We start from the raw sequence: 125,610 nt of genomic DNA on the forward strand, positions 1-125,610 counted from the left end.
TTTTTTCTGCTATATCTTTTGAATGGTTTGACATAGGAAGTCGTGGGTGGTGTCATTTCTGATATGCTTATGGGGGCGGTGGCCGTGAGTGCGAGGGCCCGTTCATCGCTGCTTGCAGCTTTAATTTTCTTTGATATTTCTGATATTTACTTTACTCCCAGTGTCCTAGGCAGTGAGTGGTTGGCTCCCCAGCCGTGATGTCTGTCTATCTTCTTTTCCTTCATTGACTGTGGTATTTTAGAGTTTTATCCATTGTAGAATAAATGGCAGATTGACTCACGCTGACCATCTTGGCCTCTTAATTGAAGCCCCTGTGTATCGGCTCATCCGCAAGGTTACAATAATACATAAGGCTCTCACACACAAACCTGCACAAGTAAACACTGCATATAACACAGTAATAACAACAAGAACAACAATATTAACTAGAAAATTTCTGGAAATTTTGATATGGGCATGCCCTACCGCCCATTCGTCCCCTCTCGCCGCTTTGGTTTGGGGCTGTAGTGTTTGTGTTCGGGGGGGGTTCTATGTCAGTTTGAGGTGTTTTTACGCTTGTATTTCATTCATTCCTGTGCTCCCAATAGTTATTAATGGGGCGCTCTTTTTGGCATCTAGCGTTGCCACGGTAACGCTTTTGACTGAGAATAGTAATGCCCATCGAGGCAAGATGGAGACGCATCTAACGATGTACGCCATGCATGGGTGCATTTTCCGGTTCAGGCTACGTTAACGGATAGGTTTTTTTTTTCACCATGGTACAAAATCCCATCCGAATGAATGGGGCCTTTTGGCCTGGATTTTGACATAAAATTTCCTTAAATCCCAGCTTCATGAAATTTGAGTATGTTGAAGTCCACAGCGTGCCGAGTCGGGAAACATTTGTACGATGTCTCTACGATAACCTGTTACCTAGCAACAAGCATCCAAAGTCAAACGGAAATTAAAAAAAAAAAAAAAAGGTCAATATCGCAAAAACTTTAAAAATTGGCATAATGAGGTTGTAGGGTCCGTATGTGCCAATCAGGCCGAGTGTTTGAAAGTTTGAACGATGTCTCTACGATAAAGTCCGGCCGAGCAATAAGCGTCTGAATTTTCGCCTTTTTTTTTGCTTTTTGGCATCTAGCGTTGCCACGGTAACACTTTTGACTGAAAAAAGTAATGCACATTAAGGCACGATGGAGACGCATCCAACGATATATGCCATGCATGGGTGCACGTTCCGGTTCGGGCAGCATTAACAGATTGTTTATTCACATGGTTTCCCATACAAATGCATTGGTTTTTGTTGCCATGGTAACAAGCCCCATAGGATAGAATGGGACAATTTGGCTTCAATATCTCAAAAGCTGTAAACGACAGCGTAATGAGACCTCAGTATGTTGTAGTCCACATCAAGCTGAGTCTTTTAACGTTGGAACCAAGTCTCTACGAAACCGCGTTGCCGCGCAACAAGCATCCGAAGTTCCGTTAGCATCAAAATTAACAATGTGGAATATCTCAAAAACCATAATAGCAAGCATGACGAGACTAAAATATGTTGCAGTACAAAGCGTCCCGGGTTTGTCAATGTTGTAATGATGTCTGTACGATAAACCGTTGCCTAGCAACAAGCGTCCAAAATAAAAGTGATTTTTTTTTTAAATTGAAAGTTAAATATCGCAAAAACCGTAAAAACTAGCATGATGAAGTTTTATGGTCCTTTAGTGACTATCGGGCCGAGTGTTTGAAAGTTTGAACGATGTCTCTACGATAAAGTTCGGCCGAGCAATAAGCGTGGGAATTTTCGCCTTTTTTTTTGCTTTTTGGCAACTAGCGTTGCCACGGTAACCCCTATTACGGAGAAAAGTAATGCCCATCGAGGCAAAATGGAGACGCATCCAACGATGTATGGCATGCATGGGTGCACGTTGCGGTTCGGGCCGCATTAACGGACGAAAAAAAGTGCGGAATAAGAATAATAATAACTAGAAAATTTCATGAAATTTTGATATGGGCATGCCTTACGGCCCATTCGACCCCTCTCGCTGCTTTGGTTTAGGGCTGTAGTGGTTGTGTTCGTGGTGGTTCTATGTCAGTTTGAGGTGTTTACAGTTGTATTGCATTAATTCCTGTGCTCCCAATAGTTATTAAAGGCGTGCGCTTTTTGGCGTCTATCGCCCCCCACGGTGACACTTTTGACTGAAAAAAGTAATGCCCATCGAGGCAACATGGAGATGCATCTAACGATGTATGCCATGCATGGGTGCACGTTGCGGTTCAGGCTACATTAATGGATACGTTTTTGTTTCACCGTGGTAAAAAAACCCATCCGAATGAATGGGGCCATTTGGCATGGATTTTTACATAAAATTTCCTTAAATAACAGCTTCATGAAATTTGAATATGTTGAAGTCCACAGCGTGCCGAGTCAGGGAACATTTGTAGGATGTCTCTATGATAATCTGTTGCCTAGCAACAAGCGTCCAAAGTCAAACGGAAATAAAGAAAAAAATGAAAGGTCATTATCGCAAAAAGTGTAATAATTAGCATAATGAGCTTGTACGGTCCGTTAGAGCCAATCGGGCCGAGTGTTTGAAAGTTTGAACGATGTCTCTACGATAAAGTCTGGCCGAGCAATAAACGTTAGAATTTTTGCCTTTTTTTTTTCTTTTTGGCATCTAGCGTTGCAACGGTAACACTTTCGACTGAGAAAAGTAATGCCCATCGAGGCACGATCGAGACGCATCCAACGATGTATGCCATGCATGGGTGCACGTTCCGGTCTGGGCAGCATTAACAGATGTTTTATTCACATGCTCCCCCATACAAATGCATAGGTTTTTGTTGCCATGGTAACAAGCTCCATAGGATAGAATGGGACAATTAGGCTTCAATATCTCAAAAGCTGTAAACGACAGCGTAATGAGACCTTAGTATGTTGTAGTCCACAGCAACCCGAGTCTTTTAACGTTAAATTAAAGTCTCTACGATATTGTGTTGTCGCGCAACAAGCGTCCGAAATTCCGTTAGCATCAAAATGAACAAAGTGGAATACCTCAAAAACCGTAATAGCAAGCTTGACGAGACTAAAATATGTTGCAGTACAAAGCGTCCCGGGTTTGTCAATGTTGTAATGATGTCTGTACGATAAACCGTTGCCTAGCAACAAACGTCCAAAATAAAAGGGATTTTTTTTTTTAATTGAAAGTTAAATATCGCAAAAACCGTAATAACTAGAATGATGAAGTTGTATGGTCCTTTAAAGACTATCGGGCCGAGTGTTTCAAAGTTTGAACGATGTCTCTACGATAAAGTTCGGCCGAGCAATAAGCGTGGGAATTTTCGCCTTTTTTTTTGCTTTTTGGCAACTAGCGTTGCCACGGTAACCCCTATTACTGAGAAAAGTAATACCCATCGAATCACGATGGAGACGCATCCAACGATGTATGCCATGCATGGGTGCACGTTGCGGTTCGGGCCGTATTAACGGACGAAAAAAAGTGCGGAATAATAATAATAAACTAGACAAAATTCCCGGGAAATTTTGAAGTGCCACGGACTACTGCCGGATGATCGCCGGGCTTATTTGCACCCATAAAATGGGTATAAAGGACTCAATACTGATTAATATGACATCATCCATGACTCTCTATGTCAAACCATTCAAAAGTTATTGCAGAAAATATGTAATAGGCTAATAGAACCGCTAACAAAACCGCTAACGGGACCGCTAACGGGACAGCTAACAGAACCGCTAACGGAACCGCTAACGGGATCGCTAACTGAACCGCTAACGGGATCGCTAACGGGATCGCTAACGCGACCGCTAACGGGGCCGCTAACCGAGCCGCTAACCGAGCCGCTAACGGGATCGCTAACCGAGCCGCTAACAACCGCTAAAAGAACCGCTAACGGGACCGCTAACGGGATCGCTAACGGGACTGCTAACAGGGCCGCTAACAGGATCGCTAACGGGACCGCTAACGGGACCGCTAACGGGACCGCTAATGGGATCGCTAACGGAACCGATAACGGGACCGCTAACGGGACCGCTAACGGGACAGCTAACAACCCCTAACAGAACCGCTAACGGGACCGCTAACGGGATTGCTAACTGAACCGCTAACGGGATCGCTAAAGGGATCGCTAACGGGACCGCTAACGGGACCGCTAACCGAGCCGCTAACGGAATCGCTAACCGAGCCGCTAACAACCACTAACGGAACCGCTAACGGGACCGCTAATGGGACCGCTAATGGGACCGCTAATGGGATCGCTAACGGGACCGCTAACGGGACCGCTAACGGGATCACTAACGGGATCGCTAACCGAGCCGCTAACGGAATCGCTAACCGAGCCGCTAACAACCGCTAACGGAACCGCTAACGGGACCGCTAATGGGACCGCTAATGGGACCGCTAATGGGATCGCTAACGGAACCGCTAACGGGACCGCTAACGGGACCGCTAACGGGATCGCTAACGGGATCGCTAATGGGACCGCTAACCGAGCCGCTAATGGGGTCGCTAACGGGACCGCTAACAACCGCTAACGGAACCGCTAACGGGACCGCTAACGGGACCGCTAACGGGACCGCTAACGGGATCGCTAACAACCGCTAGCGGAACCGCTAACGGGACCGCTAATGGGATTGCTAACGGGACCGCTAACAGGGTCGCTAACTGGACCGCTAACGGGATCGCTAACGGGACCGCTAACGGGATCGCTAACGGAATCGCTAACTGAACCGCTAACGGGACCGCTAACCGAGCCGCTAACGGGATCGCTAACCGAGCCGCTAACGGGATCGCTAACGGGATCGCTAACAACTGCTAACGGGATTGCTAACGGGACCGCTAACGGGGTCGCTAACTGGACCGCTAACGGGATCGCTAACTGGACCGCTAACGGGACCGCTAACGGGATCGCTAACAGGACCGCTAACAGAACCACTAACGGGACCGCTAACACCAATAACACTACCATCCCATAATAAACACCTACCATCCCATAATAACACTAACATCCCATAATAACACTAACATCCTATAAAAACACCTGCCATCCCATAATAACACTAACATCCTATAAAAACAACTGCCATCCCATAATAACACTAACATCCTATAAAAACACCTGCCATCCCATAATAACACTAACATCCTATAAAAACACCTGACATCCCATAATAACACCTATCGTGTGTGTGTGTGTGTGTGTGTGTGTTCATCTAAGGTTAAAAGGTCAGGGTTCAGATTTCTTCCATTTCTCCATTTTCCAGGTTATATTACATGAAGTCTGTCATGTGACCAGTTCTGGGTCAGTCTAATCAGTACAGCTGAGCTGTGGTTGCTAGGGGCAACAAGAACCTGATACAGAGGGAGCGGGAATGACTCAGCTGGATTTTCGGTTGTGACAAACCTGAAATCACTCCACTTTGCGCTCAAACCGTAGCTCTTAGCAGAAAAACGAAAACATTTTGAGAAACGGAGAACCTACCAGATTATCTAAATGTTATTTTCATACAGATATTCCTTAAAATGTGTTAGTAACAGCAATTCGAAAACAAAAATGAGATTTTTTTTAAGAAAACTTCATTTAACATGGGAGTCAATGAAGAGAGAGACAGGAACTGGCGTGTCTGTTGGCTCCCCCGTTAAAATTTTGTGCACACCACGCCTGTCAAAGTCACATTTTATGAATCACAAAACCTATGTCTATATTCTGACCAAAAATTATCTGTCTACCTTTTACGGTTTGGCCGTGACCTCGAGTTACAAATAAGAAATCATGTTTTTTTTTCAGTGTAACTACACTCTAGCAAACTGACTCCCGTGCTCTAGATTTGAAAAAAAGTGATTTCCAGTCCTCGCTTGAGGGCTCATATCTTGAAAAGTGTACATTTTAGGAAAAAACAGTCCGGGGTTTGGAGAGAGAAGAGAAGTTTTCCTCCGTTTTGAAGTTTGAATGACGTTTCTACGTCCAAGTATGAGAAAGATACGTGACTCGGAAAAAAGGTGAATTTTGTCTTTTTTTTCTCAACATTTTCCCATCCGCTTATAATGGCACCATTGAAATGCATGGGAAAATCTTCCCCATTAGTTTGGAAATTTGGAAATGTTTTTGCACTTCGTGCAAAAACTATTCGTGCCATCGTTCTGAAAATCCACAGGACTGTAGTTAAATTCAGGGCCTACAACTTTCTAAATCGGTTCAGAATTTTTCGAGTAACGGTGTGCGAGTGGTGAGGCCCCAAAGTTCACGCAATGCGTTCCGGATGGGGCAAAAAGCGCACGTTTGTGCACGTTGCGCAAAAACGTGCACGCCAATCGCTAATAAAAGTCATACCCATCGATTCCCGATTAAGGCGCACGTTTCTACGTTTTTACTTTTCGCGTTTTCTCAAAGCTGCGGGACAAGTTACGCGCCGAAGTTTTTACGGAAGAATATGGAATAACTAGACAAAATTCCCGGGAAATTTTGAAGTGCCACGGACTACTGCCGGATGATCACGGGGCTTATTTGCACCCATGAAGGTCAAGGACTCGATACAGATTCCAATGACACCACCCATGACTCTCTATGTCAAACCATTCAAAAGTTATTACAGAAAATATGTAATAGGCTAATAGAACCGCTAACAAGACCGCTAACGGGACCGCTAACGGGATAGCTAACAGAACCGCTAACGGAACCTCTAACAGGATCGCTAACTGAACCGCTAATGGGACCGCTAACGGGACCGCTAACCGAGCCGCTAACGGAATCGCTAACCGAGCCGCTAACAACCGCTAACGGAACCGCTAACGGGACCGCTAATGGGACCGCTAATGGGATCGCTAACGGAACCGCTAACGGGACCGCTAACGGGACCGCTAACGGGATCGCTAACGGGACCGCTAACGGGATCGCTAACCGAGCCGCTAACGGAATCGCTAACCGAGCCGCTAACAACCGCTAACGGAACCGCTAAGGGGACCGCTAATGGGACCACTAATGGGATCGCTAACCGAGCCGCTAACGGAATCGCTAACCGAGCCGCTAACAACCGCTAACGGAACCGCTAACGAGACCGCTAATGGGACCGCTAATGGGATCGCTAACGGGATCGCTAACGGGACCGCTAACGGGATCGCTAACGGGATCGCTAACGGGATCGCTAATGGGACCGCTAACCGAGCCGCTAATGGGGTCGCTAACGGGACCGCTAACAACCGCTAACGGGACCGCTAACGGGACCGCTAACAGAACCGCTAACAGAACCGCTAACAGGACCGCTAACGGGATCGCTAACAACCGCTAACGGAACCGCTAACGGGACCGCTAATGGGATTGCTAACGGGACCGCTAACGGGGTCGCTAACTGGACCGCTAACGGGATCGCTAACGGGATCGCTAACGGGATCGCTAACTGAACCGCTAACGGGACCGCTAACCGAACCGCTAACGGGATCGCTAACTGAGCCGCTAACGGGATCGCTAACGGGATCGCTAACAACCGCTAACGGGACCGCTAACGGGATTGCTAACGGGACCGCTAACGGGGTCGCTAACTGGACCGCTAACGGGATCGCTAACTGGACCGCTAACAGAACCGCTAACGGGACCGCTAACACCAATAACACTACCATCCCATAATAAACACCTACCATCCCATAATAACACTAACATCCTATAAAAACACCTGCTATCCCATAATAACGCTAAAAACCTTAAAAAAACACCTGCCATCCCATAATAACACTAACATCCTATAAAAACACCTGCCATCCCATAATAACACTAACATCCTATAAAAATAAAATGGGGATCATGTAAGGTCAGGGTTCAGATTCCTCCATTATCCAAGGTAAAGTATTATGAAGTCTGCATTGATGTGTCATGTGACCAGTTCTGGGTCACATGACCCGGAAGTATGGTAGTGTATATTGTATTGGAATGACTCAGCTAGTTTTTTGGATTTGACAAGCCTCAAATAACTTCACCTTGTAATCAAACTGTAGCTCCTATCAGAAAAACAAAGACATCGTGAGAGAGACAGAACCCGGAAGATTCTGACAATCTTAATTTTATTCAGATATTCCTTAAAATGTGTTAGTAACGGCAATTCGAAAACAAAAATGAGATTTTTTTTAAGAAAACTTCATTTAACATGGGAGTCAATGAAGAGACAGACAGGAATTGGCGTGTCTGTTGGCTCCACCGTTAAAATTTTGTGCACACCACGCCTGTCAAAGTCACATTTTATAAATCACAACACCTATGTCTATATTCTGACCAAAAATGATCTGTCTACCTTTTACGGTTTGGCCGTGACCTCGAGTTACAAATAAGAAATCATGTTTTTTTTTCAGTCTAACTACACTCTAGCAAACTGACTCCCGTGCTCTAGATTTGAAAAAAAGTGATTTCCAGACCTCGCTTGAGGGCTCATATCTTGAAAAGTGTACATTTTAGGAAAAAACAGTCCGGGGTTTAGAGAGAGAAGAGAAGTTTTCCTCCGTTTTGAAGTTTGAATGACGTTTCTACGTGCAAGTATGGGAAAGATACGTGACTCAGAAAAAAGGTGAATTTTGTCTTTTTTTTCTCAACATTTTCCCATCCGCTTTGCATGGCGCCATTGAAATGCATGGGAAAACAGTTCCCCATTAGTTTGGAAATTTGGAAATGTTTTTGCACTTCGTGCAAAAACTATTCGTGCCATCGTTCTGAAAATCCACAGGACTGTAGTTAAATTCAGGGCCTACAACTTTCTAAATCGGTTCATAATTTTTCGAGTAACGGTGTGCGAGTGGTGAGGCCCCAAAGTTCACGCAATGCGTTCCGGATGGGGCAAAAAGCGCACGTTTGTGCACGTTGCGCAAAAACGTGCACGCCAATCGCTAATAAAAGTCATACCCATCGATTCCCGATTAAGGCGCACGTTTCTACGTTTTTACTTTTCGCGTTTTCTCAAAGCTGTGGGACTAGTTACGCGCCGAAGTTTATACGGAAGAATAAATAAATAAAGAAGCCTGAGCAATAGTATGAGTGCCTCGTGCTGCGCACGAGGCACTCCTCCTCCATTGAGCTTGCGCATCTCAATGGAGGAGGAGTGCCACGTGGCGCAGCCGTGGCACTAAAAAAGGGAAACCTTTCTGTATACTAATATATCGCCTTCATTTTTCAGGTTTTTCGGGCCGTGTTGTATTTTTTGGGGATTTTTTTTTTCCACATCAGAGCGGGGTCATGCTGTACACCCGCTGGTGCACTGTGGGACTTTTGAGACTTTAGCTTGTTAGCAAAATGCTAGCAACATTGACTTTTGGGCCATTCTGGACGATTGCAATATGGTCATGCCACTACTTGGCATGCCCATAATAATAGTCATTATCATCATCATTATTATACAATATATAAAAAAAATAGATACATTATATATAAAATAAATAAATAAAAAGAAAATGAGAAGGCAATACCACTAGAGGCAACTACATGGTTTATTGAGGTTGGAGAATAGTGAGTTTTTAAAGAGAGGTAATTAATTAAATTTTTTAAGGTTGTTCCAGTCTGATGGGGCTTTGAATTTAAAAGCACGTCTGCCAATTTCTTTAAATGTCAAAGGAACGAAAAAGAAGGGTTGCTGAGTGTTTCTGAGAGAATATGAACATGTATATGGAATCAAATATTGTTTTAAGTAAGATGGATAACTAAAGTGGATACATTTGAATATGAGTTGGAGCCAGTGGTATATCTATATAAGTAAAATTGAATTTCTCTGCTCCTCTCTTTTGATTCTGTAAGAAACCGAACTAAGCAGTGAACATTACATTTAGAGATCCAGATGCTTCCATACATCACTTGTAAGAGCTTTGACATTTAGTCCCCTTTGTGCATCTTCATGCCAGAAACAAATGGACGTTTTCATAACCCTAGTAACGCTGCATGGTGGGTGAGTCTTCCCTGACGTTTCTTTATCATTCTTTTACGTCATCTGAGAAACCGAGAAACAGTGGAAACACTTATGTCATCGTTCCAGACGAGACCCTCACCACACTGACAGTCATGCAAACTCTGTACCGGGAACCTCACGCCGACTATTAAAATCTACATTTATGGTTGGATTTACAATAATGAACAACATTTACAAGTAACTGAAATGTTTCTTTAGTTCCAGTGAAAAGGGAGTTTCATTTCCACTGTGAGTTGAATCACCAGCACTTTTCACCATCGCTTCACTCAACTGTTTCCAGGGTTTTGTTCTTGCATAAAGACGAAAGAAAATGAAGAAACTTCCTCTTTTTTCTCTCTGAACTCTCTGAACAGAAAAGTATTGTTTTTTCAATTTTAAGCTATAATCCTTTTATTTTTTTATATAGAATAAACAAATCTGGCAGTAATATAAACTATTCTGCTGTTATTTCTTCTCTTCTTCCCTCTTCAGTGGAAAATCTGGAGGAAAATGAGAGCAAAAAAAACTAATAATCACTACCTCATTCTCGTCAGCATCACTTCCTTATTGCTGCAACATGTGATCAAAACAGATGTGAAACTTTCACGTCGCCTCATTCAGCAGAGATCAGTCAGGACCGTCAGACACGATGTGGATTATTCTCCTGATCAGCTGCTTCTCCGTCTACAGACCTGCCGTCTCCGCGAAAACAAGTGAGCATGTTTAATCCAGGCTGGTTATCTAGAAGACAAAGCTCTACGTATACTTTCTTAAATTTTCTGAGGAATATACTGGTGACTCGATCTCCGAAACAACTGTATGACAGATTATACTATCATTTTATCACCATGGTTACAGTAGAATTACATCAGAAAGGAGGTTCCTACTACCGAGGGTGAGAATAGGTTTGATACAGAGAACTTTGGTTGGCTGGAACTCTATACCAGTTCATATTTCTCATGTAGGTAGCAAGGATTGGTTTAATATTCAGTTGAAACAATATCCTTTAAAATGTAATGAATTATGATTTGACATTTGGAATGGAACAGAATGAAGTTTGAATAGAATTACAGGTAGTGCAAACCCTTTCACAATAAAGGTGAAAAGTGATCAAGAATTCTAAGATAAGGTCATTTCAGGCAGGTATTGTTTATGAAGGTGTTTTATTTGATTTCATTTCTATGTATTTATGTCTGAGAATGATGGTGATTTAGTTTTATCCTCTGTGTTGTGTGTGACTAAGGGAGTTGTGTCTATTATAGTTTTGTTTGTCATGTATAATGTGTGTCTGTTATGTATTAAGTTTAATTTGTGTGTTGTGTGTATGTCGGACCCCAGGAAGAATAGCTAATGCTGTTGCTAATGCTAATGGGGATCCTAAATAAAACAAAAACAAATACCGCCATCACTGCTCTCACATCCAACCAACTGTCATTTCTGGACTCTGTCTCCAGCTGGGGTTAAAATGTGTTTCTGATATTTCCTCCTCCAGATAGCTGTGGGTCGGTCTTCAGGGACTGTTACAATCAGACTCTTTCACCGTGGACCAGGTAACCGACATCCAGGAATCGATAACCAAACTCTGTTTATCTGATCATCAGTTTGCTTGTTTTGTTTTTCAAATATATCTTGTTGTCATGGAGTGGTTGGATGAGGACCCAGATGCAGGAGAGTGAGAGGCAGGAGTTCAGCAAAAAGGGTTTATTTAAAAAAAGGCAAGAACCATAAACGCTGCAGAGCAGGATTAACAAAAAACACTGGAGCAAAAACGGAAAACTTGGCAGGACACATGGAGGAAGGAAACAGTACGGAACCACAAGGAGCAAGGGAAAGACAAGACCAGATATACACAAGAGGGTAACGAGACACAGGTGTGAACAATCAGGGCAGATGGAAAACAGGTGGGTTCCACACTTCTGACTTCCGTATGTAAACATTATAACGTTATATTGTACATGCCTCTAGTTAGTGTTTAGTAAACCTCTAGTTAGTGTTTAATAAACCTCTAGTTAGTGTTTATTAAACCTCTAGTTAGTGTTTATTAAACCTCTAGTTAGTGTTTAGTAAACCTCTAGTTAGTGTTTATTAAACCTCTAGTTAGTGTTTATTAAACCTCTAGTTAGTGTTTATTAAACCTCTAGTTAGTGTTTATTAAACCTCTAGTTAGTGTTTATTAAACCTCTAGTTAGTGTTTAGTAAACCTCTAGTTAGTGTTTAATAAACCTCTAGTTAGTGTTTAATAAACCTCTAGTTAGTGTTTATTAAACCTCTAGTTAGTGTTTAATAAACCTCTAGTTAGTGTTTATTAAACCTCTAGTTAGTGTTTATTAAACCTCTAGTTAGTGTTTAGTAAACCTCTAGTTAGTGTTTATTAAACCTCTAGTTAGTGTTTATTAAACCTCTAGTTAGTGTTTAGTAAACCTCTAGTTAGTGTCAGTAAACCTCTAGTTAGTGTTAGTAAACCTCTAGTTAGTGTTCAGTAAACCTCTAGTCAGTGTCCAGTAAACCTCTAGTTAGTGTTAGTAAACCTCTAGTCAGTGTTTAATAAACCTCTAGTTAGTGTTAGTAAACCTCTAGTCAGTGTCCAGTAAACCTCTAGTTAGTGTTAGTAAACCTCTAGTTAGTGTTAGTAAACCTCTAGTTAGTGTTAGTAAACCTCTAGTCAGTGTCCAGTAAACCTCTAGTTAGTGTTAGTAAACCTCTAGTCAGTGTTTAATAAACCTCTAGTCAGTGTTTAATAAACCTCTAGTCAGTGTAGGGCTGAAACGATTCCTCGAATAATTCGAGTAATTCGATTACAAAAAATGATTGAGGAATTTTCTCTGCCTCGAGGAATCGTTAAATTTATTTATTTATTATTTTTTTTCGTTTAATTTCACCAGCTCAAATCCTCGTATTACGCCCGGACCACATTTAATGCGACACAACGCCCTGACGCTGCGCCATTCATCCATGCGCTGCGCACGTTAAAGGGGTAGTAAGGGAAGTGTCTGAAAATCTGGGAACTAAATCGTTACCAAGAAATCTCTTCACCAATGTGTTTCTAAAGGTGTCTAATAACATGTCCTAAAAAGTTGAAATTCAACTCCTGGGGGAAACCTCATAAAAAACTGCACAAAGTCAGGGTACCAATAACCGATTTTTGAAAAATCGAAAATGCTTAATTTGGCCTTAATTAACTTGTGAGGGGTCAAACTAGGGGTTTTTTAGGATTCTGAGTTCATTTATAGCATTTGTTTTTCACTACAACCATTCCTTAGTGGAAAAACTGCCACACCATTTTTTTGCATTTACATAAGATTGCATTTATTACAATTCGTTTCACATTAGTCAGAGCAAACAATTATCCCCCTTGTGGAATGCTTTATGAGTCAATGTCTGAGTATTCCTCATCAATGCCATCACTTTTAAAGTAGTCATAGCTATCCATCCATCGTCCGCCGCTTATCCGTTCCTAGGTCGCGGGGGCAGCAGTCTCAACAGAGATGCCCAGACTTCCTTTACCCCAGACACTTCCTCCAGCTCTTCTTCCTCCAGCTCTTCCAATGGGAGTCCGAGGCGTTCCCAGGCCAGCCGAGAGACATAGTGTCTCCAGCGTGTCCTGGGTCTTCCCCAGGGTCTCCTCCTGGAGGGACATGCCTGGAACTCCTTCCCAGGGAGAGGGACATGCCTGGAACTCCTCCCTAGGGAGGAGGGACATGCCTGGAACACCTCCCTAGGGAGGGGGACATGCCTGGAACACCTCCCTAGGGAGGCGTCCAGGAGGATCCGGTACAGATGCCCAAGCCACCTCAGCTGACTCCTCTCAATGTGAAGGAGCAGCGGCTCGACTCCGAGCTCCTCCCGGGTGACCGAACTCCTCACCCTATCTCTAAGGGAGCGTCCAGCCACCCTGCGGAGGAAACTCATCTCTAAGGGAGGAAACTCATCTCTAAGGGAGGAAACTCATCTCTAAGGGAGGAAACTCATCTCTAAGGGAGGAAACTCATCTCTAAGGGAGCGTCCAGCCGCCCTGCGGAGGAAACTCATCTCTAAGGGAGGAAACTCATCTATAAGGATGAAAACTCATCTCTAAGGGAGCGTCCAGCCACCCTGCGGAGGAAACTCATCTCTAAGGGAGCGTCCAGCCACCCTGCGGAGGAAACTCATCTCTAAGGGAGCGTCCAGCCACCCTGCGGAGGAAACTCATCTCTAAGGGAGCATCCAGCCACCCTGCGGAGGAAACTCATCTCTAAGGGAGCATCCAGCCACCCTGCGGAGGAAACTCATCTCTAAGGGAGGAAACTCATCTCTAAGGGAGCGTCCAGCCACCCTGTGGAGGAAACTCATCTCGGCCGCTTGTATCCGCGATCTTGTCCTTTCGGTCACTACCCAAAGTTCATGACCATAGGTGAGGGTAGGTGCGCAGATCGACCGGTAAATCGAGAGCTTCGCCTTTCGACTCAGCTCCTTCTTCACCATGATGGTCCGGTACACCGACCGCATAACTGCGGACGCTGCATAACTCATAGTCATAGCTAATGAAAGTAATATACTTTGCATGTACACACAAATGTTACTGACCTCAACCGAGCCATCTGTAGCAGTAGCCAATGCCTCTCTCACAATTAAAGTGTCAGCATCATTGTCACTCTGCACAACGGTGATGCTAAGCTTCTGGAATGTTGAAGAGAGGAGGTGAATGAGCTCACTCTTATTATGGCTGTTGTCCAAGAACTTTGCTCTTGCTGTCCAGTGTATCAGATCCGGTCGAATGTGGAGATCACAGCATGTTTTCTTGGTACGTCGGATGTGGTCATGATCTTTTGGCGATCTGTTATAGCCATCAAAGACCACAATGATCTTTTGACAGTTACGGCCAAGATGCTGCAGGTAGCTTAGGTAACTGTTGGCAATCTCCTACCAAGTCTGACCTTGTTCCCACTTCACCATGTAAAGAAGCCACCCACCATGACTGGGTCATCTGCTGTGCTTGTGAATCCTGTAGACAAAGATACAAGCATCTCTTTGTCGCGTCCGTGGTCAAATGGGTTGTTCTCCTCAAACCATTGGAGGGGAAGTTTAACTGCCTCTGCATCACGCTTCATCTGGGTTTTCCCAAGGTCTATGTAGAGTGGAGCATGTTGGTTTACACTTTCCTCCATATGCTTGTTGATATTAGAGAAGTGGCTGAGTGTGAGCACCCAGCACTTGTAGCCAGAATCACTGCTTCTCATCCTCCCTCTGCTAGGTCCACCTTCTGATTTGGCCGCCTTCATTAAAAGGTATAGTCTGTAATCGTATTCAAAAAAATGTATTGTTCTACTGGGTGAAATGGTCCTTCCATCCTGAGAGTAGCCAGTGAATAATGTGTTCAGAAAAAGGATAGAAAAAATCAGACCTCTCTGACAGCTTTAATCCTGTAAAAACTCTGACCAATCTGTTTTTTGCACACCGAATGGTACGGATTGGTCAGAGGACCAGAAGAGTGGCAGGGGGGAAAAAAACAATCAGATGCCTTCATTTTAAGTCCCGCCCACACCCCCCTCTGTCCCATGCGCGCACTCTGCTTCCAGCCTGCCTCCAGCCCCCCGTGTCCACTTCCCATGGGTCCTCCTCGGCTCAGAGTGTCCTAGTGTGACCCCCCCCCCCCCCCCGCTGCTCCAGACCGACTGGCAACCGCGGCCTGAGGGCCCCCGCCGCTCCCGGCTTCACCGCCGGCTCGCGGTCGGGTGGTCACGTCGATGTAACGGCTCGCCCTGCTAAAAAGGCTAAAAAAAGAAAGCCAAAGTGCGATTCTGCGGTGCAGGTTGTCCGCTACTGGGGGTCTGCCCGACCCCCAGTAGGGATGGAGGCGTCTCCATCCCGGTGAGGGCGGAGAGCGCCGGTGCGGGTGGCGGTGCGCTGCGGTGCTGTACAGGCTCTGGAGCCACGGCTATGCCGTAGGGTACGCCGTAGCCTACGGCATAGGGTACGCGGCGACGCGCACCATTCTGCATTGGTGTAACGCGGAACCATAAATCAGCCTTCAGTGTGTGCTCTGTGTGCTGTTCTGAACACTTCTCTGTTGTGCTCATTTTGCTGGGACGTCGGGTCCCTCCGCCGAGACACAACTTTTGCGGTATGCGTTCATTGTTGTCTAAAAATGATGCGCAGTGCCCACCCAATCAGAAACGGTACAGATATTCTGTGATATTTTTTTTATATTTATAAAAAAATAAAATTACAAAAAAATAAAGGATCCCCATAACTTTGATTGGGTGGGCAGGACGCACGTTTGGGTGGGCACAGCCCCCCCCTGCCCCCCCCTAAAACCGGCCTCGCTTACAGGTGAATGAGACATGGGGTAGTTTTGTTGAAAATGTGCTGTCCAAAATGTCCTGGAAAACTGGACTCCTGCAAATGCGCGTTCCCCAAAGTTTGTGGGGGCGTGGCTTTGGATGGAGCGCTGACGGGAGGTGGAGGAGGGGGTGGGGCTTAGAGGAGGTGCCACTTTCAAATCTTGCTAGCTCTCCAACATCACAGACTATACCTTTTAAGGTCTGCTCAATGCAGGTGCCAGACCAATCGTCGCTGGAATACCAGACAACATGGTTCCCATGGGCAGTGAAACGTTCAATGGTCTCTTTGTAACCAGGCAAAGTTTCCAGTTCCTTCATCAGTTGACAGTACAGCCATGCACCTTTGGCATACTGATGATGGCCTGCAGCTGCAAAGATGTCCAGAATCCAGGTAAAAGCAGTATATTATGTCCATGATCAACAAAGAAAAGGGATGCAAATGGATCCAGCATGTTTGGTCCTAATGTTAACTCAAAACGTCCTCACGTTGAATGCAAAAACAACTACAGCAACCATCACTAAACACTGACTTGGTCTATTCATCATGTCAAACAATAAAGAATAAACTATTATCTTTTTTTCTTTTTTTACATATGCTATGTGTGAGTGGGGGGCATTGCCGGGATGAACGATGACCTGGGAAAGTGGGTGTGGCCGTTTTTCCACTAAGGAATGGTTGTAGTGAAAAATAAATACTTGCAATGAACTCAGAATATTGAAAAACCCCTAGTTTGATCCCCCACAAGTTATTTAAGGCCAAATTAAGCATTTTCAAATTTTCGAAAATTGGTTATTGGTATCCCAACTTTGTGCAGTTTTTTACAAATTTTCCCCCAGGAGTTGAATTTCAACTTTTTAGGACATGTTATTAGACACCTTTAGAAACACATTGGTGAAGAGATTTCTTGGTAACGATTTAGTTCCCAGATTTGCCAAATATCCCATAAGATGACCTTACTAGGGGTTTGTTTTGTAACATGCCATGCTCAGGCAGTCTGCAATGGCCCAGACGGGAGACTAATGTAGTTCAGTGCTTAACTTTTATTTTTAATCCACGCTATATTCTTTTGGTCCGTTCTCCTATGTTCCCCCTCTAAAGCCAAAATTATTGTTCCGCGTTAAATCGACGCAGAGCCTACGCCGCTCTCCGGCGAGGGCGGAGAGCGCCGGTCCGGATGGCGGTGCTGCGCTGACGTGCAGGCTCTCCACGGCTACGCCGTAGCCTACGGCGTAGGGTACGCAGCGACGCGCACCATTCTGCGTTGTTGTAACGCGGAACCATAAATCAGCCTTTACCCGGTATATAAATCTCTGTTCCCGCTACAGTTTTAACTAAAAGAAAAGGCAGAAAATGTCAGAAAAATAAAAACGTAATAAAGCTAAATGGGTAATTTTCATTTCATTTTATCTCTGTAGTCATTCATGGATAAAACAAGCAGCACTGGTGCCTAATGTGCTCCAATACAGCAGGTCTCATAATTATATTTTGAACACTGCCAAACTCTAACTTAAAACTTACCTAGAATTTAAAATGTGCTTGACACAAATGAAAGTTCAATTGAAACACGTGGGAAAACACCTAACATTTTAAGTTATGTCTGATATCAGGTGTAATGGAAATTTTTAGGTTAGAAATAAGAACATTTCTTGGTAAGATCCTTAGTTTTTTGAGTGAAGGCAGTTCATTTGGTCAACTGGTGTAAGTTCAGGGTTTTTGAATGCACAGCCATGTATTATATATGTATACTGTATTATATAATTTAGTCTTGATGTCAATTAACATCTAACATTTTATGTATATTTATAATTGCTCTTTAACTAAACAAATATATGTTTTATCCGATTACTCGATTAATCGATGGAATTTTCAGTAGAATACTCGATTACTAAAATATTCGATAGCTGCAGCCCTAAGTCAGTGTTAGTAAACCTCTGCTTAGTGTTTAGTTAAACCATGTGTTGTTTTCAAATTACATAATGTACTTATGTACAAAGTACTTATGAAGCATTAATGAATGTAATTAATGAATAATGAATACTCTGGCTCAAAACGGTAAGGACGTCCATCATACTCAAAGTCGTCGTCCACAACATCAGAATCTGACAAATATTCAGACATGTTTCAAATAACTAACGGTAAACTAACAGTAGCGAACTCCAGCTGTACACGGAGCGCTGTCTGGGATGCGCGCACAGAGATGACGTCACGCAGGTCAGAGGTCTTGTTTACAAATGGATTTATTTAATACACACAAAGCCCTGGATGAAGACAACGGGTCCTGGAAGCAGATCTAGTGATTCATAAAAGAAATGAAGAGTTTCGCGGCAATCATGTGTTATTTAGACGCTGCAACGTCTGTGTCCGTCTGTGCCCCGTTCACTACCGTTATATGGAGAAGCGGTCTCGCAAAAAAAATCCTAATATCTTCCGAAGGACTCCAAATGACACCAAACTTGCCTGGGTGAGTATACGACCATAAAAAATGCCAGAAATAAGGTCCAGGTTGTAAAAAACCGAACTTTCCCTTTAATGTGGTTGCTGCACCCTTCTGACTTCCGTATGTAAACATTTTAAATATATATCATGGCTCATAAGAGCGTTTGCCTTGTTAGAAACCACAGTTAAGAGCTGAACTGAGGTTATAAACTGAGGTTATAAACGTTGGTTTGCGTGCTGTACGTCCTTGTGTCTCTAAAGAGACTCTAAATAGCAACAACCGCTTGGTCATGTCTTTCTATGTTGTTCTGGGCCGACCACAATCATGTCAGTCTGGTCTGAGTTCAGTAATAAAAAATTACAGCTCATCCAAGTCTTTACATCCTTGAGGCAAGCTTGAAGTTTATTTAGTTGATTCAAGTAATCTGGCTTCATAGATAAGTATAATTGACTATCATCTGCATAGCAGTGTTTCCTGATATTCAGTGATGGGCAGTAACTTACTGCCCATCACTGTAATCCGTTACTGTAATCCGATTACTTTTTTCAAGTAACAAGTAAAGTAAGGGATTACAATTGCAAAAACAGTAATTAAATTACCTTTACTTTTCTGAAAGAAGGCTGCGTTACCGTGTTACTAAATGCACTATTTGTTTTGTGAAAATATCTCATGACTTTGCGCCGCTCATTCTAACGTATGAGCGGCGCAAAGTCAAGCCTGATTTATGGTTCCGCGTTAAATCGACGCAGACCATACGCCGTAGGGTACGGCGTAGGGTACCCACAAAGTAACTAGTAATGTAACTAATTACTTTTGAAAATAAGTAATCAGTAAAGTAACAGGATTACTTTTTTGGTTCAGTAATTAGTAATCAGTAACTAATTACTTTTTCAAAGTAACTTGACCAACACTGCTGATATTACCTAAGGCAAGTTTATTTGAACAGCACAATTCAACACAAGGTAATTCAAAGTGCTTTACATCAACATTAAAAGCGGCAAGACACAATTAAACAGTAAATAACAAATAAAATGATAATAAAAGAGGTAAAATAATAGAAAGTTGTTAAAAAGTAAGGGCAGCAGAGTACAGCAGGTATACATTTCATTCTTACAATGGCAAGAATTACGTTTCTATACGGTCAAAACGTACAAAGACTGGGTCAAATACAGTATTACAGAAGTATTTAATGTCTTGGTTCTTGGACTCATGTGCAACTTTTGTTGGCAGGTGCTATGAAGACAGGATTGTAAACTGCACGCCGAGTCGGTCTCGCTCGACAGGGTTCCTGCTCATGAGGGTGAACACATCGGAGGAGGTCAGCTGAATTTGCTCCCATTTCAGATTAAAAACTATAGATGGGTAGAAACTTGCCAGGCTGACAATAGGATGATGGAAACAACCCTGCTGCAACTGTGCAGCTCTTTGACCTTTTATCTGTTGCGTCTCTGTGTGGCCAGTAGGGGCAGTTGCTGACTTTGATAAATATTCATTGAAAGATTTTTCTGCAAGTTTGTTAATCTGTTATCTCTTCCTTGGTCTTAACCACTGTGGATTACAATATAACTACAACAAAAACTTCTTACATCTAGTTTTACAAGTGTATTTGTAATGACAGGGAAGAACATGAAATAAGTTTATAGTGGAACTTCACGGCTCGTCTTGTGTGATTCCAGGCCAACGTCAGCCCGACGCAGCAACATGCCGTCCACATCCCGTCGTCGGCCCTGCAGAGGAGCCGGGGCTCCGGGTCCTCGGAGGAGGTGGTGCTGGTCACCTCGGTCATCAACAGCACTTACTTCAAGGTCAGAGAGAGGGAAAACGCTGCACTTTGAACAAGAGCAGGAAGAACATGGTGGTATTTTGTCTTCTAGAGAAGCTAAACATGAAATTGCACCGTCATGGAAATCTATTCCCAGACCAAGTAGGCAGAGTTGGGTTGAGGGTTTTACTGCAATGCCTTGCTTTAGAGCAGGGATCGGCAACCTGCGGCTCCGGAGCCGCATGTGGCTCTTCATCCTCATTGTAGCGGCTCCCCCTGGCCTTAAACATAAATAAATCATAAACAAAAAAGAAAGTCCAGAGTGCTCAGAAGGTTCATCTAAATCATGTGACGAAGGTGCTCTTTGGTGGGAAAAAGGATGTCAAAAAAGAAAAAAGTGGGTTACAGCCAACTGTAACCCACTTTTTAAAATCTTCTACATGAAATAGCCATTTCAAATAAAGGCTTTTTATATTTGAAGAAGAGTGCCTTGGATTTTTCTTATTTTTTGATTAATAAATTATATTTCTGAATTCATTTTTAGTCATATTATTAGTTTATTTTGTTGGGCAGTTATCTTGGAGTTTGAGTTGATACCATCTAATTTTAAAAGAACTATTTTTAATTTCTATATTTCTATATTTATTTTTAAAGCTGCTAAGCTGTAGCAAATTTTTTTATTTATATTAAAGTGGAGTAGTTTTTATTTTACTTTTACACAAATATAGACTGAAATAGGCCTGCAATCCACAGTTTAATTCATTTCAAAGTACGCTTACAAATGCACACTGCACTTCTGTTGTTATATTTAGGGGTTGTAACAGCTAAAATAAATAAAAGATCAAAATTTTAAAATCTCTGTTATCTTTTGCGGCTCCCGATAATATTATTTGTAGAAGTGGGGGCAAAATGGCTCTTTTGATAATAAAGGTTGCAGACCCCTGCTTTAGAGAAACTTAGATATATGGTGTTAAAGGGAAATATAACACATTTGAGAAGATTTGGGGCTCTTTTATGCAATTTCTTGTTTATTTCTAATAAGGTCACTGGTCACATTTTGGATGGTGGGAGCGTTATATAAGTACACAATGTGTTTCCATCAGTGTTTGTACATGTTGGTCTATCATTAGCTCCTTTTCTTTTCCCTAAGCGCCACGATGAGAATCAGTCAGTTACCACAACAGTAAAAATATACCACTTAAATCTCTACATTTGGCATATCTTCAAGTGCCTATTTGTACGTATTAATGTGCCTTGTTCTGTTTTGTGCCTTTGTACTGTAACTGAAAAAGTCAATAAGAATATTAGTCAAAAAGAAAAAAGAAAGAGTAAAAAACAGCTGAAGCTTTCATAAACATCCGCACCAACTTCCCCTTCCAGCTATTTGCATGAATTTGCCTATTTCGTGGTCCCTGCTGTTTGATATGGAGTCTGAAACCGTCACTAACCCCGTCACACAAACAAACAGCATAAGGACATTCAAATTATTAACCCTATCTTTTGAATCAGTATAAGTAACAATTATAGAACATTGAAGTAGAGATCATTTAACAACCAGCTTCCTGAGACTGATTGTCTGAAATGCTGGAAATTGAAACATAGTTGGTTATGACGGTTGTTGAATGTATGTTTTTCTTTCTTTTTTTCTGTATTAGATCAGTTGTGAATTTCTAGACTACAAATTAAATGAAATACTGCTTTTCAGACTTTTTGACGACCTCAGATGAATCTTAACTGCAGTGTTTTTGTTTTGTTTGGTGTTATGTTCTCATTTCGCTGTCTTCATTTTGTTTTTTCTAAGTAAGTTTAAGTATTTTTAATTTGATATTCTCTTTATCTTACGGAAGAGTGTCAGGGCCAGGCAGGAGAAAAAAAAAAATATTTTAGAGGAGGAAGATTTTTTTTTCATTATGCACTTCGAGAAAATAGTCAAAATTTCGTGAATAAAGTTGAAATGTTGAGAAAAAAGGCGAAATTTCGACTTTATTCATGAAATTTCGACTTTATTCTTGAAATTGTATTTCAACATTAATCTCGACATTTCGACTTTTTTCTCGAAGTTCACAATAAAAAAAATCTTCCCCTCTCAAATATTTTTTCTTTTGCATGGCCCTAATACCCTTCTGTATTATTTAGTGGAAATGTATTTGGTTTGCTTTTATTATGTTATGTTTAGTGCTGTATTATTTTAAAATGTTGGCGGATCCCAGGAAGGATAGCTGCAGTCGTGCTGTAGCTAATGGGGATCCTAATTAAATTATTAATGGTTAATTAATGGTCCTGCAGACTCGCCCTCGCCCCCCACGCAAAGGAAGTAGGATCTTCCTCCCTCCACAGGGGCCCCAGGGTGTCGTGCTGGGTGAGCTGGTCCTGGCGGTGAAGGCAGGAATCATCCCGCTCAGAAACATCTCTCCACCCATCAAGCTAATCTTCAAAAAGAATCCAACGGTAAAATAACGTTAGAGCCATTCGTCTTATAAACAAAGTGATTAATAATTTTGATTTTGCAATATTTGATTTAAGTGTATGTTGATTAATACGCAGTTTAATGTCAGTTCGGAATGTGCTTGCTTAATATTAACAATAACTGCAGCTTTCTCATTGGTTACATATATATATATATATATATATATATATATATAATCACGTGATGTATTGTTTTATTGTGAAGCTATGTAACCGAGACAGCACGCTTGTTTTGACCGTGCTAGCACAAGAATATTATTTGTCATATAATCGCTCAGTTTTTGTTTTTGTAATTGAAAGAAAGGTTTTTCACTAAACGTTTGAAAGAAGAACACGGACTGTGACGTTTTATTTGAAGTACGCGTCAGCTACATGTTCGGGAACTATAGCTAAGTGTGCTTTTACCAAACATTAGACGGAGCCACACTTACAACAATAATCAATAATTAAAGATGCAAGCAGTGATGAACGTGCCCTCGCGCGTGCAATTTTTACCAACAAAGGTCAAGGACTCAAAACTAAGTCCGATGATACCACCCACGAGTCTTTATGTCAAACCATTTAAAAGTAATGGCAGAAAGTAGGAACTATCACATATCAACCAATCAGAAGAAGGGGCGCGGCTAATTTGCACCAATTATGTTCAAGGACTCAAAACCGAGTCTGATGACACCACCCACGACTCTTTATGTCAAACCATTCAAAAGTAATGGCAGAAAGTAGGAACTATCAAATATGGACCAATCAGATGAAGGGGGGTGCGCTTTTTGGCATCTAGCGTCGCCATGGTAACGCTTTTGAAAGAGTAAAGTAATGCCCATCGTCGCAGGATCAAGACGCACATTTTGATGTATAACACACCTGGGTGCACGTTACGGCTCGGGCAAAGAAGCGGCCGAAGAAATGGCATAAATTGCGCCAAAATTACACGATTAAGTCAAAATGGCCGACTTCCTGTTCGATTTCGGCCATGGCGCCAAGACACTTTTCTTTTAGTTGCGACATGATACAGGTCTGTACCGATTTTCTTGCATGTGCGTCAAACCGTATTGTGGGGCTTGAGACACAAAGTTTTCTAGGGGGCGCTGTTGAGCCATTAGGCCACCCCCATTAATGCAAACCATTAAATATCAAATTTTTCGCCAGGCCTGGCTTAGTGCAAAATTTGGTGACTTTTGGGGCAAGTTTAGGGGGGCAAAAAGAGGCCCTCCTTCCGTCGGAAGAAAAACGAGAAAAACGAGAAAAACAACAATTCCTACAGATACAATAGGGCCTTCACACTGTCAGTGCTCGGGCCGTAATAATAATAATAATACTGTTAGTTTTGGCAAATGGATCAATAATACTTCATGTCACTAATGTTTCAGGTTCAGAACGGGACTTGTGTGTTCTGGAAGGAGCCGGAGAACGAGAACGAAGCAGGTGGACGACATCGTAGCTCAGAGACGTTTGTCGGAGTCGGAGTTTGAAGGCGAACTTGCTGATTGTTTGTGTTTCAGATGGGTGGAGCACCGACGGCTGCAACACCACCAACACCGGGGACAGCTTCATATGCAGCTGCGACCACCTGAGCTTCTTCGCCGTGCTGGTGGTAAATCACAACGTCCGTCTGCCGCGCGTTTGTTAGCGGGAGTTTCTGACCACGGCGGCCCGCGAGCAAAGAGCTGCTACAGCTTCTCCACCAACAAAAGCTCCACACTGGCCACGGTTACATGATGTTTTTTAATTCTGAATTAATTATTCCGAATTAAATAATTCAGAATTAAACTATTTTCCTTCAAGTTTACATGGAAATAGTAATTCTGAATTGAGGTTTACATGGAAAACACGTTTGATCGGATTTATCCAATTCCTCTTAAGGTCTGGGGGTTGGGAAGGTTCTGATTGGATAGGGGGGCGGACCGGAAGTTACGTCTACCGGAAGAAAAACTAACTTAGCCGCTACAACTTTGAAAAGCTCACAATTATGATTTTTCCTGCCATCTGTTCTTTTAATTATTTCCAGGTCCTCCAAGCTATTTATTAAATAAATGGTCTCTGCTCTTGACCAGCGTTTACTGCGTGCTGCCATCTTGAAACTTTGTTTGGAAAACAAGCTCAGCGTGGAATATAAGCGTCATGGAGACAGACGGACGAGGGAACGAGCAGTGCAGAAAGAAAGTGGAATGAGTGTAAACATGATAGCGGAATTATTCTATTCGGATTTATAATCAGAATAAACCAGCCACTTACTTCGGAATTAAGTTTAATTCAGAATGGCCATTTTCATTCGGAATTAGGTGTTTACATGGTAATTTTTACTCATTTTAAATTGGATTAAATTTTAATTCTGAATTAAAGAGGAATTAAACTTCCCATGTGTAGCAGGGTGGATGCTACGGGGCCCGCCCGAAGGATGGAGAGACACCGGAGTTTTCGTGCAGAACCTTTATTTCGGCTTTTTCACCAACAGCAGATCACCCAGTGCACAAGCACCTCACGCAGCAGCTTCTTCATTCTGAGTGTCTTATGAAGGCTGGCAGAGTGGAGAGGCTGATTGGGCCCACCTGTGCCCTAATCAGCCTGAGTGGCTGCAGCTCCTCCACCCTGCCACACCATGTAAACGCACTGACTGAGCTGTGAATGGTGACATGTGGATGCATTTCCCTAAAAAACTCCCCGGCCGTCCTGTTACCGTGGTCACAGTCATACCCCTTTTCCACCAAACCGGTTCCAGGCTAGTTCTGGTTTTGGGCCAGTGCTGAGTTTGGAACCGGGCTTTCTGTTTCCACTAACAAAAAAAACGTCTCCGGGCCAGAAGAACCGGTTCCAAGGTAGCACCAACTCTTTGCTGGTCTAGAGGAAAGAACCGCTTACGTCAACGGAGGGGCCGGAGTTATTAAGACCAACGGCAACAGCAAGACTGGGAGACGGAGACATTTTCAAATAAGAATGAATGTGGATGCAGCAAAGCATCATGGGTCTGAGGAGGAGACAACCTGTCTCTTAGAGATGTGTCCACGGAGGAAGTATGTGGACCAAGTCCTATTAGAGCAGATACCTGGTTGTTGCTGCAACTTTCACGCAAACGCAGAGACGTAACTGACGTTTATAGAGACGTAACTGACGTGGCTCCTCTTAGCACCAAGCTGTGGAAAAACAAACCGGTTCTCAGCTGGTTCCAAGTTGAACCAGTTGTGAACCAGAACCAGGCCTGGAACCGGTTTGGTGGAAAACAATAGTCCGACCAATAATACGCCCGTCCTGCTGGAAGCTGTGCAGTTTGCTCATTTATTTATTTTTTTATTTATTAAAATGCACCAATACACAAGTTAGATACAAGGCGCCTGAATGTGAGTTCAGAGAGATGATATCTTCCTCTTTTCCAGAACCCGGACATATCGGTGGATGAAACCAACGCCAGGAACCTTAACTACATCACCTACATCGGGTCAGCGCTTTCCGTCCTCTTCGCATTCATGAGCTTGTTCATCTACATCAGTCTGCAGTGAGTTTTATCCTCTTCACCACATCATCTTAACATGTCTGTAGCATAGTGCGGAAAATAAAGGCGTCATCACAGTTTCACGTCTCTGCTACAGAGATTTTCAGTGATAGATAACATAAAGTGTGTTTACTTGACATCTTTTTATCTAACTAGAACAGGGCAAACGTGCCTGTATACGGGAAATGGTTTAAAACGTGACATCCTGGGTTTACTATGGACCAATGGAGGGAGGCTAACGTTGGAGAGACGTGGTCTCTCCTGCTGGTTCCTGTCAGCATTCATGTTGCTGCATGTTGGATCAGAGAATCACTTGGACATCCTGCTAATAAAACATTACAGTAATCTGGAAGATACAAACTAATTAAGATTAGGGTTGTCCCGATTAGGATGTTTTAGCTCCCGATCCGATCCCAGTCACTTGAGTTTGAGTATCCCGATTTTTCCCGATCCGATCACTTTTTTTGGCTCCTGATACAATTCTGATACTTTTTCCCGATCAGATACATTTTGGCAATGAATTAAGTAAAAACAAAAAAACAAAAAAAAAACAGTATTTCTTTTCACTGACTGCATTGTTGGATCAAAACAAAGCTTATCAGCACTGGTGCCACAAAATGTAGAAACATGAATTTGCATCACTTCAAAAGAGGTAGTTTACTTACTAGGTTCAAAAGTTGAATGACATTCAGTCAAACTCACGATCAATAAGAAAATTAAAACCCATTTAGGCTTAACCTTAGTGCAGAATTCTCAACAGCATGAAGTGAATAGCAGCAGCTTTTCATCGCGGCTGTTATAGTTTTCTGTCACTGTGTTGTAATGATGTTACGCAGAGCGTAGGAACCAAGTGTGGTTGTTCAGAGACGGACCCTTTGGACCGTAACACCAGTGTAGGAACCAAGTGTGGTTGTTCAGAGACGGACCCTTTGGACCGTAACACCAGCGTAGGAACCAAGTGTGGTTGTTCAGAGAGGGACCCTTTAGACCGTAACACCAGCGTAGGCTCCAAGTGTGGTTGTTCAGAGAGGGACCCTTTAGACCGTAACACCAGCGTAGGAACCAAGTGTGGTTGTTCAGAGAGGGACCCTTTAGACCGTAACACCAGCGTAGGAATCAAGTGTGGTTGTTCAGAGACGGACCCTTTAGACCGTAACACCAGCGTAGGAACCAAGTGTGGTTGTTCAGAGAGGGACCCTTTAGACCGTAACACCAGCGTAGGCTCCAAGTGTGGTTGTTCAGAGAGGGACCCTTTAGACCGTAACACCAGCGTAGGAACCAAGTGTGGTTGTTCAGAGAGGGACCCTTTAGACCGTAACACCAGCGTAGGAATCAAGTGTGGTTGTTCAGAGACGGACCCTTTAGACCGTAACACCAGCGTAGGAACCAAGTGTGGTTGTTCAGAGAGGGACCCCTTAGACCGTAACACCAGCCCGCAAAATAGCAGTCCTTCATCCCCGTGTTGTGTCGTCACCGAGAGTCAATAAAGTGACCAAAAGATGATTAACGAGTGACGGATAATAATTTACACTACAGTCACTTTTCTACGACAGCTTTTCTTTCTTTTTAAAACTTTCAGACATTGTCTCCGTTTATCTGAGCGTAGCCTAGCTGTTGTTAGCTTTCTGTTAGCCACGCTTCTTTCACTCTCCAGCACAAACGTCACTTCCAGCCGCCCAAAAGCAATATCTTATAATAAACACACATCAACTGTCTGTATTGTTAAATACAGTTGTTAAATACAATTATAAAACGATTTAATAATTTGTATATACTAAAAACATTAATAACCAGGTATGTACAGATATTTTTTTTGGCCAATACCGATGTTTTGAAGATGACGTGACTGGGCCTACACTACTTAAGATAGAAAGATTGTGGAGCCCATGACCATGAGGGATGATTGAGGTTTATTCTGAGCCACATCTGCTCATGATGCACAAACAACACAGTCAAAACCACAGCAAACAGGAAATGAGTCTCAATTTTCAGTAACTTCCCAAATGCCCCATCGTGTTTCTCAAGAGTCGACCGCAGGACCCAGATAGCGGGCCGGACTTACGTTCGTACGCCCATGTGAGCTTGGAAAGATCAGTTCAGAACTCAGACCAACGTCACCTCAAAACTGACTAAGCAAAACAATCCAGTTGGGCCTCCAGAAGAGACAGGTGGCTAAATCGGTGGCTAATGTCAGGCGTATGGAGGCGTGAGGTTTGTTTGGCAACAGCAACGGTGCCAGAATTGGGCTGATAGGATCAAAAACATCCCAGTAACAGGACAGTAATAACGATTAGGGCTGCAGCTATCGAATATTTTAGTAATCCAGTATTCTACTGAAAATTCCATTGATTAATCGAGTAATCGGATAAAAAATATTTTTGTTTAGTTAAAGAGCAATTATAAATATACATAAGATGTTAGATGTTAATTGACATTACTAAGACTAAATTAATACAGTAGGTTCATGGCTGTGCATTTAAAAACCCTGAACTTACACCAGTTGACCATATTCACTGCCTTCACTCAAAAAACTAAGGATCTTACCAAGAAATGTTCTTATTTCTAACCTAAAAATGCCATTACACCTGATAACACACATCACTTAAAAGGTTAGGTGTTTTTCCCACTTGTTTCAATTGAACTTTCATTTGTGTCAAGCAAATTTTAAGTTCTAGTTAAGTTTTAAGTTAAAGTCTTGATAAGATTTTGTCGCATCGACAGTCGTCATAATTAATAGAAACCTAGCCCTCCACAGGGCTAACGTTATGTTAGCAAGGTACCGTAACGTTATTAGTATATTAATATTATTAGTACAGCATTAGTAGCTGCTGTGCAGCTGCTAATGGGGATCCAATCAAATAAACAAATAAACAAACGTTAATCTCATTAATTAGCGCTACGTTAACTTAATTTGTCTCGGGTGACGGTCCTCCACTCTCGGAGTAAACAGGGTGTTGGGTAGAGATGCTGCAGCATTGAGGACGTACTGTTGTGGTATCTAGCGCTGGCTATGCTAGCACTGTCTTACAGTGATACATGCAACAGTGTTGCCTTGGTGTCCAGCTTGAAATGCTCCCACACTTTTGACATTTTCTGCCTTTTCTTTTAGTTAAAACCAAACATATCCGCCGCCTCTTTCCTCTACCTTTACGTGGGCGGCGTCAGCGCGTTGTGCCGCATTAAACATAGTCCGGGTGAAATACCTGCTTTGAGCTGGCGAAATTAAACGATTCCAAGAGGCAGAGAAAAAATTCCTCTATCATTTTTTGTAATCGAATTACTCGAATTATTCGAGGAATCGTTTCAGCTCTACTAACGATCCTTCCGTTTCCCAGCCGCCGGCGTCCGGAGAAGGCCACCGGCCTCCACATGCAGCTGTCGGCGGCGCTGCTCTGCCTCCACCTCACCTTCCTGCTGTGCAACCTCTGGTTGTGGCTGCCGTTTGGGACGGGGGACGGCCTGGTCTGCAGAGGTCTGGGTCTGTTCCTGCACTGGTCTCTGCTGGCCACCCTGGCCTGGTTGGCCCTGGAGGGCTTCCACCTCTACCTGCTGCTGGTCCGGGTCTTCAACATCTACGTCCGCAGATACCTGCTCAAGGTCAGCGCCGTGGGATGGGGTGAGTTCTCCTTCTGCTGGACGCTGGGCTACAGTCTAGACTCTAGAGCCCTGAGCGGGACAGTTTGTTTCATCCCACTCCCACTGCATTTCTGACCATTACTGCCCGCACCCGCAACGTCTGTGTTCCACTCCCACCCGCTCCCGCAGTGTATATATACGCTCCCGCCCGCTCCCGCAAAACTTTGAGAATTCACGCCCGCACAATAATAGAGATGCATTGTTTTAGTGTCTTCTCCCGTCCCGCAAGAGAAAAGTCCTTGACAAATCTGATTTAAGGTTAACATGATCATTGTGGAGCTTGATGGATAATTGACAGTTCATAGGCCACCTGACTGAAAGTTAGATGCAAATCCGTCATTGTCATCATCGCACGCTTTTTCGCCTTTCGCACCGCATCAATTATGTGATTGAGGTTATAGCAACGAGAGTAGGCTGTGAGTGGCTCAAACACTAATAAATATCGAACGAAACAAGTTAATTTAACAAATGAATCGCTTGCCATTATATTGCTGTGGAGGAAGAGAATGTTGCTGACCGACTGCAGTCCTGCCCGTCTCTCTTCCAAGATGCGCTACAGACACTAAACGCAGTTTCTCCAAATATCGGACTTGCCTTGCTTCGTCTTTGTTTTGTAAAGACCTTTTTTTTTTTTTACCTTGTCTTGTCGCTAGGCTACATCCCGATCCCGCATTGGTTTTTTTGGCCGCCCGCTCCCGCCCGCAGGAGAGCTCAAACCGCTCGCTCCTGCGAGATTTGCGTTGGGTCCCGCAGGACCCGGCGGGACCCAATCCCAATGCAGCCTCTACTACAGTCCAACGATGCCACAGGCCAGCGATCGGCAACCAGCAACCCCCACTGTAGCCCCGAAACCCCACTGAAGATCACACTGCATATTAAGGCTGCGACTAACGATTATTTCAATTATCGATTGATAAATAGGTGACTAAAAAAAAAAAGGTTATTCCCGCCTTTCTTCCCGAAATAGAACATTTCAACTCACAGAGCAAATAAGCGCACAAAATACAGCTTGCTGCTAAAATGTTTGGTAACACTAACAATAATATGAGATTTAAAAAATATATATACATTTTTGTATATATATATATATATATATATATACACATTTATTTATTTTTTGTATACAAACACACACACACACACTCACACACGGGTGTGCTTTCAACGTCTTCTAATACTGAATGGAAACATCAGTGTTTTGCTGGTAATCTGGTGCCATTATCTTGTTGACAATCTAAGCAACGAGTTTCAGCACTTCTACACATGACGGAGGAAACAATTCAGCCTTGACGCAGTGAAACGTCAGCAGCCGTTTGTCTGATTGGTCCCTGACCGACCAATCAGAAACATCCTCCTCCGTTGCTGCATCCGGTTTATCCGGTTGGATAAACAGTCTTCTCTCTCGTTCACATGAATCGAAAAAGCCTAGTTTTTACTTGTCTTGTATCAACATTTAAATCACTGGATTATTTTTAAAACTTTGTAGCGTATTTTTAGCCGCAAACTGGCAAAACAAAGTCGGCTTGGCAGCAGCCAAGACCGCGAAAGCTTTTATTTATTTATCTTAAAATGGTTAAGCGGTCTGTAAAAGTTGTAAAGTGACACCCGCTACCCAGAGAGAACCACAGAAATACATTTCATCCCAAAACCAACAAAAAATGTCTGCTTTGGATAAATATGAACGGCCGCACCTTTTTGAACAACTCAATCCACGGTACCTGAAGTGTTGCTTTTTATTCATATCTAGTTGCTGTTGATTTTCTTTGGTACTATAATTAGAAATAAAGTGATGTAAAACCCTGTTTTTACAACGGAAGTGGACGGAGAGATGACAGTTTTGTTCGACCTAGCAACGGGGGCGACCTAGCAACGGGGGCGGGGCTTGGAAATCGGTGGCACACATTCGCTGCGTCCGAAATCACATACTTCCACCCTAATGAGTATGGAAAAGGAGTATGTGAGATTTTTTAGTGCATCCGAAACATTAAAACGTACTCAATAGTATGCTCTATCCATACTCATTCCGGAGAATTTTTTTAGTGTGGATTGATGGACACTAGCCGAGCAGAAACTTCCCACAATGCAATACACCGGCGGTTGGTTGCTAAGTGATACGTATTATGTCATAAGTATAATATTAAGTTTCATAATATTATTGTATAATATTACTATTATAATATTCGTATATAATAATATTATATCTTGTTTCGGCCAGAATAAACGGAAAAGAGCGGAGCGGTGCTGCTACCACTGCTGTGACAGGTTACTATGGTAACAACTCCCCCCCTCCCTACGGCAGGAAGTGCCGTGTGCGCTCTTAATAGTAAGTCCGAATTAATGCACACTACTGATATTTACTCAAAAGTGTGGCGAACTTAAGTATACTTTTTAGTATATACTTTTTAGTATGGCATTTCGGACGCACCGATTGACCTTCAGGAGGTCACCGCTCTGCTTAGCTAGGGGTCGGAAACCCAAGATCACTTTCTCGTGTATCACGATGAACAAAATATTAACACGCATCATCAACCTCCGAAATAAAAATGATTAGATTGCATAAACGACCCACAATGCCTGATGGGAACCGAATGAGCCATGGCAGAGCCTCAAACCCAGGGGTCGGCAACCCGCGGCTCTAGAGCCGCATGCGGCTCTTTAGCGCCGCCCTAGTGGCTCCTGGAGCTTTTTCAGAGATGTTTGACCTTTTTTTTCCTTTTTTTTTTCTCTTTTTTCTCTTTTTTACTTTCCATTTTAATCTCAACATTTCGACTTTTTTCTCAACATTTCGACTTGTTTCTCGTCATTTCGAATTTTTTCTCGACATTTCGCCTTTCGCCATTTGCCTTCATTCTAAGGCTTATAGAAGACTTTTCATTTTTTGCGGGTCCAGACATATTGTGTTTTTGGTCCAGTATGGCTCTTTCAACATTTTGGGTTGCCGACCCCTGATATAACCTCTGCCACCGGGGGGCGTTAACGCCCTTAACGTTCCACTCCAAGGATGTAAGTTAGTTAGTTACGGCTGCTGCTGCATAGCTGTCAGTCGCTCTAACTGGATTTGATGGGCCAGAGGAGACATTTCCACTTTATTCTCAAAATTTCGACTTTATTCACGAAATTTCGACTTTATTCACGAAATTCTTGACATTTCGACTTTTTTCTCGAAGTGCATAATGAAAATAAATCTTCCCCTCTCAAATATTTTTTGTCCTGCATGGCCCTAATACTCTTCCGTAGTTTTATGCTTGTGCATGTTTGAGACGAATAAAAATCTAATCAAAATCAAATCAAACTTGGTTCTGCTTTTCCTCCGCAGGGTTTCCGACGCTGGCCGCCTTCGCCTGTGGCGTCTCTGGAGTCTACGGCAAATACGAGCTGCAGATTGGAGAGGGCAACAACCGCACGTCGACGGCACAGATGTAGGAAAGACCCTGGAGACGCTGGTTTGAACCTGGTTAGACCTCAGTGGACCTGACCTCTGCCCCCCCCCCTCAGGTGCTGGGTGCAGAGCCCGGCGGGCCACGCCGTCATCTACGTCACGGTTGGCGTCCTCTGCCTGGTGGTTCTGTACAACTCCTGCATGCTGGCGCTGGTGGTGTTCCAGCTGTGGGGGTCCAGGGACCGGTCCGGTCGATCCGGCTGGTCCAAGACCGGCGCTGACGGGACCAAGATGAGCAGGGAGAAGGCGGCTGAGCTGTGGAGGAACGGCGTCACCGTGCTGGGCCTCAGCTGCGTGCTAGGGTTGCCATGGGGACTGGCCAGCGCCACCTACATGTCGCTGCCCGGGATCTACATCTTCACCGTCCTCAACTCCCTGCAGGGTCAGTAAGGGTCCGGTGGGTCAGTGTGGGTCAGATTGGGTCAGATTGGATCAGTCTTTCGGCGGACTTTGTATTAATAGAGCCAACCTGCTCCACTGGAAACCTTATTCTGTGATGACTATAGCCAGACAGCGCGGCTTGTTTTGCGTTCTGTTTTTTTACATCGGTGCTGGAAAGGATCTAGTACACCGTCCCGCAGCTACGGCACTAGCGCAGCTACAGCGCTAGCGCATCTACATGGCCTTGAGCTTGTGCCTTGAGCTGCAGCATGTTGAGGTTCCTACCCACACCAAGGGCCACACTCTGGATCTGGTTCTCACTGACTCTGCTTCCATCGGTAACCTACAGGTCTATGATCTCGGTGTGTCCGACCACAAAGTGGTCTCAATTAAAGTTGCTTTCGTCAACGAAAATCCTGACTAAATATTGTCGTCAACGAACCTTTATCACCTGAGGAAAACGAGACGCAACGAAAATGCTGGTCATGTGACGATAACGATAATTAAATATATAATGCAATATCGTAGAGGAATAAAGACTAAAATGTAGATTACGAAATAAAAACTCTGCTAAAATGTGTCTCCATTTTGGTTGACCAAAACGAGACGAAATGTTCTAACAAAGATTCGTAATATACATTTTTTAGACTTGGAAAAGAAAACCGAATGTGTTTTAGAAAAAGAAAAAGATGGGGAGAAATGCGGAAAAATAAATATGTTGTAAACTCAAATTAGAGTCTTCTGTATCTGGAATGAATGTATTCTTGAGTCTCTAAGGTAACAATAATATAATAATAAGATAACCTTCTTTGAATTGTAAAATGAGTTTGGCTAAATACAATCCTTGACTAAAACTAGACTAAAATTGACAATTCTGACTAAAATAAGACTAAAATGCTCAGACTTTTAGTCGACTGAAACTTGACACGACTAAAAGGAGAATGAACGTGACTAAAACTAATAAAAACTAAAATGATAGCTGGACCCAAAAATGAGACTAAAGTTAGAATTGAAACAGGCTGACAGAAACAACACTAGTCTCAATGGCCTTAACCTTTATGCTGCCTACTATTAGACCTAAGCGTCAAATGTCTTTCTGGAACTGGAAAAGCATTGACTCTACTATGACCACTGTGGGTCAGATTGGGTCAGATTCCTGATATCTCGTCTTTCTCCAGGCTTCTTCGTGTTCCTGTGGTCGGTTGCTCTGTCCCGTAAGTCTCGGTGCGACAGCAGCTCATCGGCCCGAGAACCGTCCTCCCAGAAGATGATGACGACCAGCTTCAACCACTGACCGCCGTCACCATGACAACCAGCTTCAACCACTGACCACCGTCGCCATGACGACCAGCTTCAACCACTGACCGTCGCCATGACAACACATGTCGCCCACTGCCTATATTAGGCACCGATCAACCCCTGGGCCTCAGCCTAAAAAACCCTCTTTACTAACGTTTAAGCTGTTTTATATTTCTATGTACATTTTTTTTAATCAAAAAACAAAACAAAAAATCATGACTAAAAAAATGCTTTTGAGGTATTTATTTCTGGATTTGTACAGTTGTGATGTCACCGAGGTTCACCAGGCCGGTCTCCCTGACCTCTTCACCTGCCCAGGTGAAGAGGTCGGGCATGTTGCACATCAATAAAGCGTGTCTGTCGCTGGTGAACTGGTCTGAACTTGTCTGATTTGGTCTGGACTGTTCTGAACTGGTCTGATCTGGTCTGAACTGGGCTGAACTGGTCTGATCTGGTCTGATCTGGTCTGATCTGGTCTGGACTGGTCTGACTGCACACTCGGGTCGTCAAAGATGGATGTTGTGAGGAAGCTATTCCTCTTATTTGTTTTTAAAGTTTCCAGCAGGACCATCAGGGTTACCGTGGTAACCATCACCAGCATTGTCAGACCAGCCTCTCCTCCTCTTCCTCCTGAACTGTGTCTGGGTTTCAGTTTCATGTCTGGGGAGGAAGTGAAACCCTCCGTCTGGTGACCATGACGCCGTCGTCTGCCGTCACGGCATGCTGGTTTCTGCAGTTGTTTTGGTAAAAGCTGCCTTTTAAGCTAGCCCACTTCCTGTTTCATCCTGAAAGAGCTTTATCTTAGCTTATCTGCTTTGGTAAGTGAAAGCTCAGAAACTGAGAAAAGCAGAAGCGTCTCACGGCTCTGAGCAGCTGTTAGGGCCTACTTTTCTACCACTAGCCCTCACCCACTACCAGTAGCCCTCACCCACTACCACTAGCCCTCACCCAGTACCACTAGCCCTCACCCACTACCACTTCACCCTAAAAATGAAGCCATAGGCGTAGGGCCCTTGTAATCTTCCCTAGGGATTGGGACACCACTTGCTACAGTACTTCACTGCGTGGTCACGTTCGGGTACGTAAACGACTGCGTAGTTACGTTTGCACATACGTCACACCATATCAGGAAGCCGAGAGCAAAAAGCTGTTTTAATTTCCGCTGTAGCGCTGTTAATATGCCACTTTATTAAGTTTTAATATTTTTTCAGGCGTAAAAGTAACCGTTAAGATCCCTAACCTGGGCTCAGTTTAGCCAAATAACGCCTGTTAAGAAATTTGATCCAAGGTTTTCGGGATGAGAACAGCCTGCCCGCTCGGGAGCTGATTTATGGTTCTGCGTTAAATCGACGCAGAACCTACGGCTTAGGGTACGGCGTACGGCGCGCGTCTCCGCATAACCTACGCAGTAGGCTCTGCGTTGGTGTAACGCGGAACCATAAATCAGCCATTATTCTGGCGAGGTTTGAAAAAGACTTCGCAACAACGGGCAAGCGAGTGATTATGTACATTCACTGAGTGAATATTATGAAAGTAAAATATATATTTCTCGCTAGAAATGTAATCAAAACGCATTTTTATGCAGAAACTAACTCAAAATATTGATTTTATTCACTAAAAAATAAGAAATGTCCGCCATGTTTTTTTTTTTGATTCAGTCTGCAAATGATGATGTAAAGCATTCTGGGAAATTTTCTCTGGCCCTCGGTCAGCGAGTCAGAATCTGAAAACCCTAGCTGTGTAGGGCCAGATTCCTACCCCCTAACCCTCGATATGTGCACTACCCCTACATGCAAAGAGGAATTGGGACACCACTACCCTCACGGGAACGTGCAAACTCATAGTGACTCATAGATGTTTCCCCTGATGTGATGATTCTGACGCTCAGCACACGAGACTAACCCGACCTCTGACCTCTGGTGACGGAAGGAGACGTGACTCACTCTGGCCTCGATTCATCAACACTTCAATACTCTACTTTAAGAGAATGAGGATGTGAAACTAAAATGCCAGAGGAAACCGTTTGGAGAAACATATCCAAATGCCAAATGTACCAAATTTATTTTCCAATTTGTCCTCTTCAAATCATTAAAGGCAGACGTGAAATAGTTTCTTAAATTCTCTGCAGAGTTTAACAGGAATCAGAAGGCTATCGTGTCGCACAGGTGGGTGAGTCTGCAGCCGAGCCTCGGGTTTGTATATATCTATATCTATATATCTATATCTATATCTCTATATATATATATATATATATATATATATATATATATATATATATATATATATATATATATATATATATATATATATATATTTACTATAATAAAAGTAGAAATACGATAAAAACAAGACAATATATAATATATATTATATATATATATTTACTACAATATAAAAATAAATAAAACATAAATAAAATAAATATAAAAGTAGAAATACGATAAAAACAAGACGATACCAAGAAAGACTAGAATAAAAGGAGTTTTTTACAAACTAAACTCTAATCAAGCAGCAGTAAACATAAACCCGCCGGCGGCCGCAGTTCTTTTTCCCGCCTGCAGGCGGCGGTACCGAGACCAGCCGCTCCGGAACCGGGACGAAGAAGAAGAAGAAGGTTTTTTTTTAATTTAACATTTGCAAAAAGTACAATGATAACAAATCTTCACATTATGCAATTTCACGTTGAATTATAACATATAAAGAGTATAACTCAAATAAAAAAACAAAACAAAAAGCACAACACATTATAACCAGCCAGGGGGGGATGAAATTATAACAGAAAACCAAAACATTTACATACATTTATGGTTTTGATTGCTTTTGAATTAGTAGAAAACGTAATAGAGTCCAGGTACTGATTTAATTCACAATGAAAAGTAAAAAAAGAGGGTTTTTTGTGTAAGAATTTGGATTTGTGGATGTGGAATTTTGCAAGGATAATCAACAAATTAATAATAAATGTTTCTTTTGGCTTTGTTCTGATCGTAACATGGTCAAAAACTACGACGGAGTGTTAGGGCCAAACTAAGACAAAAAAAAAAAGGAAATTACGAGAATAAAGTCGTAATAATATGAGAATAAAGTCGTGAAATTACGAGAATAAAGTCATAATATTACCAGAATAAAGTCGTAATATTTTGAAAATAAAGTCGTAATATTTTGAGAATAAAGTCGTGATATTAAATATATTATAAATATATAAATATAACTTCACAAGATGCTCAATATTCCTCATTTTAACACAGGGAGAAGAAGCTCTTCCTGTTACAGTTCTCATAAATTATATTCTCATAATATTACGACTTTATTCTCATAAATTACTGTTACGACTTTATTCTCATAATATTATGACTTTATTCTCATAATATTACGACATTATTCTCATATTACGACTTTATTCTATTACGACTTTATTCTCGCAACATTATGACTTTATTCTCGTAATTTTACGACTTTATTCTCATTACATTATATACTTTATTCTCGTAATTTCCTATATTTTTTTTTGTCTTAGTTTGGCCCTCCGTCGTAAAAAACACCAAACAACACATCCTTCCAAAATAATTTGAAATCAGTTTCAATGCTTTCAGACACAAAATTACACATATCAATCCAAAAAGTTTGAACAATGGGGCACAGCCATGGGCACAGCCAGAAAAATTCAGAATTTGTAGAACAGAAGAAGAAGGTCCATCCACGGAACCCGGAAGTGACCGCCAAAAAACGTAAGAAGAAGAAGAAGAACCCGGAAGTGACGTCGGGCTGTGATCGTTAATGGAGACAGAACTGCGCAGTTGTTCTGTTTAGCGTTTCAGGCTCCGACCCGAACCCGACCATGGACCCGAACACGACCATCCTGCGGGTGAAGAGGAAGCGCGGCACCGACCCGGCCGACGCGCTGCTGCTGCTGGCCTGCAAGCGGATCCGGCCCGAGGACCAGAACCAGAACCAGAGCCAGAACCAGAGCCAGAGCCCCGGGGACCCGGGGGAACCGGGACCGGAGCCCGGGGAGGCCCACGTGGAGAGAGAGGTGTTCAAGCTGGTGGCGACGGTGGACACGCAGGTGAGAAGAGATATATGTATATACATACACACATACACATGAGAGAGAGAGAGAGGTGGACACGCAGGTGAGACATTTATTTATTTATATATATATATATATATATATATACACACATACATGACAGTGGACACGCAGGTGAGAGATTTAAATACATATATATATATATATATATATATATATATATATCCAGTACTGGAGTTGAGGGGGGATGAGGGGGGGTGGCATCCCCGCCTGAAATAAAAACAGTCCAAATCATCCCTCCTTTCCATCCCTTATGTCATTTCATCAATGAATGTGGTTTTACTGCTATTTCAACATTTAGAGTCATCACCAGAAAAATAACACCAGAAAAATAACTTATTTGACAATTTTCACCTGTTTCAAGTACATTTTCACTTGAAATAAGTAAGAAAATCTGCCGGTGGGACTAGATTTATCTTCTTATTACAAGCAAAAAAATCTTGTTCCACTGGCAGATTTTTCTACTTATTTCAAGTGAAAATCTACTTGAAACAGGTGAAAATTGTTGTTTTTTCCCAGTGATGAGTCTTGTTTTAAGTGTAATGAGATGTTTTTACTAAAATGAGACATTTTAACTAGAAATAAGACAAATATTCTTGTTAAGAGTTTTTGCAGTGATCCATTTTACTTATCCTGTGAAGGACAGAGTCATATTGATAAGTTCAGAAAACTGTTTTTGATTGTTGTGTTTTGATGTATTTGATGTAAGCCCAGTGGATATTTAAAGCTAACAGAAGGCATTTAACTGCTGCTATGTCATTCCTGCAGTATTTCTGCAGGTGTTTTGGTCACTGCTATTATTTGTAATATATTATATTATTTGTAATCAGCACAAATTATCTGTCCTCATATGATAAAATCCACCATCCCCCCTGATTTTTTTTACAACTCGAGTACTATATATATATATGTATATGTATATATAACCAGGGGTGCAGATCCGATGTCAGGATTGGGGGGGGCACCAACGTGATTTTAATTTTTAATTTTTTGCCAATATGCAACTCATACCATGCCATAAATTGGTAAAGGCTCGCCAAAAAATACTGCACAGGGAATCATGTACAGGTGCTGGTCAACGAATTAGAATAATCTGAAATAGTGCAATCATTAAATTCTTTGAATTCATTTTTTGTGCAGAAAGCAAATCAGGTGTTCATCGCACCTGTCCTACTCGTTAGAGTAATCACAGAACTCGTTACCTGTAAAAAAAAAAAAAAAAAAAATCTGCTCAGCTGAGCTTTCCAAAAAGCCCATTTAGGCCATTTAACTGGGACACTGTTGTTTTATTGAATTAGAATAATGGAGAAACCGTTTCATTGAATTAGAATAATTTTTATTATAATTAGAATCATCACTTTCTCAGTATTTTGTGGCTGCCCCCTTGGCTTGTATGACTGCCTGAAGTCTCCGCGGCATCGATTTGACCAGCTTGTCGCAAGTTTCCGCACTCACAGCTTCCCAGGCAGTGGCGATGTTCTGCTTCAGTTGGTCCAGCGTAGTCGGCTTTCTGTCGCGAATTTTCCGCTTGACGATGGCCCAAAGGTTTTCAATGACATAGAGGTCGGGCGAGTTGGCCGGCCATGCCAAAACTTCAAGCTGTTTTTTAGTGAACCAATCTTTGGTCGACTTTGCCGCATGAGCCGGTGCAAGATCCTGATGAAATATGAAGTCTTCTTCGCCGAACTGTTCCTCAACAGTCTGAATCAGGAACGTTTCCAGAACATCTTGATATACGGCAGCATTGACAGTCTTCTTGAGGAAGCAGAGTTTCCCTACACCCCGAGCGGACATGCATCCCCAGACCATAACGCTCTGGGGAAACTTGACGGATCTTTTCACGCAATCGTGGTTGTAGGTTTCGCCACCACGACGCCAGACACGAGGACCTTGGTCACCGAAGGAGATGCAGAAGCGTGATTCGTCACTGAAGACCACTTTCTGCCAGTCTTCAGCAGTCCACTCGCCGTGTTCTTTGGCCCACTTCAGCCGTTTCTCCATTTGTTTCTTGTTCAGCATCGGTTTTACTGCTGGAACGCGAGATTTGAAGCCGAGTTTGCGCAGACGACGGTAAGTGGTTGATCTGGAGACGTCAGCGCCGGTCTGCTTGTTTCACAAGTCGGTGAGCTCGGAAGTGGACTTGAACCCGTTGCTGAGTGCAATCTTTCTCAGCTGCTTGTTGTCGCGAGCAGAAGTTTTTTGGAGGCTGGAACAGTTGGTGCGCTTGCTGCAGTTTTTCTTGAGAGTTTTGCAGACGGAAGACTGGCTGATGCCGAGCTGCTCAGCAATTTTAGTTTGGGTCAAGCCTTGTTGGCGAAGGGCTTGAATTTGAGCCACTATTCCGGTTGAGAGGTCGCGCTGCTTACCCATGATTGATTTTACAACTTAGAAATTCTACTCAACCCTGACTTTATACTGCACAGTGAACACTCTTCACAGAAAACAAAAATTTGAGCATTTATTCTAATTCAATGAAACGGTTTCTCCATTATTCTTATTCAATAAAACAACAGTGTCACAGTTAAATGGCCTAAATGGACCTTTTGGAAAGCTCAACTGAGCTTTGACAGGCAGGTGTGAGCTGAGCTGTGACTACTCTAACGAGTAGGACAGGTGCGGTGAACACCTGATTTGCTTTCTGCACAAAAAATGCATTCAAAGAATTTAATGATTGCACTATTTCAGATTATTCTAATTCGTTGACCAGCACCTGTATTGTGCTTACCTTTCTTGTTTATTTGTCCTAAACAGCCAACAGTGTGTGTCACTGCTTACTTAACTGTTACATTCATAAATCATAATTTTATGGGTTTTGGGCATGTAGTGTCTACTCATCTCAAATTCTTCTCACCATCTTCCTTTTATCCTATGGGACTACTTTATGCACGATCAATTGATATATGGATGAAATATGGAGCCCTAAACAAGTTGTTTAAACTACCCGATCATGTTTTAACACAGTTATGGTGGTTAACAGTTCTAAAAATAAAAAATTCTGTACACCTCAAAACGCACCGTGGATGTATTATTTTTTTAGAAATATATATTTTTAATAAATATTCTACATATTCAACCTTTAAGTGTGTGTGTGTGTGTGCGTGTGCGTGTGTGTGTGCGTGTGTGTGTGGGGGTCAATGACGAATAAGGATTTTCAACAGGTAAATTTTAAAATATTAATAAAAAAAAGAATATCTATTGCAGTAATTCAAACATTAAGAATGTTGTGTACGCATAAATTCATATAAAAGTTTTAAATTAAGTGATTTTTGTTAAGATGAATTGGCACTAGCCTTAAAAAAGGTAATGTGGTGCAACCATGATTCATATTAAAATAAATTAATTTCCTTAACATCTTGACATCTTTTTTTTTTTTAGTATTTTCAGTATTATACAAAAATGGTTGTTATTTTAATGGTCGCACCACATGATATTTCATAAAATGGACATCAGTCAAACATTGTTTGTATATTATGATGGATATATAAATGTGTATAAATCTTATACACTACAAGACATTTTGGAAATCATGCCAGATAGGGCAGACGATTGATTTAAAAACATTTAGAGTGATATCAAATAAGTTTTCAACACAAGAGTCGTGGTCGGACGGTCGCACCACATGACATTTTGACGCTTAAAACAACAACAAAATTCCAAATAACTAGTATTTTTTGTAAAATTCAAGTGAGTCCATATGTGGTAGTTCATATACATGGTATTTTTTTTTATCCATTCAAACCTTTTTTGAATTGAAAAAAAATCTGTTTTTCGGAAAATATAGGCGTCACGTCATTGACACACACACACACACACATATATATATACATACATACATACATACATACAGAGAGGTGTTCAAGTTGGTGGCGACGGTGGACACGCAGGTGAGAGGGAGAGAGATATGTATGTACAGGACTGTCTCAGAAAATTTGAATATTGTGATAGAGTCCTTTTATTTTCTGTAAAGCAAAAATGTCATACATTCTGGATTCATTACAAATCAACTGAAATATTGCAAGCCTTTTATTATTTTATTATTGCTGATCATGGCTTACAGCTTAAGAAAACTCCAATATCCTATCTAAAAAAATTATAATATTCTGAGAATCTTAATCTTAAACTGTAAACCATAATCAACAATATTAAAATAATAAAAGGCTTGCAATATTTCAGTTGATTTGTAATGAATCCAGAATGTATGACATTTTAGTTTTTTTTAATTGTATTACAGAAAATAAAGAACTTTATCACAATATTCTAATTTTCTGAGACAGTCCTGTATTAATAACCCAATATCGCGCTACAGTTTATCACCTCCACGACACGGATCGTGACGTTTTTGTATCGCAAAATATTGTTACACCCGTAGTATATATTATAATATAAAAGAAATAGCACATTGCGATGAAGTTAAAGTCGGAGAAGGAGCTGAAGGAAGCAAAGCTTATCAAGTTCAGTCCCCCCCCTTATATTGTGTTGTGCGTCTCGGGTAGCTTGGCTGTCCAGTTATCGAAGGCTAATGATAATTCTATTAAAGAATTATTAATAATTAATAAAGTGGACTATTTATCAATTTGGATTATCAAAATGATAATAATTCACGGGGCACCACCCCCGATGCCTTACTCCGGGGGAAATTTGATAACTACACAGCAGAAAATCAGTCTCATTATGATTTGAATTATCCTGCAGAACAGCAAATCTTACTATATCTTACAGAATAACAGTGAAGGCGTGATATCCGAACACTAGGCTCTGCTTAAACAAATCAATTTGTGACCAAATCTTGCATGAAATAACAACCACTCATAAAAAAAATCAATCAGGATTTATTTACATACAGGTGTCAAAAGATGATAAACGCAACACCCCAAATAAACCTGATGGCAGAAATGGCTTAAGTATCATAAAACAATTAATTAACTAGAAAAACATCAATAGAAAAATAGGACATGAAAGTTAAATGCATGGAATGAAAAAGAAAAGAAATCAAGCAATAATAACGAAGATACAGAACATCTACAGTTCAAACGGGGCTCCTGTGGTCTTTTAAAGATGGACGCGCCCTCTTGGCCACGTGCAATTAGAACGGATGGTGATCCCGGTGTTAAACCGTGATCAACTGCAGAAAACAGCGCTTTAAAACATGAATGACTAGCAGAAAGTAGTGACTACAAATTAATGAAAACCGTTCTGATAATGATGCTGATGTAATCTCAGCTCTGAACACAGATTTAGCTCTGTAACACTCTTAAGTTACTGATAACCCAGGTCTCACAATCTCACACACAGTTCTGAACACTCTTAAATCCTACTGATCACTGCTACGCGGGCTCACGTCTCCTCTGGGATCCGGAATCGGGTGCCTGCGGGTTTGTCGACTGGGTTCGCGGTCCTGCTGGGGTTTCGCAGTCAGGCTATCGCGTCCCGTCCCTTCCCCTGAAACGGATTAGACAGCGGCGGGGCCGCCTCGTGCCGGGCCGTGGTTCCGGACCAAAACGGAGGCTCACACGCATTCCTAGGCGCGGCGGGGGGACCGGTCTCTCCGCCGTGCTTCCCTCTCTGCGCCGTGCTTCCCTCTCTGCGCCAGTCGCCGACGCGCGGCCGTCCGGGCCCCGGGAGAGCTCACGCCGGGCGAGACGCCGGCCGTCCGTCCCCGATCCCTGCGCCGGTTCGCAGACAGGGGCTCGGAGCGGGGAGGGGGGGTTCAGTCTGAGCACTCAATCGCAGCTGTGTCCCGATCTGGTTGCCGGGAGCGCGTGGGCGTCGGAAGCTCGGATCTGCAGAAACTTAGAGAGGAACAGAGTTTAGTGAGAAATCGGAGCCTCCCGGGGGACCGCGGCTTCAACGGCCGGACCCCGCAGGGCCCGGTCCGGTGCGGGCCTCCTGCCTCCCCCCAGCCCGGGGGGAGAGAGAGGTGGGATCTTTGGCCCAGAGCCAAGAAGATCCAGCTGTTCCAGGACGAGATGTAGTTGAGAAGAGAGAGAAAAGGAGCAGCGGCAGGGGTTTTGATCCTACGCGCGCTGCGGTGACGTCATCGGTGCCTCGTTTGTGATTGGATGCGCGCCGCTTGTGGGCGCCGCCCCATCCCGCAAGGCATGCTGGGGGGTTGCTGGTAGGTTTTGTGTCTGTCCAAAGAGGCCTGGTTTTAGGGCTCCGCTGCGTCCCGACCCCTGCTTAGGTGTCATAAAACCCCAAGGAAGTCTGTTTTCCCTGGCAGAAACCCTGCTGGGTCCTTGTTTTGATCTCCGGCCATGCAGTGGGGGTCGTAAACGGACTATCTCGACCCAGGCCGAGATAACCAGGAGTTAGCAGCAGGGGGTCGCAGGACTTCAGGAAGAAGGGGCAAAGTCTGGTTTTACAGGTCCTCATAATCACAAAAATATACATTTATAAAAGTCCACATGATCACTGGGTGCGGCCCAACAATTGTCATAGTATATAATACATTTATAAATAAAGTGTGTGTGTGTGTGTGTGTGTGTGTGTGTGTGTGTGTGTGTGTGTGTGTGTGTGTGTGTGTGTGTGTGTGTGTGTGTGTGTGTGTGTGTGTGTGTGTGTGTGTGAGAGACGAATAAGGATTTTCAACAGGTCAATTTTAAAATATTAATAAAAAAAAGAATATCTATTGCAGTAATTCAAACATTAAGAATGTTGTGTACGCATGTACACAACACATGTGTGTATTACACACCTACACATATACATTCACACATACATTACGTTACAAATAAAGAATGTAGTTACATAACTAAAGCAATCCCTACTGGTCTTTCTCTCCTGATGAGAAGTCACTATCAGTATCAAGAAATGGGGATAAAACCCCTTCTAATGATAAATGGACTTGATATATTGGATTTAAAGTGCAACAACAAACATATATGTAATACATTTTATGAAAAGAGGAAAATAACTCTTGGAGGGAAGGCATTCTGGGATAACATCTTTACTGAGTGGAAGAAGGCCGGGACTTTGCCTTATAAGTATTGAATCTCCAATAAAATAAGATGTTCACATTAAAATTCTGCACACTATATATCCAACAAATGTATATTTTCTAAATTCTTAAATATTGAAAATAACTGCACTTTTTGCAAGGTAGAACCAGAAACCAGAACTCATTTATTCTGCCACTGTGCTCAATGTCTCAATTTGAACAATATATAGTGTCTAAAATCAAGATAAACGTCTCAACTGACTGTAGGAGTGTGATGTTTTATTTTGTCCATGAAGAAAATGACATCGATTTTTATTATAAACCTGTTCATTCTGTTTGGCAAATTTCACATACTCCAAAACTCCACCCCACTTTAAAGGTTTCTTACTTGAGTTGAAAGAGTACATTAAATCCCTTAAACAAAATATAACATCCACCGATATATACATTTTTTTTAAAGATGAATATGAATAGGAAAGCTCATAAGAACATTTTGCCAATCAATATACAGAAAGAATTTGCAAAAAGAGAAAATAAGTATAACTTATAAGGAACAGAGGTCTTAAAAAAAAAAAAAAATTCAGGACAAAATTTATGGAATGTTGTGTTTCTGTAAAAGTTATCAGTTTATGGAACAATCTGGATACAGAAGCCAAAGAATGCAATTCAAACATTACATTTAAAAGAATAATAAATGCCAGTTTGATGAACTATCATGCTAATTGTTAAGTCAGGTGGGTTTTCTTTTTTTTTTTCTCTCTTTTTAGCACCATTGTCATATTTTTTTCTTTGAATCAAAAAAAGAATACGACTATCTATGTTTGACAACAGTTATTTTGTGTTATTTTATAACTTTGTTGTAGTTTTGGTATTTGTTTTTTTGCTGTTTTTTTTTTTTGTTAAATTACGTTTATTGGAAAGTTAAATTGCGTAATTTGTAATTTTTTAATTATTGAAATTTGATTTCTTAGGAAAAAGTGACAGATCAAATAAGCTTAGTCTTCTTTCTGTTCCCTATCATTCAAGGAAAGAGGTTTGTTATAATTATATTGAACGGTTTTGTTTTTCTTTTAATGAATGAAAAAGGATGAAGAAATACTGTATTTACATTTTACTTATTTTTTCATATTTTATTTATTCACTCATTTATGTGTCATTCTCCCTACTTCTGTTAATGTCACTGGAATTTTGTATTTTTTTGTTACATATATATTGAAGCACTTGTCTGATGTTCTTTGTATAAAACCGCAGTAAATCAGTAACTAACCAGCCTGATGGTGTTTGTGCCGCCAGGACGCGCCGGTGCAGACTCAGGTCCGCCAGGCGCTGGCGCGGCCTCGCTCAGCGCTGGCGCAGCGGGCGTCGGCCGCCAGCACGCAGCGGGTGCTGGGCGACCTGCGCAGCTCCAAGTGGAGCACCCGCCGGGAGGAGCGCTACCGGATCCTGTCCAGCCACCGCGCCGGCCGGCCCGGGCCGGCCCAGCAGCAGCAGCACCCCCGGCCCGACCCGGAACACGGGGACGGCAAGAAGGATGCTGGGAAATCCTGGGACCTGGGGGAGATCCAGGTGGTGGACCTGGTCCACGAGGAGGTGGAGGACAAGGACAAACCTGCCGGCAAGGTGAGTCAATGACTACGTTTACATGCAGTCACAATTCGGGTTATTGCTAATATTCCGGTTACTGAAACATTCGGAATATTCCGTTTACATGCGTTTCTCTTGCACTTAAAGGAGCATGAGGCAGGATTTATGAAAAAAATTCGTGTAAGTTTTAAGTTTTCTAGTAATAATGTCAGATGAAGCGTTCCAAACCAAAAAGAATGAGCCCTCTAGTGTATCTCTCCTTTGCCTTGAACAGGCTGTGTGCTGCAAAATGTGCTGCAATTCTGGGCCCGAATTTCCCGCGCTGTCCTGTGGATGTGACGTCACATGACGCTGCATGCGCGTTCTCCTCGTTCTCCCGTGCCGGCTTCGCTGTTGGCTGCAGTAACCCAGACAGCCGTCGTGACGCTAATGAGTCTCATTTCTTATTCTTGCCTCAAGTTCCTTTAAGCACTTAGCACTTTAAACATGACGGCCTATTCACACTTGTGTTCATCAATATGTACAGTCCCTGTTAACAAATAAATGAATTGAATTGAATTGAAAGTCAGCAAACAGGGTTATCCCTGTACACATGGTGATTAATCATTCAGGATATCTGGATCAAACCAGCGACGCACGGAGAACGTCACGACGCAATTCCCCTCATTTCTGCTTCTTCTTCCTGTATCCAAATTCAAAACAAATGCTGCTTCGCGCAACTTTTCGCTCACCTTCTTGTAAATCTGTCTATCCCGGTACTTTCTACCGTCTACAAATGCCAAAATGTTCATATCTTTCATTACATTTATGAAGTGATTAGTCTCCTCCTGGTCTTGCGTTTCTCCGTGTTTATAAGAACTTCCTGGACTCAAAAGACCAAGATTACTTGCGAAAAGAACATGCAGAAAACAAATTCCTGTTCCTTTTGATGAGGAAATCCCGTTAGGCTAAACATGGCCAAATATTTGGGTTTTTAAAAACCGGAATATGAGCAAATCCCGGTTGTCATGGCGACTTTGAACCTGAAACCACCTGGAGGCCGTGTGGAAATGCAGATTTATTTTAGCATTCGTTAGTAATGCATCATATTGCAAAGTTCAAACACAGCAGGAAAGTAATAATTGATTAGATTTGTAGTCAAGACCACCTAAACCGAGGCCAAGACCAGAGTATCAAGACCAAGACTAGTTCAGCTCCAGACCGAGAGCAAAAAGAAACCTAGTTATATCGCAACACATGACGCTGGTGATGTTTGTCACCTATCTATCTATAAATATATCTATGTCTATGAGCACATATTGTTAGGATTTCATGAAGTTTGAAGGTGGTTTTCTCTATATATGCAAAGTAATCTCGTATTCAGCAGTTCAGCTATAGGTCAGCTGCTTTTATTTAGTCAGCCTCTGTTTATGGCTCGACTGCTTTCTTTAGATGCAGGGTTTGGATAGTTCAGATACATACCATTTGCTAAGAGAAGACAATGGGGAGAAACAGCATTGGTTGGTCTTATCTGTGATCTGGGTTGACTTTCCTGCAGCAGCTCCACCAATGGGGTTCAGGTACAAAGAACACCTCCCTTTTTAGTATAAATTGAACTGGATCGATGACCACGTGTGCATTTCTCTCCTACCTTTTGTGGTCTGAAAGAATTGTACCTCCGGCCGGAAAAAATTGTGCTTGATATAATAAAAGCTTGTATTAACTTTGATTCTATTCCACTGGTTTTCTTATGGTTCACCAGACAAACGAACACAAGGATCTTTCAATATGAAATGTATATTATTTGATCATATCTATGGCTCGCCACTCTTTGTGGAGACCTTGAGTATATGTTTCCGTGTCTCCTCTGAAGACCCTCCTCGGACCCAGAGCTGAGTAGCTGAGAGCAGAGCCTCTGATTATCCAACAATAACCATGTCTGCCTCATTCTGCTAAACCTTTCACTTTTTAAAAAATTGGATATATGTTTATTTATTTAGAGCCGTCATTACCACGTCTACCTCATACTGCTGCACCATTCAGTTTTTTTAATTGTATATATGTTAATAAGTGCCACATTTGTTTATTTACTGTTTGCTATTTCTTTAAATCTGGGTACAGTGAGCGAAATAACCGGAGTCAAATTCCTTGTCGGGCAATGTTCAAACTTGGCCAATAAAGCTGATTCTGGTTCTGATTGTGGTTCTGAAGGCGGCCTCCTTGGACCCGGAGCTGATCCTGTGCAACAACACCAAGATGCTGCGTGAGCGTCTGAGCATCTCCGGCGACGGTGGCGACGCCGGCCGGCAGGACGAGGACTACGTCTACGACCTGTACTACCAGGAAACGGTCACGCCGGGCTGGATCCAGGACATCCTGTCCGTCAGGGCCTACGCCGACGAGGGAGAACTGGTGTGTGTGGATGGATGACGGACACATGAATGAGTGCTGGAACCGGACGACAGATGAATGAGTGCTGGAACCGGAGTGAGTGCATGAACACATGGGTGACGTAGTTCACACTAAGCTTGAACAAGCGGCTTCCTTATTGGGTCGTATTTGATTAAGTAATTGACCCTTTGTCAGCCTTTAGAGGAGTATTAGGGCCAGGAAGAAGAAAAATAAATGATATTTTAGAGGAGGAAGATTTTGGTTTTTATTATGCACTTCGAGAAAAAAGTCGAAATGTTGAGATTAATGTTGAAGTACAATTTTGAGAAAAAAGTTGAAATGTATTTCGACTTTTTTCTCGAAGTGCACAATAAAAAAAAATCTTCCCCTCTCAAATATTTTTTCTCCTAATACTCTTCCGTAGCCTTCTGATTGGTCCCTGACTGACCAATCAGAAACATCCTCCGTTGCTGCATCCGGTTTATCCGGTTGGACCAAACAGCCGTTTCTCTCATTCACATCGATGGAAAAAGTAGTTTTTACTGCCTTGTATCAACATAAATCACTGGATTATTATTTTTAAAACTTTGTATTAGTAAAAGCAACACTTGTAGTGTCGTGAGGCTGCAGCGTAACGTTTAGGACCCGCTATTTGTATAGTTAAAATTCCTTGTATGTCCAGTAACATACTTGGCAATAAACCTTTTTCTGATTTTGATGTTATAAAAGTATAGTAAAAAATCAGGTAAGAGACTATTGGTTATTTATGATCAAATAATAATAAAAAAAACCCACATCAGCGTATTTTTATCCCCAAACTGGCAGAAATCCGATCCGTACTTCCAAAACAAAGTCGGCTCGCCTGAAGCTACAACCGCGAAAGCTTTTATTTATTTATCTTAAAATGGTTAAGCAGTGTGTAAAAGTTGTAAAAGTAACACCCGCTACCCAGAGAGAACCACAGGAATACATTTCATCCCAAACCCAACGGTAAATTTGGATAAAGCTATGTGGACGGCCGCACCTTCCACCGTGCTATCAGCTAAACTCATCAAAAGATCTGGTTTTAAACTCCCTCCCCGGTACCTGAAGTGTTACTTTCTAATATATCTAGTTGCTGTTGATTTTTCTTTTGTACATTAATTAGAAATAAAGTGAAGTAAAACCCTGTTTTTTTTTTGTTTTTTTTTCAACGGAAGTGGACAGGAGAGACGGCGGTTTTGTCGGTACTAGCAACGGGGGCGGAGCCTGACAAAGGGTCAATTGAACAGAGAGATTGATACATCAGACATCAAAAAACCAAATATTTAAACTAGAGAGTTGTCCTGGGGGTGTACGGAAGAGTATTAGGGCCAGGCAGGAGAAAAATAATATTTTAGAGGAGGAAGATTTTTTTCTTCACTATGCATTTCGAGAAAAAAGTCGAAATGTCGAGATTAATGTTGAAGTACAATTTCAAGAAAAAAGTCAAAATTTCATGAATAAAGTTGAAATGTTGACAAAAAAGGCGAAATTTCGAGTTTATTCTTTAAATCGTATTTCAACATTAATCTCGATATTTCAACTTTTTTCTCGAAGTGCACAATAAAAAAAAGAGTCTTCCGCTCAAATATCTTTTCTCCTGCATGGCCCTAATACTCTTCCGTAGGGGGGGATGACTCTGTACTCAAATCTAACAGTTGCAATCAAAATCATTCAAAGAATCAGACCTTAATTGGTGCATCAGGTGGATTGAGAGGACGCCTGGTGTGAAAATGTTTGGTCTTAAAAGGAATTCTATTTAGGGGGCTGAATAACCTTTAGACTGCAGGTCATTAAAAGTGGTATTTTGTGTTGAATTCGTGGAAAACCACTTGTAATATTAATTGTTTCGCCATTGAATTTGTTCTTATGTAATTTGTTTATTGCAAACAACTTCTAGTTTATACATTTTGCCAATAAACTTAATTTGCAGGGGAAGTTGAATAATTTTGATTGCAAATGTACTCTGTTGCATTAGCATCTATATTATATTAGATCTATATATTGGACTCTAAAATATGTCTATTTTATTTTGACACACACAGCAGAAACATTTTAAATATGCTTCTATAGTTTAAAGTCACATTGCTGTTTTAATTTCAGTCACTTTTACATCTCAATTCTTTGTAAGCTTGGAGAATAGTAGATTGGATAAATGTTGTTTCCGGCAGGTTCCTGACCTGGTCGTCCACGAGGAGGAAGTGTACGAAGACGAGGACGATGAGAACGAAGAGAGGAACTGGAGGAACGATTATCCCGACGAGGAGAGCGGCTCGGACAGCGACAAGGAGGAGCGTTACGGAGGTTTGTACGAGTTCATCTCTGATTAGAGCCGCGTGTCTCCGTACGGTTGCACCTGCACGGTTACTACGGCAAGCCGTTTTATTATTTAACAGCTAGACTGGATATGTGTTGCAGATTATCCGCAATTCAATTCTTCCTAGTCAAAAAGAGCATTTCAGATATCTACAATTACATTCTTCCTGTCCACAATTGTCATTTCAGAATATCCACAACGTCATTTTGCCGTTCATGTGTGTGTGGTTTCTAATTACAGATATCTACAATTCAGTTGCAGATATTTGTGTTAATTACAGATATCAGCATCTGAATTAAGACTAGCTGTAATTCCAGTTTCAGATATCTACACTTTAATTCTGACTAGTCATAATTCCAGTTCAAGATATCTTTAATTCCCCTCAATTCAAGATATCTACATCGTCCTTTTTAGATATCTTAAATTAAGATTAGACTAGTCAGAATGAAGTTGTAGATATCTTGAACTGGAATTATGCCTAGCCACTCCTTTTTGAACATGTAACTTGAAATATGTGTTTTGATGTTGTTTTTTTTTCTTTGTGGTGGAATGCCCACCTGGATTTGTTTACTTGTCTTTTTTCTTTTTTTTTTTTTGGTACATGTTTTGAAATAAACAGAAACAAAACAGGCTGGTATAATCCAGAATCAAGGCCTACACTTTCATTGCTATGCTGATGATACGCCGCTTTATTTGTCTATGAAGCCAGATGAAACGCATCTGTTTCTTTTTAAAGACATTTTAAAGGTGAAAGTGTTGGTCTCCAGCCCCCCCCTCAGAGGTTTTTTTTAAGTTTAGTTTATTTGCACATAAAAATATACAACAGTGTTTTAGGAGAAATCTCACTTAGGGTTCTAGAGTGGTCGGCTGCACAAAAATGAATCACACACACACACACACACACACACACACACACACACACACACACACACACACACACACACACACACTCGCTTCTGCTATAATGAATACATTTATTAGCAAGCAGTGCACACAAAAAGACTCACACATAACTGCCCTTTGCTAGGATAACTGTGTCAGGTTATCCCCGCAAATGGCAGAGCAACAAACAATTACACAGGGGCTAGGCCTTGATAACTCTTACCTCGACACACAAAGGACTGGAGAGCCGGACAGTCCTGGCAGAGCAGCCATAAACTCGCTGGGCGTCCGTGCACTAGACCCGCAGCTGACTCCGACTTTAACTTCCGGCTGTCCCGTCTTTATAACTTTCCTAGCTGGTGGGGGCGGGAAAAGGCCCCTTCACCCCTACGCAAGCTCCCACACCAAGTCGCTTCCCACGGGAACCCAGCCCCGTGTGAACAAGCCACACATCAAAGCTACATTTGTTAGCAAACAGCAGGTGCAGACTTTGTTTTGGGAATTCAGGGCATTTCAGGACACCGAAACATATTTTTTCTCCCTTCAAACAGTTTTAAAAGTACAGACAAACAGTATGTAGAAAAAAAAAGAAATGCAATATAACAGAAAATGTGCGGGAGGAACCAAAAAAACCCATAAGGGCTTGTCGATGGTTCCTCCTGTAATGAAAAAAACAATATCTACGGAAATATGTAAAACATAGGACAACTAAGGAAAATAAACTAAATTGCTAGAAAACAAAAACAGGAATCTAATGAGGGAGAGAAGAACTGGAAATGAATGGTTAAGCTTTACTAACTTGGGCTGGTAAAAATGTTGTGATTTGTTTTTTGAAAGTATTTGTACTGGAGCGTTCCCTAATATGGTGGTAAGGCGTTCCAATAAAGAGGAACCTCTGAATCTAGTTGAAAATTGGGAAAAAGTAGACCTGAAAAAGGTGGGATGGAGATTGTTTGCAGACCTAGTACTGAAGTGATGAATTTGGGAATTGAATTGCAATAAAGAATGAAAACAGGTTGGAAGTAGCTTGTGAATGGATTGATAGACAAAAAGACAAATCTGAAAAACATTTACAGCATTATACAGCATATAGAGAGAATACTTAAGGACTGGAACTAGGGCTGGGTGTTGTTAAGAACCTTTCGATTAGCACATACACGGTAGCACATACACATGAATGGGAAAGCCGGTGGCGGTCTGCGTTTTGCGCTCTATGTGAAAGGGGCTTTACACACCACCCTACTTTTGTCCGTTTCTCGTGTTACTTCTTTAAATGGGAATTAAACGTCTGACCTGAAAGATTTTCCGCTTTTTTAATTGTTGTTTGGTCGCGTGCAGCCACCGTCCATAAAAGGCGAATCATAAGAAAATGTTGCGCACAGCGCCTCCCATTGGCCAGGAGGTGAATCGATTCAGAGGCTTTGCTTAATCGATATTGAATCAGGGCGGGGATAATTGCAATGCATCGATTTTTCGATATTTTTTACCCACCCCTAATTGGAACAATTGGGTGGATCTAGTGAGTCTATTGGAAAATGTTAACGTGGATCCTTCCCCCGTCTCCAGGTTACTGGGAGGAGGAACACTCGTACAGCCGCCGGAGCTGGCAGCGCTACCAGCAGGACGTGCTGCGGGAGCTGAACGCCAGCGACGAAGACGAGGACGAGGCCGACAAATCGGACTGATCCATTCCTCCCCGATCACACCGTACTGGCCGTCTGTGTTGTCCAGAGAGACGGAAACATCCGCCGTCAGATTCTGGTGTAGTGCCAAAGGGCTTAGACATCAGCCACGCTGCTCGGCGGTCGGTGCTTCGTCCCGCTGGCCGACACAGACGAGCCGGAGCCTCCGCGGTCCAGTCTGGTTTTATTTCCTAACTTTGTTGGAGTGAACTGTGTGTGTGTGATACTGGGTGTGTGTGTGTGTGTTATGCTGGGTGTGTGTGATACTGGGTGTGTGTGTGATGCTGGGTGTGTTAGCCTCGTTGCATTAGTGTGAGCTGCTCGTTTGCTTCGTGCCGCGTCGTCGGGACGTGTGTTTGCATCGTTGGTAGAGCGTCTGTGTTCCTGCGTGTTTGTTAGCATCCTCCATAACGTGAAAGTGGTGCGTCGTCGTGTCGGGTGTGTCTGGATTTACTCTCTTTTTCTTTTCTGGAAGTTTATTTCTTTAATATTTGTTGCATAAGTTTTTGTAAATATGTAGATGTGTATTAAAGGATTGAAAATAACCTCAGTGTTTCCTGTTTTTATAAGAGATTTACTGGCAAACCAACAATCTGCAAGGTTGAAGATGAAGGTCGCTGATTTGCAGCCTCGCAGGGGGTGTAAAGAGGTTTCTTAAGAGTTTGTGAACCTGCTTAGCTCTGTTTTTTTTTTTTTTTTTTTAAAGCATCAGCCACTTTTCTTTTTTTCACCACTTAACAATTCAAGGCATCATATATGTAACTACTTACACAAACAACTTGTACACTTTCAGCAACATGATTACCGTATTTTCCGGACTATAAGTCGCGTTTTTTTTCCATAGTTAGGCAGGGTGGCGACTTATACTCTGGAGCGACTAGGCCTGTGTTGAAAATAAATTGATTTTCCGATTCTAAATCGGAAAATGTCCAAAGATTGATTTTTTTTTTTCTTTTTTTTTTTTCCCCGTGATTACATAACTACGGAGCCCCTAAAGGGACACAGATTTTTTTTTTTTTTAATAATGAGTTTTAAGCGTGCGCATGAAACCTTTACGCGCGCGCGTAAAACCTTTAAGTGAGCACGTAAAGTTGTTTACTTGCAAGCAAAGTGGTAATGTCCTTATAATGGATTCCCAGGTTAAAATATAGCTCAGCTAAATCCTGTAATGTCATTTCCATTCATAAACAGAGCAGGGCGCAACTGGATGGTCTCCTGTTCCAGCAATACTCCCATGTACTTGTTTTTACGTGCTCACGTAGAGCAACTTTTAGGCGCTCACTTAAAGGTTTTACGCGCGCGCGTAAAGGTTTCACGCGCATGCTTAAAACTCATTATTAAAAAAAAAAAAAAAATCCGTGTCCCTTTATGGGCTCCGTACATAACAACTTTTGGTATTTTTTTGTTAATGCCCAAAAAAATAAATATTTTGTTGGACACAAGAATAACTACTGCCATGTTTTTGCCTTTAAAGGAGCATGAGGCTCCTTTTAAGAAATGAGACTCTCTCGCGCCACCCTTCACCACGACGGCCGTCGGGGGTACTGCAGCCAACAGTGAAGCCGGCACGGGAGAACGGGGAGAACGCGCATGCAGCGTCATGTGACGTCACATCCGCAGCCCAGCGCGGGAAATTTGGGCCCGAATTGCAGCACATTTTGCAGCACACAGCCTCTTCAAGGCAACGGAGAGATACACTAGAGGGCTCATTCTTTTTGGTTTGGAACGCTTCATCTGACATTATTACTAGAAAACTTAAAACTTATACAAATTTTTTTCATAAATCCTGCCTCAAGCTCCTTTAAATATGTTTAAAGGAAGGAAAATGTTAAAGTTTTCAGTTATAATTGTCTATATTTCATTACTTTATATACTGTCTTCGGGTTACATTTGCATAAAATGCTAAAAACCAAATTCTCAAAAATGTGAAAAACTAAAACCGATTTTATCCGTCTGCCCTGTATCTGTTTGGTAATTCTGCTGAATCAGCAGAATCCATCCTCCTAAATTGCAAATTAGATTTTATGATCCACCTATGCAGGAAAATCCTCACGTCTGGTTTTAGAGTTCAACACCGCTGTGCCCAGTTTAGGGAAATACATCCAGCTTCGAGTCGTGATCCCTGAAATAAATTCTGTTTCAGTCAAATCTGGAATCTGAGGTTTTTCAAGTTCAGTTTAATATTCAACAACGTGCAAATGCTCCACAATCTCTTACATGAACAATATTAAAACATTCAGAATTCATTCAATATCAACGGAAACTAAAGTTATGACAAAATCAAGCTAGAATAACATGAATAAAGTGACAACCTTCACACTGCAAACTGAGAGAAAGAAGAAAAACATCCCTCTTTTCTCCACTTTTCTCCCCTGGGGTACCAGGGTCAAGGGGTCACGGCACCGGCGACCTCTGAGGCACATCGTTGGGAGGAAGGCAGTCGTCGTCAGGTGAATAAATATAATACGCAGTAAAACGGCCAGGATGGATCAGTTTCAGAGCTGGAAACTAGTCCAGCAGGACGGAGTCCGGCTTCAGAGATCCGGGTCCCTGCAGGTCCTGCAGAACCGCTAGCTGGGGTCCAGCTCCGTCAGCACGCAGAAGCAGGTGAACTGGGTGAAGTTGGTCAGAGCACCTGCGGGTGGAAACGACAGGTTAGTGGGGGGGCGAGACCGGAGACCCGGGTCGGCGGGGGCAGAGACCGGTGTTCTGTCCATCCATGCTACCCGTCCAGAACTGCTACTTTGTGGTTCTGGGAACAATCGATTTTCAAAATTTGATTGCCACGCCCATCATTTCTTCCATCCCTTCAGTGTGTGCCTTTACTTTTATTTCTTAGTATTTTATACTTATTATCAATCCAAAAATAGTGATTACAAAATGGATAAATTGAGGTGTAAGTATGCTGACCTGCAGTGGCAGGTGATTAGTATCTGACCTGAATGCATTAAGTGATGGGAGCATTATTTGATAGGACGTTACTGGACTATCAAATTATGCTACCCCTTGAAATATTGATTTAAAATGGATAAAATGGGACGTGGAGTATTTGAAATACACTACCCATGACATGAATTGCATTACACTTTGTGAACATTATAGAAAATAAAGAGAAAAAAAAAAATTCTATGGCTTTATTAGATATTCATTCAGTCATTGGCCTTTATTTAACCGGCAGGTCATTAAGAACATTCTTATTTACAATGACGGCCTGGCGAGAGACCGGGAAGTGGTTTAGGGAGTAAAACACAGTAAAATTGTAGCTCTACAAAGGTAGAAAACCATTAGGTAGCATTTTTTGATAGACAGACGCTATCGGTTTATGCGGCGGTAGCATTTTTCGACAAAGCAGCAGAAATCGACAGAACAACGGAGACCCCGGTCTCCGGGTCGGGGGAAACTCACGCAGCAGCTTGGTGATGACGGGCGGCCGCCGGGACTCGGGCAGGTGAACCCCCAGGAAGTAGACAGGGACGCCGGACAGTGCGATGCTGATGCCGATCAAGGAGTTGAGGGTGTCGCAGTAGAGCGGAACCGACACCAGGAACACGGCGCACAGGCAGAACACGACCGGGTACAGCAGGGACAGCTGGGGGAGAGACGACCGTTAGACCTGGAGGGCAGGGACTGGTCTCAGGACCGGCTCTGGTCTCAGGACCGGTCTGGAGACCACTGTCAGCAGGTCAGAGTTGGAACAACTCTCTCAGATAAAATCTCCACTTCTACAGGCTCCCCTCAGGGTTGTGTTTTATCCCCACTTTTATTTATTCTGTACACAAACTCCTGCACAAGCACTTTCTCCAACAGGCACGTTATCAAATACGCGGATGATACTGCATTAGTGAGATTAAATACGCGGATGATACTGCACTAGTGAGCCTCCTGCTTGATGGAGAGGAGGATCATGGGCCAGTTGTGGACCATTTTCTTAAATGGTGTGAGAGGGCAAACCGTGTCTTCAACACCTTAAAGACAAAAGAAATTACCCTTGATTTCAGGAAGCAAAATTCATTTCAGCCCACTTTTATAAACGGAGAGGTGATCCAGTACCTTAGGCTTGATCACAAACTTAAATGGGACAATTGGTCTGACTGCCTGGGCACTAAGGCCCAACAAAGACTGTACCTTTTAAAGAAACTGTTGTGTTTTAATGTTAATGGAAAAATGGTCCGCATGTGTTACTGTGCTTTTATTGAAAGTGTTTTAACTTTCTGCATCATCTGCTGGTTTGGGAATAACTCTGAGGCACAAAAGATGATGATCCAGAATGCAGCAGCCCGAGTACTGACAGGAATTAGCAGGAGAGACCACGTCTCTCCAGTGTTAGCGTCGCTCCATTGGCTACCTGTAAAATTCAGAATCCAATTAAAAATTTTATTACTTGCGTATAAAGCCCAAAACAGCTTAGCTCCGCATTATTTGCAAGACCTGATAGTGCCTTATGTTCCTGGCAGAGCTCTCCGCTCTCAAAGGGCAGGTTTACTCGTAGTTCCTAGAGCAGGGGTCACCAATCCTGGTCCTCGAGGGCCGGTGTCCTGCATGTTTTAGATGTTTCTCTGCTTTAACACACCTGATTCTAATTAATCCTCGTTACCAGCTTGTCATCAAAGTCTGGATAGTTCTGTTGATGACACAGTCACTTGTATCATGATGCAATGAAGGAGGGAAACATCTAAAACCTGCAGGGACACCGGCCCTCGAGGACCAGGATTGGTGACCCCTGTCCTAGAGTATCCAAATGTAGATTTGGAGGGCGGGCGTTCTGCTATCAGGCACCGTTACTATGGAACCAACTTCCAATCTGGGTTAAGGAGGCTGACACCACCTCCACCTTTAAAACTAAACTTAAAACCTTTCTGTTTAGTAAAGCCTTGAGGGGGTGGGGCCTGTTTAAACCGATTCCAGCCGGTTCTTTACCTTGAGGGGGCGGGGCCGGTTTAAACCGGTTCTTTACCTTGAGCGGGCAGGGCCGGTTTAAACCGGTTCTTTACCTTGAGGGGGCGGGGCCGGTCCGGCTGCGTCCAGCGCAGGTAGATCTGGCCGGCGACGGACAAACCCATGAAGAACCAGTAGCTGAAACTGTAGTAGTTGATGAGCTGGAAGACGTCGTCCACCGTCAGGTAGATCAAAGACATGATGCACTGCATGGAGGGTTGGGGTTAGGGTTACGACTCGTAAACATTATAACCTGTGGATGAGTCGTTTCTCCTCACGTTGAAGATCAGAGCCGGGATGGGCGTGAACCTCTGGATGTGGATCATGGACAAGGCGTCGGGCAGGTGACCCTCGCGGGAGCCCACGAAGAACAACCTGGAGACGACGATAACCCACAAGTACTCATGTTGTACTTTTATCTACCGTTTTTATCGGACCGCCAGGCGAAACATCAATGAGCAGGTCTATTTTCCTACATAAGGTGCACTGGGTTATAAAGAGCATGATAAAATATGTATAAAGTGAAACCAAACAGTCTTGTAAGTCAAACTTTATTCACAATAATCGTTCAGTTGTAACTAAAACTGAAAAATACATTTGAAATCTTTCGTCTTCCACTAATCTACCAATAAGGTAAGCATCGTACTACGTCCTGTTGTCTGATTGGTTCATCGTTGCCAGTGATAGCAGACACTTGAAGTTGGTGTGAGGTTGGAACAACGTTGGATTCCAACATTTGATTATAAAAAACTGGGTTTCCTCTAAAACCTGACGATGTCTAATTACAGTAAGTTAACGATGACTAGAAGGTGGATGATGGTTGCTGCAGCGCTACATTATTAGTTATCTAACGACGTCTGATGCTGGAACCCGTATCCAACCAAGGACCGACTTTAACGTCTGAATGGTCCAACATTGTGACAGATCTATGGGTTCAGTTACCTCATAAAACTGGTTCCAGGTCAGTAAATACAACATTCATACATAAAGGTACATCTGATTATTACGGAAGACTATCATGGCCATGCAGGAGAAAAAATATTTGAGAGGGGAAGATTTTTTTTTATTGTGCATGCGAGAAAAAAGGCGAAATGTCGAAATCAATGTTGAAATACAATTTCAAGAATAAAGTCGAAATTTCACCTTTTTTCTCAACATTTCAACTCGATTCATGAAATTTTGACTTTTTTCTCAACATTTCGACTTTTTTTTCAAAGTGCATAATGAAAAAAAAAATCTTCCTCCTCTAAAATATTATTTTTACTTTTTCTCCGGCCTGGCCCTGATACTCTTCCGCAGATTATTAGGCCCACTGCTGATTAAGAATTTTAAGTGCCATATAGTAAAATGGAAACGGTATATTCTAGCGATCGGGGTGAAACTGACCTGGACGCGGCGATGATGGAGGCGTTGAGCCCTCCGTAGCAGGACAGAGCCACGGCCAACGGGATGATCCAGCCCATCACGCCCAGGGTGTGGTCTGCAAACGTCTGGAGGAAAACAACAACAGAGTAACTAACTCAGGGGCCGGCAACCCAAAATGTTAAAGAGCCATATTGGACCAAAAACACAAAAAACAAATATGTCTGGAGCCGCAGAAAATGAAATGTCTTGTATAAACCTTAGAATGAAGGCACCACATGCTGCATATATCTATATTAGTTATAACTGGGTCCTCGGCTGCAAATGTAGCAAATGTCTTTCCACATGACTCTTTTTGTTACACGAATCTATGGAAGAAGATTAGAGCCAGGCAGGAGAAAAATAAAATAATATTTTAGAGGAGGAAGATTTTTCTTTTTCATCATGCACTTCGAGAAAAAAGTTGAAGTTTCGACTTTATTCTAGAAACTGTATTTCAACATTAATCTCGACATTTCAACTTTTTTCTCAACATTTCAACTTTTTTCTCGAAGTGCACAATAAAAAAAAATCTTCCCTTCTCCAATATTTTTCTCCTGCATGGCCCTGATACTCTTCCGTACAAATCTTTGTTAACAGAAATGTTGAAATGTAATATTTATTCTACACATTTTTACAGCATTGGAAAACGTTAAGAATGTTTGTGTCATGTTTGTCCTCCTAAAGAAACCACTTAAAACCAAAAATACATTCCCCCATCGATTTCCATTTTCCAAAAAAGTAAAATTTTTCAGAAAAAAGTCGAAATGTCGAGATTAAAAAGGAAAGGAAAGAGGAAGAAAAAAAGAGAAAAAAGGAAAAAAAGAAAAAAGAAGAAAAAGAAGAAAAAAAGGAAAAAAAAGGTAAACATTTTTGAAAAAGCTCCAGGGAGCCACTAGGGCGGTGCTAAAGAGCTGCATGCGGCTCTAGAGACTCCCGATCTAACTAAACCAACTAACATTAAATAAATAAAAACCTGCGTCTACTCACCACTGCCACGGCGTCGCTGGCCAGAATGGCCCCGGCGTCCAGGACGGCGTAGTAGGCCACGTTGGTGAGGATGTAGATGATGGTGACGATGGGCATGGAGATGGCGATGGCCAGGGGGAGGTTCCTGGGGGGGTTGACCAAGTTGAATGAATGAATGAATGAATGAATGAATGAATTTATTTCGAACATGTATATAAAAAAATAAAAATAAACAGTAACATCTTCATATGCACATAGGTTTGAAAAAGGAGTAGGAAGAAGTTTACACTTTTTCCTAGTTCCTACCCCTTTATAACTCTTAACTAAATATAGTCTATATACATACTACATAAACATGCCTATTACTACATAATTATCCATATAAGTATATAGAAAATAAAAATATTACATAAATATGATATCAATATATAGAAAATGCAAATATTATATAAATCTATATAAATACACACTATATAAACGAGATAAATATCCCTATAAATATATATATATATATATATATATATATATATATATATATATATATATATATATGCTACATACATAATAAATATATAACATATATTACATAATTATAACTATCCCTCTCAACACATACAGAAACATGCTCAACCTGGCAACCCTGACTGAGGCGTCTAACAACTGTAAACAGGTTTATTTCTCCTCAAAACAATTAAATAAACTTTTCCTTTTTCAAAGTGCAAGAAAACGTTTTAATGATGACGGATAAATTCCCTCTAAAATTAAGCTTAAAAAATGAAGACCCTTGCATTGAGATTTAAGACAAGTTTAAAGACGAGTTTAAGACTTTTTAAGGACCCGTCCTGATGACTGAAAGCTCCTCCCGATAGAGCGACGGAGAGGAAAAGCACCTTTCCGGGTTCTTGATCTCCTCCGTGACGAAGTTGAGCGTGTCCCAGCCGGAGTAGGAGAAGAGGGCCGAGTACAGAGCCAGGGCGATGTCCCCGGGGTCGGTGGACGAGCCGCGGAACGACCACTCAAAGTTCTCCGTGTAGCCTGGAAACATACGGACGAGTATCAGGGCCGTGCAGGAGAAAAAATACCTGAGAGGGGAAGATTTTTTATTATTGTGCACATCGAGAAAAAAGTCGAGATGTTGAGATTATTGTTGAAATACAATTTGGAGAAAAAAGTCGAAATGTCGAGATTAATGTTGAAATACAATTTCAAGAATAAAGTCGAAATTTCGTGAATAAAGTCAAAATTTCTTGAATGAAGTTGAAATTTCGAGGATAAAGTTGAAATACAATTTCAAGAATAAAGTCGAAATTTCGAGAATAAAGTCGAAATTTCAAGGATAAAGTCGAAATTTCGTGGATAAAGTCGAAATTTCGAGGATAAAGTTGAAATACATTTCGACTTTTTTCTCAAATTGTACTTTAACAATCTCGACATTTCAACTTTTTTCTCGAAGTGCATAATGAAAAAAAAAAATCTTCCTCCTCTAAAATATTATTGGTTGGTCTGTGATTGGTCCACCCACCCTGGCACAGCTTGACGATGCCGGTGACGATGATGACGATGAGAGCGGCCACCTTGGCGTAGGTGGAGACGTCCTGGACGCGGGTTCCCCACTTCACGTAGGCCGAGTTCACGAAAGTCAGCAAACCTGCGGATAGACGAGAGGAAAAATTTAAATAGATATTAAATTTCAATCCAGGCCTGGCGAAAAATTTGATATTTATTGGTTTGCATTAATGGGTGTGGTCTAATGGCTCAACAGCGCCCCCTAGAAAACTTCGTGCCTCAAGCCCCACAATACGGTTTGACGTACATGCACGAAAATCGGTACACACCTGTATCATGTCGCTACTTAAAGAAAAGTCTCTTGGCGCCATGGCCGAAACCGAACAGGAAGTCGGCCATTTTGAATTAATTGTGTAATTTTGGCGCAATTTATGCCATTTCTTCGGCAGTTAATTCAGCCAGAACCGTAACGTGCACCCAGGTGTGTTATACATCAAAATGTGCATCTCCATCCTGCGACGATGCGCATTACTTTTATCAGTCAAAAGCGTTACCGTGGCGACGCTAGACGCCAAAAAGCTGATTGGATGGTTTGACATAAAGACTCGTGGGTGGTGTCATCGGACTCGGTTTTGAGTGCAATATTTGTAGCTTAATGAAACGTTTATTTATTTGAATGATTGATAATATTTGTAGCTTAATAAAACGATTTAGGAAACTATCTGTGGACTTTGATTCTTTGAAACAAATCTATTTCCTGTTTGTTACAGTAGCATAGCAGAGCTGAGCGGACTAGAATATCTCCCGTTGCTAAGTCGTATCTCAGGTCCGTCATAGTTACTGGAGAAGTCAACACTGTGTCCATTAAGGAGCTTATGTGACGGTAGTGATTGTTCCAGGTATTAGTCAGACCCTCAGGTGTTACCAAGGAAACTGAGTTATGGCTTGTTAAAAAACGTTGTAATTTACCAGGTTCCAACAGCTGCAGACGAGAGATTAAATAGTCGCTCAGCCGCTCAGCTGTGGCTTGTTATAAAACTAATGATTTACACTGAAAACACATTCAAGCATGAATAACTGATTTAATATTTATGTTTTTTGGTAAGTGACCGTGGTATAAGCGGGATAATGTCCTTCCAGGTGGACATAAACTGAAATATATGGACTTTGTGGAGGCAAACCGGTTCACGCCCCTGCGTCGTCCATATATTTCTGATAACGTACACCCTGTCGGGTATTATCCCTTTCATATATATATATATATATATATATACATATATATATATATATATAGATAGCCTATATATTATTATTATTTTTTTTTTTTAATTTCACAAGTTATTTTGGTTAGAATTGCCTTTATTTCTTTTGAAGTTGGAGGACCCCCTGCAGTACATCCGCGGCCCCCCTAGGGGTCGCGGACCCCCGGTTGAAGACCCCTGATCTAAAACATGCAGGACAAGGGGGTCCCGAGGACCAGGGTTGAAGACCACTGGTATAAAGTGGACAGTTTTTAGGATAGGGGGGAGTTTCATTCGTACTTCTCACCTAAAAATATTGAAATGAACTGAATTTGAACGAGTTCAAAGTGAAAATGGTGAACTATGAACGTGAACTATTCATTTTTAAAACTATGTGAACTGAACTTTGAACTAGTTCATGAAGTATGAACTTGCACAACACTGACCCGGACCCGGACCTGGACCCGAACCTGGACCCGGCTGGACGGTACTCACATATGCAGGCGGCGGCTAGCAGCCTGCTAGCGGCGTACGGCGGCTCGCAGGTGGGGAATAGCGGCTGCACCAGGTAGTTGGCGAAGGTGATGGCGATGACGGCCTGGCCGGTGGGCTCCACGATCAGCAGCGACGTCCAGAGGCGGACGAAGGCCACGAGGCCGCCGAAGGACTCCAGGATGTAGGCGTAGGACGCCCCGGACTTGGTGATGGTGGTGCCCAGCTCGGCGTAGCAGAGGGCCCCGGCCACCGAAAACAGGCCGCCGACGGCCCAGATGACCAGCGACAGCCCGTAGGAGGAGCTGTAGAGCAGCACGCCCTTCGGGGACACGAAGATGCCCGAGCCGATCATGTTGCCCACGATCAGGCTGACGCCGTTGAGCAGAGAGATCTCCTTCTTCAGCTGCATGCTCTCTTTGGGGGGGGCGTCTGAAGAGCTGCCGGTCCTAGTCCCGGGTCCCTGGCCCTCGGCCATGGTGCTGCCGGGACCTGGAGGACCTGGGGGGACCTGCCGGGATCTGCCGGGACCTGCCGGGATCTGCCGGGACCTGCTGGGACCTGCTGGAACCTGCCAGGATCTGCCGGGACCTGCCGGGACCTGCTGGGACCTGGGGGGACCTGGAGGGACCTGGAGGACTTGGGGGGACCTGCCGGGACCTGCCGGGATCTACTGGGACCTGCCGGGACCTGTCGGGACCTGGGGGGACCAGCTGGGACCTTGGGGGGGCTGCCGATGCACCAGGTTCTGGTTTCTGTGCGACAACAACCTATAAAACATGAAGAAATGTGTGTTTGGTGGATTATAATACATACCCGCAATTCTGAAATGACCCACATACACCTATGTACAGTACATATATATATATATATATATATATATATATATATATATATATACCGTAGATGACCAAATAGTCGCCCGCGCGCAAATACGCGCCTGTGCTCTAATAGCCGCCGGGGGTCCGAGCCCATTTGGCATAATAAACGCTGGTTCAATTAAACGCCCGGGCGACTACCGGTAATAACCTGGTAATAACACTGTATTTGCATTGTATTGTGTACAGTATCGTTTATACTGCTATGATCAGCTCCGTGTGTCGCCGTTACACAGACAAACTGTCTTTGTATATCAGAGCATGTGAGCGGAGTGAAGCGGCGAGGGGATTCTTTATTATTTTTAATTTTATTTTTTTATATATTAAAATCCCAAAATATCTGTACCGTTTCTGATTGGGTGTGTGCACTGCGAATCATTTTTAGACACAACAAAGAACGCGTACCGCAAAAGTTGTGTCTCGGTGGAGGAACCCCGGCGTCCAGCAAAATGAGAAGAGAAAAAAAGAGTTCAGCAGACAGCGCACACACTGAAGGCTGATTTATGGTTCCGCGTTACACCAACGCAGAGCCTACGGTGCAGGGTACGCCGTAAGGCTGATTTATGGTTCCGCGTTACACCAACGCAGAGCCTACGGTGCAGGGTACGCCGTAAGGCTGATTTATGGTTCCGCGTTACACCAACGCAGAGCCTACGGTGCAGGGTACGCCGTTAGGCTGATTTATGGTTCCCCGTTACACCAACGCAGAGCCTACGGTGCAGGGGACGCGGCGACCCGCACCATACGTGGATATGCGCTCTTTTTTTTTGCTATTAAAACATGATTTGTAATGTGAATTTGCAAAACTTAAACTACAAATAATAGTTTTTGACGTAACATCAGAGATTGTGCATGCTCTCTGTGAAAGGATGAGGCAAATTGGGTCGCAGCTGCTTCAGCTGTGATTCCTTCACGAGGAGTGACCAGGATTTCAAACACGCTTGATTTTATTGCGAGCTCACGATTTGTGATCGGGAGCTCGTCGTGAGGTGTTGTGTTGTGTACAGTGTGTACAATTTTAGTTCCAGTGGTACTATGGTGATCTCATATGTTCTTTGTAAGTAATGGTCTGGTGCTGCTCATTGCAAAAATAAATTGTAGCCTGGTGCAAATACCCGCCTGGTTCTTATAAACGCCTGGGGTCCAAGTGGATTTAGCATATTAAACGCCCGGGCTACTAAATGGTCATCTACGGTATATATATATATATATATATATATATATATATATTTATTAGGGCTGTCAGTTTAGCATGTTAATTAATTACACTGCTAATTAACGATTTATGAAAATTAATGCAATTAATTATGAGTGGCAAAATGTGCAAGTATTTTAAATTTGGCCCATTGGGGGACCCGTAGGCCACTACTTCCTCCTGCTGCTAGTCATGCTAGTCATAACAGACCTGGACGACTCAGGGGAGCGACTCAGCAAATCTTTGCTAGGGCCTTTGAACAGCAAGTTTATGTATAAAAAGAAAGAAGACGGGACTATGAACAAGAACGCGGTGATTTGTACATTTGGTAAAAAAGAATGTTCCTATCACCGGAGCTGCTCCAGCCTGAATTATCATTTAAACGATGAACATGTCCGGACAAGTTCCACTGTAAACGTTACAGCTACTAACTAGCGCTAGCGTGATTTCACTTCGCCAAACCACGCTTGCAGAATCTGGGAAACGAATGAGCAAAGCCACGACAGAAAAACGGACAAACTCAATGGCAAAGTGGGTTTCTGCTGATTGCAGGCCAATTTCAATCGTGGAAGACGATCAAGGAGGAATGGCGTCATAACCAAACCGTATTAAAACCACTCCCCAGGCCAACGTGCACAGATGCACGACCATCTGAACAGGAACATATTTTTTCTTTTGAATTTCATTTATGAAACACACTTCACCAATCAAAATGTGGATTTAAAATCTTCTCTTCTTATTGTATTCAATTGATTAGTCATGCACTGCAATTTCATAATGTCCTAGAATTCAAATTCTTTATTTGGGGACCTTTAGCAGATGAGATTAAAATGTGATTGCTTACATTAATTAATTATAAATCCTGTAATTAATTAGATTATTTTTTTTAATCGCCTGACAGCACTAATATATATCCAACCATTCCTCCATCCTCCCGGTGGGACATGCCCGGAACACCTCCCTAGGGAGGCGTCCAGGAGGATCCGGTACAGATGCCCAAGCCACCTCAGCTGACTCCTCTCAATGTGAAGGAGCAGCGGCTCGACTCCGAGCTCCTCCCGGGTGACCGAACTCCTCACCCTATCTCTAAGGGAGGAAACTCATCTCTAAGGGAGCGTCCAGCCACCCTGCGGAGGAAACTCATCTCGGCCGCTTGTGTCCGCGATCTCGTCCTTTCGGTCACTACCCAAAGTTCATGACCATAGGTGAGGGTAGGTGCGTAGATTGACCGGTAAATCTCGATGGTCTGGTACACCGACGACGCTGCACTGATCCGTCTGTCAATCTCCCGCTCCATCGTTCCCTCACTTGTAAACAAGACCCAGAGATACTTGAACTCCTCCACCTGAGGCAGGACTTCTCCCCCCACCTGGAGAAGAAACGCCACCCTTTGGAGAACCATGGCCTCGGTTTTGGAGGTGTTGATTCTCATCCCAAACCGCCCCAGCACATGCTGAAGGTCCCGGTCAGATGAAGCCAACAGGACAACATCATCTGCAAAAAGCAGTCGTAACAAGCTCCCACTAATTATATATATTTATATATACAGGGGTGCACACAAGCCGGGACTCGAGGGCTAGTCTACTGCATGTTTTAGATGTTTCCCTGTCTTCAACACACCTGATTCTAATCACTGGTCGTCATCAACATGTCATTAAAGGAGACCTATTATGGCATTTAATGTATATTTTAAACAGGCCTTGAATGTCTTAAAAACAATCCAAAGCTTGTTTTTTCTACATAGATCATAAATCCAGCCTGTGGGCCCTGTCACTAGTTTTACTGCTTCTAAAGCCTTTTTCTGTGCTCCATTCTAAGGGAAGGGGGGGGGTATGATAATGAGGCTCTGTGCTGATTGGCTCCCTGAATGACGTGTAGCAGGGGAGGAGAATAAACCTCGCTCCGCCAGAGCAGCCCGAGCCTGTAAATAAATCCCAACACTGAATTTTCACAAATGGCAACTTTATTGTTAAAAAAATAAAATATGAGTTGTATATAAATAACATTTATGCACTATTTCAGCCGGATCTGCCTGGCGGATGGTGAACGCTGGCCCCGGAGCCACGCCGGGCGCCCAGCATGGCTCCGGGGCGCATCGCCCGTTACCGGTGATCAAACCGACAGATTTCGCTGAAAATCTCGGAGGGTGAAGCTGGTCCAGCCTGGGACGTACCCCAGAAATCCCTGCTCCCAAAGCGGCTGGGAACCTGGACAATTTAGTCGGACGGACTGCGCTTTGGGAACCAGGAAGTAGGCTGGAGCAGCGCGCATCACCGCGGCTTTAACCGGGGAATCTGACCGGTTCCGACCGGCCGGGACCGCAGGAACCCGCCTGGACTGGTAGCAGGGACTCCCGGGGACCGACCAGCGGAATTTCAGCCGGATCTGCCCGGCGGATTCTGCGCGCTGGCACCGCAACCCCACGGCGGGCGCACAGATCGGCTCCGGAGCGCATCGTCCGTTACCGGGGATCAAACCGACAGATTTGGCTGAAAATCTCGGAGGATGAAGCTGGTCCGACCTGGGACAGACCCCCGAGGACCCAGCTCCCAAACCACCCGGGAACCTGGATGATTTAACCCGGATCCGCTCCGCCGCGGCGCCGCGTCCGACTGGCTCAAGGAAGCACCGCTCCAGCCGGTGTAGAGAGCTGGTAGTGGGCTTGGTTTCAGCAGCGGAGGCTGAACCTCTGGAAATCTGCTCCCGTCGTGACGTAACGACGGGAGCAGATTTTAATCGGCTCAAAAAAAACCACGTGACACTGGGGGACTCTGTCCGGCGGGGGTTAGAGACCTTGCAGAAATTCATGGTATTTTGTCTCCCCTGTGCTGGCAGGGTGAGGGGAGACCACTTTATATATGTTAAAACAAGAAAAAACGTGTTTTTCATAATAGGTCCCCTTTAAGGTTTACACAACTCTGTTGGTGACACAGCCTTGTCTATCAGGGTTGTGTTGAGGGAGCTTTTTCTTCTCGTTACACTGTCCCCTGTAGGTTTGGCTGCTCATAGCACCGTAACAGCGTATCTATGCGGGTTTGTGTAGATGATGGTATTTTTCAAAACGTAGAGGGGGAAATTTTTTGTAAATACCCGGCTATGTGGAAACGAGAGAAAAGAGTTTTCCACTCGCTGTTTTAATTCCCAATTTCGATTTTCAAACACATCAATGAAATTGAATAACGGATAACGATCCGTTTTCCGTTTTTTATTATCAAAACAAAAGATGGGGAACGGAATATTTTGGTTTATTTCTATATTTTTATTTTGTCATTTGAAAACAAAAAACGGATGGCTGTGAAATACACGGACGGAGTGTGAACCCTCAACCTGTGAAATGCATCGTCTCAGCTGAGCAACGCCGGGCCCCATGATGACCCCGCTGTGCTGTCGCTCATGCATGTTTGTGCATGTAGACATGTAGAGTCACATCCCCCCCAGGCTCTCTTTTCTTTACGTGGTTCCTGGTCCGGGAGAGTTTTATCTCATCAACCTCCGTCTCTTATGCGTCCTTCTAAAAATAAATCAAAACATAATACGTCTCCAGACAGGAAGCTGGTTGCATTGTTGAGTCATTGCTGCCATTGTTGGGAGAATGTGAGCAGCGAGGAGGACGTTGTTGTCCTGGGACAGTTTCCTCTCCACTCAGGCAGCGCTTTTATTGTGAAGGGCTGGACCCTTCCAGCCTTTAAAGTGGGAGTTTTCTCCGTTTAAAGGTTAAAGAAAAGGTCGGTCTTTCTTCATATATTTGCCCTTAGACGCCTGAATTAAAGGATAATTATAAGTCATGAGATGAGTGATGAGCGCTTTTAATTACAATCCTAACTTCCTTCACCAGTTTTATCTGGTTAAGTTAGAAGAGTGGAAATCTTTTCGTTTTCTGACATCCTTCATCCAGTTTATGTTTGTATTACAGTAATTACAGTAAAAACATCCTCATCATCATCATCATCATCAGCCGGCTTTTATCAAACACTTCTTTTAAGCTCGAGCAAGTTACGACCACTAACTTCCGGTACCAGCTTTCAAAATAAAACCACCGACATACAGCTTTTGGAGTAAATATGTTTTTCTCCAGCTCTCGTCTACAAACATTTTCAACCCAAATCTACCTGTAAAGAGCTATGGAGGTAGATTTGTGTCTTAATTATTCAATCAAAAAAAAAAGATTGCGTCAATCAAAAAATATATTTTCAATTAAAAAAGAATTCACTTCAATCAAAAAAAAATGATTTCAATCAAAAAAAAGAGTTTGAATGCAAAAAAATAGGGGATTAGAGATGCAACACTAAGATTGTCTGCGAGATGTCTTCTTAAATAAGCCTAAATCCTTCAATGTTTTTAACAAGATGTTGCAAATATTAAAACTGCAATTGGGAACTTCTTAAAAATCTACTAACTGGCTAGAAAATCTTAACACATACAACACTCATGCCCCACCCAACCTCACTGTTGGATCGAACATACAGGACTGTCTCAGAAAAATTAGAATATTGTGATAAAGTTCTTTATTTTCTGTAATGCAATTAAAAAAAAAAAAAAAAATGTCATACATTCTGGATTCATTACAAAATCAGCTGAAATATTGCAAGCCTTTTATTATTTTAATATTGCTGATTATGGTTTACAGTTTAAGATTAAGATTCCCAGAATATTCTAATTTTTTGAGATAGGATATTTGAGTTTTATTAAACTGTAAACCATGATCAGCAATATTGAAATAATAAAAGGCTTGCAATATTTCAGTTGATTTGTAATGAATCCAGAATGTATGACATTTTTGCATTACAGAAAATAAAGGACTTTATCACAATATTCTAATTTTCTGAGACAGTCCTGTATACAAATAACTTTGAATAAATAAATGTAAGTCAACTTAGCTTCTCAGTAAACTAATCTTAGCCTTAGCATGACCACAGTCTTCATCTTTTACAATGTGTAGGCATTTCTGTACACCTCATGGTAAGCACATAGGCTTTATTAGTAAATAATTATTAATAACTCTAACAACAGAACCCCTCAGGAGCCGCTTCCTGCCGCGGCTGCGAGTCTCCAGCTTTACGCGGAGCTTCATCAGCAGAACCGGTGCCGGGACCGGGACCGGGACCCGTGGGGGGGTCTCGGTACCAGGGAGGGGGATCCCGGGTCCAGGAGGACCAGGGGGACCAGGGGGACCAGGACTGTCCCGGGACTCTCTTACCTGAGCCGGTTAGACCTGCAGCTCCTCCAACATCAGCAGCAGCTCCGTCTCTGCAGCTACAGCTGCTGCAGGGAGGGGGAGTCACGTGACCCGCTGACGCACCGACCTCTCTGTAGTAGAATAAAGAGATTCACCCTATATATATATATATATATATATATATATATATATATATATATATATATATATATATATATATATATATATATATATACCAGATTATTCAAGTTTAAAGTAGACATATATATATATATATATATATATATATATATATATATATATATATATATATATATATATATATATATATGTATATATATATATATATATATATATATATATATATATATATATATATATATATATATATATATATATATATATATGTCTACATCCACTTATACAGGACTGTCTCAGAAAATTTGAATATTGTGATAAAGTCCTTTATTTTCTGTAATGCAAAAATGTCATACATTCTGGATTCATTATCTAAAAAAATTAGAATATTCTTGGAATCTTAATCTTAAACTGTAAGCCATGATCAGCAATAGTAAAATAATAAAAGGCTTGCAATATTTCAGTTGATTTGTAATGAATCCAGAATGTATGACATTTTTGTTTTTTTTTATTGCATTACATTACATTAAAAATGTAATGCACCCAATTGTAGCCAAAAGGCTCATTTCCATTGGCTAGTCCCCCTGCCAGAAGGAACACAATCAATCAATAAATCAATACAAATTTTATTTGTATAGCACCTTTCATCCAGGTACATGAAATACAAAGTGCTTAACATTTTGACTGAAAAATAAGCATGATAAAAAATAAAAACTGGCAGACCAATGCAAACTGACATACAATATAGTTAATTAAAATGATAAAAGTTCAAGAATTAAGGCTAAAAAATAATCAGTCCACAACAATAAAATATAATAATGATAAAAACATTACAAGAAATAGATAAATAAATAAAACAAATACCTCTAAAAAACGTTTTTAGTCTACGAGGCGTAGTAGTAAAAGCAACAAATTACAGTAAAAACAAATACATGTCATAGATACAATATTTAGAAAGCACAGGAGTGTATCTACATCCCCCACCAAACAAGGCCACTATTCATATTATCAAACAGTAAATTTCACACCAACAACAGCATATAGACCTACAGGTAAATCAGGGACTAGTTTCGACACATTTGGCTGTCGATCAGCCATTTCTTTAGATTTTTCTTAAATGAGCTGCATGAAATGAACTCTCTGATGCTTTGAGGGATTGTATTCCACTCATTGGCCGCCCTTTAGGTAAAACAAACGAACAAAGGAGAGTAAAACGCAACAAAGCTGCTGGAAATACAACCAATTAGGTGGATTTGCAGCAGCTGAGTCACAGGACAGGTGGAGGAGAAAGAAGAGCCTCCCGCTGCTTTTACTGTAACAAACCTTTAGCTGAAAAATGAGTGCGAGGAAATTATTATTTATATCATAACCTTTATTTAACCAGGAAAAAGTCTGGTTGAGATTAAAAATCTCTTTTACAAGAGAGTCCTGGCCAAGACAGGCAGCAGCACCAACACAAAGTTGCACAAACAAACAGTATCAAAACAGTTAAAAACAAATCAGAAATACAGATCACAAACAGAATCAGCAGTCGAAGCATCTGCAGCCAGTTGAACTTTCTTCCAAGTCTTTCAGAAGAACCTTAAAAGCATCAAGTGACACCAGATTATTCAAGTTTAAAGGTGACCTATTATGGCATGTAATACCTATTTTAAACAGGCCTTGAATGTCTTAAAAACAAGCTTTTGATTGTTTTTGCTAAATAAATGAGAAATTCAGCCTCTAAACCATGTCTTTATCTTCCCATTCTCTAACCTCATAATCTATGCGGGATTCTGAGTGGGCGGGGCTATGATAATGAGGCTCTGTGCTGATTGGCTGCCTGAATGCTTCAGAACGTCACATTATGTGACAGAAACGTCACCAGCGTCATGTGTGCGACCTGTGTTTACAATTTGTTTGGCCACCGTCAATATTTTCTTGTATTTTACCTGTTTTATATTCTAAAGTCACACTTAAGAGTAACTCCACTTCTCTGTCACTCCAAACGAAAGACTCTCGTTCCGTCTTGGAAGTAACTGGCAGTCAAGGCTGATTTATGGTTCCGCGTTACACCAACGCAGAGCCTACGGCGTAGCCTACGTAGGCTATGCCGTCGATTTAACGTGGAACCATATTATCCAGGCTTCACACGTGTCATTTGTTGACGTTTTTTCCAGGATTCTGATTGGCTAGCATGACTTTATCTTCTCGTTACACTGCCCCCTGTAGGTTTGGCTGCTCATAGCACCTTAACAGCGTATTTATGTGGGTTCGTGGAAATGATGGTATTTTTCAAAATGTAGAGGGGGAAATATCCGTTTTTGTAAATACCTGGCGATGTGGAAACATGGTCTCAGTCTCAGTTCTGCTGGTCGTTAGTCCTGCTGGTCGTTAGTTCTGCTGGTCGTTAGTTCTACTGGTCGTTAGTTCTGCTAGTCGTTAGTTCTGCTGGTCGTTAGTTCTGCTGGTCGTTATTTCTGCTGGTCGTTAGTCCTGCTGGTCGTTAGTTCTGCTGGTCGTTAGTCCTGCTGGTCGTTAGTTCTACTGGTCGTTAGTCCTGCTGGTCGTTAGTTCTGCTGGTCGTTAGTTCTACTGGTCGTTAGTCCTGCTGGTCGTTAGTTCTACTGGTCGTTAGTTCTGCTGGTCGTTAGTTCTGCTGGTCGTTAGTTCTGCTGGTCGTTAGTTCTGCTGTTCGTTAGTTCTGCTGGTCGTTAGTTCTGCTGGTTGTTAGTTCTGCTGGTCGTTATTTCTGCTGGTCGTTAGTCCTGCTGGTCGTTAGTCCTGCTGGTCATTAGTCCTGCTGATCGTTATTTCTGCTGGTCGTTAGTTCTGCTGGTCGTTAGTCCTGCTGGTCGTTATTTCTGCTGGTCGTTAGTCCTGCTAATTACCTTCACTTTCTTGCTTCCAGCTCAGACTGAAACTTGTTTGAGAGAAACAGAAATGTAATTAGCGCCGTGCTGCCAGCAGTGGGGGGTGACAGAGGTGAAATGAACCATGTGTTACGGCCCTGTGAGGGGGAAACACCTGCAGGTCACGTTGGGGGGGGCTGGGGGGGCTGGACCTCTACGTGGCCCAAACACAACAGGGGCAGCTGGAATGAAGCCACAGAGGAAGATCCCAGATACAGGGTTAGGTCTGAACACACATACACATATATATACCTATATAAACATATACCTATATATACATATATAAACATACACCTATATATACAGTACATATATATATATATATATATATATATATATATATATATATATATATATACCTATATATACACATATATATATACGTATTTACATATATATACATATATACACACACACACACATATACACATTTATGTATATATATATATATAAATATATATTTATATACAAATATACACACACACACACACACCTATATACCTATATATACATATATATATACGTATTTACATATATATACATATATACACACACACACACACACACACACACATATACACATTTATGTATATACATATATATATATATATATATATATATATACAAATATACACACACACACACACATATATATATATATACATATACATATATATAAGTATATGCATATATACACATATATATATATATATATATATATATATATATATATATATATATATATATATATATATATATATAAATGATAAACTCAAAAACTCATGTTTCATTAGTGTGTAGTCTTATGAAAATAATAGTGATGTGTTTTATGACTCATGGATTTAACCCGCCCCCCTTCACTAGATAACTACAGAAGGCCAGAAAAACCCAAACTGATCCTTGTTCTGAGTATCTGAACCAGAGCAGAAACTCTGCTTATAGTTATTTATATCAATATTCTTCTTCTTTTAGCCTCGTAGATCCTGAGACCCGGAAGAAAAAAGGTTTTTATATTTTGATTTCTTTTACATTCAAGTAACTGAGACATAAGAAACATGTCACAAATTTTTTTTTCTCAAAAATATTATTTATTTACTTTTTATCACATGTCCCTTGTAGGGGACATCGGGTCTACTTTGAAGTAAAAATACATTGAAAACCATCAGTTTGGTATTTGCGAGATCTCATTTGATTTTACATTTTTTCTCATTAAAAACAATATAAAACCAATACAAAACACATTTCATCACTGAACATTCATATTGTAACTTTAAGAAACATTTTTTAACTACAAAAAAATACTACCTTTTAAAAACTTTAAAAACTGAACCGGGGATGTGTCAATACACATACAATATCATGAACACATCATGCATGGTACATCAGGAAGCAATTCTTGGCCTTTGAGACACAAAGAAACATGTTGCACTTCACACACTTCACAAGTCTTCCCTTTGCATCCTTCTCTCCTGCACCTTGAAGAATTCGCTGTCTCCACCATTTTTGGCAAATGTAGTGCTCCATACTTCTTCACTTCTTTGTTGGGCTGTGGCTTAACAGACCTCCTTTTCTTTTTGGGAATGTTCTCTTCATCCCCCCAGGTGCTCACCTCATCTTCCTCACCACTGGACACCTCTTCATCTTGACTGTCTGCACCACCCTGTGCCTGGGACAGCATTTCCTCCGCCAGTAGCAGCTTGAAATCAAAGTACTGCATCCTCTCTTTTGCTGGTCTCCCAGAGGCCTGGTGGTCTGACCTGTACTGGATCCAGCTGTTTGTGGCAGCCAGATCAAAGAAATGCAGCATGGTGCGGACGGTCCACTTCTTTGTGCGGCTTGACATGGGATAATAGCTGCTCATGCGCTACACAGATCAACCCCACCCATGTTGTTGTTATACTCCGCCACAACAGCAGGTCTAGGCACAGTGACATGGCGCTTCTCTTTTTTTGACCACCTTGTGCAGCTATCCTGGGGCTCTATCCCATGGATAGTAGATGCCATGAGGACTTCTTTGTTGTCGAACCACTTAGTCACAGCAATCTCTGTTCCTGGTTTCCTTACAACCATTTCGGAGGCACCTCTCTCTTGTTGCCGACGCATGGTGTCATTGGACATCTTGGCCTTACAGATGGCAGGGATTCGATTCTTCATAATGGTCCCTGTTGCCAGGAGACCATTTGCCTTCAGTTGATCCAGGACTTTGACAGATGTGAAATACCTGTCAAAGTACAGGTGGGAACCCCTTGGCAGTGATTCTGCCATGCGAATGACAGCATTCCCCCCAATGCCCACCTGCTTATCTCTGAATGTGTTTTTCCCCTTGTACACTTCAAAATCAAGCACAATGCCACTGGGACTGGCAAGCACAAAAACCTTCAGACCAGTAGGATTTGGCTTGCCTGGCACAAACTGGCGCACAGGACACCGGCCTGTGAAAGGAATCATCTGTTCATCTATGCAGGCCTTCAATGGTCTTGGCTGATTGAGGCAGCCTTGTTGCACTCTGTTTAACAGAGGCCTGACCTTCCAGAGTGCATCCTCTTTTTTGTGGTCATCTGAGATGGCAAAGTCATCTGTCACTTTGATGGACTGGCGGATTTTGAAGAAACTGTCCCTGGTCATTGAGTTGGTGATGATAGGGACCCTTGTCTTTGCTGCCCAATACATGCGGATCCTCGGGTATTTGAGACATGACATGTACATTGCCATTCCAAAGAAGGTTTTCACCTCCTCTGGAGTGGTTTTAAGGGTGTTCCCAGAGACCAGCACTTCCCGCTGGTTGGTATAACTAGAGACTTCCTCAAAAACCTGGTCATCTATGTACTGTTTGAAGTACCCAGAGGGCCTCAAGACTTCGTGGTTCGGGGTGTTGATGTCCATCCTCCTCTCATCAAGGACAGGGTTGAAACTTAATTTGAAGAGAAAGGAGAGGTATAATTAAATGTAACTATAACAAATGTAATATTATATGTGTGTCTGTGTGTGTGTGTGTCCGCGTGTCTGTGTGCGTGTGTGTGAGTGTGCGTGTTTCTGCGTGTCTGTGTGCGTGTGTGTGTGTGTGCATGTATCCGCGTGTCTGTGTGCGTGTGTCCGCGTGTCTGTGTGTGTGTGTGTGTGTGTGCGTGTGTCCGCGTGTCTGTGTGTGTGTGTGTGTGCATGTATCCGCGTGTCTGTGTGCGTGTGTGTGTGTGTCCGTGTGTCCGCGTGTCTTTGTGCGAGTGTGTGTGTGTCCGCGTGTCTGTGCGTGTGTCTGTGTGCGCGTGTGTGTGCACGTGCATGTTTACGTGAGTGTGTGTCTGTGTTTGTGCGTGTCCATGTGTGCGCGTGTCTGTGTGTGTGAATGTGTGTACAAGATAAATAGCCTGTTTTCCCTCCCTTGACCCTGTATTAATAAACTAACTAAACATCAGAGCCCTAGCTTACTTGTCACTTCTGATCCAAAATGGCCGTTGGATGACATCACTTTCTTCTTCCTCGTCAGCTGATGAGTCCTCCTCTGAGCTTTCATTTTCCTGCTCTACTGCCTGGCCACTTTCTTCCTCATCTTCTGACAGCTCAATATCTGACTCTCCCTCAACAATTCTCATCAGAATCCTTTCTGCCTCACTCAGTGCTCTGTTTCGTTAAAAATGCAAAATGGCTGAAAATTAGTGTAAGCAAGTCCCACTGTCCCCTACAAAGGACATGGACTAAAAAGTATATTTTAAAAGGCTTAAAGTTGACATACACCTCTGAAATCTTAGTAATAATATAGTTAAGGCTTTCATACATAAAAAACAAAATAATTTTCAACAATACAAATGTGATATTTGTATAAATTTGATCACTTACCTCCCTTAGGACCATAGAAGGTGTTTGCTGTGATTCCCGCCATTTTTCAAAGAATGACAATGGGATCTGTTGGCCACACCCCCTTTTGTGTGACATCACTGGAAAGCCCAGGATGTACTCTTCACAGTACATGAGGACTCAAATAGGCTACATGCATGGTATTTAAAATAGAGGCCTCAGTGCCATGTCCCCCACAGAGGACAAAAGTTAATTGCTGGGTCTTAGGATATATATATTTATATACAAATATACACACACACACACACACACACACACACACACACACACACACACACACACACACACACACACACACACACACACACACACACACACACACACACACACACACACACACACACACATATATATACATATACATATATATACGTATATGCATATATACACATTTATATATATATATATATATATATTTATATATATATATATATATATATATATATATATATATATATATGATAAACTCAAAAACTCATGTTTCATTAGTGTGTAGTCTTATGAAAATAATAGTGATGTGTTTTATGACTCATGGATTTAACCCGCCCCCCTTCACTAGATAACTACAGAAGGCCAGAAAAACCCAAACTGATCCTTGTTCTGAGTATCTGAACCAGAGCAGAAACTCTGCTTATAGTTATTTATATCAATATTCTTCTTCTTTTAGCCTCGTAGATCCTGAGACCCGGAAGAAAAAAGGTTTTTATATTTTGATTTCTTTTACATTCAAGTAACTGAGACATAAGAAACATGTCACAAATTTTTTTTTCTCAAAAATATTATTTATTTACTTTTTATCACATGTCCCTTGTAGGGGACATCGGGTCTACTTTGAAGTAAAAATACATTGAAAACCATCAGTTTGGTATTTGCGAGATCTCATTTGATTTTACATTTTTTCTCATTAAAAACAATATAAAACCAATACAAAACACATTTCATCACTGAACATTCATATTGTAACTTTAAGAAACATTTTTTAACTACAAAAAAATACTACCTTTTAAAAACTTTAAAAACTGAACCGGGGATGTGTCAATACACATACAATATCATGAACACATCATGCATGGTACATCAGGAAGCAATTCTTGGCCTTTGAGACACAAAGAAACATGTTGCACTTCACACACTTCACAAGTCTTCCCTTTGCATCCTTCTCTCCTGCACCTTGAAGAATTCGCTGTCTCCACCATTTTTGGCAAATGTAGTGCTCCATACTTCTTCACTTCTTTGTTGGGCTGTGGCTTAACAGACCTCCTTTTCTTTTTGGGAATGTTCTCTTCATCCCCCCAGGTGCTCACCTCATCTTCCTCACCACTGGACACCTCTTCATCTTGACTGTCTGCACCACCCTGTGCCTGGGACAGCATTTCCTCCGCCAGTAGCAGCTTGAAATCAAAGTACTGCATCCTCTCTTTTGCTGGTCTCCCAGAGGCCTGGTGGTCTGACCTGTACTGGATCCAGCTGTTTGTGGCAGCCAGATCAAAGAAATGCAGCATGGTGCGGACGGTCCACTTCTTTGTGCGGCTTGACATGGGATAATAGCTGCTCATGCGCTACACAGATCAACCCCACCCATGTTGTTGTTATACTCCGCCACAACAGCAGGTCTAGGCACAGTGACATGGCGCTTCTCTTTTTTTGACCACCTTGTGCAGCTATCCTGGGGCTCTATCCCATGGATAGTAGATGCCATGAGGACTTCTTTGTTGTCGAACCACTTAGTCACAGCAATCTCTGTTCCTGGTTTCCTTACAACCATTTCGGAGGCACCTCTCTCTTGTTGCCGACGCATGGTGTCATTGGACATCTTGGCCTTACAGATGGCAGGGATTCGATTCTTCATAATGGTCCCTGTTGCCAGGAGACCATTTGCCTTCAGTTGATCCAGGACTTTGACAGATGTGAAATACCTGTCAAAGTACAGGTGGGAACCCCTTGGCAGTGATTCTGCCATGCGAATGACAGCATTCCCCCCAATGCCCACCTGCTTATCTCTGAATGTGTTTTTCCCCTTGTACACTTCAAAATCAAGCACAATGCCACTGGGACTGGCAAGCACAAAAACCTTCAGACCAGTAGGATTTGGCTTGCCTGGCACAAACTGGCGCACAGGACACCGGCCTGTGAAAGGAATCATCTGTTCATCTATGCAGGCCTTCAATGGTCTTGGCTGATTGAGGCAGCCTTGTTGCACTCTGTTTAACAGAGGCCTGACCTTCCAGAGTGCATCCTCTTTTTTGTGGTCATCTGAGATGGCAAAGTCATCTGTCACTTTGATGGACTGGCGGATTTTGAAGAAACTGTCCCTGGTCATTGAGTTGGTGATGATAGGGACCCTTGTCTTTGCTGCCCAATACATGCGGATCCTCGGGTATTTGAGACATGACATGTACATTGCCATTCCAAAGAAGGTTTTCACCTCCTCTGGAGTGGTTTTAAGGGTGTTCCCAGAGACCAGCACTTCCCGCTGGTTGGTATAACTAGAGACTTCCTCAAAAACCTGGTCATCTATGTACTGTTTGAAGTACCCAGAGGGCCTCAAGACTTCGTGGTTCGGGGTGTTGATGTCCATCCTCCTCTCATCAAGGACAGGGTTGAAACTTAATTTGAAGAGAAAGGAGAGGTATAATTAAATGTAACTATAACAAATGTAATATTATATGTGTGTCTGTGTGTGTGTGTGTCCGCGTGTCTGTGTGCGTGTGTGTGAGTGTGCGTGTTTCTGCGTGTCTGTGTGCGTGTGTGTGTGTGTGCATGTATCCGCGTGTCTGTGTGCGTGTGTCCGCGTGTCTGTGTGTGTGTGTGTGTGTGTGTGCGTGTGTCCGCGTGTCTGTGTGTGTGTGTGTGTGCATGTATCCGCGTGTCTGTGTGCGTGTGTGTGTGTGTCCGTGTGTCCGCGTGTCTGTGTGCGAGTGTGTGTGTGTCCGCGTGTCTGTGCGTGTGTCTGTGTGCGCGTGTGTGTGCACGTGCATGTTTACGTGAGTGTGTGTCTGTGTTTGTGCGTGTCCATGTGTGCGCGTGTCTGTGTGTGTGAATGTGTGTACAAGATAAATAGCCTGTTTTCCCTCCCTTGACCCTGTATTAATAAACTAACTAAACATCAGAGCCCTAGCTTACTTGTCACTTCTGATCCAAAATGGCCGTTGGATGACATCACTTTCTTCTTCCTCGTCAGCTGATGAGTCCTCCTCTGAGCTTTCATTTTCCTGCTCTACTGCCTGGCCACTTTCTTCCTCATCTTCTGACAGCTCAATATCTGACTCTCCCTCAACAATTCTCATCAGAATCCTTTCTGCCTCACTCAGTGCTCTGTTTCCTTAAAAATGCAAAATGGCTGAAAATTAGTGTAAGCAAGTCCCACTGTCCCCTACAAAGGACATGGACTAAAAAGTATATTTTAAAAGGCTTAAAGTTGACATACACCTCTGAAATCTTAGTAATAATATAGTTAAGGCTTTCATACATAAAAAACAAAATAATTTTCAACAATACAAATGTGATATTTGTATAAATTTGATCACTTACCTCCCTTAGGACCATAGAAGGTGTTTGCACACACACACACACACACACACACACACACACACACACACACACACACACACACACACACACACACACACACACACATATATATATATACACATATACATATATATACTTATATGCATATATACACATTTATATATATATATATATATATATATATATATATATATATATATATATATATATATATATATATAAATGATAAACTCAAAAACTCATGTTTCATTAGTATGTAGTCTTATGAAAATAATAGTGATGTGTTTTATGACTCATGGATTTAACCCCACCCCCCCCTTCACTAGATAACTACAGAAGGCCAGAAAAACCCAAACTGATCCTTGTTCTGAGTATCTGAACCAGAGCAGAAACTCTGCTTATAGTTATTTATATCAATATTCTTCTTCTTTTAGCCTCGTAGATCCGAGATCAACGGCTGTTTAACCGGCTGCAGTTCTCAGTTCCTCCACTAGATGTCACTGCAGTCGCTAAAACATCCCGCGGCTGGTCAGTGAAACGCTGCCCTAGAGGGGAAAATAATATGTTATTACTTCTGTAAACCTTCAACCTGAATCATATCTGCATCCTGGGTGGGAACTTTCTGTGTTTTTAGATCTGCAATCATGTACCAATGTGAACTCCTCCCTTTTTTTGTTCCTGTTTTTATTTTTAATATGCAAAAACAGCCATTTTTCTTTCACATCAGCATTTGAATTCAATAAAAGTTGAGTCATAAACATAATGAGGGTATGTATGTCATTATGTAAACGAATGATTACGTTAGTGGAGACACCCTGTTTCCTGACCTTAGCAACGACTGCGGAGGAGTTTTTCCTCGGTTCTTTGAGGTTTTGGTCTGGACGGTACCAGTGGCGCATTTGGACAAAATGCATATCAGTAGGTGTTTCTTTAAGTATTTCTGAGCCTAATAATAATAATAATAATAATAATATATATATATATATATATACAAAAAAAAATGTAAATAAATAAAAATATACATATATATATTCCTGAAAGTTGACATTAGTCACATGGCTCACGTCAGGGGAATCATTTATGTACAGTTTTAGACTAAACAGTTATTGTCAAAAGTAGATTATTATTGACTGTAAATGGAGTTTTTGATGCATAACACAAGAAATGGCATAAATTGCACCAAAATACACGAGGAATTCAATATGGCCGACTTCCTGTTCGGTTTCGGCCATGGCGCCAAGAGACTTTTCTTTAAGTTGTGACATGATACAGGTGTGTACCGATTTTTGTGCATGTACGTCAAACCGTATTGTGGGGCTTGAGGCACAAAGTTTTCAAGGGGGCGCTGTTGAGCCATTAGGCGACGTCCATTAATGCAAACCATTAAATATCAAATTTTTCGCCAGGCCTGGCTTGCGTGCAAAATTTGGTGACTTTTGGGGCACGTTTAGGGGGGAAAAAGGCCCTCATTTCCTCGTAAAAATTAAAACGAGAAAAACGAGGGAAAAAAAATAAATTCCTACAGATACAATAGGGCCTTCGCACCGTAAGTGCTCGGGCCCTAATTGATAATGTTATTTATAGCTGCCTTTCTAGCACTGGTTAGTGTGAAGCAGGTGGGGGTGCAGACCTCCACCTGTGTTACCGGGACGACAGCAGTTCACCAAAGCCTGGTTCACCCCTAATATCTTGGGGTTCGTACCAAAGGCTGGTTGATCCCTGAAATTTTGGGGTTTGGTACTTTGTGTCTCCGTCTCCCAGTCTTGCCGTTGGTCTGAATAACTCCGCCCCCTCCGCTTACGTAAGCGGTTGTTTCCTCTAGACCTACAAAGAGTTGGTGCTACCTTGGAACCGGTTCTTCTGGCCCAGAGCCAGTTCTTTGTCAGTATAAACAGAAAGCCCGGCAGGCCAGGATGTCTCATGTGTTTGTAGATGGTGGGAGGATATGAGCCTGCAGCCGAGCATCATGGGAGATGAGCTCCAGAGCAGCGGCAGAGGTTTCAGAATGAGTGTGAACCAGGAGGGAGACGGCAGCGTTTCTCTCTCTGCTGCTAAAGCTCTCACGCCCTCGTGCTCAGGCAGGTGCTGGGAACTGAAAGAAAGGGGGAAATTGATGGAACGGGGGCCGGCCGGCGAGGCCGGTTTTAGGGGGGGGCAGGGGTGGTCAGTGCCCAACCAAACGTGCGTCCTGCCCACCCAATCAAAATATCTGTACCTTTTATGATTGGGTGGGCACTGCGCATAATTTTTAGACACAACAATGAACGCATACCGCAAAAGTAATGTCTCGGTGGAGGGATCCGACGTCCCAGCAAAATGAGCACAACACAGAAGAGTTCAGAACAGCACACAGAGCACACACTGAGGGAGAATGAGCCGTGTTGAAAAAACCCCCTATACATAACCACGCCTCCAGCAACAGATCCACGAAACAGGAGTTCTACATGCTCAAGCACAGAAAATGAGAAAATACGTTTCAGTGTTTTTTTGTCTAAAAGAAAATAACGTTTATAATCACTGCCTCGGTGCTCCCGTATGCCCACTCTGCTGGTATTAAGAAAGAGAGCGACATCGCCGATTCGCCGACATGCATCGTTTCTTTAAGCCTATAAGCAAAAGCCTCCGAGACGCCTCTCTCCGTCCCGGCGAGGGCGGAGAGCGCCAGTGCGGGTGGCGGTGGCTGCGGTGCAGGCTCTGGAGCCGCCAGCCTGCCGCGGGACCTTTTAAATCCACGCAAAGCCTACGCCATAGGGTACGATTGATTGATAAAAAAAATAAATACATATAAAACATAAAATAAATGCAGCCTTAACAGGGCACAAGCCAGTGTCCTATTTGTGCCGCTCCCCAGCCCGGTTAAATGCAGAGGGTAGTGTCAGGAAGGGCAATTGGGTTGGCATACTGTTGGTCAAAGGAGGAGAAGAGAGATGAACTGATATGATGATAGCATAGTTTTCTATGCATTTCGGGGGTTTGACCCCCCAAAATCTTTTTGCCCATGCCGCATTGCGTCGCCCACCCTACATCTCAGTCTGCCCAACTTAGTGGACCTCGCTAAATCCGGCCCTGCCGGCTGGCTGCCGGGACAATGGAGCAGGAGGGAGGCGTGAATAGAGAGAGAGAGAGAGTAAATAAAGAATCAAAGGAAATGTCTGAGTTGAGCGCGTTACTGCCAGCAGTCCCAGCTCTGACCAGCGTGGTAACTTACTTTAAAAACTGTCCCATTTTATGTCTTTTAATGAACCTTCTTGGGGAGTAATAAAGTATTCTTGGTCAGTTTTGTTTGAGAATGTTTGAGACATGAGATCAATTATTGTTCTGAAAGAAAACTAAACATCAATGTACAAAAATAGAACTTAAAGAAGAAAGAAAACCTCTCTTCACAGCTAAACGGACGAGCAGTTTTGTGAAAGAAGGCGACGCTCAACTGTTGGTTTCTTGTTTGGTTACTGGTTTGGTTACTTGTCCTCCAGCTGGCTTGTTGTTAGTGATTAGACGTCTTATTCTTGGGCGGGACCATGTGACATCGGGGCTGCAGATCTTCATCGGCTCCTCGTCCGTTATAGGATCACTTTTTATTACAAGGAAATGGTTATCACAGGAGAGCCCGACTTTAAAAGGTATGGATAGAAATTACAATGGACATTTATAAAATGGAGAAGATAACGGCATTTATTAATCATAAATTGGAGAAATTCACCTCATACTGGGAAAACTGGGTCAACTACATACGGAAGAGTATTAGGGCCATGCAGGAAAAAAATTATTTGTGAGGGGAAGATTTTTTTTTTATTGTGCACTGCTGTGCACTGCTGTGCAGCCACGCCTTATAAAGGCAGGCAGGGTGGAGAGGTTGATGGGAGACACCTGTGACCCATCACCTGAGTGGCTGCTGCTCCTCCACCCTGCCACAGTCCCCTTTAATGTTGAAATACAATTTCAAGAAAAAAGTCGAAATTTTGTGAATAAAATCGGAATTTCGAGAATAAAGTTGAAATACATTTTGACTTTTTTCTCAAAATTGTACTTCAACATTAATCTCAACATTTTGAATTTTTTCTCGACATTTCAACTTTTTTCTCGACATTTCGACTTTTTTCTCAAAGTGCATAATGAAAAAAAAATCTTCCTCCTCTAAAATATTTTTATTTTTGTCCTGCCTGGCCCTGATACTCTTCCGCAACTACGTCACGCTCCATAGGCCTGATTTTATTTTCTCAAGTCAATGACTGTTATGTTGAAAAGATCACTCCCTACTTGTACATAGTCGTTTTTGGTGGTTTGTCTTTCTTTTCATTGTTTGGACATAAAACAACAACATTATTCCGACATTTAGGACAGACAACAGATGTAAGATGTATGAATACATGATGTACCGGATGTGAATGTCTAAAGCTGAACGTCAATAAAAAGAAATTTAAAAAAAAAAAGAAAGAAAAGCAAAAAGTGGTACATACCAATCTGGCAAGAAAATAAATATGAAATATCCTGGATTCAAAGGTTAAAAAAAATTAAAAATAAAAATACAAAATAAATGTCCATAACCCTTCTAGGGCTCTTAGGTCAGCTGACCAGCTCCAGAGCAACCGGGTCTCTGCAGAACCGGGTGTTGTGGTATGGTTTGCTAGGACCCAAAAGCAGGAGAGAGAGGGAGGCCAGAGGCAGGAGTTCTCAAAAAACAAAGGATTTATTCCAACAAAAGGTAAAAACAAAGCACTGCAGAGCAGGATCAAAAACACAAGGAACAGGGATCAAAAACTTGGAGCACATGGAGGAGGGAACAGTACGGACCGACAGGGAACCAAGGAATGACAAGACAAGATATACTGAGGGGATAACGAGACATGACGAGACACAGGTGCAGACACGATCAGGGCAGATGGGACACAGGCGGGGCAAAACAGAAACTGAAAGTCACAAACTGGGGGGGAAGTGTCAAACCCTGACACCGGGTCTCTGCAGGAACCGGTTCTGGTTCTGGACCGAGCCCGGCTCCTTCTATGGCTTCTTTTAAATCTCATTTTTACTCACTAACATTTAACTTTAAATGTTTTATCTTTGTTTTCCTTTCTCCAGTCCAGCACTTTGGTCAGCTGTTGTTGTTTTTAAATTGCTTCATAAATAAAGATAACTTTTCCTTATTGGGTCTTAGTGAAGTTGTTGGTTCTGACTTTACGTGGTGTTTTATATCAGAAGCTAATGATGCAAAAACAGCTCGATTGGTGTTTTTATATTAGAGTATAAAGGATTATAGGAGTGTTTTCAGGCCGATCAGAACCAGAGTAAATATGCCTGGTTGTTGTTTGAACCAGAGTCTGGTGTCTGTTATATTTCACTAGTTAATGATTAAATCACTGAGCGTTTATTGAGTGGATTGATAAAAGATTCCAGGTTGGCGTGAAGCCCGGAGAGACTCCATTACGATACGAGGGCGTCTCAGTTCCTCAGTTCCCCCAAACTGATGTCAGGTGGATGTTTGAAAAGAGGAAGAGCTGAAACCACAGAGAATATGAGCCGCTAGAAACCTGTTGCAGTTTCACAAGGATGGTGGGGGGAGACGAGATGACCTCTTTTTTTTTATTTGCACATAAAAATATTAAGTTAAACTAAGAAAATATGCTAAATTGCTAGAAAACAAAAACAGGAATCTAATGAGGGAGTGCAGAGAAGTACTGGAAATAAATGGTTAAGCTTTGCTAACTTGGGCTGGTAAAAATGTTGTGATTTGTTTTTTGAAAGTATTTGTACTCGAGCATTCTCTAATATTGAGTGGTAAGGTGTTCCAATAAAGAGAAACCTCTGAATCTAATTAAAAATTGGGAAAAAGTAGTCCTGAAAAAGGTGGGATGGAGATTGTTTGCAGACCTAGTATTGAAGTGATGAATTTGGGAATTGAATTGAAATAAAGAATGAAAACAGGTTGGAAGTAGCTTGTGAATGGATTGATAGACAAAAAGACAAATCTGAAAAACATTTACAGCTAAAATAGGGAGAATACTTATGGATTGGAACAATGGGGTGGATCTAGTAAGTCTATTGGAAAATGTAATCATTTTGATAAAACGTTTTTTTTAGGATAAAGATAAAGTTGAGGTTGCTCATGAAGGTACTTGCGCAAATGACATTGCAGTATGAAATATAAGGATAAATCATAATATAATATAAATTAATGCAGATTTTTCTTGATAATAGATGGCGTATACGTCTGATTACAAAATACATTTGTATATCTTGTCCTACGCACGTGTGAATTGTTCTGTGCATGTGTGAAACAGTGTGTGTATTTGCAAATCGATCTGTGCATTTGTAAAACTTGTCCTGTGCATTTGTCAATTATGAGACTGTTCTAGCTCCATATTTTAGCGCCGTCACGCTGCTCCCGCCGGCTCTTTAACTCTGGACTCTCACTATTATATTATTGTTACCTTATAGACTCAAGAATACATTCATTCCAGATACAGAAGACTCATTTGAGTTTACAACATATTTATTTTTCCACATTTCTCCCCATCTTTTTCTTACGGAAGAGTATATTAGGGCCAGACAGGAGAAAAATAAAAATAATCTTTTAGAGGAGGAAGATTTTTTTTTCATTATGCACTTCGAGAAAAAAGTCGAAATGTCGAGAAGAAATATTCCATCGATTAAAACGTACTTTTGCTTTATTAAAGCTGTATTATAAATATACAATAGAAAACAAAACAGATTACTTGATTAAAACAACCAATTTGTTTCTCTTATGAGAATAATTGACATTTATTTACATATTATGCAAACTAGTAAACTGTAACTAGTAAACTTAAATTTTCCAATAAAAATAAATACAATTATTTTAAACTTAACATTAACTGAAATATTCAGAAAAACTTATTTTTTTAGAAGTATCAAAAATAAAAAATATTGGACGTGTGGCTGTGAATGTGCAACACATGACGCTGAAAGACCGGTCCGGTGTGTTATGTAAAAGCCCGGTCAATCTGCATCTCGTATGTCGCACTCACATGATTCTCCGACGTTTTAAAATGGTGTAAACTTCTGTTTTCTTTGCTTTTGGTTTTGTTTCTGAGAAGCTTCTTTTAGCTGGGAGGGAATATTTCAACAATCATAAAGATTGTGCACTTGATGACAAGTTTTTGATATTTGGCATCGAGGCCGGTTCTAGGGGGGGGCAGGGGGTGGGCTGTGCCCACCCAAACGTGCGTCCTGCCCACCCAATCAAAGTTATGGGGATCCTTTATTTTTTTATAATTTTCTTTTTTTTATATATATATATAAAAATCTCACAAAATATCTGTACCGTTTCTGATTGGGTCGGCACTGCGCATCATTTTTAGACAGAACAATGAACGCATACCGCTAAAGTTGTGTCTCGGAGACGTGAGACGTGTTCAGAACAGCACACACTGAAGGCTGATTTATGGTTTATTTATGTTACACCAACGCAGAGCCTATGGCGTAGGGTGCGCGGCGACGCGCACCGTTCTTGCGCGTCGCCGCGTAACCTACGCCGTAAGGCTGATTTATGGTTCCGCGTTACACCAACGCAGAGCGGTGAGGGCGAGGGCGGAGAGCGCCGGTGCGGGTGGCGGTGCTGCGGTGCCTTTCAGGCTCTGGAGCCGCCAGGCTGCCGCGGGACCTTTTAAATCAACGCAGAGCCTACGCCGTAGGGTACGATTGATTGATAAAAAAAAAAAAGAAAAAAAAAACATTAAATAAATGCAGCCTCAACAGGGCACAAGCCAGTGTTTGTGCCGGTGTTCTGCCATTTTTTGCTGCTTTGCCAAAAAATGCTACCTAATGGTTTTCTACCTTTGTAGAGCTACAATTTTACTTTGTTTTACTCCCTAAACCACTTCCTTTCCCCCAATTGGTCCTTGTCTCTTGCCAGGTCGTCATTGTAAATAAGAATGTTCTTAATGACCTGCCTGGTTAAATAAAGGCCAATGACTGAATGAATATCAAATAAAGCGATACAATTGTTTTTTTTCTCTTTATCGTATAATGTTCACAAAGTGTAATGCAATTCATGTCATGGGTAGTGTATTTTGAAGGATCAAATACTCAACATCCCATATTATCAATTTTACATGGTGCAAGAAATGATTGGCGTGGCAATCAAACTTTGAAAACCGACTGTGCGCGTGCGCAGAACCACAAGTAGCATTTCTCTGCACGTAGCAAGGATTGGCAGAACACCGGCCCAAGCCCGGGTAAATGCAGAGGGGAGTGTCAGGAAGGGCAATTGGGTTAGCATACTGTGGAGAAGATGGATGAACTGATATGATGATAGCATAGTTTTCAATGCATTTCGGGGGTTTGACCCCCCAAAATTTTTTCGCCCGTCGCCCACCCTACATTTCAGTCTGCCCACCCTAGTGGGCCTCGCTAAATCCGGCCCTGTTTGGCATGGCGTTAGTTATGGACATAAGGTTTTCAAAAACCACCGCAAACAAATGGTGACGCCCCCTAGTGGCCGGTTTGCAGAAAATTCAAAGTGGTTCCCGCCGAAAAGACCAAAGGTCATATCTCTGCTTCTCTTAGTCCTAGATTGTTGTATATTGTCACTTTCTCTACTTTATTGGTGCTAGGAATTCAATTCTGAGATAAATTTCCTATTTCAAGGTCATGTTGAGGGCCAAATTTAATTTTCAAGTTCATTTTTTTGCCCAAAAAACTCCATATCTCTAGAATTAAGTCACATAGAAAGATTGTATAGGGCTCTAGACCCATATTTTCACCCCCAAGGAATGCAATTTTCTGTTTATTGGACAGGTCACTATCACTGTAGTGTCAATAATCTGATAGGGTGAGAACAGTGGCCTTCATTCAGGTTTAGGATGAACATAAACTCAGAACTAAGTCACAGTGAAAGAATAGGATTGTATTAAAATAACACACAAAAAAAAACATCAGCTGTGCATATTTAAACTCACTTAACACATACAATGCTGCCTGAAAAGTGCTCGAATTTTAGTTTGAATGCTTGAAAGTGGTTGAAATTATAACTGATTTTATTTCTCCTTGTAATAACTAAACTATACAGTCTGATCCCAATTTTGTGAAAGACACAGAGTTATAATTTCAAGCACTTTTCAGGCCTTGAAAACACAACATTGAATTTCAAGCACTTTCTAGGATTTCAAGCTCCCGTAGGAATCCTGTGTGTATTTTGGGCCTGAACTCATTTGTATGCAGCGATACGAGAAATACAGATAAGGAACCAGCCGACTGCAGGAGAATAGTATCATTAAAAAAAGCTCTTTTTCTGTCAGATATGTCGGGGGGTTGTGTATCGTTCAGGATGTGTTTCTGCACATGTAGACGGGGGAAAGAAGCAGAACTTGAAATCTACCTCTCGTACTGTAGGTAGAAACTGCATGATGTGACTTTTACGCAGCGGATGAGGTGAGGTTTTGTGGTGCTTTTTCCTCCTCGAGTCTGCAGAGCTGACCTGTGATTGTTTCCGTTCTCACATTCCTCATGTTGCGTTTCTCTGCTGCAGTTTGTTACAGATGGAGGTCCGGCTGGCCGACAATCTGAAGACGCTGCTCTTCCTGATCGTCCTGCTCTCCCCCGGTAAGATAATCACACTACAACCATCACTAACTAGAGAAATAATCACACTACAACCATCACAAACTAGAGAAATAATCACACTACAACCATCACTAACTAGAGATATAATCACACTACAACCATCACTAACTAGAGATATAATCACACTACAACCATCACTAACTAGAGATATAATCACACTACAAACATCACTAACTAGAGATATAATCACACTATAACCATCACTAACTAGAGATGAGCAGCTTTGTTTATATATATGTACAGAAATGGGCAGCATATATATATATATATATATATATATATATATATATATATATATATATATATATATATATATATATATATATATATAAATATATATATATGTATATATATATATATATATAGTATATTTATATAAATATTCAATTATGTGTATGTATGTATGTATAGGTATGTGTGTGAGTATAATTACAGTATACAATAATAATAATAATAATAATAATAATAATAATAATAATAATAATGATAATAATAATAATAATAATAATAATAATAATAATAATAATAATTAAAGCTGCAAGCAGCGATGAACAGGCCCTCGCACTCACGGCCACCGCCCCCCATAAGCATATCAGAAATGTCACCACCCACGACTTCCTATGTCAAACCATCCAAAAGTTATAGCAGAAAAAAGGGACAACCAATCAGAAGAAGGGGCAGGGCTAATTCAGGCTAATGAAGCTCAATGACTCAATATCGAGTCCAAATGACACCACCCACGACTCTTTATGTCAAACCATTCAAAAGTTATGTCAGAGAAAAGTATTCTAGGGGGCGCTGTTGAGCCGTTAGGCCACGCCCAGTAATGCAAACCAGGAAATATCAAATTTATCGCCAGGCCTGGCTTGCATGCCAAATTTGGTGACTTTTGGGGAACTATCAAATATGGACCAATCAGATGAAGGGTGGGCGCGCTTTTTGGCGTCTAGCATTGCCACGGTAACGCTTTTGAAAGAGAAAAGTAATGCGTGTTGTCACAGGATGGAGACGCACATTTTGATGTATAACACACCTGGGTGCACGTTACGGTTCGGACCGTATTAATTGCCGAAGGAATGGCAAAATTTGATATTTCATGGTTTGCATGAATGGTCGTGGCCTAACGGCTCAACAGCGCCTCCTAGAATACTTTTCTCCTGCCATAACTTTTGAATGGTTTGACATAGAGAGTTGTGGGTGGTGTCATCGGACTCTGTATTGAGTCCTTGACCTTCATTGGCCTGAATTGGCCCGCCCCTTCTTCTGATTGGTTGTCCCTATTTTCTGCCATAACTTTTGAGGGTTTGACATAGAGAGTCATGGGTGGTGTTTATTTCTGATATGCTTATGGGGGACGGTGGCCATGAGTGCGAGGGCCCGTTCATTGCTGCTTGCAGCTTTAATTGCCTTTGTTTCTTTATTAGCAAGACGTTTAATTTTACACGTGGAAATCTTCTGCAGCTCCTACTCACGTCTCCTCTATTTTACACTGTATAAAACTGGAAAAAAAAAGATGCACATTGAATGGGGGTACAGACAAATTCTACGCTACATGGGCCCCTTTTTTCTCATATATTAAGAAGCTTGATTTAGTAATGTTATTTCTCCTAGTTGTGTGCGGGTATTTTTATTAGGGCCCGAGCACCTTCAGTGCGAAGGCCCTATTGTATCTGTAGGAATTTTTTTTCTTTCTTTCTTTCTTTTTCTGACGAAAGGAGGGCCTTTTTGCCCCCCTAAACGTGCCCAAAAAGTCACCAAATTTTGCATGCAAGTCAGGCCTGGCGAAAAATTTGATATTTAATGGTTTGCATTAATGGGCGTGGCAAAATGGCTCAACAGCGCCCCCTTGAAAACTTTGTGCCTCAAGCCCCAGAATGCGGTATGTCGTACACGCACGAAAATCGGTACACTCCTATATCATGTCGCAACTAAAAGAAAAGTCTCTTGGCGCCATGGCCGAAACCGAACAGGAAGTCGGCCATTTTGAACATTCTGAATTAATTGCGTAATTTTGGAGTAATATATGCCATTCCTTCGAGAGTTAATTCAGCCCGAACCGTATCGTGAACCCAGATGTGTTATACATCAAAATGTGCGTCTCCATCCTGCGACTACACGCATTACTTTTCTCTTTCAAAAGTGTTACCGTGGCGACGCTAGATGCCAACAAGCGGACCCCCCCTTCATCTGATTGGTCCATATTTGATAGTTCCCCAAAAGGCACCAAATTTGGCATGCAAGCCAGGCCTGGCGATAAATTTGATCTTTCATGGTTTGCATTAATGGGCGTGGCAAAATGGCTCAACAGCGCCCCCCGGAAAACTTTGTGCCTCAAGCCCCACAATACGGTTTGACGTACATGCACGAAAATCGCTACACACCTGTATCATGTCACAACTAAAAGAAAAGTCTCTTGGCGCCATGGCCAAAACCGAACAGGAAGTGGGTCATTTTGAATAAATTGTGTTATTTTGGCGAAATTTATGCCATTCCTTCGGCAGTTAATTCAGCCCGAACCGTAACGTGCACCCAGGTGTGTTATACATCAAAATGTGCGTCTACATCCTGCGACACCACGCATTACTTTTCTCTTTCAAAAGTGTTACCGTGGCGACGCTAGACGCCAAAAGGCGCGCCCCCCCTTCATGTGATTGGTCCATATTTGATAGTTCTCCAAAAGTCACCAAATTTTGCATGCAAGCCAGACTTGGCAATAAATTTGATATTTCATGGTTTGCATTAATGGGCGTGGCCTAACGGCTCAACAGCGCCCCCTAGAATACTTTTATCTGCCATAACTTTTGAATGGTTTGACATAGGAAGTCGTGGGTGGTGTCTTGGGACTCTGTAATGAGTCCTTAAGCTTCGTTGGCCTTAATAAGCCCCGCCCCTTCTTCTGATTGGTTGTCCCGATTTTCTGCTATAACTTTGGAATGGTTTGACATAGGGAGTCGTGGGTGGGGTCATCAGATTCTTTATGGAGTCCTTGACCTTCATTGGCCTGAATTAGCCCCGCCCCTTCTTCTGATTGGTTGTCCCTTTTTTCTGCCATAACTTTTGAATGGTTTGACATAGGAAGTCGTGGGTGGTGTCATGGGACTCTGTACTGAGTTCTTAAGCTTTGTTGGCCTTAATTAGCCCCGCCCCTTCTTCTGATTGGTTGTCCCGATTTTCTGCTATAACTTTGGAATGGTTTGACATAGGGAGTCGTGGGTGGGGTCATCAGATTCTTTATGGAGTCCTTGACCTTCATTGGCCTGAATTAGCCCCGCCCCTTCTTCTGATTGGTTGTCCCTTTTTTCTGCTATAACTTTTGAATAGTTTGACATAGGAAGTCGTGGGTGGTGTGTTTTCTGATATGCTTATGGGGGGCGGTGGCCGTGAGTGCGAGGGCCCGTTCATCGCTGCTTGCAGCTTTAATTTCTTATTATTTTATTAGTATTTTATTTTTTATTTACATATGTATGTATGTTTTACTTGTTTTCACTCTGCCAGATAGATGTGAAGATTAGACAGTCTAGTAAGTACCATGATGTGCATCTATATGGCGAAATAGTCTGGTTAGATTCCATTGTATTATCTGGTCGATCTGTAAGTAAATTAGTCAAGGCGTATTGTTGATGTGTTGGTTTTTTTTGTGTGTGTTTCTTTTTTTTGTTAATGTCCTTTACTTAAGCATTATAATTCATATGTGCATTTATACTGTTAATGTTTGTCGTGCCAAAAATTCAATAAAAAAAGATGTGGTTCCTTTTGTGGTTTCATGTCTGTAGATCTGTGTTTTATTTCCACTAATTGTGGACTTTGCTCCATCAGCTTCAAGTGAAAATGACCTGTACTTCAACTTCTGGTACCTGGCGTCATGTGATTCCTAGTAGGGGTGGGAGGATACGGGCAACTCACGATTCAATACTGTGGCGATATGTGGCCCACGATAACTATAATATCACGATACACGATATCTACGATATTCAATATATTGTAAGAGACTTCATCAACGATATATCACGATATATGTGACTGAAAAAGAAAAAATACCCATAAAAAGGAAAACGTCTGTAGTTATGCATTTATTCAATGCCAAAACTTCATACAATGTACAAAGAAAGTGCATTTGTATAAACCTCACTGCCTCCTAGGTTGTAAATGTAAACACTGTACAGCTGGACAAATTAAAGTGCATGAACAATAGTGCGGTGACAACTGCGTAAATCCATTATGTATGTTGTAATAAAATATCGATATTTGCCGTCAGTTTATCGATTATTTATTGCGACAGAGAGCAACGCCGCTTCTTCTCAGGGGGAAGTGTACGCAAAAGATCATGCAGAGTGCGATTGAACCTTTCACATTGGGGGTTCCCTTGTGGGTGATGTGGCGTTGTTCTGGTTTTCTTCACTCCATACAATCTGCATAACTCTGCAATCACTGGACTTTCAAAATTCCTGCCCTGATCAGAGTGCAGCCGCTCTGGTACTCCATACTTTAGAAACCACTCTTTCAGGATGACTTTAGCAGTAGTTTCTGCCTTCTGATCACGTGTGGCAAAGGCCTGACTGAACTTAGTAAACACATCTGTCATTACAAGTACATTTTCACGACCATCCGTGGCACGTTCCAGTGTTGTGTAATCCATAACAACCACCTCAAGTGGGCGAGTGGCCAAGAATGTGGGTGCTTGAATCTTTGGCTGTGGCATTTTTGTTAACACACACCTGACATTTCTTCACCCACTGCTCAAAATCCCCATACATACCCACCCAAAAACATCTTTGTCTCACCAGGCCCAACGTCCTTTCGATTCCTTGATGTCCCATTTGCTCATGAACGCTTTTGAGAACCTGCTCCTTCAGACAGTCCAGCAGCAGGAGCTGATGGCAGGTTCCAGTGTGAGCATCTTCAATCACTCTGTACAGAAGTCCATCTTTCTCCTGTAGACGCGACCACTGTTTTAACAAAGAGCAGACTGGCTTTGTTAGAGTTTTCTTTTCCTGGTAAGTTGGTTTCCTTTGTTTATCCCAAAACCCTCTCAAAACTCTGAGTGCTGGGTCAGACTCTTGGAAGCTCTGGAGCTCTGCTTTGGAATATCCAGGGAGTGTGGGAGTGTTGTCCTGGGCCACACTGTTAGCTCCTGTCTCGCTGACCTCAGCTGCACTTAACTGTCTGAGCTTACAACACTCAACACCTGCTGTCACTAGATCTAAGTCCAGGGCTGTACCTGTCTTGAGAGTGTTACATATGGCTACACACCCATCATATTCTGCATCGTCACTATCGGGTTCTGGCTCACCAGTTGCTGGTCGCCGAGAAAGGGCATCAGCAGCAGTATTACACCTGCCGGGGCGATACTTTACATCAAAATCAAACACGGCCAACTGAGAAACCCACCGCTGCTGAATGGCTCCTAAACTGGCTGTGGAGAGGTGGCATAGGGGGTTGTTATCGGTGATGATGGTGAACTTTGACCCCAAAAGATAACTCCTAAATATTTCGGTGACTGCCCACTTTAAGGCTAGGAGCTCAAGCTTCATGCTGCTATAGTTCTGATTATTATTTTCTGCCCCTCTGAGCCTCCTACTGGCATATGCTATAACTGTCTTCCTTCCCCTTTGTTCCTGATGTAGAACCGCCCCTAAACCCAGGCTGCTGGCATCTGTCTCTAGTATAAAAGGAAGAGGGAAATCTGCATAGCCTAGTGTGGGAGCACTGGTTAGCTTTTTTTTCAAATGCTCAAAAGCTCTTAGACACTCTGGTCTCCATGACGACCTGAACAGCTGATTAGCTCTGACCTGGCTGCTTTCCTTGACACATGCAGTTACAACATCATGAAAAGGCCCTGCAATCTGTGAAAACCCCTCTATGAACCTCCTATAGTAACTGCAAAACCCCCAAAACGACCTAAGCTCTTTTACAGTGCTAGGGATGGGCCATGACTTCACTGCACTTATCTTTTCTGGATCTGTGTCTATGCCTTGGGCTGAGACCTGGTGGCCAAGGAACCTAACCTCAGGTTGGAGAAAATGGCACTTTTCCACTTTAACTTTCAGACCTGTCTCTTTCAATCTCTTCAGAACGGTCTCAAGTCTCTCCAAGTGGTCCTGGAAGGTTGGAGAAAACACAAGCAAGTCATCTAAATAAATCAACACAATCTGGAAGGCTAAATCACTCATCGTGGCCTGCATCAAGCGTTGAAACGGTGCAGGGGCGTTAGTTAGCCCGAAGGGCATTCGTAGGTACTCGTATAGCCCAAATGGTGTTGTGAACGCTGTTTTGTCTCTATCCTTCTCATTCATCACAACCTGGTGGTATCCGCTTGCGAGATCGATGGTTGAGAAGAAAGCCGCACCACTCAGGGCATCCAGACTCTCGTCGATGCGTGGAAGTGGAAATGCATCACGCCTTGTTTTCGAATTCAGCCTCCGGTAATCTACGCATAGCCTCAAACTTCCATCAGGCTTGCGCACAAGAACGATTGGTGAAGCATACGAGCTTGAACTCTCTTGAATCACTCCCTTTCTCAACAGGTCAGAAATGTGCTCTTTAACCTCTTTGTACTGATTAGGTGGTATACGGTGGTACGGTTGGGAGACTGGTGTTTCATCCAGTAGTGGGATTTCATGTTTCACTCGATCAGCGGATCCCAGATCTTCATCATTAGCTGCGAACACATCCACGTACTTCATCAAAACTGCCACAAGCTCTTTCTGTTGCTCTGGTGTACCTCCCAAGTGCAAGCGGTCAAGTAAAGTCTGTGGGTCACTGTCAGATCCCTGCTCTTCTTTCCGGTTAACTACCACTTCCTCATGATTAGCAGAGATACGCTGAAACTTTACCTCGTAGGGGTCACCCTCAACACACTGACACTGGCTAAGAATACCAAGCCTAGTCTTCGGGGAGAGCCAGACATCTTCTGGTGAAAAGTTGATTACTTGAACAGGAAAAATGTGATTGTTGGATGTTATCACTGTAGGAACAACTATCAACTCACCAGGCAGTGGAACGTTCCCTGGTTCAAACAGCGTGACGCCCCCACCCTCTGTCTGGTTTTTACGGCCTTGCACGTGGACGGTGGAGACGGATGAAGCAGGTACATGTACTTTGTTTTTGCCAGCTACACGAGCCACGGACATCTTCTCAATGAGCTCTGCCTCTTGCACCCGGTTGAAGGCTTCTCTCCAAACAGAGTCCAGCTCACCCTGTAGAGTTGTGTCGAACTCTGAAGGCATTAACTGCCTGCACCGTTTAGCAATGTTCATTCCAATGATGCCAGGTAGAGAGGAGTCTGGTTCGTTTGTGTCTTCGTCTTTGATTATGAGAAAACCACACTCTGGGATGGTAAGTCCAGCTACCTGTATGTCAAGCTCAACATAGCCTAAGTATGGCAGCGGCAACTTGTTTTCAGCTGTTAACTTGAGCCATTTAGCAGTGCAGTGCATGTCATCTTCTTCTCCATGGAGGTGGTCTCTGAAGAAACTTTCTGTCAAAGTGCTAACATTAATTCCTGTGTCTAATAGGCATCTCAGAGGGACACCATCTATCTGAATGTCTACCTCGGGGCACTCGTCTACAGCATTTAAAAAAAAAACGCTCTTTGGTTAAAGTGTCTGCTGAGCCTTCTGACTTGCCTCGCATTGCCCGGCTCATACCAATGGAGGGATCTCGTTTCCCTGTGTTGCAGGAGAAGCGGTAACACTGGGCTTGCTCTGTTGTCTACGTGGTGTAGTGCAATGTCTAGCAATATGCCCCACCCCTTCACAGCGTAAACAGATTGGCTGACCATCGCTTGTGTACTTAGGCTTCACTTTGGGTCTACTACCCTTATTAACAACACCTGTACTGAGATTCTGGGTAGTGAGCTCACGAACTGCATTGGTTAGCTCACCAATAGCTTTACCCTGCTGTGTGATTATCTTCACTACCTCCTGTAAGGTCAGTCTCAAGTCAGTTGGTGAGTCAGTGGTCTGTTGTGTCATCTCACTGACAGCGCCAACTAGATTTCTGCTTCTCGCTACATTTGAGCTCCGAGGACAGTCTTCCAGAGCCCACATGATTGCTTCTTCACGGACCTCAAACAAACTAGACCGCGGTCTCCCTCTAACGAGCCTTCGGAGTTCGCGTCGGAGGGCGGAGTCACGCACACCTTCAATGAACTGGTCTCTAAGTGCTAACTGTGCGTCAGCTACTGCATCTGTTGAAGGGCAGAGTTAAGCAGCTGTGAGAGTGCATGGGAGTAATCTCTTAGGTCCTCTCCCTCTAACTGTCTACGGGCATAGAACGCATGCAACAGTTGTGGGGTACTGCGCTTTTCCCTGAAGGCTCTCCTAAGGGATGCGAATAGGTCACTGGGTTCCCACACCTGTTCCTCCATACACAACTTGACCTCTTCTAAGGCTGAACCTCTTAACAATGAAAGGACAAATCTGCTTGATCCTGATTGCGGAGACCCCTTGCTCTCATTGCCCTCCCTACCTCCTCTATGAACTCATCGACAGTGTAAATATTTTTACCTGGTTCACCACTAAATGGTACAATGTGTTTTTCTCTTGGAATGTAAACAACAGATCTTGTTTGAACATCACCCAAATTGGCAATACTGGACAAAACTTCATTATGTTTCTTACTCAATTCCAGGACTTGTGACTGCAGCTGCTGTACCACAGGGTTACCTTCATCACCCTGCACAGAAGCAGTGGCGCTGTCCATCTCCTCTTCGCTGGACGCTCCAGGAGCAGCCGCTCCCCTGTTGTCTTCTGACATTTGGAAAAGTCTTATTGTGTCTTTATTGCAGGAAAATAACAGTTCAAGTTCAATGTCTCTGAGACGGGACACCAGACGATCAGCTCCCCCAGCGATCCACGTCAGCGATGCAGACGCTCCTCTCGTTCTGGATCACCAGCCCGCACAGCAACTTCAGGAACACCACTACTGTTGTTTGTTTGCTCTATGTAGTTTCTCTATTTGACTAAAATCTCAAAATTAAACAGGGTATCCCACTTCTGACACCAATTAGTGTGGCCAGGTCAATGAGGGAGGAGACCGGACACAAAAATACTTTTTAGTAGGATCTTTAATACCCCGACTGCCCTCAAACGAGCACAGCATTAATTCTCTAATTTTGAGAGAAATGTTTGTTGTAACAGTCAAATAAAAAATTAAAACAAGTTATTTCTTGTCTCTTCTGAATATCTTCTGAATGTCTCAGTCTCAAGTAAGCGAAACCAATGAAACAAAACCAAAACAAATCAAAACCAAATACTAACAAACAACAGTAGTGGCCTATTCCTAGGTAAACAGGAAATAAAATACATTAATTAGCATGAATACATTTTTAAGCCACTCTCCTCATTTTATCAGACACATTTTACAGTACATTACAGTACAGTAAAGTTTTAGCTCTGTAAACTTCATGAAATAATTTAATAAACACCATGAATTAACTTTAATGTACATTCTTACATATCTCAGTGCAAAATACACTTTTTACCATGACCTTTAATGAACTTGTACATTCAGAAACCAAAATCATGTGCTCACTTACTCTAGCTTGTAGCTTCAGAGCCTCATCCTGCACCTGGATGCAGCTCACACGGCTCTTTCTCCCCTCTAAATGGGTAACTCAACATATAGCTTCATAAACAGCATTTAACACTGAAATTATAACAGTAACTAATATTTCAGTACATTATGTGCCACTTACGCTGACCCGTTGTCGTCTATGGCGGCTCCCGACACCGTGGACTCAATACACGAACCCCCGACCGACGAGAAGTAAACACGAAGTTCTGAGTCACACACGCTCGTCAGACGGCTCAATTACCGGTCCGCTCTAACTCTTTCACTCGGTCACGTATTTCCTCTGTGATACACGGTTTTCACGGCTCAAACCCATCACACACTCTCAGACAAGAAATACACCTCTGCCATTGTTTGCGTTAGGAAGACGACGGTTCGCGGGTGTTCACGTCTCGCGTGACTTCCTGGTTCTCACAAGATTCTCAACCAGGCTGGCCTTAAAGTGACAGTACACATTCTATTAGGGCTCAGTTAACACAAAAAAACACAGTAACCCCTGTTCACTTGGCTACATAAGTTTCAAGTGATTTCAGTGAGAGTTGTGGGTTTTTCCTTCTTTAACTGAGGGGTACCAACAATTTTGTCCACGTGTGTAATTTAAAAATATGGTGTGGTGCCGAAGAACGGGAGTCGGAGGCGGAGTGTAAATATTGAAAGAAGGCGCGAGCCGTTTATTAACATCAGCCATCAAAATCATAACAACACTTAACCGGAAGTGTAACGTCCATCCCTCGTCTCTAACCGTGCGGATCAACATTGACCCGCAGAAGGTTCCTAAGTGAATTATGTAACCCACTACACCAGCCCCCCCAGAATTCACCCATAGTCAAAATCCCCCCGCCACGGGGGAACGACGGCCGACCCCTACGGGTGCGACAAACCGGGGTCGAGGGGGGCGGGGTCGAAGGTGCGGCCGCACCAACCACTGGGCCGGGGGGCAAACGCGCACCCGGCGGCGCGGGCCTCCCAACCGGGGGCAGGGAAGAGGGCCCAGGGGGCCGGCCCCTACGAGGGGCTTGTGCCAACTCCAACGGCCGGGAAATGTCCACGTGGGCCGGCTTAACCCTATCCACAGAGACAGTCTCAGGCCTACCGCCAACGTCCACAACTAAGCTCTTAACCCCGTGCTGCAGGACCCTTAATGGCCCGTCGTAGGGAGGGCGCAGGGGGCCGCGGTGGGCATCATGGCGAACGAACACGAAATCCGCCGAGTGCAGACTGGGGTGCACCTTGAAGGCGGGGGAGCCGTGCTGTGATGTAGGGATGGGCATGAACGCCCCAGCGGCCTCCAGCAGGGCGGCGCGCTGCTTGGCTGCCGACCAGGGGGCAGTGGCGCTCGGGATGAAATCCCCCGGGACTCACTGGGTCTGCCCGTAGACCAACTCAGCGGAAGAGGATTGCAGGTCCTCCTTGGGGGCGCACCTCAGGCCCAGGAGGACCCATGGGAGTTTATCCACCCAGTTGCCATCCGTCAAGCTCGCGCGGAGGGCTGCCTTCATCGAACGGTGGAATCTCTCCACCAGGCCGTTCGCCTGGGGGTGGTAGGCCGTGGTGCGGTGTAGCTTGACCCCCAACCCGTCCGCGACCGCGTTCCACAGCTCCACAGTAAACTGCGCGCCGCGGTCCGAGGAGAGGTCGGACGGGGTCCCGAAATGCGCAACCCACGTCCCGATGAATGCCCGGGCCACGTCGGATGAGGTTGTTGAGGCGAGAGGAATGGCCTCGGGCCAACGCGTTGTTCTGTCGACCACCGTGAGGAGATAGGTGAAGCCCTGCGAAGGAGGCAGCGGACCAACCAGGTCGACGTGAACGTGGTCGAACCTCCGCTCCGGAAAGGTGAAGGTTTCAAAGGGGGCCCTGGTGTGACGGTGCACCTTAGCCCGCTGGCAGGCCACACACGCGTCGACCCACGCCCTCACGTCCTTCTTCAGCCCTTGCCACACAAACTTCTGAGAAACCAACCTAACGGTCGGCTTTCTGCCAGGGTGGGAGAGATTGTGCACCGCCTCGAAAACGCCCCGCCTCCAGTCAGCAGGAACCGTCGAGGCTGGCCAGTAGAGATATCACACCACAGTCTGACACCCGAGTCACCGACCGCGACCTCCTCCAGGCGCAACCCGGTGTCGGAGGCCCTGAGGGCCTGGATCCCGCGGTCCGAGGCCTGGTCCGCGCTCATGCCGGCGTAGTCGACACCCAACTGGACCGCCCCTACAACCGCCCTGGAGAGGCAGTCCGCGACCACCTTGTCCTTACCGGCGACGTGTCGGACGTCGGTGGTGTACTCCGATATGAACGCCAACTGGCGCTGCTGGTGGGCAGACCACGGTTCAGCCACTTTCGACATGGAGAACGTGAGGGGTTTGTGGTCCACGAAAGCCGTAAACTCCCGACCCAGGAGGAAACGGAAGTGGCGGATTGCCAGGAAGAGGGCCAGGAGTTCCCTGTCGAACGCACTGTATTTACGCTCTCTGGGGGTCAACTGGCGGCTGAAAAAGGCGAGCGGCTGCCAGGCGCCGTCGACCCACTGCTCGTGCACTGCGCCGACGGCGTAATCCGACGCGTCAGTCGTGACTGCCACGGGCTGGAGGGGTGGTGATGAAACTCACCGACCTGGCCGCGGTGGAACTCCCCAGCGCCGAGACAACGTGGTAATAGCGCGCATCGTCATCTGTGATGCCGCGCTCACCTCTGGGCGAACCATGCTGCCGCTGATGTCTCCCAAAACTCCGGCAACTTCAGAAAAGCAGCGTTGTTTGCCATGTTCGGTTCAGTCTCTGAGTCTTCAGCGGGACTGACGTCGGGGTCACCAGTGTGGTGCTGAAGAACGGGAGTCGGAGGCGGAGTATGAATGTTGAAAGAAGGCGTGAGCCTTTTATTAACATCAGCCATCAAAATCATAACAACACTTAACCGGAAGTGTAACGTCCGTCCCTCGTCTCTAACCGTGCAGAACAACATTAACCCGCAGAGGGTTCCTAAGTGAATTATGTAACCCAGTACACCGGTTCCTTTTGTGGTTTCATGTCTGTCGATCTGTGTTTTATTGCCTTGACGGCTGTTAATTCCACTAATTGTGGACTTTGCTCCATCAGGTTCAATTGAATATGACCTGTTCTTCAACTTCTGTGGTACCTGGCGTCATGGCAACGGCCCGCTCCGGCTGGAGGTCAAGCTCACGCCGGGCTGCAGAGGGCTCTCCTTCGCCGCCAACGAGAGCGTCCTGTCGGTCCGCGGGCGGCTGACGGCCGAGTGCAACACGGACAAAGTGATCGAGCTACACGAGTTCGGACTCCACCCGGAAAAGGACGTCGGCTTCTGCGTTTACTGGGAGCCGTTGCTGGACCAGTTCAAGATGGAGGTAAAAACACGTTTCTGTTAGTTGAAATGATGTTGTCACTCTCCTGATCATCCAGGTCGCGGGTAGGGATGCTAGTTATCGATTATTTAATTAATTGATTAATTGATGGGGGAAGTGATAGCCTAGTCCAGGGGTCGGCAACCCAAAATGTTGAAAGAGCCATATTGGACCAAAAACACAAAAAACAAATATGTCTGGAGCCGCAAAAACTTAAAAGTCTTGTATAAGCCTTATAATAATAATAATAATAATTCATTTTATTTAACGGCGCCTTTCATGTCACCCAAGGTCACCTTACAGAATAAAAACAAAACAATACAATAAAGGAAATACAATAATAATAAAGTAGAAATTATAATACATACACACATACACAATACATACAATCAAGGAGCAACAGTACAGATAACAGAACAGTATGGTGGGAGGTAGTGTGTGGTGACCGGTCAAAGTGAATGGGCAAGTTTAAACAGGTGAGTCTTGAGTTGTGTTTTGAATGTGGTGATGGAGTCTATTTGTCTTATGTATGGGGGGAGGGAGTTCCAGAGTCTGGGTGCCGTACAACTGAAAGCTCGGGCACCCATGCTGCTAAGGTGTGAGGTGGGAGTGAAAAGAAGTCCAGCAGAGGTTGAGCGGAGGGTACGGGAGGGGGTGTATTCTTTCAGTAGGTCACAGAGGTAGGTGGGGGCTAGGTTATGAAGGGCTTTGTGGGTGAGGAGGAGGTTTTTATAAATGATACGGTATTGGACTGGGAGCCAGTGGAGTTGGATAAGAACGGGGGTGATGTGGTCAGATGACTTGATGCGGGTGATGATCCGGGCGGCCGAGTTCTGATTGAGTTGTAGTTTGTTGGTGAGTTTGGTTGGGAGGCCAGTGAGGAGAGCATTACAGTAATCGATACGGGATGTGACGAATGAGTGGACCAGAATTTCGGTGCTGGATTGGGACAGTGCTGGACGAAGTCTGGAGATGTTGCGGAGGTGGAAGAATGCAGTCCGGGTGATGTTGTGGATGTGAGGTGCAAATGAGAGTGTATTGTCCAGAATGACGCCGAGGCTCTTGACGTGGGGGGAAAAGGGTACCGGGAAGCCGTCGATGATGATGGGAGGGGCGGGAGAGGGTTGTGACTTGGTGAGGGTGGATTTGGAGCCGATGAGAAGAGCCTCAGTTTTATTGCCGTTGAGTTTTAGGAAGTTATTGCTCATCCAGGTATTAATGTCGTGTAGACAGGTGGTGAGGGAAGCGGGAGGAATGGCAGCGGTGGGGTTGGAGGAGATATATATCTGAGTGTCATCGGCGTAAGTGTGAAAATGGACCCCATGGTGACGGAGAATTGAACCTAGGGGTAGGAGGTAGATGGTGAAGAGAAGGGGACCCAGTACTGACCCCTGGGGGACACCCATTGTGACACCCGTGCATCCGGATTTATGGTTCTGTAGTTGGACAAACTGTTGACGGTCAGTGAGGCAAGATGAAAGCCAGGAGAGTGCAACACCAGTGATCCCAATGCCAGCCAGGCGGTCCAGGAGTATTGGGTGAGAAATGGTGTCGAAGGCTGCGCTGAGGTCCAGGAGGATGAGGATGGTGAGTAGGCCGGAGTCAGCTGCACGGAGGAGGTCGTTAGTGATTTTAACCAGGGCTGTTTCAGTGCTATGATTGGGGCGGAAACCGGATTGGAAGGGTTCGTGGAGTTTATTTGAATTTAGGTGGGACTGTAATTGTGCTGCTACCACCTTTTCCAGAGTTTTGGAGATGAAGGGAAGGTTGGAGATGGGCCTGTAGTGATTGAGGTCAGATGGGTCTGCACCTGGTTTTTTTAGGGTGGGTGTGATGGCAGCTAGTTTGAGGATTGGGGGAACGGTTCCAGTGGTGAGGGAAGAATTAATTATTTTGGTAATCATGGGGGAAATGGATGGCAGACATGCTTTGACAAGCAGGGTGGGGAGGGGATCGAGCTGACAGGTGGTGGTTTTGGCTTTACGAATTAGTTCTGAGATGGTGTGTTCTGATACCGGAGTGAAATTGGTGAGAGGACTGGAGAGGGGTTGGTTGGTGGTGGTTATCCATGGTGGGTCATTTGTGGAAGAGCGTGTTGAGGCCAGTTGATGGTGAATTATGTTGATTTTGGAGCTGAAGAAGTCCAGGAAGGCGGTGCACTGGTCAGTGGAGATGTCTGGAGGGAGGGTTTTTGGAGGCTGAAGTAAGCGGTTGACGGTTGAAAAAAGGACTCTATTGTTTCCTGTGGCAGAATTAATGAGGTTGGAGTAATATGATGATTTGGCGGTATTAAGTGCATTTTTGTAGAGCTGAAGGTGATCGGAGTACATTTGGATGTGCACAGTGAGTCCGGTCCTTTTGCAGAGTCGCTCCAGTTGACGGCCTGTGGATTTGAGCTGGTGGAGGTCAGGGGTGAACCAGGGGGCAGAGTGGGTAAATGAAACTGAGCGGGTTTTAAGTGGAGCCAGGGCAGTGAGAGAGGAGGAGAGACAGTTATTGTAGTGTTGTACCAGATCGGCAGGGGAGGAGGATGAGGGGGGATTGGGGAAGGAGCTGATAAGGGTAGAGAGATCTGTGGGGTTGATGTGTTTGATGTTTCTGAAGGAGATGATCCGTTGTTCTTTGACTTTGTGCAAATGGGTGTGGATGTCATAAAGAATGGCTTTGTGGTCCGAGATGGGGAAGTCCATGATAGTGAGGTTGGCGGGAGTTATGTCTGTGCAGCAGATTAAATCGAGAATGTGACCTTTGCTATGTGTTGCGAGGTTGACGTGTTGTGTGATACCAAGGCAGTTTAGAAGTGATGTGAAGTCGTTTGCTAGGGTGCAGGATGGGTCGTCAATATGAATGTTGAAATCGCCATGGAGGATAACAGTAGGGGACATTGTGCATACAGATGTTAACAGTGACGAGAATTCAGTAAGGAAAACAGCGGAGGGTTTTGGTGGTCTGTAGATGGTAATGATGATGATGGGTTTGGGTCCAGAGAGTTTTACAGCTAGGCATTCAAAGGAGGAGTGTTGGGGGACAGTGAGAGCAGTGACTTTTATGTTTTTACGGTAGATGAGAGCCAGCCCCCCCCCCCTTCCAGTGGCGCGGGGTTTACTAAAAAAGGAAAAGCCAGGTGGGGTGGTTGCATTTAACTGAGTGAAATCATTCGGCTGTTGCCACGTCTCTGTGAGGCAGAAAATGTCCAGAGTTTTGTCGGTGATGAGATCAGAGATGAGAAGGGCCTTATTGGTTAGTGATCTGATATTAAGAAGACAGAGTTTGAGACAGGTGAGTGGTATATATGCAGCTGCTTTGGGCAGGGGAGAGAGTACACTGTGATTGACAGGATTGATATGGCGGTCTGTGCGGGGAGGGGGGCGTGGCTCCTTGAAGGTCACATGGAAACGGAGGGGTCTGACAGTTATAATGGTATCGATTGGGCGACCGACAGCAGGGGGTGTAATAACAGCAGGGGCCTGTAGGAGGAGCGATTCACAGATGGCAATGGATGTAGTGACAGCAGGGGCCTGTAGGAGGAGCGATTCAGAGATGGCAATGGATGTAGTGACAGCAGGGGCCTGTAGGGGGAGTGATTCACCGAGGGAGGGGGGAGAAGAAGAAGGCACTGGTGGCACGGGGGAGTGGGCGTGGCATGTAAATAGTCATGCATGAGTGTCCTGTATGTAGTCAATGGTGTGTACAGTGCGCTGTATGTTTTTTGTAAGCATGCGGCTGCCTAGCTTGCTCGGGTGAAGTCCATCGTGCCGGTAGAATGAAGGGCGGTTCCAAAATAAATTGAAATTGTCAATGGAATGAAAGCCATGGACACCGCAGACAGCCTGGAGCCAGAAGTGGAGGTGAAGGAGGCGACTGAAGTTCTGTTCACCGCGGCCCAGGGTGGGCAGAGGGCCGCTGATGAAGACTGATTTTCCACAGTTTTTTAACATGGCAAACAGGCTGTTGAAGTCCCGTTTCAGCACGTCGGGGTTACTCCGGAACACATCGTTGGTCCCAAGGTGCAGGATGATACGATTAATCGAGAGGGGAAGTGTTTGGAGTAAACCTGGAAGTATTTCGATCATTTTTGTGACTGTGGCCCCTGGAAAACAGTGCGTGGAGGCGTTGAAAAATCGCGTTTTCCTGATTATGGAGTCCCCCACTATAGCGGTGGTTGGGGGAAACAGGGGGGGAGGGGGGCGGGGCGGCAGGCACTGGTCCTCTGTTGGAGGGGACCTTGACGAGGTTGTAGGTGCAGCTGCGGCCACTTTGCAGCGGGGTAGATCACTGGAGCGTCGCGCCCTGAGAGCAGCTTCCTTCACAATTTTGCGACGGGAGGAGGAGGTGGTCACAGACCGGGACGATGGAGGACCCGAAGCAGACCCACGACCCCCTCGGGCTGCTGGCAGCGAGGCTGTGACGGGGCTGGCTGGAGGAGGATGGACAGGTTGAGGGAAATCCTCAAGGCTCAGGATGTTGTATTTGTTTCCCAGCTGGAGCTCGCAGGGGGGAGGGGGGGAGGAGGGGGGTGTTCCTCGCTTTTTCCCATTGACTGTGGGCCGTGCCGTTTGGATAGGGGTGGACGTGAGGGACCCGAGCCTCGGGTTCGGGTTAAGGGTGAAAGTTGCCTCTGAAATTCGGCTTTTAGTCACCCATTTTGGCTTCGGCTTGGCCCCCTGCAAGAGCCATGTGTCTCCAGCCAGGGGATCCGGGTGTGAAGCAGAGACTGAGGAAGCTAGCCTGGATGTAGCTGTGGGGACAGCAACAGTGTGGGGCGGAGTGACAGGGGCTGTCCGATCAGCTGGGGCGACCGCTGCGGCGGGGGAGCCGGCATCAGGCAGCGGGAGAGTGGAGTCCAGGTCAGCGGGGTTGGCAGGAGGACCGGCGCCCAGAATAATCACTGAGTCCAGGCGAGTCTCTTCATTCCTGATCCAGTGGAGGTTGGAAATGCGCTGCTCCAGCTCTGCGATCTTCTGGGATTTGCGGAGGCAGCTGTCGCAGTCATGAGGGGAGGTGAGTGGAGCCATGGGGGAAGATGGGGTAGCCTAGGAACCAGAAAACAGAAACTACGGCAGCAACTGTGTTTGGCGTGAATTCACTTGCTTTTGGTGCGGTTTACGTGTGCTGTAGCGCTCAGCTTATGAGTTCTGAAATAAAACTTACACGCGTGGACTCCAAGAGGAGTCCGCGGCGGTGTGTGGGCACAGATCGGGTGGGTTTGGATCCGGTAGAGAGCGGGACTTACCGGCACGGGCCCAAATGCTGGGCCCGTTGAGGTGAGTGAGCTCGGTGGTAGTGGTAAGATTTTTTTCCCACGCTGTCAAAAGCGCTGCGTTCACTGCTGCACTGCTGCTTCCGCGTTCTGCTTCCCGCGTTCTGCCAGAAAACAAAAACTACGGCAGCAACTGTGTTTGACGTGCTTTTGCTGCGGTTTACGTGTGCTGTACAGCTCAGCTGATGAGTTCTGAAATGGAACTTACGCGCGAGGACTCCAAGAGGAGTCCGCGGCGGTGTGTGCGCACAGATCGGGTGGGTTTGGATCCGGTAGAGAGCGGGACTTACCGACACGGGCCCAAGTGCTGGGCCCGTTGAGGTGAATGAGTTCAGTGGTAGCGGTAGGATTTTTTTCCCACGCTGTCAAAACGCTGTGTTCACTGCTGCACTGCTGCTTCCGCGTTCTCCGCGTAGATACATACAGCATTTGTTGCTTTCATTATATTAGTTATAACTGGGTCCTCGACTGCAAATGTAGCTAATGTCTTTCCACATGACTCTTTTTGTTATCGGACAACTTCTCGCTACAGAGCAAACATTCAGGCGACGAAAGCAAATGATTCGTTCCAAGAAACGTTGAATCCTCTTTTTCTCCTCAGTTATTTTTCTCTTTTTCCCGTTGAAAACAATCCCTTAGGCCGGTTTGTTTACAACAGCCTCCTGCTGGTAGAAACGTGTGGCTCTGACGCAAAACTACGGAAGAGTATCAGGGCCAGGCAGGAGAAAGATAAAAATAATATCTTAGAGGAGGAAGATTTTTTTGTTCATTATGCACTTTGAGAAAAAAGCTGAAATGTCGAGAAAAAAGTCAAAATGTCGAGAAAAAAGTTGAAATGTTCGAGATTAATGTTGAAGTACAATCTCGAGAAAAAAAGCTGAAATGTCGAGAAAAAAGTCGAAATGTTGAGAAAAAAGTCGAAATGTCAAGAAAAAAGTTGAAATGTTGAGAAAAAAGTTTCGACTTTATTCTTGAAATTGTATTTCAACATTAATCAAAATAACAATTAGAGATTTTTTCCTCGACATTTTGACTTTTTTCTCAAGTGCACAATAATAAAAAAAATCTTCCCCTCTCAAATATCTTTTCTCCTGCATGGCCTCTTGCTTACTCATATAAATATTCGTTAACAGAAATGTTGAAATGTAATATTTATTCTACACATTTTTACAGCATTGGAAAACGTTCAGAATGTTTGTATCATGTTTGTCCTCCTACAGAAACCACATTAACACAAAAAATATATTTCCCTCCCCCATCTATTTCCATTTTCAAACATTTAAAAAAAAAAGCTGCAGGAGCCACTAGGGCGGCGCTAAAGAGCTGCATGCGGCTCTAGAGCCGCAGGTTGCCGACCCCCATTCTAGTGTAACTAGTGATGGGTTAAAAGCAGAGGACACATTTCGGTGTATTTCCATGTATATAAAGATGCTAATGCAAATAAAGAGATTATTATATATTATAAAGTGCGTTACAAATAAAATGTATTATTATTATTATTATTAATAATAATTTAATCGAGTAATTTCTCATTGACAATTAATCTAAAACCGATTAATTGTTAACATCCCTAGTCGTGGGTCTTAGAATGGCGTGGGCCTCACCGGTTCTGTGCAGCAGAACCACCGTTTGATCGGTCCAGGCGTCGGTTAAGCGATTAAAAAACAACATGCTAAATATGCCTGCAATTAATTAATCGCAATTAATGTGCTAACTTGACACCCCTAGTATTTAGACGCCAGGATGTTGGAGGAACTAGCTCTGTTGTGTTGTGGTCATGTGACCAGGTGTGTGTTGTGGTCATGTGACCAGGTGTGTGTGTTGTGGTCATGTGACCAGGTGGGGGGCAGGAACCTGACGCTGTGCTACCCCGCCGTCCCGCTGGACTCTTGCTGCACCGACCTGACCACCGGCGCCAACGCGCCGGCGGGAACCTTCGGCATCTTCAACGCCACGATCATGGATGATTTCATCACCACCAAGACTCGGACCGCCTTCCGGTTCAGAGCCGACGCCATGGGCTGCAGTAAGGACCGCCTCCGTTTAGGGTTGTAGAGGGTTAGACAGTAAGAACCGTCTCTGTTCTAGTCTGTTTAAACAAATGTAAAGTAGCCTTAAAACCTAAAGATAATATAAGTTATCTGACCTTTGACCCCTGTGTTTGTGTCTGCAGAGTCTCTGTGTGACCAGGCGGACCAGGATTACCTGCGCAGGTACGTCTGACCTGAGCCTCAGGAGTGACTCCTTTCATGTCATCAGCTGATCTGACTGCAAACAGGAAGCTGTGGTTTCCATGGTGACCAGGCGTGTCGCCCGCCCGGCGTGGCTCCCTCTATTTTCTGCCTCTAATCCTGGTTCTGGTTCTGTGTTCAGCTTGCTGTTCTCCAGCGGCCCCAGCGGCCCCAGACTGTCCTGCGGTCACAGATCCACCATGGAGATGGAGGACGGCTTCGGAGGCTACAATGTCTCCTCGCCCGTAAGTCGCTTAGTTCCCAGGGTGCACCTACTAGTATAGTAGTACCTACTAGCACCTACTAGTACCAACTAGCACCTACTGGCACCTAGGTGCTAGTAGGTACTAGTAGGTACTAGTAGGTGCTAGTACGTTCTAGTAGGTGCTAGTACGTTCTAGTAGGTACTAGTAGGTACTGGTAGGTGCTAGTAGGTGTTAGTAAGTACTAGTGGAAAAGCGCCATAAGATAAGAAAGCACTTCTGTCCTGTCATTGTCATGGTAACCTCTCATGTCCCGTGTCTGTGTTCCAGGCCAGGCCGGGCTCGGGTTCTGGTTCTGGTTCGGCGGTCCGGGTCTTCGTCCCCCCGGCTCTGAGGAGGAGCTCCAACAGCAGCAGGGTGGTGTTCACCTTCTTCAACGGCAACCCGCTGTTCCAGGTACGACTCCCCGCCCCCCTGCACCGTGATGTCTGCTGAGGTGGTCAGGCCACGCCCCTGTTGGTCGTGTTGCTGCATTCACTCTAAAGTAGAGGGCTGCCTTTGGATCGGGTCCCACCGGGTCCCGCGGGACCCGACGCAAATCTGGCGGGAGTGGGCGGTTTGAACTCTCGTTAAACAATGAAAAAAACAATGAAAAAAACAATGCGGGATTGGGATGTAGCCTAGTGACAAGGTGGAAATCAATGAGGTGGAAAATAAACCTCAAACAAGGTCTTTACAAAACAAGTACAAAGCAAGGAAAGTCAGATATTTGGAGAAGCTGCGTTTAGTGTCTGTGGAGCATCTTGGAAGAGAGACGAGGGATTGGAACCAGCAGTCGGTCAGCAGCATTCTCTTCCTCCACAGCAATATAATGGCCAAGCGATTCATTTGTTGAATTAATTTGTTAACTTTGTTAATTTTATGTTATTTATTAGTGTTATTTGAGCCACTCACAGCTACTCTCGTTGCTATAACTTCAATCACATAATTGATGCACCGCGAAAAAGCTTGTGCGATGATGACAATGATGGATTTGCATCTAACTTTCAGTCAGGTGGCCTATGAACTGTCAATTATCCATCAAGCTCCACAATGATCATGTTAACATTAAATCAGATAGATTTGTCTCGGACAACATTTCTCTTGCAGGACGGGAGAAGACACTAAATCAATGCATCTCTATTATGGTGCGGCATGAATTCTCAGAGTTTAGCAGATGCAGGCGGGATAAAGAAAACAGTCCCGCTATATCAGGACTCTACACTAAAGTGTGTGCATACATGTGTGTGTGTGTCCATGTGTGTGTGTGTGTGTGTCCAGGACGGCCTCCAGAACCTCCAGAACCTCCAGCTCCTCCAGGACGTGGTTGACATCACTGTGGAGAACCAGGTCGTCACTAATCTGTCGGAGCCGGTGAAGATCGGCTTCCACCACAACGCCATTCCGGTAAGTTCTGGGCCTGACCAGGTTCATTTCCTCAGAACCGCCGGAGAACCGGTCTGGACGCCTCATTAGAGACGGGTCAGACCCGGGTCACTCAGAGGGTTCTGGGTCTGACCCGGTTCACCTCCTCAGACCAGTCCGGACGCCTTTTGTAGATTACAAAATAAAAACTTTTGGTTTTATTTTGAAAAAGGAATGATACACTATAAAGTTGCTTTCTTCAATGAAAATCATGACTATATATCGTCGTCAAACGAACCTTTATCACCTGAGGAAAACGAGTCGCAAAGAAAATACTGGTCATGTGACGATAACGATAATTAAATATAAAATGCAATATAATCGACGAATAAAATGAGACTAAAATGTAGATTACAGATTATCTTCATTTTCGTTGACCAAAACCAGAGGAAATGTTCTAGCAAAGATCCTTAATATCCATTTTTAAGTACTTTTCTCTGATTTAGTCTTTAAACCAGTTTAGTCTTTAGATCCTTTTAAAATCGTTCGCCTCATCAGAGACGGCTCAGACCCGGGTCACTCAGGCCTGAGTGACCCGGGTCTGAGCCGTCTCTGATGAGGCGGGTCCGCTGTCAGAACCAGCACTAAGTCCTGTTTCCCCCCAGGACCAGAACCGGAGGTCCTGCGTGTCCTGGGACGTCCACCGAGGTCAGTAACCCTCTCACACGCTGCTGCTGCTGCTGCTGCTGCTGCTGTGTTTGATCCCGCTGAAGCTAACTGAAGCTAACTGAAGCTAACTGTTCTGCTGCAGACCCGTTGCAGGTGCGCTGGCTAGCTGACGGCTGCGCTACGCTAGCGCGGGGCGACGCCCACACCGAGTGCCTCTGCGACCACCTGACCTACTTCGCCGTGCTGGTGGTGAGTCCCGACCTCCGACCTCTGACCCCTGACCTCAAACACCTGACCTCTGACCCCTGACCTTTGACCTGTCCGTGGAACCCGCCCACCCGGCGCTAACCCACCCCTGTCCCACCAGGACCTGAAGCCCCGCCCCCTGCGCCACCTGCTAGCGCTCACCTGCATCAGCTTGGCCGGCTGCGCCGTGTCCTTCGTCAGCTGCGTGGCGCTGCTCGTCTTCTTCGCCAGGAAACGGTGAGGCGGCGGCTCGGTTCTGGGGGTTCTGAGGGTTCTGGGGGTTCTGGGGGTGTGTGTGTATATATGTATATATGTATACATGTGTATATGTGTATGTATATATATATATATATATATATATATTGTATCATATACTATATATACTATACCATATACATATACTTACTATGTAAGGGGTGGCTGAACTTGATAAGCTTTGCTTCCTTCTCAAACTTGCACTTCATCGTAATGTGCGTTTATTATATACCCCTCTAGGAGACGCCCCGCCAACAATTCCAACAAGTCCCTCCCAGCTCACGTGGGCTTGGCCGCCTCCCTGGCGCTGCTCAGCCTGCTGTTCTTCCTGACGGGGGTGATAGCTAACGCGGGCCGCGAGGCCGCCTGCGCCTGGGCGGCGCCGCTGCTGCACTACGCGCTGCTCAGCGCCTTCGCCTGGATGGGGGTGGAGGTGTTCCACATCTTCTGGCTGATGTATGTGGACACCTTCGGCCTCCCCCCGCCCTACGTCTGGATCCTGGCGGGCTTCGGTGAGTGGGCGGGGCCACGGGCAGCTGAGGTCACACCCGGCGCACCTCTGACCCTCCATGTCTCACCAGTTCTCCCGGTGCTTCCTGTCGGCGTCCTGGTGGCGGTGGGTGACGTGTACGGGCTGAGGGAGCTGGAGCAGGAAGGGACCCGGGACACCTACCTCATGTGAGTAAACGGGGGTGGTGTCAGCGAACCTTTCAAACGAACTGGAGATAAAAATCAAATGACATCCAGTGATGTTTATGGAAGCCCATTTCCACCAGTAAAAGAAAAAAGTAATAAGATGAAATCTTAGCCTTAAAAATAAAAATATCCCCACGGTAAGTCATAATTATGACATAAAAAGTGATAATTTCAACTTTCTATCTCATAATTATGACTTTCTATCTCATAATTTCGACTTTATATCTCATAATTTCGACTTTCTATCTCATAATTATGACTTTTTATCTCATAATTTCGACTTTCTATCTCATAATTTCGACTTTCTATCTCATAATTTCAACTTTATATCTCATAATTTCGACTTTATATCTCATAATTTCGACTTTATATCTCATAATTTCGACTTCATATCTCATAATTATGACTTTATATCTCATAATTATGACTTATCGTGGGGATATTTTTATTTTTAAGGCTAAGTTTTCATCTTAGCCATAGATGTCGGATTCGCTGAGTAGATCAATTCAGACACGTGTGTTCAACCTACACAACAGTTTACAATGTGCAACAACATGTATTTAACACAATCAGACACGGCAGTCAAACAGCAACAAACAATATAGGAATGTATTCAGCGTCATGACAATGTTATCAGAAATAATTAATATTATGACAGCTTACCAATGATGGTTTCATCCAGGGTTGGGCAGAAAACCACAACAAAACATATTTCCTGCTTTAAGGCTCCTTCTGATACGACAACTGGCTAAAGGCTGATTTATGGTTCTGCGTTACAGCAACGCAGAGTCTACGGCGTAGTGGGTGGGGGAGCGGGCGCCGCACGCGAGTGTGTTGAGGTGAGGGACCGCAGCAAAATGAATTGTGGCTGCCAGAGAGGCAGAAGGATGCAGCCAGGCAGAAATTAAAATTAGAAAAACGATTTCATTATTATTTAAAGACTTTTGGCTGTATATGTACTTTTGTTGTTTTTTATTATTAATTATTAATTTCTAATTTATCAAAAGTTTATTAAAAAAAAAAAAAAAAAAAAAAAAAACAGCTGGTTGCATGGCGCCCCCTGGCATGCTGGCGCCCCTAGCAGTTGCCTAACCTGCCCTATGGGCGGCACGGCCCTGGCTCAATCTCTCGCTCTCTCCTTCCTTTCTGCTTGGGGGCTGCTCTTCGCCTCTCAGCTACCACTCCGAAAAGACTCCTGCATTCTTCAGCTCGCTTCTACCCGCCACGTCCCCGTCTTGCGCTTTTCCACTACGGGCTGAAGCGGGTGGAGGCGTGCCAAGCAGATACTTTTTGTGTATCTATTCTACAGAGGTTCTAACCGGGCTGAGCCGGCACTATATCTGACGTCATCACCCTCCACGCCACTGATTGGTCGGGGGGCGAGGCCGTCAGACGTTTGAATCAGGAAGCGGGAGTCAGCACGAGAACGGCTCGCGGCTTGCGGCGATTTTATTATACAGCGCAAACATCTGTTTGGTGATCCAACTCTGAGGTGCAGATGTTCATAAACCTGGTGGCTGACGAGAGAATTAAAAAAGGGATGTAGACGGGCGATAAGGAACGATCAGATCCACCAGGAGCTCTGTTTTACTCTCAGCCGCTCGCGGCTCCAGCTGATTTCTCATCAGCGCCGACATGAACAAAGGGGTTGCGCAATCGAGTACGTCGAAGCAGCTTTGCTCCAAACCCGCCCACTTCTCACCTGGCTGTGGAAAAACAAACGGGGACAAAACGGGTGGAGCCGGGACGAGCCGCGCCGAGGCGAGTCGGGCTGAGTAGATACTAGTGGAAAAGCGCCATTAGTTTCCACCCGGTCTTCGGAGAGAATGCTCCAGGAGGACCGTGATGTTGTTGTCCAGCTTCCACCAGACTGCGCGCTCGTTGGCTTTTGGCCACTTGATCGCCTGTTTCCGACCAGGTTCTTTCTTCTCCTTTCTCTGGCTTGCTTGCTGGTTGTTGTTGGTTGATGCTCCGAATGTGCTTTTGGTGCCACTCTGTACGGGACTGCTCTCCTCCACCGGCAGGGTGTCCTTTGCAGAACTAATGGGTAGGGTAACTAGCCCCCCACTCCCGGTGCAGACTTTCCTGCGGTCATCCAGTCTTTCTTGGTTGTCTTTCACAAAGATCCTTAATATCCATTTTTAAGTAGTTTCCTCTGGTTTAGTCTTTAAACAAGTTTAGTCTTTAGATCTTTTCAAAAACTTTCGCTTCATAGATGTGGAAAAGAAATCCAAATGTGTCGTTGAAAAAGAAAATTAGGACCATGCAGGAGAAAAAATATTTGAAAGGGGAAGAGTTTTTTTTATTGTGCACTTATTTTTCTCCTGCCTGGCCCTGATACTCTTCCGTATTGTATTTAATTCGCCTGCACTTTTTTGTAAAAGAAAAACAATACATATATTTAAAAAAATAAAAAAAACACCAAATTATTTAGGGGTCTTGGGAATATTTTAGGGGAGTTTCAGATAAGTGAAATAAGGGTCGTTAGCAATGAAGCTTAACGATACCAGTGTTCCCTCCTCTGGTACCCGGGTCTGGTACCCGGGTCCTGTGATTGTGTCCTTGACCCCCCCCGTCCTGCCCCCGCCAGGTGCTGGATGAAGCTGAACCCCAAGGCCCGGCTGGCCCACTACTTCACCAACCTGACGCTGCTGGCCGTCCTGGTGCTGGCCGGGTCCGTGGTTCTGGTCTTCGTGTACCTGAAGATTCGGAACCGGGCCGAGTGGAGGCAGAACCGGGTCATGGTGCTCAGCATGTGGGGGTTCATCCTCCTGTTCGGGACGTCCTGGGGTCTGGCCTTCCTGGATTTCGGCCCGCTATCCGACTTTGTCCTCTTCCTCTTCTGCTTCCTCAACTCCTTCCAAGGTGGGTGCTGGTCCAGGTTCTGGTCCTGGTCCTGGTCCTGGTCCTGGAGCTGGTTCTGGTCCTGGTCCTGGTCCTGGTCCTGGTCCTGGGGAGTTTGGGTTTGGGGGGTATAACTACTTCCTGGCCAATCATTGGCCACGGTTACATGATGTTTTTTAATTCAGAATGAATTATTCTGAGTTAAATAATTCCGAATTAAACTATTTTCCTTTGAGTTTACATGGAAATAGTGATTCCGAATTGAGGTTTACATGGAAAACACGTTTGATCGGCTTTATCCAATTCCTCTTAAGGTCTGGGGGTTTGGAATGTTCTGATTGGATAGGGGAGCGGACCGGAAGTTACGTCTACCGGAAGAAAAACAAACTTAGCCGCTACAACTTTGGAAAAACTCACCCTTTTTATGTTTCCTGCCATCTGTTCTTTTAATTATTTCCAAGTCCTCCAAGCTACTTATTAAATAAATCGTCTCTGCTCTTGACCACCGTTTATTGCAGGGTTCCCAGTGTCATGCGGCTCTTGCGACTTTATTTGATAGGTTTAGTGAAAGACAGACGTAGGAAGTGGGGGAAAAATATGCCGCGACTGGAATCAAACCCGCGTCGCTGTACATTAGTCGCCTGCTCAACCTGTTGAGCTATACGGGCGCTAGTGCTTGTGTTTGTGACGGAAATAACTCTCAAAATGGCAGGGAAAAAATGCACAGCCAAACGAAAATACGAATATAAACACAGGACGTTTTTAACAGAGTGGGAGAGTTTAATATATATAATATACATTAAATATTAATATTTAAGCAATACATCGCTGCAGGCCGTGGTATACGCTCATTATGTCACAGCTGAGGGGCGTCTCTGGCCCGACGCCAAGTGATTTTTTGCTTTTATAAAATGGTTACCAATAATGTAAATATAAAAGAGGAATACATAATCTATTTTATGTAGTTTTTAATTAATCAGAAATACATATTATCCAGTAAAAATAGCCCCACTGTGGGAAAAAAATAGTCCCATCTCTCCAGATGTAGCTCCGCATGTCGCTTTTTGCTCGTCTTTTTGTCCGGAGACAGGAACTCATCAATCCATTCATCCATCGTTAGCTCCTCCCCGGAGATCGAAGTTTACCGTCAACATGCCTAATTAATTGTTAACAGAAATAAAAAATAAACTTAAAATTAACAGACGGGCGAGGGAACGAGCAGCGCAGAAAGACCGGAATAAATTTAAAGCAGAATGAGCGTATACATGATCGCGGAATTTTTCTATTCGGATTTAAAATCGGAATAAAACAGACACTTACTTACACTTAAGTTTAATTTGGAATGGCCATTTTCATTCGGAATTAGGTGTTTACGTGGTAATTTTTACTCATTTTAAATCAGATTTAATTTTAATTCTGAATTAAAGAGGAATTAAACTTCCCATGTAAACGCACTGATTAACCTCTAAACATTACTTTCTTTAGTTACACAAATTAAACAGATTTAAACAAATTTAAATCCTGTAACCTGTAACTCCTTTTCAAAATACAAAATACAATTGTCCTAGTAAGCAGTAAGAATTCAAATTGTAAACACTGTCAGCTCACTACAGTAGATCAATTGCAGTGACATTCAACTCTTAGTAGTGAATAATGAACAAACCTAAACTTCTCAAGTAGTGCACAAATGGCATTTAAAGTGGATCATGTGCTAATGTTTAAATAGCTTATAACAGGGGTTCTTAACCTTTCTGACCTCGAGGCCCAATTTTTTCAGTACAGAGCGGCCCAGGGCCCAAGTAAAAACCTTGTCAAATAAAATGATCATCACGGACTTTTATGAAACATGTCAATGTTAACATGCACATGTCAAGCTTGATTTATACTAGGACAAATCAATCAGTTCAGGCTAATTAAGGACTCAGAATAAAAAACATAAATCAATCAATGGATGGCAGTAGAGCGGGTCGTCCAATGATCGGAAGGTCGGCAGTTCAAATCCCGCTACGTCCCAGTTGCTGTCGTAGTGTCCTTGGGCAAGACACCTTACCCACCTTGCCCCGTGTGAATGTGTTTGACTGTTTGGTGGTGGTCGGAGGGGCCGACTGACGCTTCTGTCACTCTGCAGGGCAGCTGTGGCTACAAACGTAGCTTACCACCACCGGTGAGAATGTGTAGGAATTAATAATGGTCTCTGTAAAAAGCGCTCTGGGTGCCTTTAAGGGCGCTATATAAAACCAAGCCATTATTATTAATAAAAAGTAAAATAAATACATTCAAAATAATGTTTTTAAATTAAATAAACTGTAAATAAAATTGAAATAAAGTGCAAATGAAACTATATTTGTGCATAGCAGAACCAGAAGAATCTTTATTTTCTTTCATATACATATTAAAAAAAAAATACAATTTCCTTTTTATCTGCAGCTCTTAATGAGACACTTGGGCCTCTGAGACACAATCAGGTCCAGTCTGGGTGGAATGGGGGAAAGGCTCACTCTCAGAGTAGCATGCAGCGTTGCTCTGAGTCTGTTTCGGGCTTTGGGCTTAATTGTGGCCACGATGGAGAATATAAAAATAAAGGATCACGCCGCGCTCGCTCTCCCCGTTGCTGGGCGCAGACCAAGTAATCAATCCCTGATACTGGCAGATCCAAGCCGACTCTGAGCGCAGACCAAGTAAACGATCCCTTATCCTGGCGGATTTAAACCTATTTTGTGCAAAACAAAGGATTTTCTCCGTAAATACAGGCCTTAATAGTACACGTGCAGCTAGATGAGTGTCCGAGGTAAATGGAACGTGCCGCGGCATTATTCTCCTCTTTTATAGAGCTCCCCCGCTTCTTCCTCTTGGTTCCCTCCTCCACCAGCTGGCAGTCAGTAACAACTGACTAACGCATTAGCGCCACCACATGGTCGGGATGCAGTCCCGCGGCCCAAACCTACAAAACAGATTTTTTTTCGCGGCCCACTAGGGGGCGCTCGCGGCCCAAGTGTGGGCCGCGGCCCTATGGTTAAGAATCACTGGCTTATAATGCAAAATAGCTAGCTGCACGGTAATGAAATGCAACCGAACTATTGTTATGCAAATGAATGTTTCACACAACCACTCTGTATTATTAACATCAAACAGAAAGTTAGTTCGTGCTGTCTCTCTTTCACACTGTCTCTCTTTGCTCCACTTCCCTGTTTTGACGCACTTTAAACTGTTTCCGCCTAGCGGACTTCAACATCTGGGTTAGAGGGTCACTGATAAACAAAAGGCAAGGCAATTTTATTTGTAGAGCACAATTCAACACAAGGTAATTCAAAGTGCTTTACATCAACATTAAAAGCGGCAAGACACAATTAAAACATAAATAACAAATAAAATGATAAGAAAAGAGGTAAAATAAAAGTAAGCACAAGTTACCAGCTAGTTACCAGCTAGTTTCCGGCTGGTTTCCAGCTAGTTTCCGGCTGGTTTCCAGCTAGTTTCCAGCTGGTTACCTCCTGGTTTCCAGCTGGTTTCCGGCTGGTTTCCTCCTGGTTTCCGGCTGGTTTCCAGCTAGTTTCCGGCTGGTTTCCAGCTAGTTTCCAGCTGGTTTCCTCCTGGTTTCCGGCTAGTTTCCGGCTGGTTACCTACTGGTTTCCGGCTGGTTACCAGCCGGTTCCCGGCAGCTGTCCTCTGACCTCTGACCCGGTTCTCTCCAGGGTTCTTCCTGATGATCCAGTTCTGCCTGCTGGACTGGATGAAGAGGCGCTCGGACCGTGGCAGCTCCAGCACCAGCACCAGGAACACCTACTGATGCTTTTGACAGCAAACAAGCACACACCCCCCCCAGACCCCTCAGACCTGAGACCCGAGACCTAAGACCCCGTGGTCCTGGTACCTTGTGGTCCCGGTACCTCGTGGTCCTGGTACCCCGTGGTCCCGGTACCCCGTGGTTTTTGTACCTCGTGGTCCCGGTACCTCTTTATCCCGGTACCCCGTGGTTTTTGTACCTCGTGGTCCCGGTACCTCGTGGTCCCGGTACCCTGTGGTCCCGGTACCCCGTGGTTTTTGTACCTCGTGGTCCCGGTACCTCGTTATCCTGGTACCCCGTGGTCCTGGTACCTCGTGGTCCCGGTACCCCGTGGTCCCGGTACCCCGTGGTTTTTGTACCTCGTGGTCCCGGTACCTCGTTATCCTGGTACCCCGTGGTCCCGGTACCTCGTGGTCCAAGTGGGTCTGGAAGTCTGAGAGCCGACCAGATCCCAATAACACATATATAAATATATAAAGGTGTTACCAGGACACCTGATGGGGCGGGGCTTGCTGGGGGCGTGGCTTGGTCATGGGCGTGGCCTATGTTTCCAGGATACTCTGGGATGTTGAGGGAGGTGCTGAGCTGGCGAAACTCTCACTCGTCTCCACAACTGCAGGGACTTTGTTCTGAATTATGTTTTTATTTATTTCAGAAAATCTTTTTTTGTTCATATTTCCAGAAAAATCCACAACAAAACAGAAAATCTCTCCAGAGAGTCTCGGTTTCACTTTTCATTACTGTTTTTCCTTCTGGCTGGTTTCTGGCCGTCATCACGCACCTGTGACGTCATTGTTGTTATTTTAAAAATAAAATCCTTCTTTATTCAGGGAAACGACGGGAAGCTAAACGACTGCAGATTTGCAGAAACTATTGATTTGATTGTCGTTTTGTGTATAAAGGAAGCCACGTGCTGTTATTGTTATTATACGGAATAGTATCAGGGCCATGCAGTAGAAAAAATATTTGAGAGGGGAAGATTTTTTTTATTGTGCACTTCAAGAAAAAAGTCGAAATGTCGAGATTAATGTTGAAATACAATTTTTCTTTAAATGTCGAGATTAATGTTGAAATACAATTTCAAGATTAAAGTTGAAATTTAACCTTTTTTCTCGACATTTCGACTTTTTTCTCAAAGTGCACAATGAAAAAAAAATCTTCCTCCTCTAAATTATTATTTTTATTTTTCTCCTGTCTGGCCCTAATACTCTTCCGCATTAAAGAGCCGCACAGACCTTAGATAAGCTTTTTATTTGAAACGTTTCACTGTTTATCTGCGCTTTTTTATAGCTGAATTTTAATTCCTTTGATGTAGCACTTTAGCTTGTGGCTGTTGTAACCTCTGCTAGCCTGCTAGCACGCGATGCTAGTTCTATTTGTAGGCAGAGGAGAAGAGAACCGTTTATATTTCCTTTATTTTTCCTTCAAGTGCATTAAGATATTTGCTGTTTTTGGCTTCCAAATGAAATAAATTGGATTAAGCTGTAGCGTAAATAAATGTGGTTAAATATCTAACAAATTTAACATGTACGAGGACAACAGACAAAGTGATTTTTTTTTTATGCTGTTATTTTTGCACCTTTTTTTATTTTATAAAAAAAAATGTTGTCACTCCTTTTTCTTTTTTTACATATTTGACTTTTCAGGTATATATCATATTTAATAAATGAAATAAAAAAGACCTTTGATATAAAAGAGCTGGTCACGTGTTTGTTCAAGTGCTAGCGCAGTCTCATTTTCTCGCTCGTTCGCCCTCAGTCATTTTTATATTTTTTTTTAAGGTTTTCTTTTGTTTGTTTTTTTATTCACAATTTAAAGCGACACTACATAACTTTTCCACCTTAATATCATATTTCCAGAGTCATTGTGATGGTACATCAACTTCCAACAGGTTTAATGACACCTCTGTCATGATCTGAGGGGTCTGTATCGCCTTCACTGGCACTTTGTAACTTTGAGGAGCATGGTAGGAACCCTGCCACACTAAAAAACTACAAATTTTACGACTTTGACTGCTTTACGGCACATACGTCACTTCCCCCTCCTTCCCGATTCGTAGTCGAGACAAAAATGGGCGGGGCTTAGAGCGCAGAGGCTGAGCTCAGCAGAAGCTGGTGTTGAGCTAAACGAGGAGCTGGTATCATGGCCGAAGCAGCGAAAAAAACGAAGAAAATAAAAGTTTTAACGGAGCGGAGGAGGCGAAAAAAAGAAAGCGGGAGAGTAACAAGCTAAATGCCCGGAGGAGAATAAACATTGGCCCGGCGTTCTCT

General features: G+C 43.5%; 4 protein-coding genes across 6 annotated transcripts; 3 read left to right on the forward strand and 1 right to left on the reverse strand.

Annotated features, from left to right (window-relative positions):
* Positions 1-10,538: 10,538 nt before the first annotated feature.
* On the forward strand, positions 10,539-35,499 carry LOC133421690 (adhesion G-protein coupled receptor G1-like). 3 transcript variants are annotated; one of them, XM_061711423.1, is made up of 12 exons: positions 10,539-10,626; positions 11,406-11,814; positions 19,902-19,989; positions 20,348-20,476; positions 22,720-22,881; positions 24,267-24,321; positions 24,399-24,490; positions 26,268-26,386; positions 29,719-29,999; positions 33,336-33,438; positions 33,515-33,840; positions 35,018-35,499. In XM_061711423.1, exons 2-12 carry the CDS (start codon positions 11,804-11,806, stop codon positions 35,131-35,133), a joined length of 1,482 nt encoding a protein of 493 aa, XP_061567407.1. In that variant the 5' UTR covers positions 10,539-10,626; positions 11,406-11,803; the 3' UTR covers positions 35,134-35,499. The 3 variants fall into 3 exon arrangements, with proteins under 3 accessions (XP_061567407.1, XP_061567399.1, XP_061567415.1); XM_061711415.1 differs by having other exon boundaries at positions 10,547-10,626; positions 11,406-11,463; XM_061711431.1 differs by lacking the exon at positions 35,018-35,499 and having other exon boundaries at positions 10,547-10,626; positions 11,406-11,463; positions 29,719-29,980; positions 33,515-33,829.
* A 3,370-nt stretch (positions 35,500-38,869) lies between these two features.
* On the forward strand, positions 38,870-55,563 carry slc7a6os (solute carrier family 7 member 6 opposite strand). The gene is made up of 5 exons (XM_061746638.1): positions 38,870-39,201; positions 47,456-47,782; positions 49,937-50,137; positions 52,309-52,441; positions 54,903-55,563. The coding sequence occupies exons 1-5, from the start codon at positions 38,974-38,976 to the stop codon at positions 55,019-55,021; spliced, it is 1,008 nt and encodes a 335-aa protein (XP_061602622.1). The 5' UTR covers positions 38,870-38,973; the 3' UTR covers positions 55,022-55,563.
* Positions 55,564-57,194: 1,631 nt separating this feature from the next.
* On the reverse strand, positions 57,195-72,941 carry slc7a6 (solute carrier family 7 member 6). The gene is made up of 10 exons (XM_061711457.1): positions 72,833-72,941; positions 65,566-66,332; positions 63,846-63,971; positions 63,214-63,358; positions 62,345-62,468; positions 61,340-61,443; positions 60,232-60,328; positions 60,010-60,159; positions 58,424-58,607; positions 57,195-57,653 (listed from the first exon to the last, which is right to left on the reverse strand). Exons 2-10 carry the CDS (start codon positions 66,038-66,040, stop codon positions 57,589-57,591), a joined length of 1,470 nt encoding a protein of 489 aa, XP_061567441.1. The 5' UTR covers positions 66,041-66,332; positions 72,833-72,941; the 3' UTR covers positions 57,195-57,588.
* Positions 72,942-92,701: 19,760 nt separating this feature from the next.
* LOC133464587 (adhesion G protein-coupled receptor G3-like) lies at positions 92,702-123,663 on the forward strand. Its single transcript, XM_061746661.1, has 14 exons — positions 92,702-92,799; positions 105,486-105,751; positions 112,848-113,034; positions 113,182-113,221; positions 113,382-113,484; positions 113,773-113,898; positions 114,763-114,888; positions 115,512-115,554; positions 115,658-115,764; positions 115,883-115,998; positions 116,257-116,528; positions 116,598-116,694; positions 119,303-119,577; positions 123,249-123,663. Exons 1-14 carry the CDS (start codon positions 92,736-92,738, stop codon positions 123,341-123,343), a joined length of 1,917 nt encoding a protein of 638 aa, XP_061602645.1. The 5' UTR covers positions 92,702-92,735; the 3' UTR covers positions 123,344-123,663.
* Positions 123,664-125,610: the final 1,947 nt, after the last annotated feature.

This window comes from Cololabis saira, chromosome 2, assembly GCF_033807715.1.
Source record: "Cololabis saira isolate AMF1-May2022 chromosome 2, fColSai1.1, whole genome shotgun sequence".
Taxonomy (NCBI): domain Eukaryota; kingdom Metazoa; phylum Chordata; class Actinopteri; order Beloniformes; family Belonidae; genus Cololabis; species Cololabis saira.

Coding starts and splice junctions, on each gene's coding strand:
- LOC133421690 (XM_061711415.1), top strand. CDS start 10,563: ATGTGGATTATTCTCCTGATCAGCTGCTTCTCCGTCTACAGACCTGCC. Junction 20,477..22,719: donor TCAACAGCACTTACTTCAAG/GTCAGAGAGAGG, acceptor ATGGTCCTGCAG/ACTCGCCCTCGCCCCCCACG. Junction 22,882..24,266: donor TCTTCAAAAAGAATCCAACG/GTAAAATAACGT, acceptor CTAATGTTTCAG/GTTCAGAACGGGACTTGTGT.
- slc7a6os (XM_061746638.1), top strand. CDS start 38,974: ATGGACCCGAACACGACCATCCTGCGGGTGAAGAGGAAGCGCGGCACC. Junction 39,202..47,455: donor TGGCGACGGTGGACACGCAG/GTGAGAAGAGAT, acceptor TTGTGCCGCCAG/GACGCGCCGGTGCAGACTCA. Junction 50,138..52,308: donor ACGCCGACGAGGGAGAACTG/GTGTGTGTGGAT, acceptor TGTTTCCGGCAG/GTTCCTGACCTGGTCGTCCA.
- slc7a6 (XM_061711457.1), bottom strand. CDS start 66,040: ATGGCCGAGGGCCAGGGACCCGGGACTAGGACCGGCAGCTCTTCAGAC. Junction 62,469..63,213: donor GAGATCAAGAACCCGGAAAG/GTGCTTTTCCTC, acceptor CAACCCCCCCAG/GAACCTCCCCCTGGCCATCG. Junction 60,160..60,231: donor TCCCGGCTCTGATCTTCAAC/GTGAGGAGAAAC, acceptor CCCTCCATGCAG/TGCATCATGTCTTTGATCTA.
- LOC133464587 (XM_061746661.1), top strand. CDS start 92,736: ATGGAGGTCCGGCTGGCCGACAATCTGAAGACGCTGCTCTTCCTGATC. Junction 113,222..113,381: donor GACCAGGATTACCTGCGCAG/GTACGTCTGACC, acceptor TTCTGTGTTCAG/CTTGCTGTTCTCCAGCGGCC. Junction 115,555..115,657: donor GTCCTGGGACGTCCACCGAG/GTCAGTAACCCT, acceptor GTTCTGCTGCAG/ACCCGTTGCAGGTGCGCTGG.